The 144,179-nt window shown below is 35.0% G+C and overlaps 2 protein-coding genes across 2 annotated transcripts; one reads left to right on the forward strand and one right to left on the reverse strand.

The window, feature by feature from the left end:
• Positions 1-4,269: 4,269 nt before the first annotated feature.
• LOC143658994 (uncharacterized) lies at positions 4,270-13,599 on the reverse strand. The gene is made up of 3 exons (XM_077131467.1): positions 13,478-13,599; positions 9,764-9,898; positions 4,270-7,282 (listed from the first exon to the last, which is right to left on the reverse strand). The coding sequence occupies exons 1-3, from the start codon at positions 13,595-13,597 to the stop codon at positions 7,229-7,231; spliced, it is 309 nt and encodes a 102-aa protein (XP_076987582.1). The 5' UTR covers positions 13,598-13,599; the 3' UTR covers positions 4,270-7,228.
• Positions 13,600-13,689: 90 nt separating this feature from the next.
• On the forward strand, positions 13,690-81,128 carry LOC143658993 (ephrin type-A receptor 7-like). Its single transcript, XM_077131466.1, has 8 exons — positions 13,690-13,884; positions 63,654-63,781; positions 66,919-67,102; positions 72,085-72,193; positions 72,853-72,908; positions 77,305-77,430; positions 79,334-79,394; positions 80,861-81,128. Exons 2-7 carry the CDS (start codon positions 63,680-63,682, stop codon positions 79,351-79,353), a joined length of 597 nt encoding a protein of 198 aa, XP_076987581.1. The 5' UTR covers positions 13,690-13,884; positions 63,654-63,679; the 3' UTR covers positions 79,354-79,394; positions 80,861-81,128.
• The last annotated feature ends 63,051 nt before the right edge of the window (positions 81,129-144,179 follow it).

The following is a 144,179-nucleotide window of genomic DNA, read 5'->3' on the forward strand; positions in this document are numbered from 1 at the left end:
TCAATTCCTGAAGTGTTACAATCAATCCTGTTGCAATCTGTATTCCTTCAGCACAAAATCCCCAATCTCTACCATTTTTCTATCTCCTCATAACCTGTGTTCTTAAATTCAACTCTCAATGTTAATTTATATTAGTGAGACCATACAGTGTTTGTCCTTTTGTATCTGGCTACTTTCACTCAGCATAATGGCCTCAAGGTTCATCCACATTATTACATGCTTTATGACTTTATTCTGTCTTACAGCTGTGTAATATTCCATTGTATGTATATACCACAGCTTAGTTAGCCACTCATCTATTGATAGACATTTGGGCTATTTCCATTTCTTGACAATCACAAATAATGCTGCTATAAACATTGGTGTGCAAATGCCCATTTGTATTCTTGCCTTCAGTTCCTTTAATTATATACCTAGTAATGGGATGGCTGGAAAATACAGCAATTCTATACTTAGCTTCCTGAGGAACCACCAAACTGCCTTCCAGAGCAGTTGCATCATTTTACATTCCCACCAACAATGGATAAGTGTGCCTCTTTATCCACATCCTCTCCAGCACTTGTCATTTTGTTTGTTTTTTTATTTAATGTCCATTCTAATGGGTATCAGATGATATCTCACTGTGATTTTGATATACCATACCAGTTAATAGCTGATGATGTTGAGTAACTTTTCATGCGCCTTTTAGCATTTGTATTTCTTCCTCCTAGTGAGGAAGTAACAACACACATACCCCCACCTCCTGGCTGAAGATGCAGAAGTAGGGAAGAACTATCCTCAACAAAAGGGGCAATTCTTCAGAGGTGTGATTGTGAGAGCAGGAAAGAGATAGTGCTTTGATATGTGATGAGTTTAAGGGAGGGTATTTATTTCATGGGAGGATTTCCTATGGGTTTAAATGCCAAAGGAAATGATTGAGGAATAGAGTCTGGTACATAACAGTTGTCCATTAATATTCAACAAATAAATTATTGAATTAATAAATGGTAGATATTAATAATGTAGAACTGAATATATGAAAATCTTGAGAAAGGAGATGGAGGTAAAGGATAAAATGGGGAAAGATTGCCTTTAGATAGGAAGCAAGAAGCCTGCTTTCTTTTAAAGAAAGAGAAGTTGAGAAAGCTTATTGATATATCATCTACCACTATTATTATTGATTTTTGTAGAAGCAAAATCATCTGCTGGGACTAATATTAGAAATCAGAGTTTGGGATGATGAATACTAGAAATAAGGAAGGAAGGAAGAAGGAAAGAAAAAAAATGCTAGAGATTTGAGAAGACTGAAGAAGCTTTGAGGTATGTGTTGCATGGGGTGGGGTGGGAAATGAGGCTGGAAAATTAGGCAAGCATGGAAAGATTGTTGGAGTATTAGTTTGAATATGTAGCATATTAGGAATAGTGGTAGATGATATATCAATAAGCTTTCTCAACTTCTCTTTCTTTAAAAGAAAGCATCTTCCCATTTGTGTAACTTTTTTTTCAGCATTCAGCTTCTGATGGAGTTTTCTGTATCCTTAGAATAAAGCCAAGGTTTAATTAAGTACAGAAGTGTAGAGTATCCAGCGACGATTTTAGAATTCAAATAATACTTTATTAATCATGGAATTCCAGCTTGGAAGAGGGTGGATCCTTTGGCAACTTTCAAGTAAAAAAGAAGCCCCAATAATTAATGGGGAAGAGAATACAGAAAAATCTGGAAGACCAGAGGGAACTAGACTGAGGAAAACAAGAAGGGAAGAAGTGTGGTACTCACTTCAAAAAGATCCAGAACCCAGATCTCATAGTTGAAAGGAAGGTCCTTTGCATATGGTGTTAGGAGGGTAATTTCTTTTCATACTGGACTGTGGGTTGGATGTTGGAAGCAGAATAAAAATGAGTATCATTTCATCATTATCTCTGTGGTATGGAGGTGATGTTTGTGGATGGCAGGTGGCCTATCGAGCTTGAATGCATCTCAGCTCTTGGAGACAGTTCTGTTTCTAAAACTGGTAAGCATGCAGATAAAGACCTATTTTATTATAAGCATAGATTTAAATCAAAGGAAAGGAAACAACAACTAAAGACATATACTTTCTCCCTAAAAAAGCAAATCATATGTTCCATTTCCCATCACCTACTGGTTTGTTCTATATTTATTCATCTCCAGAAATTCGAATTCAATACACAACAGCGATTGCATTTTTTATAGAAAAGAAAGAATTGAAGTACTCAAGTCTCATATTTTTTTTTAAAGAAAAAGCTAATAAGTGGTCTGTGATTAGTGTACATTTTCCCACAGGTGTGAGTATATTAATTTCTCTATTTTCTGAGAAAGGTAAAAGTGTTCTCACTTTGCTACCAAGGAAACAGTCAGTAATACCAAGATTTCTTTATGAGTTTTTTGCCCCCTCCTTCCTGAGCTTAAAGAGAGTTTCTTAAAGTGATTTCTTTAGACAGTTTCATTTAGTCTTTCTCAATTTTGGGTGGGGTGTATCTGTTCTTTGTTCACTTTAGATAATTGCAACATGTAATTATCTAAAGTGAAGAAAATAAACACATTTCCAATGTCCTGATACAGCCATTTTACTATATTTACTTTTTAATTTACTCTATCTGTATTGTAAAAAACAAGAAATGAAAACAAACTGGGAGATGACAAGGGGCATCTTGTTTTATAGTCTGCTTTTTCACTTAAGAAACTATTAACATGTTCTATGTAATTAAATGTTTCCTACAATCTGCTCTTTGATGGCTACTTTCCACTGTGTGGATGAGCTGTAGTTTATGCGTTAAATCTCATACTTTTGGATATTTACACAGTTGCCATACCTATTTTAGAAGCCAAGAACATTCTTGTAGATAAACCCTTGTCACGTGCAAAATTTTATCACAACAAACAGCCCAGAGAAATGGAACAGATGTATCTATGGGATGCATGAGGTTAAGGTTTTATAGTTCATATTGACTTCTAGAAGGTCTCTATTCATTTTAATTCCCAACTGAAAATGAAAGAGTTCCTTTATCCTCATTGTCTGGAAAAAAAATGGCTTTTAACCATTTGTTTTAATTTCCTCATTGCTAATGCAGACACCTAGCAATGAGTTGGTTTAAACAGTGAGGATTTATTGGCATATAGTTTCGAGGCTAGGAGGAGTCCAATATCAAGGTATTATTAAGGTGATGCTTTCTCCTGAAAAACTGGGGCTGGTTGCCAGGGATCCTTGGTCCTTGGTGTTTCTGGCACATGGCAGTGCACATGGCAGCCTCTCTTGGCTTCTCCTGTCTCTTTTTGTTTCTAGTGACTTGCAGCTTCTGGCTGCTCCTTCTGTGGCTTTTTCCTGTCTGACTTTCTCTCTGCTGATAAAGCACTCCAGTAATCCAAATTAAGGCCCAATCTTTTGTGCCACACTTTAACTGAAGCAACATCTTGAAGAGATCTTATTTACAATGACCCACACCCACCCAAAAGTATTAAATTTAAGAATATGTTTTTCTGTAACACACAACTCCAAAGTGCCATACCAATCATCCTAAACATTTTTAATATGTTAGGGTAAAAGCATTGTATTGTAATTTATAATGCTTGATTAATGTAAACCTGAGTGATTTCATATGTTCATTTTGTGATCCATATTATTTTTCAGACATGCCTAAACATACATTTATTATTTTTTTGTTAGAGCTTTTCCTAAGTGTTAAGGATTTTAAACAACTTTTTTCATACATCAGACTACTTTTTATTGACTTATTGCATGTTATTTCAATTTATGATGCTTTTAAAACAGACTGTAATTACTTTACATCAAAGTAATTCATAAAAGTGGTAACACATCAAGTCATTCCAATGAGTCAAGGATTTGAAACTGTTTCCCTTACTCCTCCCTACAGTCTTCTTACCCAAACAATCACTGGTCGACTATTTTGATTCTAATTGTTCTCACCATACTCCTAAATAAAATAACAATTCCTCTATTTCTTTAACCATCAACTTTGGACAGTAGCTACTGTTGTCCCTCTGTGCTGGATGACAATTTAGTTTACCTATAGTTTCCCCTTTCTTCCTCCTTCCTCTTAAAGGTTGATGGTTATAACATTATTTTTTCTTCTAACATTAGTGAACTGTGTTCCTTTAATTAATAAGCTTACACCTTATACTGGTTTGAAAGTTTTATGTGCCCCAGGAAAGTCATGTCCTTCTAATGCAATCTTGTAGGAGCAGACCTATTGTTGGGTGGGACCTTTTGATTAGGATGTTTCCACAGGAGATGTAACCCACTCAATTGTGATTGGGACCTTTTTAAAAAAAATTTATTTATTAATTAAAAAACTAAGAAACAAAACAAAACATCAACATACATAATCAGTAATTCACAATATCATCACTTAGTTGCATATTCATCATTTCTTAGATCATTTGCATTAATTCAGAAAAAGAAATAAAAAGACAATAGAAAAAGAAATAAAATGAACACAGGAAAGAAAAAAAAGACTATACCTACCATACCCCTTACCCCTTGCTTTCATTGATCACTAGCATTTCAAACTAAATTTATTTTAGCATATGTTCCCCCTATTATTTATTTTTATTCCATATGTTCTACTCCTTTGTTGACAAGGTAGATAAAAGGAGCATCAGATGCAAGGTTTTCACAATCATACAGTCACATTGTGACAGCTGTATCATTATTCAATCATCCTCAAGAAACATGGCTACTGGAACACAGCTCTACATTTTCAGGCAGTTCCCTCCAGCCTCTCAATTATGTCTTGAATAACAAGATGATATCTACTTGATGCATAAGAATAACCTCCAGGATAACCTCTCGACTCTGTTTAGAATCTCTCAGCCATTGACACTTTGTCTCATATCACTCTTCCCCCTTTTGGTCTAGAAGGTTTCTCAATCCCTTGATGCTGAGTCTCAGCTCATTCCAAGATCTCTGTCCCACGTTGCCAGGAAGGTCCATACCCCTGGGAGTCATGTCCCATGTAGAGAGGGATAGGGTGGTGAGACTGCTTGTTGTGTTGGCTGGAGAGAGAGGCCACATCTGAGCAACAAAAGAGGCTCTCTTGGGAGCAACTCTTAGGCCTAAATTTTAAGTAGACTTGACCTGTCCTTTGCAGGGTTACGTTTCATATGAACAAACCCCAAGACTGGGGGCTCAGCCCATAGCTTTGGTTGTCCACACTGCTTGTGAGAATATCAAGAATTCAACTTGGGGAAGTTGAATTTCTCCCTGTTCTCACCATTCCCCGAAGGGGGCTCTGCAGATACTTTTCCCCTCACTGATCGTGATTGGGATTGATTAGAGGGAGATGTGATCCATTCAAGGGGAATCTTTTTTTTAAATTTATTTTTAATTTTTTTTAAATTTTTTAATTTATTAATTAAAAAAATTAACAACAAACAAAAACATCAACATATCATTCCATTCTACATATATAATCAGTAATTCTTAATATCATTACATAGTTGCATATTCATCATTTCTTAGGATATTTGCATCAATTTAGAAAAAGAAATAATAAGACAACAGAAAAAGAAATAAAATGATAACAGGAAAAAAAAGATTATACATACCATACCCCTTACCCCTCGCTTTCATTTATCACTAGCATTTCAAACTAAATTTATTTTAACATTTGTTTCCCCTATTATTTATTTTTATTCCATATGTTCTACTCATCTGTTGATACGGTAGATAAAAGGAGCATCACACACAAGGTTTTCACAATCAGAGTCACATTGTGAAAGCTATATCATTGTTCAATCATCATCAAGAAACATGGCTACTAGAACACAGTTCTACATTTTCAAGAGGAATCTTAATACGTTTTGTGGAGCTCTGTATGAAGAGGGTAACAGGCAGAAATCTTAGAGTTCAGACCTAATACAGAGAGCAGAGAGACAAACCCAAGACACGGGTGTTTGGAGATGCTAAGCTAAGACATGAAACCCAGAGTCTATCTTGGAGAAGCTAAGTGAGGAGTCATAGATTCTTAGGGTGAAAGCCACTGAAAACAGGAACTTAGTGAGCCATCTGAAACTAGAAGCTGGGAGAGAAGGACAACACATGACATGATGTTCCTTCAAACGTGACAGAGAAAACCCAGATACTATATGACTTTTCTCAGAGTCAAGGTATCTCTTTCTGGATGCCTTAATTTGGACATTTTCATGGCCTTAAGACAGTAAATTTGTAACTTAATAAATCCCCTCTGAAAACATGAGACCATTTCTGCTATATTGCATTCCAATAGCTTTAGCAAACCAAAACATGCCTACATTTCAGTTTCAAATATTTTATTCAGTATCTAAACTCCCCTCTGGGTAAGATGAGAATTTTTTTAATCCCCTTTTCTCCTCCCTACTGGAAGCTACATTCTTCCTTTTACAAATTATCAAGAATGTTGAGATTTGTACGTCTTCACTTGTGTTATTATAATCACAGTAATGTCTTACATGTGTCCATGAAAATCAGTAAGCAATCCCTGTATCATTATACCTAAGTAAATATCCTTCACTGCTGAGCCAAGCATCCCACTAGGAGAATATTCCCTTTCTTTAGATATTCTAGAAACAGAAGATGTCTAATATCAATGTCTTGATTTTAACTTAGCTTAAAATTAAAAGGTGCTCTTTTCTTATTCTGATATTTTGGGGAAATGTCTCAGTTGAGTCACCAAAAATAAGGTTATGGCATTGTTTCAATACAAATTTATAGCATCTTATAAAAAATTCCTCCAGTCTGCACTGAGCTTTTTTAAATAAGAAATGATTGTTGAATTTTAGCAAAAATCTTTTGATATATATATATATCAAGATAACCATTCCTTCTTAAAACAATTATGCTAATAACATTAATATCAAACATGTTGCCCTGTCCTTGAATATACTTTACTTAATTTACGAATGCTAAAGAACTATTTTCCTCTTGAATACTTAAACTTGGTTGCTTAAAATAAACCTACCATTGTAAGGTTTTCATTTTAATGATATGCTATATTTATAAAAACAATCTGTTAGTGTAATTATATTTTGCTGCATAACAAATTACCGTAAAAGTTCACATCTTAAATCAACAAAAATATCTTATTTCCCACAACTTCTGAGGACTGGGAATTTAGGAGTGCCTTAGCTGACTGGATCCCTCAGGAGATTGCAGTCAGGCTGTTGAGGATGCTTTCTTCTTCAGACTGAACTTTGGATGAAGAATGGGCTTCAAGCTCAGTCAAATGGTTGTTGTCATTGCATGGACCACTTTAAAGAGTTTTTTCCTACACAGCATCTTGTTTCCCCCTGAGTAAAAGATATAAAAAAGAGGAGAGAGACTGAAATAGAGAGACAGAAGAGAAAAAGAGAGAGAACCCACATTGGAAGCTTTAGTCCTTTATCACCTACTCTCAAAGTGCCTGACCAACTTTGTATCATATACTATTGATACATTTGGTTACACAAACCAGCCTTGGCAAAATGTGTAAGGACCCTATAAAAGAGTGTGAGTACTTGCAGGTGGGAGTTGTGGGGGTTTATACTGGAGACTGGCTATTGTAGGAAGCAATGATTCTGTAACTATGCTTTGGAATTGTAAAAGGGAAGGAAATTTAGCCTTATCCCTCCTTCCTGGCCTTCCTCACTCCCTTCCTTCTTTCCTTCCCTTCTTCCATCCATCCTTCCTAGTGCTTTGTTAAACTAAAATTGCACATTTTTGCTTGATATAATTAAAAATACATACTTTTATAATTTTTCCATGCATATTATTTTGAAACCTAGTAAGCCATTTGATTAGTAAACAGAATCAACAGGAAATATCTGAAAATAGAAAATTTCTAAAACTGTCTCACGTAACTGTGGGAATGGAGAGTCCAAAATCCGTAGGGCAGGCTGTGAAGCTGAGGACTCCGATGGAGGGTCTAGAAGAACTCCACAGGAGAGGCTCCCCAGCTGAAGCAGGAAGGGAATCTGTCTCTTCTGAATCCTCCTTAAAAGGCTTCCAGTGATTAGATTAACCATCACTCATTGCAGGAGAAATTTCCCTTGGCTGGTTACAAATGGAATCAGCTGTGGATGCAGCTGACGTGATTGTGACTGAATTCTAAGAAATGTCCTCACAGTGACAGACAGGCCAGCACTTGCCCAACCAGACAAACAGGTACCAGCACCTGGCCAAGTGGACACATGAACCTGACAGTGACAAACCCTATACCCTGACAATTTCATTCCTGGGAATTTATCAAAAGGACATAAAAGCCAGGTCCACAGAGGCTTTCCACAAGAATGGTTACAGCAGTATTGCTCGTGACAGACAAAACTGGACACCACCATATTTCCATCAGCAGGAAAATGGATGGATTGCAGGATTCCCATGCCATGCTCAGCTGTAAAAATGAGTGAACTACTGATAAGGCAACGACATGGAATAATCTCAAAAACATTCTGCAGAGTGAAAGAAACCAAACCTAAGTTTATTTTCTGCTGGATTTCCATTTTTCAAGTTCTAGCACAAGCAAAGCCAATCAGAACTGAGCTGACTGGAGGGGAGAGAAGCCTCAAAGCCAATGCACTCAGCTAAAGCTGCCACCTGACATGGCACCTACTCTCACCCAAAAAGATGGAAAGCAGGGAGCTGAGAGAGCTGCCACTGCTTGGTGGGCTCTGGTCACACAGCCTGAGGACTCTCGCCAGCCTACCAGGCCCCAAAGACCCCTGTTGGCCTCCTCCTGCCCAGTGCCTCTCCTGCCCAGACTCCCCCCTCAGGCTAGCCCTCCCTCCACCTTAGCCCACTACTGGCTCCTAGGTGTCAGCACTGCCATGTAGCAGAAAGTCACCCTGCTGTGCCCTACTCAGCCTCCACCCTCGACCCTCTGAGGTGCCTGGCAAGGCCAGCCAGAGCGTCCCACCATGTACGGTGGGTGCACTGCCTCAGCAGTGCCCCTGGCTGCCACAGGTGTGCCACAAACTTATCCGCAGCCTTGCTGTCATCCCACCTGCACAGCTTCCACAGAGCCCCACCTACCTCGGCTCCAAGACACGATGGCCTGAGAGGGCTGGCCGGATGCTCCAAACCCAGCCCCGTGCCTTGACCGCTCTGCCCTGCTTCTCTGGATGGGGTACCCTCCCCATCCCCAGCCAGTCACCACTCTTCTGCCGAGAGCCACGGTGGCCCAGGCCATGCCCTCACACCACCTGCCCCTCCACCTGCGTCGTCCTCACCCGACAACCATGTCCTGAGTTTCCAATGGTGCCTCCACCCTCACACCTAGGCAAGGCCCATACTCACGAGCCGCAACCCCCAAGGCAGCCTCTGGGGGCCTGGGGTGTGTGCAAGGAGGGGAGATGAAATGGGCCTCCAGAGAACCCCTCCATCTGCTGCCCAAGAACAGTGACCTCACCCTATTGTAGAACAGGACTGCACAGGAAAAGCATGGGGCATGGGTCAAATGAGGTTGAGAAATGCCAGGACGACATCCCAGTTCTACCCCAGGGCTCTCACGGACCCACAGAAAGCCAGGCCTGCTTCCCCCTCCAACCTCGACCCCTGAACCCATAAGTCTGTGGAGGGCTGGACTGCAGGCAGATGCACTTGGATAGACAAGGGCCTGAGGCTTTCTCCCCATGGAGAGCAACCCCAAGCACAGACACCCCCAAGCACACACACTGGCAGCTGGGAGATAAAACACCATTGAACTTGGCCTCCCTGTGTGTCGTCCCCACCGGCGCCTCCAGGGGCTCGTCTACACTTTTGTTCTGCGTGCCTCACAGCCCTGAAGCAACACTTACCAGCAGAGGCTGCCCAGAACCAGCCATCAGGGCTCGGTGGTGCTGCCCAGAGGAGTAGTGAGGCATGAGTACGCAGCAGCCGTGAGAAGCAGCTCGCCTGATAAAACTCCTGCAGCCAGTTCTTCTGCAGGCTTGCTGGTTGGAAAGAAGAAAAAAGTGAAAAACCATTAGACAGAAAATGCCCGAGAGCTGTGCACAGACCCACCTGTACAAAGAGCCTCCACAAGGGGGTACCCCAACCTGGCAAAGGGCAGCCCCTGGACCCTGAACCCCGGCCCACTGTCCGCCACCTCCCAGGCACAACTCAGGCACCTTGCCTCAGGGGCATGCCGTGGGACCCTGGGGAGGAGGATGTGGCGGGGGTGGGGGGGCACCTGGGGGGTGGTTAACAGGCCCAGGGACACTCGGGGTTCACCACGCAGACCTTCGGGGGGCGGTCATTGCAAGGACCCTGGGGGAGAATGCAGTGGGGGATCAGGGGAGGGGTGTCACACTGCTAACCCATGCAGGCACATGGTGGGAACCCTGGGGGGATGGATAACACAGAGACACTAGGGCTGAATGCATGGGGACCATGGAGGGTAGACACCACGGGGACCTGGGAGTGGATACCATGGGGGACCTGGGATGGACGCCATGGGATCCATGGAGGGTGGAGGCCACAGGGACCTGGGGTGGATGCCACGGGAACCGTGGAGGGTGGGAGCCATGGGGACCTGAGGTCGACGCCTTGAGGACCTGGGCTGGATGCTGTGGGGACTATGGAGGGTGGACACTGCAGCGACATGGGGTGGACACCCTGGGACCAAGAAGGGTGGATGTCACAGGGACCTTGGCTCCGAACAAGGAGGATGCACCCACTGGAGAAGGGAGACGTTCAGAGTCCTCGCCTGCCCACTGGCACAGTGGGGCCACCTTGGAGGGTGGCAGCAAGGATGTGGGGGAAGCAGTGTCAGACAGTGGGCACCTGTGTGAGTGTTTCTGGAGGCCCCGGGAGGCGATGAGGATGTGCTTTTATGCACGGCCCTGCCCTGGCCTGTGACCCCTGGGAAGCTGGAATCCCTAGGTCTGTGGTACTTATAAAGCAGAAACTTCACACACACCATGAAGGGGATTGTTCAGGAGAGGGGAGTGGCACTCACGGGGTCAGTAGTAAATGTCGGGGCTTTGAGGACAGAGAAGCCCCAGCCCTGCTGAAGGGATCTGGGCCTAGGGCACCTGGTCAGGACTGCTCAGGCAGTGACAGCATGTGGCACCCTGCACAAGGGTGGACTGCACTGCAGCCAGGGCAGCTCAGCCTTGTCTGGTCCCTGTCACTCCACCCTGGGCCGCAGAGCCGCCCACCAGTGCCTGCCATGGACTGCTGGCCCTGCCCAGGCCAAGAAGCTGGGAAGAAGACTCTGGAATGTGCGGGAAGAGGCCTCAGAATGGGACCTCGGCATTAAAGCTCACTTGAGCACCGGCCCCAGGTGGGACAGGCTCCAAGTACCTGAGATGCGGGTGGGTCCTGGGGGCCCCCTCAGGACAGACACACAGCCAGGACCCAGCCAGCAGGTGTCACACCAGGCAGAAGGCCAGGAAGTGACCATCCACGCATCTGGGAAGCCAGGGTAGCGCCAAACTCAGTGCAGCCCACCCAGCATCAGCACCAGCACCAGCACTAGCACCTGCCCCTCCTTCCTCCTCTTCACGCACAGCTAGAACCAGCAGACACCATCAAAAGATAAACTATACAACTGAAAAGGGGCACGGGATATGAACACACTCAGAAGCCCATGAAGAGATGCTCAGCTCACCAGTCACTGGTAGGGAAACACAACCCAGACAAGAGACCACCTCATACCACTCGGATGCCCATAACCATCATCAAGAGCTAACCTTTAAAAAAACAATGACAACACCAGGGAAACCCCAGATACTGTGTCAATATGAGGGACACCCAAGTCAGTAGGCTAAGCCCTTGATCCTGAGGCTTACTCTTGTGATGCTTACGCAGGGAGAAGAGAAGCTTAGCCTACCTATAGGCATGCCTAAGAGTTACTTCTGGAGGACCGCTTTTGTTGCTCAGATGTGGCCTCACCCTCTTGAAGCCCACCTCTGCAAATGAAATCATTGTCCTCCCCCTAAGTGGGACCTGACATCCAGGGGTGAAAGTCTCCCTGGCAACGTCGGAGGTGACTCCAGGGATGAGCCTGGTTCTGGTACCGTGGGATCAACAATGTCTTCCAGACCAAAATGGGGAAAAGAAGTGTTAACAAATAAGGTATCAGTGGCTGAGAGAGTTCAAATAGAATTGAGAGGCTCCTCTGGAGGTCATTCTTAGGCATGCTGCGTTTAGACATTGCTACCTATCATACCTTGCCAAACCCCAACCAAAACCATTTCTGCCAATCCTAAAGAACATCTTGGACAACACATACAAATAGACAAAGGTTCCATGCACTAGGGTAACTTTCAGTAACCCACAACCTCCAGCTGAGTCCCTGGACAAGAGAAATACAGAGGGCTCAGCCCTTCCAGAACATATACTAGTTCCTTCCATCCCCCTACCCCATATTATCGACAGTCTCTTCCAACAGTGAAAGAGTTAAAAAGGGCATAGCCCTAAAGAGTGGGAGGAAGACCAAAGATGGAGATTGAATTATACAGAGAAGGTAGGGTTTAACAAAGGAGTATGACTGCAGAATCATTAAATCGATGTCACTTTCAGTCTCCAGTATTTTAAGCAGCTAGAAAAACCTCAAATTGTGGAATCATAACCCACACCAAAATCTGAAAGCTGTTCTACAAATGTGCCTCGAAACTTACTGCTCTTTTCTATGTCACATTTCTCAACAACAACAACAACGAAAAAGCAATGACAAGCCCCGGCAAAGATGGGAGAACTGGAACCACGTGCGGCCGCTGCGGGGACCTGTGCAGCAACTCTGGAAAGCAGTAAACAACTCGCCTGCGCCAGCACTCCATTCCCTGTGTGCGTGGAAAGCTGCTCAGAACACCTGCACGTGGTGAGCACCGCAACTCCCTCCACTAGGGCCGCACAGCGGGGACCACATGGGCGTCCACCACGGAAGACCCGCACACAAACGGGGCCAGCCATAGGACAGGGCGCTGTCGTGCCACCAAAGGAGCAAAGGCCTGACACGCGCGGGAGAGAAACGGACACGGAATGAGGGACGCCGTCAGCTCCAGGTACTGAAGCGCCCAGAGTAGGGACATCCTAGAGACAGGGGCAGACTGTGGTCGCCAGGCCTGGGGGTGACACGGGGTGGCAAAATGTTCTCAAGTAGATTAATGCAATGGTGGCGCCAGTTTGTAAAGACGCTAAACACCACGGCATGGTAGGCTTTAAACAGGCGCTTTTACGGTATATAAACTGCATCTCAGTTAAAGACAGGTATAAAAGAAATTTAAGATATAAATTTGCACAGCATTTAAGTTAAACCGGTTAAAAAAAAAAAAAAGGATGAAGCAAACGGAAGGGCGGGTAAGTTTGGGGTCCGGGCTCCAGACTCCAGGGTCGAATTCCCGGGGCCTTATTCAGGGACAGGTTTTCGGTATCCGAGGGGCCCACGGGTTCGGGGCGGGGCAAGGGGCCCAGAGTTCGGGCTGGGAAGCGGCACTCGGGGACAGAATTCGGGGTTCAGAGCTCGGGGGACCTGCGGCCCGTGCCCCCCACCTCCCGCCCGCCATCCGATGGCGGCGGGCACTCACGTGTTCCAAGGCGAGTCCATGCTGCCGGTGACCAGCGGGACCGCGGCGTCCCAAAGGCCGCTCGGCCCGCCACGGCTCATCGGCGCTGCCCGGCCGGTCTCGGAGGCAGCCGCGGGGCATTAGCCGCGCCTAGGTGCGGCCCCACAGCCGGCGCGGAGCCTTTAGATTCCTGCGGGAAAACTTCTGGCAGCCAAGTCCCGCCCCTCAGAAGGCGGGGGCCGTCCTGGTGGCTCCTGTGTCCGTCAGTCCGAACCCCTCGCGGGCCCTGCCCCGCCCCGCGCCCCGCCCCACACGGCGAGGAGACTCCTTAAAGGGGCCGCGTCGACGGGCGCCTGAGGCCGGCTAGCTGCTTTGCAGCCCGGATTCCTGCGTGTGAGTCTCCGGGGAGCAGAGGACCAGGCCGTAAGGTCAGTTTGACGCAGGGGGCAGAACCTCTTGGTCTCCGCGCCAGGGAGGGGGGGGCGGTGGGGAACACCCGCGAGGGGCTCGACCTGACTGACACGCGAGCGCCGAGGGGCGGGGCGGGACTTGCACTCAGCAGGAGGCAGCTGCGGCTTCGACTGCGAGAAGTTTCCCGGCGCGGAGACCAACAGGTTATGCCCCCATTTTAAGGCTCGCTGGCTGCAGTTTTGTCGGCTTCCCCGCGCAGGTCTCTCGCCTCGGCAGGCCCTCAGCGTGAGGCGCAGTCCCACCGGGTGGTCCGCGCGGAGCCCTTAGGCTCCCGCAGAGAAACAGGGAAACTTCTAACCGTCAGCGCCGCCGTCGCCGCCTCGTGCTGAGTGTAAGTCCCGCCCCGCCCCTCGGCAGGTGGGGGTCGCCCTGGGCGCTCGCGTGTCAGTCATATCGAACCCTCGTATGTCACTGGTAACAGAGACCATCAGGAGATAGAAATAGGGTAAGATAATGGGTAATTGGAGCTGAAGGGATACAGACTGTGCAACAAGACTGGATACAAGAACTCAGAAATGGACAGCACAATACTACCTAATTGTAATGTAATTATGTTAAAACACTGAATGAAGCTGCATCTGAGGTATAGTTTTTTTTGTTTTTTTCTCTCTATTATCGTTTTATTTCTTTTTCTGTTGTCTTTCTATTTCTTTTTCTAAATCGATGCAAATGTACTAAGAAATGATGAATATGCATCTATGTGATGATATTAAGAATTACTGATTGTATATGTAGAATGGAATGATTTCTAAATGTTGTGTTAGTTAATTTTTTAAATTAATAATAATAATAAAAAAGAATGTCAGGAAATGTCCTATTTGAATAAAGGTGTAAATGAGAAATGAAAGCAAAGCCAGAAGAGGAAAGAGCGTTCCAGGGAGAGAAGAGTCTGTGCAAGATGGTGAAGAAAGAGCATGCTTAGTATGTTCAGCAGGGAGTTGGGTGTAGCCAGACTGAAGAGAGAAGGGATGAGGGTAGAGGAAGAGGAATTCAGAGTGTTTATGGGGCTGAGAGACATCTGTTTAAAGCATTGTAAGTCATTGTTACCACTGGCTGTACTTCTCTAGAAGATGGAAGGCCACTGGGTGAGGGACATGTTGAACAGAGGGCTGACAAGCATCTACTTTCATTTTAACAATACCACTGTCTTCTGTGTTCAGAATTGATAAGAGGTTTTAAGTGTAGAAGCAGGAACTATTTGCCATCAACCAGAGGAGAGAAATAGGGTGGTTTCCTTTAGACTGGTAGCAATGAATAGTAAGAATTGGTCAGATTTTAGATACATTTTGAATATAGAGCCAACAAGAGTAGCTGACTGAATATAGGACATGAAAGAGAAAGGACAGGTGTAGACTCAGTATTTTGGTGTGAGCAATGAAAGGATGAAATTGCTAGTAACCCAGATGGGAGAGATTGTGCAAGGGATAGGTTTGAAAGAGAAGTTTAAGAACTCAGTTTTGACATGCTAAGTTTGTGATGCCTACAGTTGCCTCTAATTATATAAATCTAGAAATCATATATGAGGTCTGGATTAGAGAAATAAATCTGGAGTTGTCAGCAAAAATATGGAATGTAAAGCAATGAATCTAAATGAGAAAACAAGTGAGTATAAATATAATCTATAGATAGACTTCTTAAAAAAATTGATATCTGAGTATCAGGACACTAGATGATGAAGAAGAATCAGCAAAAGTAACAGAGAAGAAATAGCCGTGAAACTGGTGGAAAATTTGGAGAGTGTGATGCCCTGGAAGCAAAGATAGTATTTCAAAGGGGAGGCAGTGATCTGTGTCAAATGCTGTTGATAGCCATGTGAGTTGAGGAGTCAGAAGTGCACTTAAGACATAGTCAACTTGGTATGGGTCTCTAGTGGGTGTTGTAATATGCCTTAGGCTGCATTAATCTATAGAACAAGGGAGGCTGGCATTCAGCTCTGCTCTACACTTATATCATCTAGCCCTGAAGATTGTTCCCAATTCTGGATACCACAGATTAACAGCAACACATCTGAAAATGTTTAGAAGCAATGAAAAATAGGAGGTGGCTCACAGTCATGTAATATGAACACCGGTTGAAAGAAAAGGTTTGGCTAACTTGGAGAAAACTGAGGGAGCTATGACAGTAATCTCCAAGAAACTCTGCAGCTTAAATCTTATAAAATCCTTTCTTATTGAATTACAATTTGTCTCTCAGTAGTTTCTGTCCATTCATTCATTTATTCCATAAATATTAAGTTCCTGGACTGGGACAAACTGCTAGACACTGGAGAAGAAGTAATAAGCAAGGAACACAAGGTTGCTGTGTTCATGGAACAGATTGTCTTAAGGATTTTAGGCCAAATATGTGATTGCTTTATGAAATCCTAGTTCTTCTAGGATTTCACATTAACAGGAAACTCACTTGCTGAAATTCATAAAGAGGGAAGAGTATGGTCTTATCTTAAAAATTAAATAGGCAGTTTCTTAGCTTTACAAATTGCTTTCTGTATTTGCTTCTGTTTAGAATTTTCAGTGAATGAGTAGAATTGTCACATATGGGGGATTTTAGATCATTTACTAGTCTGCCTTTTTTCCAAGTTCTAGTTATGCTACTCATTAGATATAGAACACTCATCAGAAACTATCTGCATATATTTTATATCAATAAAACATTTATTTAAAATTACTGTATACATGTTTAAGATGATACTGAATGTTGCACATTGTTATATTGAGATTTGTGTTTTCACTAATTTTTATTGAGTACTTAGTCTATGCCAGGCAATTTACTGAGGGCTGGAAATTCAGTTGTGAGATAGGTATGGCCTCTCATGGAACTCTTGGGGGAGATAGATATCAATTTCTTTCCTTTTTACCTCCACTCCGGCGATGATGGTATCTTGAGTGTTCTATATTTTCATGAGATTTTTATTACATGAATCCTAGCCTATGAATAGAACTATTTGCTGTATAACTAATGTTTGGTTAGGACATCAGGCAGTTTATAAATCTAGAATTATTCTTCTTGAAACTTTGATAGATTTCGTTGGTGGCAAAGAAAGGATGTTATGTCATTTTTTCAGTAAGCGAAGGCATCAGTACAACATCTATCTTGATTGAGCCAGCAAAGAAAACAGATAATTATTTAATCTCGTGTGTTTGATAACTGTATTTCTTTGCACATGCTTGAATTAAGCAGGTTTTCTTTATTGATATTTCTATGATTCATAGTCCTTTTTTATCCAATAAATATATCAGATTTTGCAAAATGTCTTAATAAATACAAAGTATTAAGCATACAAGTAGGTTTGAAACAGCTGTTTTCACTATAATAAAATGTGTTAAATGTACACCTGTTTTCAGTATTCAAAAGTGGTAGTTCATTTTAAAATTCCCTTCCAGTTATTTTTCTTTTTACCTGAGTATTCTAGGTAGATACCTTTTGCAAGGTCAGTAGTAGGTGTGGAGGGTGAGAAGCAGTGGGATATAGTAAGAGGTTTTATCATAACTTTTCTATTTTAAACAAAACTTGCATTTGTAGAAAAATCTTAGGTGATCCTAGGAGATGTTTTTATTGAGTCAGTTTCACATCACTGCTTTGGCCATTGCTGTCATGCAGCTGCATGGGTCTAACATTTGCTTTGACAAAGAGGCATATTTTCTCTTGAAAGGATAAGCTGAAGAGTGTTCTTCACTTAAAAAGATTTGAGTATCTTAAAAAAATAGATTGTGAGATGTTATTGAAATTTCCATAATGTAAATAATATTAGGACTAATTCATTCTAAAATCCATTGGTCTTCTGTTTTAAACTTGGGACTAAAATTGAGCTATAGTTTATGTAGGTATTTCCCTATGTGCATATATCATTCTTGGCAAGTTCACATTTTTTTAGCTATCAGAATTGTAAGAGAAAGTTTAGTGAACACTATAAGTGCCTGTATGCATTTTTTTTTGTTTCTCTGTAAGGAGGAGTACAGAGTTGGAGGCTAAAAATGTTTTTCTTGTAAGCCTCCTGTCTGAAATAAACTTCCCTTTGTGTGTACCTCCCTCCTGCTCTCCCAAGCACCTCCCATTTTATACCGTTTGACCTCATTCCTAGAAAGGTGTTTTTCAGGATTCTTATTAAGAGAATATAGAATAGTGAGTAAAAAATCTATGGACAAAGTGCTTGCACATATACCTTTTCCCTCCTGTGATGTGAACCTCTGTTATTTCTATTCTTGCTATGAACATACAACTCTGCTACCTGGTCAAGATCTTAATTTGTTAGAAATTGCAACGTTATGAATGCTTGATGTTGACTTGCTTATGTGGCCTTGAAGGTTGTGTTCCTCTCTGTGTATCTTGAAATCATCATTTATTCCTTCTGTACTTTTCCTTTTCTCAAATCTTTTAAAGAGTAGACCTTCCCATTTGCCCCAACATACTTACACACATATTTTTTTAAAGCATAGCCATCTGACATTATGTAGAGGCAGTGCATACAGTTTTTGGAGTATACAAGGTCCTTCTTCCAAACTTAGCTTATTATTCCTTAATATGTCATGTGAGTTCTGTGATCAGATTTTTTGCCTCAATGATAATCCTGCTGTATTGTTCTACTTCATGACTTTCATCTGCTCTTGGGTTTCCCAGACTCTAATAATGGTTTGTAGATGATCATTCCCCAAACTAGAAAATATAATAATCACTGAAGATTATGTAATATTCTTTTGTACCACCTTAGATTAATTTGATTTTCAGGTAGAAACCTTTTTAAATTATTTGAGATTTCATTGGCCTTTCTGCATAATTGGGACTGAATTAAAAAGATTCTGATAAATGTTCTAAGACTTTACATATAAGCATATTTCTTATTAGTTAATTTATTCATTTGTACTCAAAGGAAGTTTTCCCAGGATGAAAAGTACAGATTTTGAAAAATCAACTCATCCATTAACATTAATTTTACAATTTTCTCCCAAATGAACATATCGAATGGTAGTAGAAATACTTCTGCCTAAGGGAAAAATATCTCCTCAGAAATGTTTCTCATGCTCAAAAAGTCTGTCTGTCCCTTCATGGATGGTTTAGTGTAACTATTGGCAACCTAAAGCAGACCACCAATGATGCCTGGAGATAGTTTTGTATTTGTGAATAAATACATGTGAAATATGTAAGTGAAAGGACTCTTGGAGTTAAGATTTTAATATTTCAGTTGTAGATATCTCTCTTTGAAAACATAGCTTTTTATACAGATTTGGTGTGAAAATGTTTAGTTGAGCAGATGGAGATCCAGCTGGTAGAGTATATGTTTGTCAGGGTATCTGGCATTTAGCTACTTCCAAAAATGCTATCAAACTGAAAGATGCTAAAGAGCAGTGCTGTAAGAAAGCCAGTATAATACTGTGCTTGATCAGTTAGGGGTAAAGTTCTTTCACTTTTGATTTTCTAACCTTGTAGGAATATATTCTAATCCAGGTGGAAATTTAAATTTTAAAAATAAAATCTGAGAAAATGTAAATAAAATTGTCAAATACCTGCCTTTCCAAATTCTTGATTACAGTGGCCCAGGATAAGCATGCTACTCTGTGTGCGGAAATTTAGTACCTAATGTATAGCACTTTATAGTCTATAGACTTAACATTAGTCTTTTGTTCTGTGAGCTAAACTGTAAGAAATGATGAATGATCCTGGGTAGAATGATCAGAGAAAGAAGAAAAACATTTAGGGAAGAATGACATGTGCCCCAAATATATTTGAAATCACTTATACCCTATTATATGCCAGTATTTAAGCACCAACGTTGCAGCACACATGACATACTGAAAGGGTGGGTGTTTAGTTTCACCATCCAATGGAGGGCTGGAATCTTCCTGCCTGAAAATGGGCAATGCCAACACATTGCTCATGCTGTAGGCGCCGGCACCCAGCTCCTGCCCGATGCCCGAAAGGCTGGCGTCGAAGTCGTGCACCAGCCCGGACTCCACCGATCACCTCGTCCATCTTGAGCACCCAGGCCATCTTCCGACCTCGCCGCCGCCCCGCACGCAGCGGGCCTCCGCGTCCAGGGCGAAAGGGCCGGAGGTCCGCAGGAGCGTCCTGGGGGAGGGCGCGGGTGAAGCCTCCGGAGGCGGCACGGCGGGTGGTCACCAGTAGCGGCACAGGCGGCGACCCGGGCGTGAGTAGCCGGGACCTCGCCAGCAGAGCCCGGCGACCAGTTGTAGCGGGAGCGGCCGGGCCGCCGGCAGCGCCTCCCTCCGGCAGGAGCCGGCCTCGAACCTCCTTCCGCCGCCGCATCCCACCCCACACGCCCGCGCGGGGCGTAGTTAACGGTGCAGCCGTCGCCGCCCGCCCCGCCCCGGGCTTCCCGACCGCATCCTCCCCGGCACCGCACCCGAGCGGAGGCACCGCCTGCCCCGACGACCGTGCGGGGCCGAGGCCTGCCCGCCGCCCGCTCCCCGACCTCGCTTCCCGGCCCTCGGCCCGCCCGCCCAAGCTCTAGCGCCCCGCTGCCCCGGCCAAGCCCGCCGACGCCAGCCCAGACCCTAGCTTCGACTGCGGCTGCGGCTCCGACTCCAGCTGGAGCTCAAACTCACTCCTGAAATTATATTTTAACTAATCAAATTACTTTGAAAACTTCTGACTGGTTAAGCTCCTGCAGTCCTGTATTTCAGCATTTTAATGCTGCCTCAGTACTTGGCTAATTGTGTTGGGCCATTTTGTCTCTAAAGCGTTAAATACTAGCAAAGCTGTGGAAGCTTTAAATATAATTTTTCAAATCGTATTTTCTGGCTAGTACCTATGCAATTTTGTATATTATCAAAAATGTAATAAATTTCTTTATTATGTATTTTCCCAAGTTTTAGTTGCATACCAACCTGAGTCTAATAGAAACTTTTTATAACCATGAAAGACTAAAGTCAACATTATACTTCCAAGAACCTGTGTTTTGTTTTAGCTACATTCTTAAATATATTCGCCAAATATGAAAGGGATTTGTTTTTCTCTCAAGCGAAGTAAAATTACACTGTAAGTTATTTTGTGATAATGATTGCTCTTTAAAAATAGCTAAGCATATTCTGTCTCTAATCACTTTGCCTATCACTGTAATATAATTTTAATTTTAAGGAATTCTCTTTTGGAATGAAAGAACTAGCATACTGCATCTTCATTTGAATTTTATTTATTTATCAAAATGCTTTGCTAAGCTTTTGTAAAATATGCAGACTATTCCAATAAGTTGAATCTCCTCAGTAGTGAAATACATTATTAAAGCATTTCTGAGTAAAAATAAGAACAGGTACAAAATATAAGGTTCGATTTCTACAATTTCACATTGAGGTTAATCAATTAAATGTATCAGTGACTTTTTCCCTTAAATAAAATGACTAGCTCATTAATAGTAGCACAATATACACTACAAATTTTACCAGAGTCACATCTTTATCTATTATGATTTCTTATTGCAGTATTTTACCCAATTTAATACAGTGCATCATCTAAGTATCTAGTAAATATATACTAGTAAGAGAAATCCCTGGAATAGAAAATTTGTTTTTCAGCTTAACATAGAAATTTTTTAAAATTATAAAATAATTCATTGTTCTGCAGATATTATTTTCATGTTTCTGTTGTTTTCTCTATTAATTTATAACTATTGGTTGTTGACTAGTAAGTAAAGATTACTGTAATATTTGACTGTTAATGGATGCAGTCTGTCAGGAAATCCTCATGATTCTAGCCTCAATATTCTCATTAAATATCTTGACAGACTCTGACCACTTTCTTCATTTCTGTGGCTGCGTGACTGTTCCATGCCACTGGTATCTCTTACCTGGATTACTGCAAAACTTCCTAATAGCCTCAGTTATTTTAAATTGACCACTTAGCAAAGTTCTCAGGACAGTAGCTAAATCTTTTTTAAAGCAGAGACCATTTCGTTCCTCTGCTCAGAAAGCTGCTGTGGCTCCCCATCTCTATTAGAGCATCAGTGAGACTCTGCCAAGTACTAAGTGATGTGTTTCCCATTCCATTTCCTTGACCTCTAGAGCATCATCTCCTATCACTGCTCCCCTGTCTCACTTCCCCTGCATCAGTCTCTTTGTTGGCCCTGGAACATAGCAGATACATTCCTACATTTGCTCTCGTTCTTTGCCTTGGAATTGTCTTCACCTGAGTGTCTGTTAATATCCAGGGGGCAAACTCATTTCCTTCCAATCTTTGTTCAAAGCTCACATTCTCAATAACTCTATCCTGACAGCATTCCTTAATTTAATATGGTACATGTAACTTCCCAACATCTCTGACTCATGGCCTGCTCTGTTTCTTTTATTTCCAGAACAGGGTAGAACAGGGTCCTTCTACCCTAAACATTTTTTGTAGTTCTTAGGTTTATTGCCTGTCTTCCTTTTCTAGTATGTATGCTTCATTAGATTCTTTTCTGGTATGTATACTTCCTTGATTCTGTTTCCCAAACACCAGCAACTGTGACTTTAACATAAGAAGGCACTTAAATATTTTTTTAATTAAATTGAATACTAGTTTGTGACATTGGTAGAAAATAGAAACTTTTAAAAATGTATTAGTTGTACTTAAGAATTTAAATCTGTGCTTATATGACAGCAAAAACTGAAAAGTTGAAACACCAGAAATATTAATTAAATTTATTAGAAACTGCCTCCATTGTTTTCTTTTTCATCCAAAGTAATAGTTTCCTGATTAGGATTTTATGTGACTTAAACAAAAAGGAAGGACTGACAAAGTATCACTCTCATTTAGTGTTTTCCTTTTTGATAAATATATTACACTGCTTGGAGCTTTAATAATGAATCACGTTAGGGCATGAGTGTAAGTGTAATGAAAGAGCAAAGCAAAAAACTAAAAACAAAATTGAGGAGTACATTTAACTCCACCATTTCTAAAAGAAGTTATGCTTGTAAACTAAGCAGAAAATATACTCACTTGATTAAGGGCATCTTTAAAATTAAATATTATTGGCTTTATTAAAAATGTGCTAATTTACATTTGCTGTATTTTTCTCATTTCTAATGAAAATGACATCAAGAAAATATACTAGTGCACAAAGCTGCATTGAAATTCCTCGAATTAGTGGACTTATTGGCTTCAAAACTTCTGGTTCCAAGTAGCTTCTTTCTGTACCCATCTTTCACTTTCTCACCAAGCAGATGGCAGCATAGTGGCAAGCTATGGAGTTGTGCAGGCCAATTTATTCTGCCATGCACTGAAAACTGTCCTGGAATCTGTGGGCAAAATAAAAGGAAGTAAAGGAAACTAACAGTTTTGAGGCCCACATTATGTAGCAAGCACTGCATTAGTGTTTTCATGTACATTATTTAGTTTAAGAAATCCATGAATTAGCAAGATAGAGATATCACATAGGAGTACATTATGCCTTATAAGTGCAACAATTTTTTTCTAAGAAGGTAATTCCATAATTGGATTAGTTGTTCATGCTTCATGCAATGAAGCATTTTGATCATAAAGAAACAGCGGAGCATCCCAGGTCTAGAAAATAAGTATAAAGACAGGCTGGAGCTGAGGATGGAAGTCAGGACTATTGATTGGATAGATGGCTGACTTGAGGGGATGAAGAGATCCAACTCATATTGCAACTTCATTAGATAAGCTAGTTCATCCCTCTCTGTAGCTAATGACTCTCCAAGGGATTCCTAAACCAGCTGCGATGACAGCAAGAGCCAGTTTCACATATTGTAGGTGCTAGACAAGGTCAGGGATTTCTGCTTTTGTAACAGCTGAAGAGGTTGGGGGTGAAGTAGGTTGATATGGAGGGAGGACATAATTATATTTTAATTCTTATAAAATTGGTTCTGCCCAAGTAGTTAATATTTAAAGTTATGATTATGTATAATTCTGTGACCAAGTTTAAATGCTGATTCTGCTTAAGACTAAATCTTCATAAGGGATAGCTTTATTAAAAAGAAGTTTATATTTGAATTAATCATGTTGCTGATGTTAAAAAGAAATGCCTTGAAAAATGCATCTGAATATCAATCATGGTTTATAGTTCACGTTTCATGTAAAAAGTTTGCTGTTAAGGCCAAGTACAAAAACTGAGTCCTATATAAACATGACCCAAATTACTAAATTTTGTGATTATCTGACTGCCTATATATGGATTATCTGATGTTTAAGTTAGCAAATATTTTTTCTAGGCTACCATTTGTTGTCCACCTATCATATGTGGAGAAACATAAATTAATTTTTACACTCCTTTATTTAAATGGTAATTGAAATGTTAGATCTTCTTTAAAATCCATATAATAAATTCCAAATCCAAAAAGTTACGGATTTTCTGCAAGATTGTTTTATATCTACCCAGGCAGACATACAGCTTACCTAGTACAGAGTAAGGCATTCGAGAGCTTCTGCCCTTAAACTTGCTCTAATCACTACAAATGAAAGAAAGAGGAGAGAAAAGAGGAAATCTAAAATGCCCAGCACAGTATTATGTGTTTAGCAGAGAGCAGCCAGGGAGAAATCACCCTAGTAAACACAGCAGGTAGTTTTAGTAAACATGCAATATGAAAGTACTACATTCCATCTTAGGGCTGTGGTTTAGTTTTCTCTTTTCAAGGCTAATTATTATTTTCCATCTGGCTTCTAAATGTTTCCAATATTGCTTGTATATCTACGTCACTTGTACAATTAAGAGAAATGCATGTCCTTAGAATTTTGAAATGAACACCATTAATTTAATAATGTGGAACTAAATAATCAATAGGAGGTCCTTGAAAATATACAATTCTTCTAAAATAATACATTGTAAAAATTTATACCTTAAGTTTACTTAGTCATTTTTGCCAACTAGTATAGAAGGTAATGATATTGCACAATTGATGTTTTATAGGTAAATGATTACTTACATACAAAATAAACAATTTGGTATATGATAAACATTTAAGAGTATACATTGCTTAAAAAGTTTGGGTGTTTGCAATGAAATTATGTTGTTACATATGATCTAGAAATTCAGCAATTGCAACTAGTAATCAAATACAAACAAAATCAGAAAATAGTAACAACATCTCAGAAAATATGTGTAACTCCACAGGGGAAAAAACCGAAATATTTTAAAGTTGATTCTTTAACTATTCCTTTAGCTAGTTGACTCGTTCAGTTCAGCAAACTGAAAAACTTTCAAGGATTTAGTTTCAACATTAAGTTATTTAAGAATTGAAGCAGAAGATATGCAATATTGTTAAATATAGATAATTTGCTACATAGACATTATTAATTAGAAATGATTTTGAGAAATCTACTCTTGCTTGTCTTGTTAGGTGTGGTTTGAGAGAGTAAAGTAGGTTCGATTCTAATTATCTGTTGGTCTCATTCTAATTGTTATCATTATTATGGCAGTGAAGAACCTTCCTAAAATAGCATAAATAAGTCATATGCTTTCTTTAAATAGTGTATTCTCACTGTACCCTCTTATCATGTTCACAAAAGGTAAGAGCAGGCTTACCCATTTCTTTGATTTAGAGGAACTTTCATTTCTGCAACAAGAACTAATGAAACTTATTTTCTCATAAACTGTTAGTAAGTTATTTTATGCAACCCACTCCAGGGGCTCTAGGACCACAGGAAGGTTCTTATAATAAAAGCTAAATTGTGGTTCACCAAAGACAGGATCAAAAACTGAGAGTGAATTTCAGCACTTTTATCTTTAGTAAAAGGACACATTGTGAGTCACTTAAATAGCTTCAGAAGTCAAGAAATTAGGCAAAAACATGATACTCCATAGGTAAAAAGTTGAATATGGAAAGATCAGCAGAGAGTAAAGGTGACGATTTTAGAGTTCAAAGATGAACACTTTGAAAAGTGCAGCAAGAGTTGGATCTCTTATATGAAAGAACAGAACCAGAGTTACAAAGATTTTCAAATACAGAATGAAGTGGACTGTTGGTTTTCATGACCACAGAACTTAGCTGAGGATGACATATTATAAGTTTATTGTGGATTATTAAACATTGTGTGTTCTTTCTAAATTTTCCCTAAAGTTGTACACTTAGGCTCTCTGAAGACAGAAATACAACCTCTGAATATTCCTATGATTATGGAGATCTTTCCATAATTTGGAGTCCATTCTTAAGGTATTTTACACACAGCTTGGAAGAAATTATCCTAGTTTTGTTAAATCCCAATACCTAAAGTATACATGTTTTAATCATTGATTCAAATCTGTTGAATTTTAATATTCTGGTTTTTATCAGAATTTGAAATGTTTACATATACTTATTGCCTAAACTAATCACTTAGTGCTTTTAATTTAAGAAAATTTTATTGCCAGTCAGTGTTGGTGTCAATTTTCAAGTTTTTATACATAAAAATAATAGTGCTTTTAAATATTTTTAAGAAAAAAATTAAGGATTTATAATATTTATTAAACAACTATAATATTTAATAAAACTCATACTTCTGTTCCAGATTATTGTCAGTAGAGTCTTTCTAAATATAAGTTCAGTTTTCTTGAATGGAATGTTTTACCTGTTATTTTTCACTCAGAATTGCTTGTATCATTTAGAATGATGCCCCCAATATGGTTTTCAGGTTGTAGCTCTAATATTTAGTCATCGTTGCAGGTCAGGCATACATAAAGTGGATTTTTTACTCTATTGGTTGAGCTAAGATCTCTGTAAATGTTCAGAGGATCAATTTTTAAATTAATGATCTTGAGGCAGGTTAGGAAAAGTGTGGATGCCTCAAAGATTTGCCCTTTCACAGTCAGATGTCCTTAGCTACTTTGTTAAAAGCCCATCAGAGCCAGAAATTCTTTATCTCTGAAATTGGACTCACAATAGTAGCTAATAGGATGATTGTTGTGCCTGTTAAGTTATAGGCACTTAATACTAGCTCACAGTAATGGGAGTAGCAGTAAGGGTGTATTATACAGAATGTTTTCTGATGTCACACTTAAAAAAAATAAATCCAAGCTGAAACTTCTCAACATTTATATTCTGATATAATTTATTTTGACATATCATTTGAAAAAGAAATTATTCTAAGTGTTTCCCTGAATGAAAAAGAATATTTCCTATGGAATATGCTGTTTCAGTCCCAGGGAAAAATGAAAAAGGTGAACACATAAAATTGTTTCAGTTGGCTAATATTCAAAACATGCTAAATAGCCTGCACAATATATTTGAGATAACTATTGTTAAATGGAGCTAACATCATATTGAATCTGGACTACTTGTTTCATATCCTTATAACCCTGAAGATTAGTTTCTAGGTTAATTTTTAAATGTTGCTTCTTTACAACCAGAAGTCATATGAAATTTATCTTGGGTTTCATTTATCAACTTTGAAAAAAATAATTGTGTTTGGTAATTGTTTAAAAAATGACAGAATTTTATTATGTCCACATCATACTTTGTTTGCATTTTAATTGTAGTGAATAAGAATGTTTTACTCAGTGATCTTCTCTTATAATAGCATTTACTGTTTGGGATTATAAAAGTAGTAAGTGATTGTTATAGAAAATAGGAAATCCAGATGTGTTCAGTATGCAAACAAAAAAGAAATTAATCACCAACTGTTAATATTTTCCAAAATTTGCATCAATAGTAGATATCTCATTCTATATGCAACTCTTAATTTAATACCATATAGTATCATTTTCTCATAAAATGAAGCATTTCTTGAAAAAATTACTTTCAGTGGTTTATTACTTCGACATATGTAGGATTTCCAGGTTGTTTCCAACTTTCTACCACAATTGATAATTCCTTTCTATCTTTCTGAGGATACATTTTGTACAACATTGTCTATTTAAGATTCATTTACAGAACTAGAATTATCCATATGTTTGACATTTCTTGTTAAATTGCTTTCTGAAGTGGTTGTTTCCATATATATAGTGTCTAACAGTATATTAGAGAACCTACTGTGAGGTGTTTTTGGTTTTTAACTTGTATCAGACTGAAGTGAAACACTGTAAAAGAAATGATGTTATCTGTTTTGGAGATTTTCCTACGCTGACATTCATTCAATTTTCAGTGTCTTTCACAATGAAACTGAAAAATTACTTTGGGAGCACAACTTTCTTCGTTGAGGCCATAACCAAAATTTATGTGATCTTTTCCTTGGCCTATGACATGTAATTTTTCCGAATCTTTCACAACAATGAAAATGCAGATTACTTACAATAATTTATCTTTATTAGAACTATTTTAAAACATACACTCTGTAGTCTTTTTAAATCACTTGTTTCATGTCTGGTTAAGCAATAAAGCTGTCAAGGAATTAAGGATTGTGAACAAAATATAAAATGACTAATGGGGTTAAAGTCTACCTGTTGATTTTTAATTCCCCATGTTCCTAATCTCACTTTCTTCACTTGCTTCATTTACTTTTTAAAAAGTAAAACTAAAAAGTATTATTTTCTGTTAATGATGTTAATAAAATAATTAGCTACATTGTTCAAGTATTTGTGCAACTTCTGTCCATTAATATCAGGAGTGATGTTAATGATTTTAATTGCTATTTTTAATTTAATATAAAAGTTTGTACTTAAATATTTGTTTTGTTCTTTACGTTCATTGATCTCAAGAACGAAATGTTTGGTTATTAAATATTTATAATTATAATATTTGTGTAGGTATGTATTTCTTTTCTTATGTAAGTATGTTTAAATATACAAATCATCAAGGATCACAATTTTAAAAATTTTTAAAATAATGTAAATAACAAATTTCAGTGACATCTCAAAAACATGTCTAATTATTGGGTCCCAAGGATTTTTTCCATTGTTCATATAAAAGTGATGATATCTCTGTAAGTCATTATTTTGTATCATGATTAGCCTTTTAAAATATCAATGTTGTGAATGCTGGAAAAATTATATCCAAATGGTTTTAGAACTTTGATGACTGCAATTCTGTTTTAATATTAGCATTTTATATGTTTAAGTGTATAGTACAGAATGTTTTAAAAGTCACCACATATCATGAAGAATTTCAGAAATTTAGGATATTCTGTATGTTCCCTTTCAAGGAAAAGTGATTTCTGAAATTTATTTGTTAATAGATGTCTGAATTTTTCATACATAATTATCAAAGTAACTGATTTTTAAAATTTATAGATAAGTATTCAATTAACTATGAACTTTTTAAATACTACCAGAATTAATAGTGCATTAATTCTAGTGAACATAATAGCAAAAGTATATATTTTTTCTCTTACATATGTTGAAATTTGTTGCAGAGTGACAAAGCTGATGTTGAAGAGTTTGTGTGCTCAATGTCTAGTGCTATGGAGAGGGATTGTAGTATCCTAAGCAAGAGGTAAAGGCAGTGTGATCAGAGCCTGAGAGGTTGACTTATAATGTAGCATATCACTCAATAGTGATTAAATTTCAAAAGATTTAAAGCAGTCTCATTTCATGAGATTCAAGCAGTATGCTTTCTATTTGGGCAGTATTAAGTTTCTGTGATTCTGATATTGTTAGTTTAATCTGTTCAGCCACTTCTCTCATCCTATACCCTTCACCAAGAACAGTGCAGATGGGAGGATTCAGGAAAATGTTCACACTTTATTTTAATAGTGTTGACAGCTGAACAAAAATGTGCAAATCCGTATTTATTAGAAGGAAATATTGATGTTTGAGAACTAAGTAGAAACTTTCTATCTCGTTCACTATTTTCAAGTAACCATAGCCAGGCTTAATACCTAGGTAATGCTATTCCCAGAATAATGAGGGAACGCTCACACAGAGTCATGGGATATAAGGAACACAGTCACAGAGATTGGTCTATATTAATATGTAGCATAAGTTCATACATATTTTACCATAATTGTTCTTATTTTCTCCACTGTCTGCTAGCTGCTTGATCTGAATAACATGAAATTTAATTTGTATTAATCAGCCTAAGGGGAATACAAATAAACTTGTCTCAATAATTTTGCACTTACAGTTTTTAAAAATCATTTTTCTAGTTTTCATTGAATACATTCTGTTCCTTAGAAACTTTCTATTCTAGGAAGGAAAAAAAGGAGTACTGTTGGATTAATTTATTCAAATAAAAGGTCAGCATTATAGCAAAAAGCATTATTCGCAATGTTTTATTAGAGTCAGAGCAATGCAATTCATTACCTGAATAGATTTAAAGTTATATTGTCTTTCATTTCTAAATAAAGTGTATATAATGGCAACCATGTATTCTCAGCTAGAATTTTTGGTTTATGTTTGTCATAGCAGTTTGTTTTTGTTTTCTTTTTGGTAACACAAATGCTCACACTGCTTGGTTTCCTAACACAGAAAGTTCAGAGAATATAATATTTGGTTGATTTGATTGATGCAACAGTATCATAATTTAAGTATTTTGTTTGTGAAGGGATGCAGTTAAAATAAGCTTGATTAATATATAGATTGATTTCATTTTTATAACCAGTTACATTTAAGTCATGCATTCAAATCTTATTTATAGTTATACTTCTTTTGTACGGTAGTACTTTATTAGGTTTAATTTTAGATAGGAGAAATTCTAAGTGTGTCTGTCTATCCACCACGATATTTTCTGTTGAAATAATTCAGAATTGCTACTAAAAGAATTAAATTATTTGGTTTATCTTCATAAGAGAGATTTTTCCTCCTTCCAGAGGTAATTGAGTTCTCTCACCTGATGAACCCAAACCTAGTGTCCTCACTGTAGGTTATAAGAAAATGAGCTCAAATTTTGACCTAGTTGCAATGACACTGAGACTGCTAGCCCTCTGCTTGAAAAATTTTAGTCAGATTATTTATAGAGGGTCTATATAATGTATATATTCCAAGAATACATAAATTGTTGGAAATGTACCTAGAATTTTGTTCAGAAAACCAGTAACTTATTTACACTGAGCTTTTCTAAAACAAATTAATTTTACCTGAAAAAAGACTATATTTGATTCAGTATAATGTTGCCTGAAATATGAACTAGCTTCAAGTCTTTGTTTTGCCCTGCATCCTCTGGTTTTATACTTTTAAGTCCACATGTACTATGCCATGCACTTATTTTGAGGGTTGGCTATTGCAACAAAAATTATTACTTACTTTAATTAATTCCACTTGTGTATTTAAGAAATATAATCATGAGACTTTTTAGTACTTTTGCAGAATCTGACACTTGGTTAACTCCCTGAGGGCAGTCTTTATGATTTTACTCCCACAAAAGCTAACAGTATGTTTCCCTTATCCCATTAAATGAGATAAAATGTAAAGTTCTCTTTATAATCTCTGGCACATTAGCAAAATAAAGAGTTGTTCAATAAGGATCCTGGAAGAATTTATAAGAGAAAATTGTAGGCTGATTCCAAAATTCTCTAGACAAATCATATTTTTAGAAGTTCTTTTGGTATTGCAATCATATTTGAACTAATTTATTAAGTATGATTCTAGCATAAATAGTGATTTCCATGCTAATTTTTCTGTCTTTTCTGTAAAAATATTAACAAGTATTTCCACTTTTGTAAAACCTAAATAGACTGTATTCTGATATTTTATTGTCACACTAATTATATAGGTTTATTTATTTTAAAGCAAAAAGATTCTGGGAGTTAACTGAAAATCTGAAAAAGAGAAATACATCTGTGTGTGCATTTAAGATATATAAAAGAAGAAGAAAAACTTTTTCTTTTCTGTTGGATCATAATGTTGCAAAGCTGCCACCAATTTATGTATTGACAACAGCAAAAGAGAAAGAAAGAAAAAGAAAAAAGAAAAGATCTGTTTAAATCCTCATTTATTCTCATGGGTATTGGAATAAATTAAACACGTATGGTTTTCTGTTATTTGGCAATATTATATAGTCTGTATTATTTTTCACAGTAATGTAAATAATTCTAAATAAGTTTAAACTAGCATTAAAATTTTTGAAGAATGAGATGAAAGCCACTTTCAGACCCATTAAGTATTAGTTACTTAATTTTATTTATTCTTTTTTGTTACCAGAGAAGTATTTCTCTCTCAAATGGACATTTTTGGTTGGACTTGCCCATGCAGGTTTCAGACCTATAAAGAAAATGTAGGAGGAAAGATTCCTGCAAAAAGTGATTTGTAACAAGCATAGGACATAATGAGATTATTAGTAAATTTAAATCCACTAGATTTTGTATAGTTGAATATCTCACTCTCTCAGATACCTTGGACTTTCACTTGCATAATTCTTTTTTTATTGTCATGAATAACTTTTGCTGTTGTTTTCCCTGCCAAATCAAATCTTCCCCACCATTTAAAGTCTAGCTCAATCTTTTCTTCCGTGAACTTTTTCAGTTCATTGATTCTACACACATGGAGTTTCTGCTGGGAAATAATAGGAAAGTTACAGAAACAGTTGTTAAGAAGACAGACAAAAATTTAAGCCTGTGAATCTAAACTGTATTGTGTGTTAGAAAGTGATAAACAAGAGTGGGGGAAAATTGGATGGTGGGGCAAGGGCTAGTTGGCACTTCTAAAAAGCCACAAGAACTTGACATATAGCAAAATAGAGGAGGAGATTGAGTGAACCATATGCATATCTGAGGGAGGAATATTTCAGACAGAGGGAGCACGTATGTGAAGTCTTAAGTCTGCAGCCAATCACTTATATCTTATTTTCTGCACTTGCTTAACCTGATTATATGCTCCTTAAGTCAAGGACATGAGATATAATCAATCCTCTCCTACCCACTAGAGCATCTAGAATAATGTAGGAAATGCATTCAGTAAATAATCATTGATTACCAAATGTAGGAGGCTGGAGCAGGACAGCTAAAATAAGCATTGCTACCAGCATTGGCAGCTCTAGAATCCTTTTTCTACACAGATCAATTCATGCCCCCTTGTAAATACAAATGGTCCAATACAAATTGCCTTTCCATCTTCAATCTGGAACCAAGGATAAACCACAAACTCCCAGGGGCCTCTGAATTGTCTTTTAAAATATGCATTTGAGCAAGAGTCCAAAATTTAGGACTTATACATAATGGCCTCTCTATCCTGTAATGCCTGCTACTCCTTTATGTTTTTCTTTAATGGAACTTGCAATTTAATCAGAAAACTCTCCAATGTACGCTTTATTTGAGTGCACTGAAGTCTGTCTTTAACAGTAGTTGCAAAACCATATTTCTCCTATTCATTTCTCAGATATTTATGTCTTGCAGCATGTGAGAAGCATATTAAGTGGGAGTCAGGTACTAGGAGAAAGGTTTCCACAGATAATGCTTAACAATTCAATCAAAGAAAATCAGGGTGAACAATTCATGGAAAAAAGGCAGCATATAGAAGATAGGTAGAGTTCCTGTATACATTCATAGAATAAAAAGGTCTCTCCCTTGCTTTTTCATACTCCAAAAAATACAACTTTGTCTCTTTAATAGAATCATAAATCACCTTTCTGTCTATGAAATTACAAAATTCAAAACCTCCAGTAAAAGCCAAAGTAATTTAATTTAAAAATGCACAGTAGATGTTATGCTGAGTCATATGATGCGTATAAATAAATACACAAATATACACAAATGTGTACACAATGTGCTTTTGCCTCCATTTATTTCCACTTTTTTTCCTTAAACAGGAATATATGCTAAGGTTTTATTCTTTTGGTGATCTAAAATTATCACTACCTCAAATATTTCCCATCTTTCTAGCCAGTTTTGATTTTTCTCTTTAGCACTTATAGCTATCAACATAGTAGATATTTTACTTACTCATCCAATTTCCTATCTAACCCCTTTTCCCTCACTAAGATATAAGCTCCTTGGTAGAGGTATTTTTTTGTGTGCCTGTGTGTCTACAAGGATACTTCATTTTATTATGTTTTGTTTTATTACTTGTCACAGATATTCCATTTTTTCTACAAGTTGAAGGCTTGTGACAACCCTGCATTAAGCAAGTCTATGAGCACCATTTCTCCAGCAGGCTGTGCTCACTTTGTATCTCTGTGTCACATTTTGACAATTCTCTCAATGTTCAAACTTTTTCATTATTATGAAATCTGTTTTGGTTATCTGTGATCATTATCTTTTCTTTTACTATTGTAATTGTTCTGGGGTGATGAAGCCATGCCCATATAAGAAAGCAAACATAATAGATAAGTGTTGCATGTGTTGTGACAGATTTCCCATCTCCCTTTCCTCCAGCCTCTTTATTCCCTGAGACACAACAATATTGAGGTTAGGCCAATTAATAACTGTATCTGGACATTGACATCCATAAATCTTATGATAGAAGTAGTGTTGATGAAAGTACCAGTAAGCCTGGAGCTAAAATCTTTGAAGAAAGAGGAGTGACTTGGAATTTGTGTGTGGCTGCAGCTTTGAGGGCAAAAGTCACATAATCTAATGATATGAGCTTCTAATCAGTGGATTTTTATATGTGGAGTTGAAGAAGTGGAATGACCTTCAGTGCTGGGGAAAAGATGAGCAAGAAAACAATTACCCCCTCCCAGGCTCAATGATAGGGGAGGGTAGGAGAATTAACAGTCTTATATGAGAGGTCTTCACTCTGTTCCCAGTGAAGCAAAGGGTTATTTAGATCATGCGTGTACTTCACTATTTCAGAACAAGAGAGTATAGGGAGCATTCTGGAAAGAAGCTAAGGATTTTGCTGATGACTGAGAATAGTAGAGTGAAACCCACGGTTATACTGAGATATGTACAGAGTTGTATGGAGATTAAAATCTGGATAGTAAGGGATGACTTGCAGTGCTGGACTGCTCATCGCTACTGATATAACAGGGACAGAGGCTTGATGGGATTGGTCCTGACTGTCTTAGAGAAAGATTGCCCTGGCTAGAAGGTGTGGGTAAGGAGCAAGGGACAAATGTGGGTTTACTTTAGGATCATACAGAGCTCTGAGTCCCCTGTCTTCATTCTTGCTTATATGGAGATGAGGGAGCGGTGTTATTTTTGACAGTCAGGAATGATGTTGAAATTTTTAGTAAAGGTGATAATTTGAGGTGGTTTCTATTTCGTTGTTGTGAAAATCTATTTTAAATTTAATATATGGACACATACGTATCCATTAAATGACTTAATTTGAAATTGATTTATGTGGCTTTTAACTCTGAATATATATATATAATATATATATATATTTATATATGCATGCCAGAGAGTAAAAAGTGATATTTTATGGTAGAAAATGTATTTTTTGACTAGAAAATTTTCTTACCAAATGATTAAATCTTAGGGAGTTACTTCATCAACTCAGGCCTGTTCACTTCATGTTGCAAAAGAAATTATGAGGTATTTTTTTAAACATTTTTTAATTACCTTATGTTTTCTGATTGAAGCATCTAAATAAATTTTAAATATGTGTTTAGTGCCTTATTAAAATATAATGGTCAATTGGGAGAGTTTTAATATTTATTTGGTTCATATTTAAATATTTTCCAGAAGGTACAGATTATTGAAGTATTGTAAGAAAAATATTATTTCTATTCATTTACAATTATTATTACTTTTATTACAAATATTACATTTCTATTGCAGAAATTAATAAAAATGCAGAAAATTGTAGGAAAATAAAAATTGACCTAAATCCTGCTATACGTATTTCTGTGTACATTGATATATATATATGTATTTATTCTTTACAAAATTGAGATTGTACAGAATGTGGTGTTTATTTTATTCAATAGTGTCATCAGCACTTTGCAATAAATTTTCCTTTGCTATCCTCTGAAAGCATGATTTCAAATGTCATTGAATTCTGTGTTTTGGTTGTGCCATAATTTACCTTATTCATCACATATTTTAGGTACTTGTTTCCAGTGTTTCTCCTGAGTGAAGCAACCTTGTTTATATAGTATCAATCACTATACCTGTTTTTGATTTTCTTTAGGGTATTATTTTTAGAAATAGACCTGTTTAGTTAACAGTATGAGAGTTTTATTCTACAATGCAAATTGTCCCACAGAAAGTGAACTATTTCCAGAGCCTTTGCCAATACTGAGCATTGTCTTTTGGTTTCCAATCCTTGCCATGTGGTAAGAAAGTAATTACTAATTACTAACAAAGTTGAATATGTTTTCATGTGTTTATTGGCTGTATATTTGTGTAAGTGTGTAACAAGATGCCTTAATAATGCCTTTGGTCTAACTTAAAAATTTTGTGTTCTAAATTTTTTCAACCATTTATGCAAGCTCTATGCACATTTCAAATTTTAGTTTGTGTATATATGTGGACAGTGTCTATATATATACTTTTTTCCATTTTTTTGTTTTAATTTTATATATGCTCTTCTTTGACACAGAGAGTTTACATTTCTATGTGATGTATCTTTTGCTTAATGGTTTATGGTAATGATATATTGCTATGAAAAACCTTATTCTTAAGTTATGAAAATGCCTATTCATATTTTCTTGTATTAAATGACTAATTTTATATTAATGTTTTAATTTGTCAGAAGTATATCTTGTGTATGGCATGAAGACATTTATTGCTTGTGTTAGTTGGATTCAGTTGTCAACTTGGCCAGGTGAGCATACCTAGTCTTGCTGTGGACATAAGCCAATGGTAGGTGAACCTCATCTGTTGCTAATTACATCTGCAGTCGGCTAGGAGGCGTGTCTGCTGCAATGAGTGACGTTTGACTTAACTGGCTGGTGCTTAAATGAGAGAACACAATGTAGCACAGCCTAAGCAGCTCGGCATTCTTCATCTCAGCACTTGCAGCTCAGCCCAGGCCTTTGGAGATGCAGACAGAAATCACCCTGGGGAAAGTTGTCGGAACCCAAGGGCCTGGAGAGAAGACCAGCAGAGACCATCCTGTGCCTTCCACGTAAGAAAGAACCTCAGTGGAAAGTTAGCTGCCTTTACTCTGAAGAACTAACAAAATAAATCCCTTTTTATTAAAAGCCAATCCATCTCTGGTGTGTTGCATTCCAGCAGCTAGCAAACTAGGACATTGCTATTCCTACTAATCTTTACAGGTACTTTGATATTATTTATTGTAAAATTCTTCCTTCCCATAGTATATTGAATTACTAAAATTTTATATACCAAGACCAGGTGGAGATTGGAGTCTGTTTCTAGATTTTTTAATCTTATTTATTTATATATTATTTATTTTTTTAAATATGGCATTGTTTTACTCATTATACATTTATATTTTTATATATTACATTTTGTGCCATCTAATTTAATTATCTTTATTAATTATATCAGCTCTTCTAGAGTCTTTCTTTTTCCAGCCAAATTTTAGTCCCATTGTATTAAGTTTTTAAAGAATCCTATTGGAGTTTTCATTGTGCTGTCATTTTATGAAATTTAAGGAATAATGTGCATAGAATAGATATATTTTGAACATTGAGTCTTCCCATCTTGGAACATAGTCTGTTCCTCTATTTAGTTATATATGTATCTTAAGCTCAGTAAAGGGCTGCTATTTTCTTTATATAAGTTCAGTTGATATCTTAAATTTATTCCTAGGTGATTATTGTTAAATAATTTATTTGTCTGAAGGAAAATAAAATGGCCTGACTTTCAGCTGTAAGACTAAATCTACAATAAAAAATCCCACTCTTCAATTTCCAAAATTTACAAATATGTGCTGTATTTTAAAGGTCATAAAACAGTATACTGTAAATAATTTATCATGCACTCTTGGCCAATTTGATCAACTGAGGGTTTATTTAAGTGCTTCACATCATGCCCAGTGGTCCAACTCTAACTAAACTCTGTAACAAAAGACAACTATAAATGCAAATGTTCTTTGTTTCTGTTCTTTGTAGTTTTAGTTCTAACCCATGAATCACAAAAGTGTTGTCTTTTGACTGCCTAGTTTGGAGGATTTTGACTTAATTGGAAAACCCACTGACCAAAATAAACAAACAAAAAAGAATTCTAATCCACTCTCCTACTAAGTTACCATCTTAACTTTAGCAAGTCATTTAATTTATTGGTGTCTCAGCATCCTTTGGCTATAAAACTAAATGTGTTGGAAAATATACTTTTAGTTCTTCACTCTACTCCCACTGTGTGCTTCTTGCCATTCCTTGCTGTACAACAATCAACAACACAAAGTCCTTGTCTTCATAGAACCTAGATTCTATTCACTAAAACCATTCTGTTTCTAATATTTTCTATAATTACAAATTGTAAAGAAGTCTAGGGGAGAATTAAGCCTCAAATCATAGCCAAGAAAATTATGATAGTCACTGGAATTCAAATATAGTAAATTTCCTGGTGACTATTACCCAAACCAAGAAGTTCATATGATAGAATCAGGTAATATACTAGTCTCTGTAACTTGCATGTTTAATTTAAATCCACTCTTATCAACTCCCATTGTGTACATAGATGGACTTTTTTACCTTTCTGAACTTCAAACTGAGTAAAAAGATTGTACTAATAGCTACTTTACTCTTTATTTTGAGGAGTTAATGAGATATGTGAATTCTCTAATGCAGAACATTGAATAAACACCTATGCTCAATAAATGCTCATTTCTACCCCTGTCCAACATATCCTGTGATATATTACTAAAATTGGAACTTTTCTTCACCTGTGAATTATATTAGGTTGAGGTCAATCTAGAGGTCATAGTAGGGTCAAAAACTGTAGGCAGAAGATACAGGAGCGATGTCTAGTTTAACATATTACTGACCTTCAGATACGTCCTAGAAATAGGATATCTGAAATGACAAATATCTAAAACCAAAGCCTGTTTAGTTAAGACAGCTAATTTTGTTACCATCCAAACTAAGGATAATTCCATCTCTAACCAATGGGAAGTACCTATAAAATATAATGAAGATAAAAGCTAACTCAGATATTTTTGACAAGGCCATATGCTAAACTGGAGACATCAGTGGCTTAAAAAAGCACTCAACTCTAGACATTCAAGTATGTCTTTTGTGCAGGCTTGGAGATACATTATATAGGTGCTTCAATTACTGAGTCTCTGTTTTAGTAAATAGCTGCCCTGTAGGGCACCAAGTGGTATTGCAGACAAGGTTGTATATGAGAAAGCTTTTTAATTTAATAAGCAGTGGCAACTTGCACTTATAAAGAACCTTCCATTTCTCAAAACCCTTCTTTGGTTAGGAATGGCTAAATAGAATAACAGTCCCCTCTGGAATAGTGAACCTAAACCAATTAATGATGTAGGACTGTATGGGCACCAAAGAAAGGGAGATATAGAAACAGTAGATAGAAAACCAAAACTCATTTTCATGAAAGGTGATTTGGGGTCTTTTATGGCCATATAGAACAAAGAGAATTTTGGTTTTAAAGAAAAAATGCTTTTCTTAAGATCCATATTGAATAAGCAAAATTAAACTCAATTTCCTCAAAAAAAAAAAAAAGAAAGAAGCTGTGCCTAATCTAAGTACATTCTACATTGTAGTTGTCAGCTCTTAATGTTACAGGTTTAGAGACTTGTATCTCAACCTTTTTCCTTTCTGTAAAATGGTGACAAAGCCTCCACTGAAGACTGTTTTGAGGGTTAAATAAGAAAATTATTTAAAACTTCTTCCTCACTGTGCAGTATATGGTAGTTGTGAAATGAATGGTAGCCAATGAGAAAGGATAATTTAAAAAATACAATTAAACAGTTGTAAAAACACGCGTCTTTAAGGGACATGTGATATGCAATATTTTATACATAAAACTAGAAAACATTTCTAAAGACTATAAAAGGAGACCTCAAAATCTAGAAAGATGGAAAATACTTATATATTGAAATATATGACAGGTGACATAATAAATAATGCTATAGTACCATTGATTATACCACACAATAAAAATTTAATTCCATATAATAAGTACAGTTGAGAGAAGAAAAATATAACTCAAATAATTCTGAAGAAACTATAGAAGGCTGTGTTTATGAACTTTTGATAGAATTCCAAGGAAGCCAAGCCTATAAAGAATAGATTGATAAATTTTTTACTATAAAAGTGAAAATAAAAATATTTTTAAGTGAAACTATAAGCCACATACTAGAAGGAAATGGAATATATGTTTGATATAATAGTAGCTCATATTCAAAAAGGAAAAAACTAAAAACATAAGTAAATGTTTGAAGTAATGAACTGTCCTTTCACTAAAGAAACAGAAACAGTCAATAATCAATAAAATTTGAGAAATGTAAAAATGGACAATAATAAAAGACCATTTTTACACATAATCAGAAGAGTAAAATTTTATTTAAAAATATAACAACATATCGTGTTGTCTAGGACTCAGAGAAATGGGCAATTTCTTAAATTCTAAGTGGGACAAAAATTGATAAAGCTTTTTAGAGTAATATAGCAATGTCTATGAAACTGAAAACTATCTATGCCAGTAAAATTATCATACTCACATGCAAATTCAAGATGGTCCACTGTATCATTGGTTGTAATTAATTGTAATTACAATTTGAAATAAATGCCTTTTAGGAAATAATGTCTGATGAATAACATTTTCCTTTCTATTCTTAGATTTTTTAAAATTTCTTAACCATACTCCATTGAAAGTATTCTCTCTGTCTCTTAAAAATTGCAGAAAGTAACATTTTGGGGGATTTGGAAGACTCAGAAAACAATTATGGTCAAAAGTTTCACAGGTTTAAAATGAGAATTCCATAAAAACAACCCAATCTTATTTTAAGTAGAGGTGTCACATATTTCAAGTAAATTTAATAAAATGTGTGCAAGCAAAGCAAAAAAGAATTGATTATATCCAACTTTCTGTAGACCTCCAAGATGTTGACTTATTGTCAATACTGTAAACGAATCCTTACCTATTAACATATGTATCAAAAATGTTAGCTTTAACTTATTAAAAATAAAAATTAAAAAATATAGCAATTTAAAACAACATATTTAAGTTTAGGAGCACTGGTAAACTGTAATTAAAATAGCCATAGATAGTCTCTTATGATGGCATACGTTATATATTTTTTCTTTAAAATGTTGCATTCGATAACTTTTGAACTCTTATTTTTTTTGACAACTCAGTAGATGTTAGAAATAATTTCCTTTAATAAGGTTAATAAGGATCAAAGCAGTTTCCCATTTAAAACTGTACATTTCTCCAGCAAATATTATTTTCAATTTTAATATTTCAGTTAATATAAATAAGTCAACTTTTTAATACATCAGAATGGAGTTTATTTTCTTAGTCACTTGATTCAAATTTAAACTACCTTGACATATATTGTCCCTGCAGCATTGTCCATGTAAGAGGCAAGAAAAATTCTTATTATTCAATGAAAAAATTATGTTATTATATTATATTCCATTCAGAGTTCAGAGTTAAAGTCTGGACTGTATTGTCATCTCCACAGTCAAAATCATATTGTATTAAGACTTTCCACAGCTAAGATCCCTGAAGTTGACATCTTCTTGTGACTGAGTAGATAGCAGCAAGAAATTCAATTACAGTAGGCTGGCTCTGTCATTGCTGCTGTCCGTTTCAGGGGAAATGATTTGTAAATTGGACTTTATCCTTTCCCTCTCATAAGTCTCCTGTCCATAATTGACATTTGTCACCATAGATGAATAGTGGGAGAAAGAAAACAAAGTAAATGAGTAGCCCACTTAGAAAACAATATCTTGTTGCCTTTGGGAGTCGTTTACAAACAGCAGTACCTCCTGGCCGGAGTGTTTATCCACAAGCAGGTGGTAAACGTGATTTGCTATTGAAAAATACAGTGCCAGAGCTGAATCAAAACCAAGACAAGACAAAGGAATGACAATTAATATACTAACATTTTCCCCAGGGAATATAATCATATCTTCCAAGGAAACAGAGCTTTTCTTTACTATTTGTGATGCTTTCTTATTAATGCTGAACATTTGTAAGTATCAGGTTTGTGTCTGACCTGTCGAAATTCATTCATGAAGCAAGCATTTTGGCTGTCTTGGGAATTGATATTGTCACTTGTGACACAGCTCAACATCAGTTCAAAGTTGTTTGATACCAGTGTTCACAGATTGGTTTAAAAAAGACATATTTTCTTTCAGATGTCAAAGAAAGAAACAGGGTACTTCATAAACATGATCTTCAAAGCAAACATGAACCATAAAAACATGACAAATAAACTTATATATCTAATTTTCTTCAAAATATTATTTGATTTTGCATCTTATTCTAAAGTGTATCTCATATGGTGAAGCATCATCTTTTTAAACAAAGAAAAATGTATTTCAGAATTTATTAGAAATATCTTAATACTATACCTGAGGTGAGGTGTCTAGAAAAGCATTCTTAAATCAGCACTAAAACTTTGTTGTAAATCATTACTATTAACAAACAACAAGTGCAAATACGTGAAATAATAGAAGATTAAATATTTTATAAATGAAATTATGAATAATGAAATATCTTTATACATGAAGCACGTGTGGCTTTCCAAAGTCTCTTCTACATAATAATTGATTTTTAATAATCAAATTATTAATGTAACTTAATTTTATCAATGTTAAAAAATATTCAGCTTATTTAAGAAAAACACTAATTTATCATTTATTTTGAATATGTAAGGTCCTCTTTTACTAGGTCCAAAATTGTTTATTTCACCTATCTGATTTACTTATTCTAACTTAAAAGGTTAACATCTTAATACCTTCCTCACCCTTTTGCTCCCATATAACAACATGAATTTAAAATGTTCAGGTATATTAGAAATGGGTCATTGGGGCAAGGGGGAATTTATCTTGGCTATTTCTCCATCACTATCTATAGCTCCTGTCACTTGTGGTTTAACAACTTATTTGTCTAACTATCTATGCTTAACAGAAATTGTAAGCATTTTCTGTTATATTTCTACCACAAAATGAAACCTTATTTATTTATTTATTTTTAATTTTTTACATGGGCAGGCACCAGGAATCGAATCCGGGTCCTCTGGCATGGCAGGCAAGCATTCTTGCCTGCTGAGCCACCATGGCCCACCCCACAAAGTGAAACTTTGAGGAAGCCAAGCTGCTTCTCTGTAGGTTATAAAAAGGTGATTTATTTATGACTATTTTAATATTCTGGACTTGTAAAAACAGTGGGGAATTTCTTGGATGTTGATTTAAACAATAGGTACTAATAGCATAATTTAATAGTACCCCTACCCTTTTATCAGAGGCATTTGTCATGTGATGACTTAACTAAAGACCAAAGAAAAACTTTTTAATACAAGTAAGAGTGTTGTATTTTTGCCTGCCTCTTCATTCAGATTAGCAGTTTTGCAGTAAAAATTTATCTATTGTTTTTTTTTAATTGAATTATCGGTGTGGTGATATCTAAGGTAAAATCAGCAGTCTTAGGCAACATTGAAAATAAAGATATGAATATGCAAACTATTTCAAGACTTCTTTAGGTAGATGCATTGCTTGTCCAAATGTCAAAGAAGTTTTTCAGTATTTTAATGAATAGTAATAGGGAGTGCCTTCAGTTGTCAGGAGTTTTCCAGCACACTAGGGATAAAGATTTCAATGCATAAGAAAATGGGTGATCATAACCATAGAGTCATAAAATAGCAGGAACAGTTAAAGAAAAAAAAATTCCCTGGTAAGGAAAATTCAAGGTATTTTGCAGTCATAGCACATAGATAGGAGGTGATGGTAAAGAAGTAAACACAGGCCAACCTATGACAGATTTTGTATGCTGTGCTAATATGATATCTACCATGTGTTATATACTTACTATACTAAGCACTTCCCATCTTCTCATTTAATGCTTTCAGCAACCCCTTAATGGTTGGTGTTATTTATCTCCATTTGAAAGATGAGAAAACTGATGCTCAATGCAATGAATAATATGTCCAGTACAACACAGTTTAAAGTACCGAGCACTATGATTCATAATTGGGAGTTATTCAAAGCTCTTAGAAGCATGGAATAGCATAATAAAGATCTGATTTAGAAAGTTATAATATATGTGATAAAGATGTGTGAAGATTATAACTTCATGTCACTAATAATGAATCAGCTTATTATCAAAGAAAATTCACTATAATCTCAGGAAATATGATAATTTATGATTAATTTCCTAAATTTACAGTATAAAACTTTACATAAATATTATCCTGAAGTTATAATTTCTTGGTACAGATGATTTGAAATATTGTAAAGCATTTAGCAAGTTTGTTCTCTATTAACACACAAAGTAAATAGAAATTAAATAGAACATAGTAATTGAATAAGACAGTAATTTCTGCACCTCAACAAATGCCTACATAGGATGTTCTGGTTTGCTAGCTGCCAGAATGCAATATACCAAAAACGGAATGGCTTTTAACAAGGGAAATTTAATAAGTTGCAAGTTTACAGTTCTAAGGCAGAGAAAATGTCCCAATTAAAACAAGTCTATAGATATGTCCAATCAAAGGCATCCAGGGAAAGATACCTTGGTTCAAGAAGGCCGATGAAGTTCAGGGTCTCTCTCTCAAGTGAGATGGCACATGGCAAACACAGTCAGGGCTTCTCTCTCGGCTGGAAGGGCACATGGCGAATACAGTGTCATCTGCTAGCTTTGTCTCCTGGCTTCCTGTTTCATGAAGCTCCCAGACATGTTTTTCCCATTTACAAAACTTATTATCAAAGAAAATTCACTATAATCTCAGGAAATATGATAATTTATGATTAATTTCCTAAATTTACAGTATAAAACTTTACATAAATATTATCCTGAAGTTATAATTTCTTGGTAAAGATGATTTGAAATATTGTAAAGCATTTAGCAAGTTTGTTCTCTATTAACACACAAAGTAAAAAGAAATTAAATAGAACATAGTAATTGAATAAAACAGTAATTTCTGCACCTCAACAAATGCCTATATAGGATATGTCTCTATGAACTAAATTATAATATTAAGGGTTTCAGACTTATTGTATTTAAAATATTAATGTTAAATTTCATGAAGTGAACATCACCCTCACATGAAAGCAAGATAAAGATCCCACAAGAAAAGGAAATTATGGAGCAATATCTCATGGATATAGATGCAAAAAATCTTCAACAAAATAATAAACTTAATCCCTACAACATATGAAAAGAATTATACAACATGATCAGGGGTAATATATACCCTTGATATGGTTCAACATAAGGGTTTAATATAAAAAATATATAAAATCCTTCAACTCAACAACAACAACAAAAAAACAACCAAATTAAAAAATGGGCAAAAAACTTGAATTGACATTTCTCCAGAGAAGACTTATAGATAGCCAAAAGGCATGTGAAAAGATACTCAATATCATTAACCATTAGGGAAATGCAAATCAAAACTACAATAAGGTATGATTCACACCCACTAGAATGGCTACTATTAAGAAAATGGAATATCACAAACCTGGGAGAGGATGTGGAGAAATAGGAACACTCATTCTTTACTGGTGACAAAGTAAAATGGTGCAGCTGCTATGGAAGGTACTTTGGCAGTTCCTAGGAAAGTTATAGAATTACCCTGTGACCTGACAATCCCACTTGTATGTATAGACACTAAAGTATTGAAAACTGACTCAAACAGGTATTTTCACACCAGTGTTTATACTCATATTATTTACAGTTGTAAAAAGGTAGAAGCAAGTGTTCATCACCCAATGAAAGGATAAACAAAATGTGGTATGAACACAATGAAATATTATTCAGCTAAAGAAAAGAGAGAAGTTCTGATACATGCGACAGCATGGATAAACCTGGAAGACATCATGTTGAGTAGAATAAGCCAGACACAACAAACAATATTCTTGATCTCATTGATATGAAACAGTTAGTACAAATAAACTTTAGAGTCAGAACAGAGTATAGGTTGTAAAGGAATGGGCTGAGGGCAAGGCACAGAGAGTTAAACCTTAAAATGTACAGAGTTTCTATTTGGGGCAATGAAAAAGTTTTGGTAATAAATGGTAGTGATGGTAGAACAATACAGTCAATGTAATTACACAGAATTGTATGTTTGTATATGTTTAAAAGGAGAAACTTTAGGCAGTATATATATATGTGATAGACTGAAATTATTTTTTTATATCCATGGAACTGCACACCACAAACAGTGAACCCTAAATTAAACCATGGACTATAGTTACTAGTACAATTATAAAAATGTACTTTATTCTAATTTTACAAAAGTTGTAAAAGTAAAAATTTTTACAGTGCAGGATTTTAGTAATAGAGTGTTATATAGAAATCCTCGATTTTATGCATGATTAATCTAATAAAATGTTTGATGCCATTTTACATTGGAAGAAGATAATATAGATGAACTGGATAATTATCTTAATATGCACTTTTCTGAAGTCTATTCTGTAAGCTCATTTCTTTTAAAACTTTTTGTTAATAATACTAACTTTTATTGACAAATTTCTGATTGTCAAGCATTTGTCAAGTGATTCATGTTCATTATCTTTTTTAATCCTTGCAAAACCCTTTATTCCCATTTTGTAGATGAAATATATGTGGCTAAAACAATTTAGCAATTTGGCCAAGATAACTTAACTAAAAAAGGCAGAGCTAGAAGAGAACTTTTTATTGTATGACTTTAAAGCCTGTGAATAGGGGGGAGTAAGTTTAGCAATACATTTTATTTCCCTTTACTACAAATACCTATATATACATACAAAAATATATACACATATGTGGTTTTTTTTCTCCAGGTTTGGGACATCAAATTTGACCAATATGATTTGAAAATCCCTTATATTCTAACTCTGAGACATGATATTTTATTACATGTCTGTGTGTGTGTGTTCTGTATGTGTTTTCTCAGAAGTCAAAATAGGTCTTTTTTATCTTATACAAAGGGTAATTTATCAGTGGGCAACAGCTAACAAATGGTTCTTGTTTCTTGCACACATAACCTGGTGAGTGGCCCCAGAAAAGAATTTCTTTATTTTTGAATGATGGAATATTAATCTACTTTGCAACTTCTTAAAAATATTTATCTCTGACTAACAAAAAAAATACCAGAACATTAGGACCCTGTTAAATTCAGAAGTTCTTATTTTGAAATACACTGTTAGGAAACTTCCATTTAAAAGAAATTCTCAGTAAGTACAAATCATTCACAATATCTTTACATTTTTCATTGAAATGTAGCGATTTCTAAATGAAATATGTTGTGCAATTGCTTCTGTTTGCTGTTCAAGAAAGTTTAGAACAAAAGTACTGGATGGGGTTCCAAAATATAACGGAGTTTTCCAGAGAAGGAAGGGTACCATTGGAAAAATGTTATTACTGGACAAAATAGAAAATGTACCCTATTTAAAAAACACTTAAGCATTTGTCAGTCATTGAGTTGCAAATTCAGATCAATATCAGCAGAGTAATATTTGCAAAAAAGCCTATTGGAATATTTTTCAACACTATGTTCATTGCCTGCAGTTACTTGTCTTTAGTTTGGTTGGTTTGGGGTAATGATGAAATAAAGAATCAGATTCATATTAAGTATGAGGTAGAATTACCTTTTTTTATTAAGTTTTAAAATTTTTAAATATAACAACAAACAAACATTCTTAACACATGATCATTCCATTCTACATATATAATCAGTAATTCACAATATCATCACATAGCTGTATATTCATCATCATGATCATTTCTTAGAACATTTGCATCAATTTAGAAAAAGAAGTAAGAAGAAAACAGCAAAAAATCACAAATGCCATACCCCTTATCCCTCCCTTTCATTGATCACTAGCATTTCAATCTACTAAATTTATTTTAACATTTGTTCCCCCTGTTATTTGTTTTTGTTCTGTATGTTTTACTTGTCTTTTGATAATAAGGTAGATAAAAGGAGCATCAGATGCATGGTTTTCGCAATCACATAGTCACGTTGCTAAAGCTGTATCATTATGAAGTCATCTTTAAGAACCATGGCTGCTGGAACACAGCTCTACATTTTCAGGCAGTTCCCTCCAGCCTCTCCATTACATCTTAACTAACAACATGATATCTATTTAATGTGTAAGAATAACCTCCAGGATAAACTTTTGAGTCTGTTGTGGCTCAGCAGGCAGAACTCTCACCTGCATGCTAGAGACCCGGGTGCCTGCCCATGTGAAAAAAAAAAAAGGTCCTACTTACAATGGGTTCACACCCACAGGAATGGATTAAATTCCCCAATCCTGGGGTTTGTTCATATGAAACTTAACCCCACAAAGGATAGGTTATGCCTACTTAAAATTAGGCCTAAGAGTTACCCCTAAGAGAACCTCTTTTCTTACTCAGATGTGGCCTCTCTCTCCAGCCAACATAGCAAGCAAAGTTGCCACCCTCCCCCACCCTACATGGCACATGATTCCCAGGAATGTGGAACTTCCTGGCAATATGGGACAGAAATCCTAGAATAAGCTGGGACTCAGCATCAAGGGATTGAGAAAACCTTCTCTACCAAAAGGGGGAAGAGTGAAATGAGAGAATTGCCTTTTAATGCATCATTCATGCAACTTTCTGTTGGGTTGTGTTCTGAAAATTCTAGACCACTGGGCAATCTAAATAGTCTTGCTATCACTTCTAATAATACAAGATGCCATTGGAACATATTGTGGAAAGTATTCATAACCCTGCATTACTCAGGAAATTAAAGTTGTTGTCAATCCTTCGTGGTATCCTTGTGGATAGTTTACTGATTTAAGGCTATCATATCTGGCTATTCTTTCTAGAGTCATAAGAGAATATTCATCCCAAAGCTGAATAACTAACAGCTAAGAGAAGTATGAATGAAAGGACAACTATTTTTTTATTCTAGAGAAGCATTTTATATAATTAAAAATTATCAGAATTTGGACCAAACGGACATTTCAAAAATTGTCACTGGCAGTTATGAAAGTTATAATTAAAGATAGCCATAAAATAAACATTTGGACCAAACTAACATTTCAAATTTAATTTCAAAACATTTCAAAAAATACTGGTATTACAGTATTTTTCGTATCGGAGTACAACATGATCCTGACTTTATTTATAATAAGACATGTTCTAAGATTAAAGAAAATTTCCCAACTGATAGTGTTTTCTGATGACTTATAAGGGAAATTTTGATAACTCACCAGTGTATATATATTTTATTTTATTTAGGAGTTCAATTTTATCTTTGAAATGTGGTCTGAAACTCCATCATTAAAATCAGGCCATAGTAACATAGTTGGTGTTTATATGTAGAGTAGCTTTAACTGTGGATTTATGGAAATTTGAGGATGGAGTCAGATTACCTAATAGATGGCTCTCAAAGTAAGTAAATCATTTTTAAAAAAATCATTCAAGTTTCCTTGCCATCTCAAAATAGAAGTGGTTGCTTCATCTGTACTTTTCTCCCCACTCAATGTATTGTAACTGAAATCACACCATGAAATGACAATTTATATTCCTGCCCAACCTTCAGAGAATCATTCAGCTATACACAGCTTCATCTAGAGCCTTTGAAAACTACTGCCTGAATCTCATCTCAGAAACAGACAGAATGTTATGGAATGCTTCCCAGGCATCAGTAATTTTAATACAGACAACATAATTATAGGATAATAATATATAATTTTTCTTTAATTTTCACTATGAACCAGGGGTGGTTTTAAGTATTTAACATGTTATTTATAGATTTAATTTCCATAACTTTCCTATTTATGAAGTGTTATGATCTCATTTTAAAAGTAAGTGAAATGAAGCATGGACAGATTCAGTTCCTTTCTCAGGGTCACACAGCTAACAAGCAGTGGAACCAAGATTCAAACCCACTAGGCTAGCTCTTGGGACACTAGTCTTTACTCCTACTGTTTCTTTAATTTTCCTGCCCTCAAGGAGCTTCAGACTAGCTGAGGAGAGAGGCACCTATAAAATAGTTAACTGCCATATTTTACAGTACCAATAAGAGGAGTAATAGGATTTTAGAATTTAAGGAATTTAGCCAAAGTGAGGAAGTATGATTTGATGCGTTGTGACTTATTGGAGGAGAATACCAAGAAGAAAATCATGGGTCCAATTTTTAACCTGACTCTGATATACTGAGTTTATATCAAGCTATCTCTTGCAGATTATAGATGTGATGCCAACAAACTTGATAATCAGTACAAATATGAAGTTATACAAAACACTGAATTATAAATGATTTCTTTATAACAGGGAAGCTTTTCTGTGGTTTGCTCTTCACTGCTTCCTAAGCATTTGTGGACCCTTGGTTCATATTTCTGTTATGCTATAATATTAAGATTTGCATTCAAATTATCTGCTTTCATGTTTTCTAGACTAAAATCTCCTTGAAGGTAAGAATTGAAACTTCATATCTTTGCACTGCCTGTAATGCTTTGTTATACTATAATTAACTATGAAAAATTTTATGTTGAATTTATTAGTGAACGCAACTGCTTATCAGAAAATCAATACAAATATTGATATAGTGATCTTGCCTTTTAAGCTTATAGTGTAACAGTCAAGAGTACTTAAGACTAATGCTAGAATGCCTTAAAAGGACACTGTTACTCAAAATTCCAGTATTTGACAAGATAAGTAGATTGCACCAGAAAAAAAGTCACCAAGGAAGCTTCTAAGTAAAAATTTTTAAAAAATACATCTTTCGTCAAGAATGTCTAGCTAAAAAAAAAAAAACAAAAATCAGCTGAACAATAACAGAAAAGTATTTGCTGATGTAATTGATGTATATTCTGACACAAGTCCTCATTTCCTCTTAAACCAATGACTTTCAGCTATGCTTTTCTGCACTGAGTATCACTGGTCTAGAATATTTTATATAATAATAACTTTATTTAGCCATCATTTCCTATTTTCAGATTTTATTGAAATATATTCATTTATCATTGATTCCATCCAAATTATGCATTCAATATCTCACAATATCATCACTTAATAGTGGAATTATCATCACACTCACTTTTAGACTATTTTCATTATTCCAAAAAGAAGTTATCAGATGCAAAAAAAGAAAATAGAAATCACCCCATATCTCTTATTTCCCCCTATTATTGACCTCTAGTAATGGTGTGGTACACCAGTTAACTGTTGATAAAAGAATTTTAAGGTATTACCATTAACCATAGTCCATAGCTTGCAATAGGTATTTTCCCCACATAGAATTCTATTATTAAAGTTTTGTACCAGTGTCATAAATTTGTACTAGTTCATACAAACACTTATTAAATTTGTAGTGGTAATCAGTGGCGTACATCACTCTAAACAACCCCTTTCAATCAAAATCACAATATAGTACTATTCCTTATATTTCCACTAATGAACTACCCTTGCTGCATATCTATTTCCAAACATTCAACCTTGTGATACATTCTGAACATATTAGGTTACCACTTTCTCTTTTCTAACTTCTATTTCTAGATATCCTGTGTTCTAAATTTTAAGACTCTGAATTTGCATATTCTAGTTCATATTAGTGAAATCATATACTATCTGTCCTTTTGTATCTGACTTATTTCACTCAGCACTATATCCTCAAGATTTATCCATGTTGTCACATGCTTCCGGACCTCATTTCTTCTTACTGCTGCATAACATTACCACATTTTGTTTCTCCATTCATCTATTGATGGGCATTTGAATTGTTTCCATCATTTGGCAATTCTGGACAATGCTGCTATGAGCATCATTATACAAATGTCTGTTCAAGTCCCTGTTTTCAAATCTTCTGGATATATACTGAGTAGCAGAATTGCCAGGTCATATTAGCCATCATTTCCTTTTGTAAAGGAATAACTCTAAATGAGCTTATTAATGTCCATATTTTGCCTTTTCAGTCCACATAACCTTCACCACAACTTCTCACCTCCAGGACCTCTGAAACATTTTATTCTTCTTGGAGGATTCATATGATATACTGGTTACACTGCAGCTTCACTTGCAGTTATGTTGTGACTTCATATACAAGAGAAAGAGAGCCAAAAGTTTTACTGATAAGGGTTTGGTTAAATAAATTATGGTACATTCAATGCAGCTGACCAAAGGGTGATGCAGATCTACAGTATTAAATGATACAAGTTATAAAATACAGTGTAAGTGAAAAACTAGTCTCTGAACTATACTATTTGAAAATATTATTCATGTAAAAGCATTGCATCTGTTTATACATATCTATGCTTCCTGGAAAGCAAAGGCACCAAAGAAACTATTAACAGTGGTTGCTCTAAGGAAGGGTAGCTTTATGTATCTGGACCAGGTTGGGAGGGAATCTTATTTTTTACTCTATACTTTTAAAAATATTTTGAATTTTGTATCATGTATGTGCATTTGACATTACAAAGAGTGATTTTTTTAAAAAAATCCCTGCTCAGCTTGACTTTTTCTAGTATCTGCAGATTCTATGTATTGATCAGATCCCGAGGTGTCTTTTAATCATTGTCTCTCCAAAACCTAACATAGCTGGCACATCTTAGATTATCAATAAATATTAAATGAATGAATGAATGACTGCTCAGCTTTCCTCATTCTTGTGTCTCTTCTTAATACCTAGCCATATTTCTGTATAGCTGAAAAATTTGAATTAAAACTTAAAGATATGGATTGAATAAAAAATCTGCCCTATTCTGATTGAATGCTACTTAATTTCTCCAAGTCTCATTGTCTTCACCAATAAAATAGAAAGAACAACAGTACTTACCTTATAGGTTTATAATAGGAAAGAAAAGATATGCTTTATATAATAATAAAAAAAATAATTTTGTAAATTCTAAAAATCTGTACAAATGCCACAATGACCTGCTATATATATTGAAAATGCCAAACAAACATTTGTTGAACAGAACTAAACTAGTAAAAAAATAGTATTAGCTATTGATTTAAAAGATCCTTAACCTTTCTTGGGTCATATTATTTTTTTTCAAAGAGAGAAAGAGTTTATTACTAGGCATATAGTAGGAGAGTGGATGGCCTATCAGCCCAAAATCCATCTCCCCAAACTGCAGTAATTCTGATAGTTATATTAGCAAAAAACATGGACAGAGTTTAGGAAAATGAGCACAGTGGCCCTGATGATGCAATTAGAAGTGATCTAATTATTGAGCATGTGCTGACTGATTGTATACTTAGACAATGTAGGTAAGAAAATGATGGAATGAAGTATAGGTGACTTGTATGTTAAAGTCTAAGCTACTGCACATGTCAGGCAGGTCCACTTTGGCTAGATCCAGTCTCAGTTATCAAGATAGCTTTAGATTTGGGGTGGGTTAGTTCTGGGCTGACCCAAAACCCTTCATTAATAAACATTAGGGGCTGCCTTTAGTGGTTACAAGGCTTGAAAGTTGAAAAACTGGATAACTGAGTACAAATGAAGGTTAGTCACAAAGTTTTTACAATCACAGGGGCAGAAGATAAATGCTACACAATCATTACCAGAGATCAAGATAGCCGGATTACAATTTACAGATTTCAGGAATTTCCCTCTTTTATTCCAATATCAGAAAGCAAAAAGGAATATCTATATAATTATTCAGTAATTAAAAATCATCCCTTAAATCATGACCTAGGTTACAATTTTCCTTGTCATTTGATAGTTATTTCTCACTCGAGGGATATTTGGGTGATGACTGTTCCAACTGCTTCAAGGCTGAAGAGGGGTGTTTGCATTAAAGGTCATAGGGATGAAGGAATGAAAACCAGTTGTTCTTCCTAGAGAGTTTGGTATTTCTGGATTTCAGAGCTTCTTTTGGCATTGGAACAATCTGGAGGTTTTAAGTCTCTGAAAAACAAACTTAATAAGTAAAATTTTATAGAGCCCAAGATATCTTTCAAGGTTTCCAGAAATACTGATGGTTAAGGTTTGCCATATGGTGGCAGTTTGCAAAATCTGCTGAAACTTGCATAAGAGTTACCTCCAAAATGACCTCTTGAGTTCATTTGAAATCTCTTAGCCATTGAAACATTATTTCTTTTTCCTTTTTTTGTCAACTAATCAACTAATCCAAGACATTTGTCCTGTCTCTCTCTCTTTTTTTTTAATTCTTTCCTTGTTACACATGGAGCTCTGACCTATAGCTGATGACATGTACTTTTATTTTTTTAAATTTATTTATTAATTAAAAAAATAAAGAAAAAAATAAAACAACATACATAATCAGTAATTCACAATATCATCACTTAGTTGCATATTCATCATTTCTTAGAACATTTGCATTAAGTCCGAAAAAGAAATAAAAAGACAATAGAAAAAGAAATAAAACGAACACAGGAAAGAAAAAAAAGATTATGCATGTACTTTTAGAAACTGTTAGAGCAAAGCAGTTCAGCTGACAGGCAAGTTTGGCTGTTTCTATGATCTGTAGCTTTTCAAGAATAACAAGACCATGACTAATAAAATCATACCGTTGCTTACTTAACATCATACAGATTAGTATCAGGATAACATGGAGAATGAGAACATTTTTAAATTTTTAGGACCTTTATACAGTCTCTAAATATACAAATCATGTTATTTTACCTCTATAAATTGAACCAGTAACAGGATAGAAAATCTCTTTTAACCGCTGTAATACTTCCCAAACACCTTCTATGCAATTAAGCTATTTTAGCATTTTGCTTATACAAAGTGAAAGAACAAACTATTTGTAGCAGTTTTTCCCCTAATAGTGAGAAGACTTTTCTTGAAATAAAGGATGATAATGCCAATATAAACATTAACAAAGATAGTATTCTGATACCTAGACAGAGTACTTAACAATGATTAAGAAAAAACTTTTTAAAACTTTACATTGAGAGCAGGCTAACAATCTGCATTATTTTAATTGGGAAAAAACTAAACTTTAGTTTTGTATGAATATACAGTTCAACACAAAAGCTTTCTTTTTTGAAATATATGATAAAACAGACATTAAATTTTGGTCAATACTGACTATGACAATTTACTTTCATAAACTCCATTTTACAACTCTCTACATTCATTCATAACTTATAGTCAATAATGACTATAATAAACAAAATTCACCTCCTCCATCTCTCTACTACTTTCTGTATCCATTCAGGATTTGTGGTCAACAATGACTGTAACAAACTATTTTGTTAAATTTTCTCTCACCATCCATATGCATTCCACTTATAGTTTATATTTATCCAGGCTGCACATAATCAGAAATAAATTTAACAATAAATTCACAAACCTTTTGAACTAGCATACTTCCCTTCCAGTAGCAATATTCATGAAGGAGATAATACAACAAAATAATAGAAGAAGAAAGAAATTTTTGCTTGGGTTTGTATAACCAGGCATCTATATACTCAGAACATGGAAATGATTACTTTAGATTATGCCCCAAATCTATCAGTCCAATCCAGCATAACGTTCAAACATCAAAAAAGCCCCAAGTTTGAAATATAATAAGCTTTTCAATATTTAAGGGCTGTATATCCAGAAAAATATTCAGATTTTCCACAGCATTATTCTCAAGTGCTAATTTGAGGGAAATTATTTAAGAAAAACTAGTTAAGAGCTCTATTTATTTGAATGCTGCTTTCTTACTTAAAGGTCTTACAAGTGTCATCTTTTCTATGACGTCTTCTTAGGTCATTCTTTATCTATCTGCTTTTTAAATTTTTCCACCATTTTTATACCTTCATTATTACTGTCCTATATAATAACCTGGTACAAGTATATTCTTACTATAATATAAACTTTTTAAAGCTAAGAATTAGGTTTTCTCTATTCATGACAGCATTTACTAACAAAAATATTGACATAAACAAAGCCACTACAAATTCAAAATTCTTCTATATACTGAGGTAACAAATGGCCAAGTAACCAAAAGCCAGGTTCTTTGAAATCCAGTTAATCAAGGTTATAAAAAAATCAATTATATATCTTACTAAACTTAACTGATTTCTTAAATAGAATATGTTTGAAGCATTAGCGTATTTTAAAATTTTATTATACTTTATATGTGTTATTATTACCATGTATATTGCTCAATTTATGTAATTTATTTAGTTAGGCTAGCTTATCTTATCAGTAAGCTTGTATAAACTTAGGGAGAACAGACCCAAGCAGAATAAAATTGTATTTGTTGGATTCAAAATCCCTCATAAAATTTCTTTCATTAGAGATTGAAAAAACTCTTTGTTTGTATATGATCTTAAAATTACAAACAATTTAAAAAGTATATTGACTGTTAAGTTTTGGAAAATGTATTGCAAGTGTTTAATTTGTTCCCAGTTTAAATCCAGGAAAATTTTCCATACCTCTCAAATATCTTTCATTTTACTTACTGGAATTTGGTAATTAGATTTTATTCAGTTATTCCTATCCCAAAGCTATTTATATTTTAATAATGATCTGATTACTACAGTTACCACTGTAAAGGTATTATTGGGAAAAATATTAGCAAGTGTTAATAATATTTCTGTAGTATTTTTTACACCTACCATTTTTAACCTACAGGCCCAGTAAAAAAAGAATTCTAAACCATACCTCACCATATCTTTTTGTGCCTAGCCCTCCCTCCATAACTGCTTTAGGTGATTAGACCTTAGGGCAGGGATAGGTTGCACAGATTGAATGAAGCATGGCTTATAAAATTTTGAGAGTTCCTATGCCCTTCTTTGACTATTTCCAATTGTTGGATTTATTTTACTAAAAGTTGTGGCCAGGACCATTGGAAAAGTTCTTTCCTGCTACCTTAAGGAAATTTCAGGGGTGGTTTCTTTCTAAGTCCTTGTTTGTTTACAGAAATTACAAAACTAAAATTTTGAATCTTGCCATTCAGCCAGTTTTTTCTCTTTTGCTTCAGAAGTAACAATTTGTATAAAATTTATATAAAACTGCCCATTTCTTTCTTAAGAAATTCCAATGGTTGGTTTTTTTTTAATTTTTGTTACTTTGTTATTGCCATCCAAAGGTATGAGAATATACATTGAACAGTCGGACAGGCATAGATAGAAATTAATTACACAAAAACAGAAATACTTTTAAGAGGAACAAATAAAGGATTGAATAGATTATCTCATCCATTTATGCCTTTTTTGTTTGTCTTACAGACTGATTTTAACTGTAATGGTAGTATTTTTATTTTTATTCATTTTGAGGCCAGATTATGCTACAGAAATAAACCCTTTTTTGTTGGCTCATCACCAAAATCTTTTCAATTTTCAATGCAGCCCAAAGGTTCCCTTTCTAAGAATTTTCATAATCAGTAACCATTTAGGAACATCTGACCAATACAAATGTATGAACATAGCAACAACAAATTTAAAAGATACTTTGCAATTATTACATTGAAGTAATGCACCAATTAATAACTAGACCAAACACACCAATGAACAATTAAGTAGGCATTAAATGTGTAACACACCAATCAACAATTAAGCAAACATTAAAGTCAAGCTATACCTCAGTAACACACCAACTAGCGTTTTAACAGGCTTACTTAATTTCATTAAATACCAACTAATGGTTGGATTATTCATTTTTCAGAAGTATACCCAACAGAAAAATTTAGGTCAGGGCATCAAACTCCGTACAGCATGGTATCCAGGAAACGTGTAGAGGTCAGAGCAAAGGAGATCTTTCTGGAAACGTGACCCAGCCTAGATCAAGGGGACTCAAACCACCATATTTACTCCCTGATCCACTTTTTACCCTGATGACCCAGTCACCCAGTCAGATGTCTGGACCTGGAACTGGAAATGGTTTCTCTCTTTGAAACTTTTTAAGGTGCCCAAAGTCTCTGGAGTGCCAGAACAGAGAACCCCAGTTGCCAAGCCTCTAGACTAAATTTAGTCCAGTGGCCACAGAAGGCTTGGTTACCTGGCTTAGCTGCTCTGCTGGGGCTCCAGCACCTCAGGCATCCATCCCTTCTGGAGGTCTTCAAATTGTGACTGGACAAAGGCCATGGATTCTTTTGCATGACATGCTCAGTAACCAATTCCTGAGACACTGGTGTTTCAAAGAGAGAGTTTACTACTAGGCACATAGTAGGAGAACAGATGGCCTAGCGACCCTAAATCTGTCAAGAGTCATATTAAGTCACCATTTAATTATTTCTTTATGAGTAAGATTGTGGTGAGGGAGCTAGTTCTATTTTCCTTTTTTTTTCCTTTACTTCAGAGCAATGCAATTAAAATACAAATGCACGAGAAGTTACAAATTAATCCCTCATGAGTTGACACTTTAGTCAATACTTTAGCAAAGAGTAGTAGGACTCTCAATATGTATTAAGACCTAGCTTTCTTCATAATTCTCACCTCTTTGCCCTTAAAACATTTTACTTAGAGATTTTGCTAGGAGGTGCTAATTTCTATAGAAATTAATAAGACATCCAAACAGTTGGTTACTAATCATCTGATGTTTAGAAAGAAGAAAACTTTATTCTCAGAAAGATATATTTTCAGACCATTTTTTATGAAGATGTCGTAACCATTGCTTTAAAGAACAGAATTGTTCTTAGTTGATTAACTAGTGGAGTGGAGACTTCTGATGATCCTGTTATCTATTTTATTATCCTGCTGAAAATATATTGACTTTACTCACTTTACTTGACACTTGACTAGCCCGCTCTCCAGGATGCTTTTATTTTCCTATTTTGTCAATTCAATACTATATTCATTCACAGAATTTTCAGATCTTATCTTCAGTTCTTGTTCAGGTTGTGTTTTCCAGCTACTCTTTTTGAATTTATTTAAAAATCTATTCTGTGATATAACTTATTATATTTTGATATTTTACATTTTGAATAAAGCATTATCATAATCATTGGCCTGTTAAATAGTTAGCAGTGTAGATAAGATGATTTTAAAAGAGATCTATCATCAATTAACTTTTTAAAATAATATATTATGAAATTTTGTTTGTTTTAGACACAGATCATGCTTCTCTCTAACCAAATATAATATGATAGAATGTATAGCAAATAGGTTTCCTGAAATTCCTGCAGACTCAATTGCCCTTGGCCTCTGTGCTTCTCATTAGCTAAAACTTTATACTCATTGCTTATATTATTATGGATCCTTTTTTCACAGCCAGGAAATTGAAGTTTAGCAAAATCACAATCACAGCAGAGTTTTTTGTTTTTGTTTTGTTTTTGCATGGGCAAGCTCCAGGAATTGGACCCAGGTCTCTGACATGCAGGCAAGAACTCTGCCACTAAGCCACTGTTGCCCACCCTACAGCTTAGTTTTTTGATACATATTTCCATGTATTATAGAAATGGAAGTGATATGTTTCATGATATTTTCCTGGACCACTTATATTTATGGCATAGTCTTTTGTATGTATACATTGAATAAATGTATATATGCTTTTAATATGTTAGTCCTGCAGTACAAAAGCGAAACACCTGTGAAGAAGAGTTAGCAGTTGTATATTATAAAATATTAAGTACATAAAGTATGCACACTTGTTATTTTCAAGATTGGTATGTAATGAAAATGTTCAGTAAAATAATAGTATTCTATTTTTGTCAGTCTTGCATTTGACTGTGTTCTAAAGGTGTTTTCATTTTCACTTTTTATATTTTGCTAATATAAATCTAGCAATTGTCAATAGATTTAACAACTTGAGGTGGGTAATAAAGGTCATTTCATTCTTGTTGACCCATCTTATTTGCTGTATAGTTTAGAAATACAGATTTGTTTTTCTACTATACCATTCTTTGTTGAAATTTGGTAAGAACATTTACACATAGGGAAACATGATTGATATAAATAATTATTTTAAAAATCTTAAACACATGTGCTTAAAGTTCTACGGCACACACACACACAAACATTTCCTCCAAATGCATATTGGAGATTTTTTTTTCTTGTAAAACATTTTGGGGGGGTTATTTAATATCAAAATTCCTTGAATCCATGCTGTTTCAACATAAAGTTTGTTTTATCACATTATTTAACAGTCATATCATTTTTCTTTTTTCATGGAGGTTTTGGAGAAAATTTACTTCCAAGTTCATTCTAGTTGTCGACAAAATTTAGTTCCTCTGCATTTACAGGACTGAGGTCTCTGTCAGCTGTGAGCTTGGCTGATCTTCAATCTACAGGCTGCCCCTTTTCCTTTTCATGTGTTCCACGTGGCCCCCTGAAGCAGTGGTTGGACAGTTCTGTTCATACTTTAAATCTCTATGACTTACTCTTCTGCCACATCTCTCTGACTGTGGCTGGAGAAATTTCTCTGCTTTTACAGGCTTATGTGATTAGATTGGGCTCACCAGGATAATCCATGATAATCTCCCTATTTTAAGGTCTGTAACATTAATTATACGTGTAAGTTTTTTTTGCCTGGTAATGCCACATTTTCACATGTTCCAGGAATTATGGTGCAGACATCTTTTGAGAGGGAAGCTATTCTGCTTACTTTATGCACTGTGTTTTGAAATTGTCTTTTTCCTGCTTCATGCTATAAAAATTTCCCACACATAAAGGAAAGCCTAGCTTTCTCATGGAAAAAAAAAGTGGAGATCTTTTTAATATATTCTCTCCTGTAACTTAAATATATCTTTTGTTCATGGATTTTAATTGGAAACTGATTAAAACCAAAACTTATAAATGCTTAAAGTCTAAAAAATCTGGAAAATGCTGATTGGTTCATGTGTATAAATAAACTCACCACCTTGTCCCTGATTATTTTTTAATTCAAAGCTTCATATTATGAAATCTAGTTCAGAAATTTACCTTTAGAACTATTATTAGACTCTTGCTTTCCTTTTTCATTAACTTTATCAATTTTATTTTATAATGCTGAGATTTACCACCATTGAACTACAAAAAAAATAATTTTCTGAAAACTCTAAGATCATCTTTCCCTTCTATTTGTGCAAATTCCAAATATGATTAATAATGTGCTTCCTGATATACTCTGTTTCCTATTGTATTTGTTATATCTTATATCCCCAATGAGTCTGGAAGACATTTAAGAGCAAAGAACATTCCATCTTTTTCTTCACTTGGAATTTAATTTTTATATTTGATTATTTCTAGAAACCTGTGAGAAATAATTCAATGGTTTGTTAGAAACCCAAATAAAAATTCTTATTAAAAAGATCCTCTATATGAAGTATTGTTTTCCTTCATCTTCTAATCAGGTAACTTATTATTGTTTGTTTTTATTCATTAGCTTCACATCAATTCCAATTATGATATACTTTATTCCATTTTGATATTCATGAAAATTATAATTTAAATGCTATAATAGTCCATTGTTTCTTTCTTTATACATATAATTTCCTTGTTTATATTTCCTTTTAAAAATGAATTTTAGATTCCACTAAGGGAGTATTTTGATGTGAGAGTGAGGTCACTCCTAGAGAAATTGTTGCAATGTGATTAATCTAGAGGATAAAATATATTAACCATAAAAATAGTGTGTTTCAAGCTTAGGATATATTATGATACTTGAATTTCACTTTTCTGTATAATTTGATCTGAAAACTATTACCGTGTTAAAATCTAACTAGTTTTAGAGATGTTTTGTTTATAAGCTGTATATCCTATGAATTGTATATCCTTATGCCCAAGATATTGAAAATTGGGGAAAATATAATCACTTTTTCTGTGCAAAAACATTGTGTTTGAAGTCATAAAACAGGGAAAGATTTTTCCTATCATATAGTTTATCTCTTTCAAGTGCCATGTGCTAGTACTTCTGTCTCTGAGCCTCTTAAATGTGTGATGATATAGTATCAGCAAGCAATAAGGAAGAAAAAAATTCCTACAGGAAATCAGGAGTATGATCATAGGTAGGCTGCTAGTGCAAAAGAGAGAAAATATGTTGTAGCATATTGCATTGTTAGTACTGTGATGTGGGTTTTGAAATACTAAAATTTCAGATGCAGTTTTAGGCACCTTTATTTCCAGTTCCCACCTACAATAACATTTTGTTAGGAAAAGTTCTTTTCCAGGAACTTTTGTAAGGGTTGATTAGCAAATAATAAAAATAACTTTTGCATGTAAATTACCGAAATGGAATCTCACTTTATAGTCAAACATTGCTGTGATAGATTGGAGACTAAATAAGGTATATTTATACCCCAAGACACCCCCAAACCTGCAGAATTCAATGTCTCCTGCCCCCTTCACCATCATATTTCAGGATAGAAGCTGAGTACAGTGTCTCACAGCGTGGAAATGAAATTCACATTAAGCTATGTATGTTCTTTGAAGAACACCTAGAGATTTACACATACTATCTCTCTAACCTATTTCCTGCTGATTCCAAATGGCATAACTTGTAGAGTCTGACCAGAAACCAGCAGCCCTGCTGGGTTATTTAGCATGTTGACCATTGCAAGATTCTTAACCATGTTGCATTTTATTTTTTTTACTAAAGATAAAATACAAAGTTTTCTGAATGATTTTCTTCCTTTAAAGAAAATCAGACTATTGGAGATTAAATCGAATGTCACTTTACAATTAGTTGGGATTGATGTTTTCTAAGGCTGTGGCCTGACAAATCAGGCCTCTTGTTCACTATGGTCTGCTGAGATTTGCTCAGCATGTTTTGGGTGGAGAGTTGTATCATTTTAGAGTGAAGATTTTCTTCACTACATGCACAGCCCTCAAGTTTCAAACGTTGCGGCAAAAGTAAGGTTTCTTATTAGCAATTTGCTCTATTGGAAATATATCAGAAATACATTTAGTCTGTAAGCACAGTTTATTGAGTCCATAAGCTGCATCCCCTTCAAGGGAAAGTTGTCTCAATCTGCCCTAGTTATGCTTTTGTTAGTAATTTGAGAGGAAATGGGACTCAGGCATCTTCCATGTCCTTCCCTCAAAAATCAGCAACTCAGAAAGAAGTGAAAAATGTGCTTTTTAGACATTTATATGAGAAAATATCACGAAGTAGAAGAAAGAAAATAAAGCCAAAGGGATAAACATCGGAAGCTTGCTTAAATGGCTCTGGCCCCGTATAATTGCTTTTCTGTCAGCAGGATTATTAACAATTTTGGACATCTGAAAATTAAATTAACAGCCTGAAAATATTTTACAGAATGATATAGAGCATGATACATGAAACATAATGACCTCTCTGAAATTCAGCCAAGCCCGTGCAGCGACTCATTTAGACAGAGAGGACAACTAGTTAATCATCACCAAACAAATTTGACAGAGCAAATTAGTTTGCTACATTCCACAGTCTTAGCTATCAAAAAACCATATGTGGCACCAATTAGACTGAACAAACTCTAGGCATATTATTATCAACATAGAAAGAGAAAGCAAGATTGTAGCTTTGAATTGTTTCTAATAAAGATGGAATCCTAGGTTCCATAGGTAAAATTACATAGGTTTAATTACATAAATTAAATGTATAAGAGCCTGGACATGTATGTATGTGTATGAAAACACATATTTAAGTAGCAATAGCTTTAGCATTTTCTTGCAACTTGACCTAATGACCTATAAAAAAGGTTTTCCAAGATTAACTGGAATTCTTAGTGTACACACACATAAGTGAATAAGGAAAGCAAAAAAGTGATCATTACTTATATTTTTTCTTACACCATATCGAATTAATTTTTTCTTTTAAAAGTACATGACCACTGTATGTGAAATAAATATTTGGACTTAGTTTATCATTGGAGATTAATCTGAAATCATATTTTCTAGTTTAAATTAGCATTCACTTGCTTAATTGTCATTCTCAACCTCATCATTTCCACTTTTCACTAACTTGAACAATACTATCTTCTGCTGTTTGCACTTTAATTTAAATTTCTATTAAGGTTTATGAACAGTAATAAGGTCCTGTTTGAATATTCATTAGCTTCTGAATTGTGAGCTATGAAAAAGTGCTTTCTTTTACCTTAATGAAACTGGCACAACGTGGGACTGATCAGTTGTGACATTTGATTTGAGGCATCCAGTGAATTTTCTCATTGTTTATTGACACATCTTGTCCAAACAGCTCCCTCACAAGTGAGTAATGGAGTAATGAAGGAGAGAGTGCTGCAGCGGAGTGTCGAGCTTTCTTGGCAGGAACCAGAACATCCCAATGGAGTCATCACTGAATATGAAATCAAGTATTATGAGAAAGTAAGTGCTAAAAGCAGCTGAAATATACAATGATATGCTGTGTGTCTCATGACACCCTACTGTACTGTAACTGTAGCCTAAAGTTGATCATTTGCCAACTGTCTGGAGCTACTTTGAAACTCATAGTTAATTTTAGCCACTTTTAATAACCATATTCTTGAATCTCTGGTTCATTGCTATAATGATTTCTGCATATTGGGTTTCTATATTGCACAAATGAAAATATTCCACTTATTATATATTACTTACTCAATTTTTATATCATAATAATTAGATGTAGAATATTTTCAAAGCACAGAAACTACAAAGCCCCACAGATATTTGAAAAATGTTTCTTTTCATGTCTGTTTAGCATCTTTATAATTTATGTACTTAAATTGCTTCAGTGATAATAAGGATGGTCTCAAATAACATAACTTGAAAAAATTAAGATTATTTTGTATAATAGATATGTGGTTTTTTCCAGATTTCAGAATGAGCTGATTATAATTCCATTCATTTAAATTCACCTGAAATTTCATGTATATTATAGTAATCATGTCCACCTTCATTATACCCCATCCCTCCATAAAAGTTAATGTCACTAAAACCTAAGTGCTTGCTCCTTTATCTCCTTATAATAATGCCTAAATTTTAGTAAATGGTGAAATAGCGGAGTTGTATGTGTATTTATTTCTGTCCCATATGGACAGTTAGGAAACTAAAAAATCCTATTCACAAATTATTATCTGTGATCCATCTCAAAGATTCTGTTCAAAGCTTCAGCCACAGAACTCTGATTATTACTAGTAGTCATTAGTAACTAATGACTACTAGTAATAGTCATAATAATTATAAGTGCTACTATGATTGACTTAGCAGAACTACCTGAAGCACTATAATATACATTTGAATGGAATTATAAAACAGGGGCCTATGCGTTTGGAAAATCTTGAGTTGAGCTGACCTGATTGAATATATTGAAATGCAGGGTGCACGGGTGGTTCAGTGGGAGAATCCTCACCTTCCATGTGTGGAACCCGGGTTCAATTCCCAGACCATGCACCTAAAAAAATAAAAAAAACTGAAATGCTGATAATGCACTGCCAATAGATATAATTTTTAAAAATTTTTTTTCCTTTGAAGAAAAGGTTTAAAATGAGGTTAGTTTTTTTTTTTTTTTTTTTTTTTTTAAAGAGAGAGGGAGGAAGGGAAGGAAAGACAGAGAGAAGGAAGGAAGGGAGGAAGAAAGGGAGACATCTTTAAACATTTTCTTGTTTTATTATATTTTGTTTGTTTGTTTGTTTCTTACATGGGCTGGGGCCGGGAATCGAACCGGGGTCCTCCGGCATAGCAGGCAAGCACTCTTGCCCGCTGAGCCACCGCGGCCCGCCCTAAAATGAGGTTAGTTTTAATGTCCAGATTAAGCTTAAAATATTTTTGCATGCTGTTTCCATTTTAGATTCATGCCTTCATGGCCAATGCTGCATTTTGCATGCCTCTATTATAATCTTTCCTGAATTTGTATCAGATTTCAAAAACAATTTAGTTCCCTTTCAAATAAAACACATTTAAAAAATATACAAAACTTCTTATAGTACAATAAAATACTTCACCAATCCTTGCTCTGGAATCAATCAGTTCAAATAGTGCTTTTCTATTTTGCATGAAAGAAACAGAATGATTTATATTCACTAAATTTACAGATGAGGCCATTTTTAAACTGTGGTGGTAGTATTGTATTATATTGTAATATATGCAATCATGTAGCCAATATCATTATATCATCTAGTGTCAGCAATGCCTACTTCTTTTTTTTTTTTTTTTTTTTTTTTTTAAAGGAAAGACAGAGAGAAGGAAGGAAGGATAGAAGGAAGGAAGGAAGGAAGAAAGGGAAACATCTTTAAACATTTTCTTGTTTTATTGTATTCTGTTTCTCCGTTTTTGTTACATGGGCTGGGGCCGGGAATCGAACCGAGGTCCTCCGGCATAGCAGAGCAATGCCTACTTCTTTTATTTGAGCTCATATATATAATTACAATATTGACTTTGTCATTTTTATAAATTTGTATAATAAAAATAATCACAGATCAGTCTAAATCAGTTTAAGTATTCTTTTATGTACACTTTTCAAAATATCAGTATGAATGCAAACCAGACAACCAGACTGTGGTTTTCAATGAATGATTTTCAGTTTTCAATGAATGATTTTATTTCTTGACACTGAGAGTTATGCATAAGAATCTATTATAGAATGAATAAGACACTATCTAAAATTTTTTTCCTAAATATTCTGTCACAATAATGAGACATTCAATTTTGATTCATTTCAATGTAGTTCTGGTAGAGTTTTATGATTGAACTTTCATATTTTTTTCATTCTTAAGCTTATCATATATAATGTACATGAAATGTGAGTACAGTGCTTGCAGGAAGTAAAAAGTACTTGATAATAAAAATATAAGTTCTTTTCTTTTAACAAACTCTGTAAGTTTTGTTAACAGTTGAAAAAGGAGGAAATTGAACCAACTGATTTTTAACTCACCATTAAAGCATAAATTATAGGATACTTTACATATTTATATTGATTGTTTTAATTAAAAATATTCCATTAAATATAATTTTGTAGAAGTGTTTTTATTCTATGAGAAATGAAGAATTTAATTAAAACAGTTAAATTCATAATGAGGTACTGGCATTAACCAAACTTCTTAATTTAATAATTTTCTTAGTTTTTGGCTTGTTGCTTTTTGCCTGCTGACTAACATTCAATAAAAAAAATAAAAGAAATGCCTTGTGAAGTGAAGACTACTGCTAAATCATAGATTTTATGGTATATCAATTTGGTCAATGAAGCCTTTGATTATATGCGTAACTAAATAGTTCTTGCCACTATGCCCTCTACCAAAAAGCAAATTCTTAAAATATTGCAAATGTTTTAGCAAAATTATTTGCCTTTGAAATTTATAGGACAATGGCATGTGTTTTGAATGTACATTTTATTTTATCTTAGAAACAACTCAACCTTGTGATAGTCCACAGGGTACAATGTAGCCTTTATAAAAACTATACAGCAAATTAAAATAAATTGCAAGAACTGGTTGTCAGATTGCTTGGCTGCAATCTAATTAAGTATTCCCTGTAAATATTATTTCTAGGATCAAAGGGAACGGACCTACTCAATGCTAAAAACCAAATCCACTTCAGCCTCCATTAATAATCTGAAACCAGGAACAGTGTATGTTTTCCAGATTTGGGCTTTTACTGCTGCTATTTATGGAAATTACAGTCCCAGACTTGATGTTGCAACACTAGAGGAAACTACAGGTAAAATGTTTGAAGGTAATTACCACCTTTGGTTTGGATTCTTACTCTGCTTTATTTTTTTCATTATATGAGTTGATGATTTGCATCAAAATAATTTCTACATATAAAGATATATGAATGCATAAATATGAGCTTTGTAAAAGTTATTCAGAATAATAATTAAAAGTGTTATTTTATTTACTATGTTAGAACCTTGTGATTTAAATTAGTTTCAATTTAAAATGTACCGGATTAACTAAAAAAATAAAAGGCTAAGTTAGAAACAAAAACAGTTGTTCAAAATGCATGTTGGCATAGGCTGATTTTGTAGACCCCAAAAGATTTTACTGTAATTGTATCAGTCACAGCTGCTTCTTCACAGAAACCCCCAACCCCCCAGAATGTAAACAAGGTAGGGCAGGTGAAAGATGGTATGTAAGAACCTGGATTAATTTAAGCAGCTTGTGCTATAGCAGTGATTTCAAAAATTGGAATTCAGGAAGATGATCTTAGAACTTATATTTATTTTAATATAATTTCTTCCTTCTTTTCTGTTGTGAAACATTTCAAACGTACTAGCGAATACATTTAACCTATATATTAAATATAAAAAATAATTTGAGAATACCCCTGTGCCTTCCACTCTGTTTAATAATAGAGGATCACCCAAATCTTCGAAGCCCTTTTATCATTTTTTTTAGAATAACAGTTTTGTAATATACAGTGTATACATATTACATTATATATATATATATATATCATATGTCGGTATGTGTGTGTGACTGTGTGTGGTCACACTCTGTGTACATAACAAATCTTGAGAGGCTTATCTCAGTTTATTGTCAGGATGCAGTTTATTGTCAGATCCCCTGGGTCCCAATGCTGGTTACTTTTCCCTTGGGCTGAAGTCTCAGGTTTCTGTATTTTGGAGCTTTTGATTTCAACTGATGTTATTGATCAGGCACAAGGTTCACCCAGCTTTTACTTCTTCACCTTCTTGCTAATCTAGTGTTCCCACAAAATTCTAAACAAGCAATTATTTAAAAAAGAGACACTCAAAAACCAGTTTCAAAAAATATCATTTGACTTTATTTCATCAATTTTTTAAGAGTTTTTAGAAGAACAAAATCAATACAAATTTGATCAGAGATGTATTTGAGCTTCAGAAAAAGAATTTTATAGGTCTTTTAAAAGGTTGAGTAAATTGATAATTATATTTTTCATTAGCTAATGCTTGTTAAGTTTACTAACAATATTCTTTGAACATACTTTGTAACATTTTTGAATTAAAAAGTAACTCCATATCACAAATAATAAAGTATACATTGAAGTCAAATTGAAATAGGACATTTACATAGAATTGTATTTACATAAGACATCAATTGAAAAATGTCACATAATTTGGTGTGATGAAATTAGTACCATTATTTATTATGTTGAAACCAAAGCTGAACTATCTTATTTCGGTGGCTCCAAAGCATTAAAATGTTATAAATTAAGATTTCAGCATTTAAACACCTGATTAAGTATTTTGCTAAAATGTGTTCTGGTAGTTTCCAACTCAATTATATTTCAGGATATCTTTGTGATTTCAAATATAATAAAGCATTTCAAACTACATGCTTTTTCCTGATGAATAGTGTAAATTTGAATTAGAAATATCAATTAGTTATCTCACATTTATCTGCATTCTCCTTTTCAGTGCAACCTTTATGTTTGAAGCCCTCAAAATGAATTTATGCCTTTTCCTGACTTCATAAATTGAAAGTATTGGATCAAATTATTATTTAATACATATTGAAATTCAGAGATATTGTTTCATTATTTTAAAAATGAGGTAACTAAGTCTTAAGGAGAATAAGTTAGAATACTGGAATATGACCTATCACATATAATGAATGTTATAATGTTATAAAATTGATTTTGCATTAGAAAGAATTTGGTGATTTTTATTATCACCATTCTCTCCCAAAGTAATGTAAAGCTGATGAATTAAGGGTCTATATCTACTTTTCTTAGTATTGTCATGTCAGTGCCTACAGTGAATGCATATAGAAGGTGAGGCACTCAGTAACAAGCAAAGAATGAATGCTTCAACATCATCAGTGTAGAATAGATTATCATTATCATCCCATATTAGTAATCATAAACCTGGTTTCAAATCTTAGCTCTTCCATGTCCAGCTATATGATTTTTTTATTATTTTATTTTATTTTATTATTTTTTTGGCATGGGCAGGCACTGGAAATGGAACCCAGGTTTCCGGCATGGCAACCGAGAACTCTGCTTGCTGAGCCACCATGGCCCACCCTATGTGACTTTTTATGAACTGCTTTTCTGTATCTCAGTTGCTAAGATAGCAGCACCCAATTTGTGGGACATTCTGAGGATTAAATAAGGTATTATAGGGAACTGAAAGTCTCAATAAGGATCAGCTCTTATTATTTATCATACCCATTCTCAAATACTGCTAAAAACCATTGAGGACCCCAAAGAAATTTTGTTTATTTGGATTATATCTGTTGATACCTATTTAGAAGTTAAAATCTAGAACAAATTAAAACACAAGAACACACAAGCATACATTTCACTAATCAACAGAATAATGGCATCATCACTTGTCATGTAGCCTCTGGAAAACTCCATGGTGCACTCATGAGTGAATGAGAGTGAAAAAAGCAAATAACATCTTGGTATTACATGATAATAATTTTTACTTTGCAGATCCCCTGGAAAGCCTTTGAGGACCCTCAGGGTTTCCTAGATTCCCCTTTAAGAACCACTGGTTTAGCACAAGTCACTGCTAAAAATTAGGGATGCAGAGACACATAATGCAGTTGGAGCTCTCATTTTAAAGTTTTTTGAAAGAGAGACATGTACACAAATTCTTGCCATACATTTAAATTCTGGTAGAGTACACAGCCAAGCACTATGAGAGTGTCAGGAAACAGTGGTTTACTGGGCTGGAAAGTTGGGCAAGAGGAAAGATACTGCTGATAAGATAAGTTACTTGAACACTGATTGGAAGGAGACATTATTGAGATTATTCTATTGCACATCCTAAATCCCCATCTACTCAGTCAAATCTACAACTTTTATGAATTTTAAACTATGGTGGGATGATTATGGCATTACAAATAACTTTTAAAATATATTACCCATGAAACAGATGGAAATATTATCCATAAATGTTGACTGTGGAAAGATTAAAATGTGTTTCTCAATATCTCAAAAGGAATAGATGCTAAGAGATATTTTTGCATCTATCACAATTCTAATTATATAGAGATACACATAAACAAACATTTCTAAATTACAATTCATCATTTACCTGAGTTCAGTCTTCTCACTGAAGTTCTGTTTCTGAAGCCAAGGGAAGAACCAAGCCTAAGACAAGCAAAGAATTGGACCCATGGGACACATTGATTGAATAGAAATAATTTCCACCCATACGTGTATAATTTTTCCTTCCTCATGAACAGAACTGCTCCATTGTTTTTCTTCCAAAAATATCTATGCAAACAGACATTTAAAAAAAACCTAAACCAAACTAAACAAATAAAAATAGGTAAAAAGTCATCTTTTGTGGTATGAGGCTGTAATTCAGAAATTAAAGTGCATTTTAATTTTTGTTTTCTTTCTCTTCTAATTTTTAAATCTTTGTGTAGGTCCCTGAGGGAGCAAATCAGCAGGTGCTGAATTAGGGCATGCATATAATACCTTTGTTACTAAATATTAGAAACTATCTCTTAGACCAGAACTATTTTTACTATTTGGAATATTTTTAAACAAGAATCATCCTTTGTTAGCATATAGAAAATTAGAGAAATTTCTCAAGAGAGGCAGAAATAATAAAGAGAAAACAATCAGAAAGGAAATTCATGCTGCCTATTGTGGCAAGAAATCCTCTACCTATGTATAATTTACTACTCTAGAGACCTAATCCCATGCCAACACCAAGAAGGAGCAGTATTTTCCATCTTGCTTTAAACCAAAGATTGCAGTTGTTGATTGTTTCAGAAGTAAGAAAAATATGTCAGTTTGTCATTATATATTATATGATGTTTGCAACTCACTCATTTACTGGAATCTATATTTTCATTGCTTTACATGCCTTTGGTTACTTTATAAAGTCTATGTTGGTATTGAAAATATATTACTCTAGAGAATACATGATGACTCTAAATTACTCTGTAAGTTAAATGTCATTAATTTGGAAAAATGGAAGTGAGGAAGCCATATGGGTTTGAAAAAGAATCTGAATCAGGGGCTGCTTTAAATGGCAAGGAAACATTTACTTTTTCCCAAAATGAATCTGATAAAGGTCTGGTTGGGCTAACCTTAATGAGCAAAGAAGAATCACTTAGTACATGAAGTTTCTACAATTAGATAATGCTAAAATGTTTTTAAAAGTATTTCAGAAAGTTTACTCTTTTGTAAATAAGTTAGTTCCTCTGCAATCCTAACCTATCAAAAGTGTCTACTGCAGAATTTGTGGAAGTTAGCATAAATAATTCTACTTATTTTATTCCTGAATTATGATGGATTATAAAATCATGATGTTTTATTATGGTGTGATACTTTTTTTGGTTGAAAATATTACATAAAAAGCATTTCATGTAAATTAAGGTGCTTTGATTTGTCTTTGTGGTTCCTATTTAACATAACAGAAAAAAAAGATGGAAGGATTGGGTACTTTACTGAGCAATAAATGGATTTAATAGCAGTTGCAGGTCAAAGATCTTTATCTCTTAATTCCTAACTAAATTTCTGACAACTATGCTGGGGCATAAGTATTTAATAAGGTTCTTTTATTCTGAGAAAAGTAAAATGAATGAAGTATTATCCATACCATGTCTTTAAAATGCACAGAATATAAAGTGCTTTAAGTTTACACATTACTGTATTTAAAATTAGAGGTGAATCAGATAGACATCTCTTGTTTATAAAGGTTTTGCCTAAACTCTCAAGTTCTTGTATGGTCTTGAGCATTTCTGAGCCTCTTTCCTCTGTTGCAGCTACAGCGGTCTCCAGTGAACAGGATCCTGTAATTATAATTGCCGTGGTCACAGTGGCAGGGACCATTATTTTCGTGTTCATGGTCTTTGGCTTCATCATTGGAAGAAAGTAGAACACAAACCTCTATTCTAATCTCTGTCATCAAAAGTACTGAATTTCAGAATTATGTCAATGTATTACTTATTCATTTATTATGATAGAATTTTGAATAGGTTATGCAGTGTTCTTTGTCTGATATTAAATGTTAAAGGTCAATAAATTGTCATTCACCCAGGGCCAAAATATAGCTTGATCTCCACCCTTAGCTTAAGAATGAAATTATAAATTCCAGTGGATGAATTTTTTTTTCAATGGATGAATTTTTTTATTGGTTATTTTCAGAATTCAGCTTCGTTTTGTTTTCCTAGTAAATATAGAAGACACCTGGCAAAAGATTTAGTTTCTTAAGTTATTAATATGACTATATATAAATATAATATAAAATCTATATTAGTAGAAAAATTATAAGCAAATATTTATTTATTGATACAACTAAATCCACATACAAAAAAAATCCTTTTCGTTTGTCTCAGAAAAACATTTTGTTTTGTGGACAATTTTTTATCAAGGGAATTGATTTTTATTAAATGAGTTAATAACTATGAACAGGAAGTTTTATTTAGGCTGTAGCTAGTATGATGTTAGATAATTAAGGTACATGGGGCTGATTTTTAAATACATGAAGTAAGATTGCCAATTGAGATTGTCACAAATTTGTTTTTACCCAGGCACTGTGGTTATAGCAAAGCTGACCAAGAAGGGGATGAAGAACTTGACCTTCATTGTAAGTGTTTGGCTCTTCTTTAGTATTATCTACCCCAATAATTATAGAAATTTGGTTGTTCGTGTGGCATGAACAAATTCCTAATGCATCATGCTTGAAGTTAAATTATAGGCTTAAATGTTGCTTTAAACCGTTTGAATGGGATCTTTAGAATGAAAGTTATGTGATATGAATTAAATATATATACTGAGAAATGTAATCTTTCATAAGGAATTTTAATATAGCTGCAGGATATCAGGCTGCTTCTATGTCACAGTGTTTCCTTTTGGAAACTTTGCCCAAGTATTTCATATCATTTTAGTATCTATTAAATGTTGCATCTGCCCATATTTTAGGTAAGTAACATTATCTCAAGTTAGAAGGGCAGGCCCTTTGTTTAACCCAATAAATGAAGCTATCATTAATGAGTTAGAGAGCCTTTTTCTCTTTAGCTGCTATAAATTGTCTATTATGGGTTAATACCTCATAGGGCATAATTATTATAATCATGGGATTTAATCCTCATTTTTTCTTGTGCATTTGGGTTAAGTTCATTTTAGAAATTATATCCAGAAGAGAACTTAGGGACCTGAAGGAAAAAAAATGCCCCTTTGCCTTAATCTCATTCTTGTTGCAAGGTGGATAGCAAGTGTAATATAGAGCTTTGTGAGTAATAGTTAACGTTAGTTTATGCAGACAAAATAAAAACCTAACAATCACATGATTTCAATTCGGATCATTAATAGTATTCTTACATAAACCTATTATCCCCATTTTTAATATTTGGAAACAATTTTAATTTATACTTTTACCAAATAACCATGACCTTCACTAAATTTTTTGATGCATGGATAAATTTTCTGTAAATCTTTTATTGTCTTTTAAATCAAATTCTTATGTCCATATGTAGGGAGATGTTTTCATGTAACCTATACTAAAGTCACAAAAGATATCTAAGCATCAGTCAAGAATTTAGAATCCATTTTAGAATTTCCTAATGATTAAAAAAATCATGAAAGTATGTGATATAAAGAAACAAATTGTGTATGTATTAACATCATTCCTTAGTTTTTTCAGTGTATTTTTGTTTAATGAACCACAGTTGCTTTGACTTTAGTTTTCAAAAGAGAAATCATTTTAAATACATGTCCAAGTTGAGTAAGAATTTCTATAGAATCCCAGCCCTGAAGACAGGATGGCTATATGGGATACTATGAATTAAAGTAAAAGGTCTTCCCAGAGATGGCTTTTTCATAAAGCTCATGAAGTTTAAGCTTCAGAGGCTCTCAGTTGCACAGACCTCTTCTAAGGCTCTGAGAGGGGCACTAGCAAATTTGAGTGGATATTATTTTTCTTAAACAGGGTATCCAAACTGTATAAAGTATGTCTTACAAAATTTGGATCCATCCCTGCTTATCACTATGAATATATGTGATTCTGCCACCCTCCTATGATAGTCTGATAGGCTCCCTATTTGTTGGAGCTTCCTTTTACTAATTCAGTGTGGTTTTTCCTGTGACTAAGCCTCTGTAATAAGAGCACCATAGGCAGTTTACAGCTAGAGGATATTCAGAAAAGTGGAGGTTACATACTTTTCTTACTTACCTGACAGGAAAGAATATTTCTAACTCTTTTCCAGATATGGAGGAGAGAATCAAAACTTGAATGCCTCAATTTTCATATCTAGTGTTGTATGTATGTAGAATAGTAACATAAGACCATAGTTCCTGTAATCCTTGACCCTACCTATATGTGATAACTAGATAGCGCAATTATTTAGTAGTATATATGTCACTTTTCTTTCCATTATAGAATATATCTGAGACATCCCTAAAATATCAAATACATCTTAGTTTATTTGCTTTTAACTTACAGGTTAATGCAGAAGGTAAATTGAAACATGGTTTACCCAAAACTTGTTGCATAGCCTTATGCTTAAGTTTCATCACTCAACTTTAATATTTTGATGCCGTTCACTTCACATTTGACATCCAATTTGTAATTAGAAAATATATACCTGCATATATTACTTGCTAACATAGATATGATAAGCTTACTATATATAAACAGTTCTCATCTCCAGAGCAAAATATCTATGGTGATTATAGGATATTAAACTTTCATGAGAAATGTAAATGAGATATTAAAACACACACAAAAAACCTCATACTCAGTTTGGGATGAGCAAAAAAAAACAAAATATTCAAAAATTATGTCAGTATTTTCCTTACTTTAAAGCATCCAGGTTTTAAATCAATAACAAAAAAATAAAGTACGCTTATACCCCATATTGATAATTCTTTGATATTTTTGGATCATCATATTTGCAAGGATATATTTTCTTGTCATTTGGTGGGAACCAGGCATTTTATATTGTTTTATGACCTATATCTAAAGTATGTAAAGTACAGAGTTATCACCAGCTGTTTACAAGTTGATGTCCTTTTATTCCTTTAGTATACAATTTTCTTAGGTCTGCTAAGACACCAGATTGAATCTGTACAGGAACTTGAATATAACCATTTAACTAGCTTTTAGAACATATTATTTTAATAGAACATCCAGTTATTTGTATCAGGCTCCCTCAACTCTCCATGGCCTGAAGTACCACATTTAAAGATATAAACACAATGGGAGAATTTAGTGAAGAAATTCCAATTTACATTTTGTCCCCTCCTACCATTTTTTCTAACAATGTCTTCAAGTCCAAGCTGTACTATATTTTATGTTTTTATGCCACAATAACTCTGATCTGTCCAAATGCTTTATGACAGGTTGAATAAAGAACCATCAGAGATCCATTTGAGATGCAAAAGATTACCTCCAATCTAGTTCCCTTATCACAAACCAAAACTAAAAAAAAGAAAAAAGATGAAAGCAAGAAAGAGAAAAGGGATAAGATGGCTCATTCTCCATCTACCTGCCAGTCTAGGAGGTTAACTTATTGCTTTATTCCCTTCTCTCTTTTTCTCTTTCTCCCCTCTTTCCTATGTTCCTTCTTCTCTCTTTTTCCCTTTCTATCCCCTCTCTCTTTTCTCCTTGTGTTTTTTTTCATGTTCAGCTTTAGTAACAAATGAGCATTTGTCAGTTTTTTAAACTGCAACAATAATTGTTTAAGACAATCAATTTTGGATAAACAATAAACTACAGCAGAATAAATCAAGATTTTTAAATCTCATTTTCCTTTATACATTCTGCTTCTTTTTTTTGTTATGTATTTATTTTTAAAATATAATTTTTAATTTGATGTGATACATAAGCACAGTTATGTGATACGTAAGCACAGTTAGGCTGCAGTGTTTTATCTAAAGAAATATATTGTTCTCCAAATAGTAAGATTTAATGAAAAGATTGTTCAGTGGCTTTGTTAAAAACAATAAAGTTTTTTTTAAGGATGTAGTGTAATTTTTTCATTGCATTAATATAACCAAATATATGCCTATCTTATCTTTGTCTTTAATCAAATGATTAGATTTGGAATACATTATTGTAATTGAATTTTAGTTAAAGTTGACATAGCATTATCTGTTACCTGCATGCTTCTGGATGCATTTTAAGAAGATTTTAACTTTTAAGATGATTCTATGTTGTTTGAATTTTAAATACCTTTTGTAAGCCATATTGGCTACCTCCTTGTAGCAGTTAGTATCTTCCAGAGCCTTGTAACTGAAAGTTCGTATAAACCATTCCCCTTTCAAAGCACTGTCATATTTGGTTAGCAGATCCCAAGAATATTGTGAATTTTCTAACTTTCCTGTACACCCTGTACATCTGGCCTCTATTGCCCTTCAAGGTGAAGATGAAACTGTGTCTTTAGTATGTTTTCTCTTTGATTCTGTGATAGCAATCCCTAACACCTTATAATTTTATGTATATGTCAATGCTGGTTGGTCTTTAAAAAATAAATCAAAAGAATAAGTAACATGTATAAATGTTTTTAATATTGCTGCCAGTATAGTAGGCTACCTGTAAATGAAATGTCTTCTTTTCCCAGTGTATTAATTTGATTGATTGACTGATAGATTTACAAATGTGTTTCCAAGTCCATTATGAAACTCAATATGGCTTGAACCATGCCATGATAGCAGTGGATTTAATTAAAACTCCAGTAGGATTTAATTAAAACTCCAGTCTGATAAGAGGCATGTCAGAGAATTTTGTTAGGTGTCTTTTGTTGATTTACTGGACAAGAAATTCAGTTAGTAACCTCTGAGCTGGATCCCATGTTACCTATAGAAGCTTGCAGATAATACCTATGTGCCAGCACACTGAAGTAGTCTGTTAAAACTGCTGTGAATCAGGTGATGTGGAAGCAAGTTCACTGTTCCAAGGAGTGCTCTGCATAATGAAATTCCTGGGCTGACTGCACAACAAGTGCTTTGCTTCATCACAGTCATGGTTTCTTACATCATTACAGTTAAATTTCCAGGCACCAAAACCTACATTGACCCTGAAACCTACGAGGACCCAAATAGAGCTGTCCATCAATTCGCCAAGGAGCTAGATGCCTCCTGTATTAAAATTGAATGTGTGATTGGTACAGGTAAGACTGCTGTAGCTTCCTTGTTCAGCTGTTCCATTTAGTCAAGATTGAAAGTCATACATCATAAGGACAAGCAAATAATCATACATCAAGTGTAGAACTTTTGCATTTACGTGAATTGTTGGATGCAATGAGGCTATACTTGTTTACAAAATCTTCAGAAAAAAAGAAAAAAAGAAGATGTGGCAGAGAGAATTTGTATATATTTAATTTTCTGTTGGATTTTCAAGATGTAGTTCTATTATAAGCTATTTCATAATAGTTCTGGCCTGTTTTCAATAAATGACTTGGAATTTTTTTTTAAGTCCCTGAATTTTGAGAGATATATACATTGCCTCTTACTTGGCTTACCATCTCTTACTAAGCTTTCACATTTTTATCATTTTTTCTCAGATCTTTAGATATTTGTTCACCTTTTCACTATTAAATTTTATGTAGCAAATGAATATTTATGAATTGTTTAAAGAAACTATTATTTTCTATGTGTATATATATTTTCACAATAATTATGCAATTGGGATCCATGTCCCTTAAATCTAGCAGACAGAGTGCATATGAATTCCAGACATTTAAATCTTTGAGAAATATTTGCTTTTCAAACCAAAAAAGCAATAGCAATGTTTAGAATTTGCTAATGTGTACTTATGCTTTAGTAGTCAGTATTTATCATGCCCCTAATTTTAATCTAAATATTCACTCCAAAAGAATTTTTATTAATCCAGTTAAAATAGCATGAGTTTAGAAAGCTTAACTTTAATGAGTGGGCTAAAATTCATATTACAGTCTTAATTTCATTTATGACATTCTTTTTTTTTTTTTTACATGGGCAGGCACTGGGAATCGAACCCGGATCCTCAGGCATGGCAGGCAAGCATTCTTACCTGCTGAGCCACCGTGACCCACCCTGACATTCTTTCATAAACAGCTTTATTGTGTCTGAGACATGGACTCACCCATTTACAGGAATATTTTCAGTATCATTTAGAGAGCTTTGCAAAGTATTTAGAAAAATATTTTATTCTTCCACAGAGCTCTTTAAAAAATTCAGTGCCTTTACTTTGAGAGCAAAATTATGTCTGAAATTAAAATACTCCTCCTTGATCTGTTACTTCAGGAGAATTTGGAGAAGTCTGCAGTGGTCATCTAAAACTCCCAGGGAAAAGAGATGTTCCATTAGCCATAAAAACCCTGAAAGTTGGTTACACAGAAAAGCAGAGGAGAGGCTTTTTATGTGAAGCAAACATCATGGGGCAGTTTGACCATCCAAATGTTGTCCATTTGGAAGGGGTTATTACAAGAGATATATATTGGTTATATCCTTCATTTAACAAAGGGACTGAGTGATGGAAAGTAGTGTCATACATAACCAAAAAAGCAAATTATGAACATGCTGCATATACTAAATGAATGTTTTTTTCTTTCTTGGTATATATGTAATTAAACTAACTCCTTTTTAATGCTACCACCTCAGAAAAAATCAGGAATAATGCATCAGGATTAAAAGTTGAAAAATAAATCTGATAAATTGTTGGAAAGATTCATATGTACTGTCATTTGGCTTCAAAAGCTATGAAAGTATTGTAATTTTAACAATTTATATAAAGTGTCATTTTTCTCTGTTTAGTTCACAAAGTAGGAGTCAGAAGAGCACAGTTTGTACAGACTTCAGGAGATAGTCAGAAGACACTTCAGTTTGTACAGTTTAATTTTAAATAATGATTATGTAGACATTTAATGAATTTCTGAGATTAAGAAAAGCTCGAGAAAGATTAGTAACATTTCTCTCACCCATTCAGTCTTTCAAAAGAGCATCAGTGTTTTATTGGGGTGAGAAGGAATCCCACTGAAGTTTAGATGCCAACTTCTGAAAAATTTGCCTTCCTTTTTTTTTTTTTCATTTTAGGAAAACCAGTCATGATTTAATAAAATTCATGGAAAATGGAGCCCTAGATGCATTTCTCAGGGTAGGTACCCAAATTATCCAGCCATTCCAAATCTGCAATAAATACTACCAGTATAGTATTCTGATCTTGTGTTTTGTTTTGTTTTTTTGCAGTGCAAAATGTTACCATTTTAACTTCAGCAGGGCAGAAAATAATTATTTGAAAATGAAATTAAGAATTAGAGCTCTAGACAGGATTAAACTAGAATCTTTTTGAGCATTTAAATGATCCAAATGCAGTTTAAAAAAATCAGTTTCCATTTACTTTATATCCTATACTCAGAGAATACCTGAGCCCTTGTAATTTAAATACATGTTTTAGAGTATCATTTTACTTTTCAGTGTGGAAAAAAGTCAGTGAACAAAAGTCTTAAACATAATACAGAGGTAATAAGGAAAGTTAGAAAATATGAGGAAACCATCCATTATTGTCTCTGTGATCCCAAATTTGCTCTGTAGGACCATTGCTATTATATTGTAATACAAACACAGAGCATAGACTGTAGAATTATAAATTTACTTTTAAGATTAGTGGCAATAAACCTTTTTGTAAAAAATAAAGTCTAAGTGTATAAGCATACATATATGTAATCTCAGAGGATGTATATGAATATATATATACATCAATGCTTTTCCAGATAGTGAGGAGAATATAATCTAAAGAATAACAAGACATTCAGACTTCTCTTACTAAATCTAGAATGATGTGTTCAAATCAGATGTATAAGCAATCAGAGTATCAAGAGATATTTGTATTTCTGCATTAGTTTTCTGGAGGAAAGCAGCACCTAGGAAGATCATCAACTCAAACCAAGGTGTTAAAGCAACATGTTTGTAATTCAATTAGAGAAATCTGTTGTTAAATAATAATACTGGATCAGAAATATATGTCAGCCACTCCAGTTGCAAATAATCCTCAATTCCATTTGCTATTACATCTGTTTTACATAATCTTTGTTGCAGGTAATATTCTCATCAATAACAAAACAAAAGAAAAGAAAAAGGATCACCCTCTATAATAACTTTCTATTTAATTTCCCTTCTGCTTTTCTCAAATATATTTCCCCTATTTTTTTCCCTTCCTTTTTTCCCCATTTCTGGAGAAAAAAAATCTTAATTTGTATGTATTCATTCGCTTATAAAATTTTAGATTTTTTTTTGCCATATAAGGAAAATATTTAGCTGTAGGAATAGCATTTTTTAAAATATGTAATTCCCAAATTGACTTTCCTATTAACATGGACTTTTAGATTTGAATAATCTCAAATGATTATTAATAAATATTGGTAAAAAACTACCTTATATTTTATATTATTTACCTGTAAGTTAAATCAGCACTTATGTTCTTTCATAAGTGTCTACATCATGTAGAAAATTAATTAATAATTCCTGTCATACAATAGCAAATGACTAGCATGCAGGCACTTTTTGTGATGATTTTGTCTCTTTACAAGTACAGTTAACCATTTTACTTTTGTCTTTCTGCAGAAACATGATGGACAATTTACAGTCATTCAGTTAGGAATGCTGAGAGGAGTTGCTGCTGGAATGAGATATTTGGCTGATATGGGACATGTTCACAGGGACCTTGCAGCTTGAAATATTCTTGTCAACAGCAATCTTGTTTGTAAAGTTTCAGATTTTGGCCTGTCCTGGGTTATATAGGATTATCTATGGAAGCTGTCTATACAGCTACTGTAAGGAGAAGTCAATTGCAGTGTCTTTCATTTCCCTGAGACTTTTCTTATGGAGAAAGTAGGCCTTAGTAATACACAACTACAAGGAGAAGAATAGCAAATTGATCTCATCTTTTTGGCATTGTGGAAGAGTCATTGTTTTTACAATCTATATAGAGTCTAAGAGGGCAAATAATGTTGCATTGATAACATGCTTATATTGGAATTTTCATATAAGTAGTATACAGTCACATACAAAAATCATCCAGTTACTAACACACATGATTGCAACAGAAAAATATAATCACATTTTTAATAAATTAAAGAGGAGTCTTAACTATGTCAGTTCTTACAACTTGTGTGAGATCAGAGAAAAGGAAAATATGTAAGGATTTATTTAAATACCCATATTTCATTCACTTTTACTGCTAGTTACTTTACCTATTTTGCCATAGTCTTTTGACTAGACACTTGCCTTTTATCACATAGGACAGAGTAAATTGAGTTGCCTTAAAAATGAAAACTTCTAATGAGATTTGTAAATACATATTAGTAACTTTAAATTCCATTATAGAGATTTAAAATGGATAGACCTGATGCTGAATTGCCAACCTAATATACAAATGTTAAGCTGTAGCTTCATGATATTGCCATAATGTTTTATAAGCTCTTACACATAATAAAATATAAATTTCTTTTTATAACAGGGTGGAAAAGTTCCAGTAAGGTGGACAGCACCAGAAGCCATCCAATACCAAAAATTCATATCAGCCAGTGCTGTGTGGAGTTATGGAATAGTCATGTGGGAAGTTATGCCTTATAGAGAAAGACCTTATTGGGACATGTCAAATCAAGACATATGTGTTACACTATTTAAACAAAAAAGGACTTTATATATTAATATGCAGTATTATTGGAACATATAGGTGGTGGTTTATTACCAAGAAGTTTTTATAAAACTGTAACACCATGGTTCCTTAGTTTTCCATTTATTACAAAGAGAGCAAATTACTGATTCTTTTAATTTTATTTGATTTACATTTTGAGGAATCACTTTCTCTTTTTAAATTTAAATTCCTTGGATGTAATAGAAGACTATAAAATCTTTTTTCCCCTTAATAAAGAGAATAGTACTGTGCTTGTAGTAATGTAGGGGAAGAATCACATGAGTTAATCCATTGTTTGCTGAGTGGTGGGGAAAGACATTTAAATTTTATTTTGCTTTAGAAGCTTATCTTTCTTTTTCTTTTTAATTTCCTGAGGTGATCTGTTCAAATGATCTATTGTTGATTGGGTTAGTTAAGTTTTAATTTCATGAAACAATTTATCCTCTATCATCAAAGATGATGCTTCATAGTAATATTTTATAATGTAATCACAATGGAAATATCTTTGCAAATTACCAAAAGATAACAGTAGTATTTATTAAATGTGTACTCTGTTGCCATGATGGCACTCTAAGACTGAAACACTTACCCTCTTTTTTTTTTGTTATAGTCACACACCATACGATCCAGTCAAATTGTGTAATCATTGGCTTGCAGTATAATTGCAAAGTTGTGCATTCATCATCACAATCAATTTGAGAAATTTTTATTGCTCCAAAAAGAAAAATCCCATACATCTTAAATGCCCCTATTATTAAAACTTAGCATTGTTATGGTAGCTTTGTTACAATGGGTAAAAGAATCTTACAATATTATTGTTAACTATAATCCATAGTTTTGCATTAGTTTTATTTTTCCCATATAATACTCTATTAATAATAGCTTGTAATAGTGATGTAGATTTGTTTTAGTTCATGGAAGCATGATCTTGTATTTGTACTACTATCCACAGTCATCATCCAAAGCATGGTTCACTGAGTTATGTAGTCCCATGTTATAACCTTTAGCCTTCCTTCTAGTGACATACACAATCCAGAATTTCCTCTTTCAACCACAATCACACTGATAATTCAGCATTGTTAATGAATTAACAGCACAATAATGTGCTACTATCACCTCTATCCATTTCCAAATATTTACAATAAGAATTCTGCACAAATAAAGCATCACTCCCCATTCTCTACCCTCATTCTATTTCCTGGCACCCTATATTCTAGATTTTAATTCCATGAGTTTGCTCATTATAATTTGGCCATATTAGTGAGACCATACAATATTTATCCTTTTGTGTCTGGCTTATTTCATTCAGTATATTGTCCTTAAGACTAGTCCATGTTTTCTTATGCATCAGGATTTTATTCCTTCTTAGAGCTGAATAATGTTCCATCATATGTATATACCACCTTTTTATTCATTCATTGGTTGATGGACACTTGGACTGTTTTCATCTTCTGGCAGCTGTAAATAATGCCACTGTGAACATCAGTGTGCAAATGACTGTTCAAGTTCCTACTTTCAGTTGTACTGAAAAGTAGTGGGATTGCCAGATATATGCCAATTCTGTACTTAGCATCCTAAGAAACTCCCAAACTGTCTGCCATCACAGCTGCACCATTCTACATTCCCACCAGCAGTGAATAAGTGTTCCTGTTTCTCCACATCATTTCCAACACTTATAATTTTCTGTTTTTTCAATAGTGGCTATTCTAGTATGTGCAAAATATATCATTGTGGGTTTAGTTTGCATTTCTCTAATAGCTAGTGATGCATGCCTCTTTTTATATGCTTTTTAGCCATGTGTATTTCCTCTTTGGAAAAATATCTATTCATGTTTTTACCCATTTTTTAATTGAGTTGTTTGCCTTTTTAATGTTGAATTATAGAATTTCTTTATATATTTGAATATTAAACCCTTATTGGATATGTGGTTTCCATATATTTTCTCCCATTGAGTAGAATGTCTTTTCACTATCCTGTCAAAGTGCTCTGAAGCATAAAAGTATTTAAATTTGAAGAGGTCCCATTTATCTATTTTTTTCCTTCTTTTCTTTTTGCTTGTGAATTGGGCATAAAGTCTAAGACATGACCACCTATGAGAAGATCTTGAAGATGCTTCCCTAAATTTTCTCTTAAGAGTTTTATAGTCCTGGATCTTATATTTAGATCTTTGATCCATTTAGAGTCAATTTTTGTGTAAGGTGTGAGATAGAGGTCCTCTTTCATTCTTTTGGATATAGCTATCCAATTCTTCTGGCATCATTTGTTGAAAAGACAGATCTGTCCCAGCTGAGTGGATTTGGCCATCTTGTCAAAACTCAATAGATCTTCAATTCCCAGCCCATGCACGTCCCAAAAATAAAACAAACAAGCAAGCAAACTAACAATAATTCAATAAATAGTGCTGCAGTAATGAGATACTCATATGGAAAAAGAATGAAATGTGACCCCCACCATACAGCAAACCAAAAAAAAAATAATAACATCAATATACCATAGATGTGAGGGTCTATTTCTGAACTCTCAATTCAATTCCATTGTTCAAAATATCTTTTTTTGCCCTTTCCCTGCTTTTTTTTTCACCACTGTAGCTTTTGTAATATGCTTTAAAATCAGGAAGTATGAGTTATCCAACTTTGTTCTTCCTTCTCAAGATGTTTTTGTCAATCCCTTACCATTCCAAATGATATTGATGATTAACATATCCATTTCTGCAAATTAGGCTGTTGGAATTTTGATTGGGATTGTGCTGAATTAATAAATAATTTTGGTAGAATTGACATCTTAATGATATTTAGTCTTCCAATCCATGAACATAGTATGTCCTTCAACTTATTTAACAGTTATTTGATTTCTTTTAGCAATGTTTTGTAATTTTTTGTATGCATGTCCTTTATATCCTTGGTTATTCCTAGATGTTTGATTCTTTTAGTTGGTATTGTAAATGAATTTTTTACTTGATTTTCTCTTCAGATTGCTCGTTAATAGTGTATAGATACACTGCTCATTTTTGCATGTTAATCTTGATATCCCACTACTTTGCTGAACTCATTTATTAGCTCTCATAGCTTTGTTGTAGATTTTTCAAGACTTTTAAAATAAAAGATCATCTGCAAATAGTGAAAGTTTTATGTCTTCCTTTCAGATTTGGATGCCTTTTTTTTCTAGCCTATTTGCTCTAGCTAGTATTTCTAGTACAATGTTGAATAATGATAACAGTGGACATCCTGTCTCATTCCAGATCTTAGAGTGAAAGTTTTCAGTCCTTTATCATTGAGTACAATGTTAGTTGTGGGTTTTTCTTATTTTGTGCTTTATCATGTTGAGGAAGTTTCCTTCTATTCTCATCTTTAAAAGTATTTTTATTAGGAAAGGATGCCAGATTTTGTGACATGCTTTTCTCTGCCACTCAAGGTGATCATGTGGTTATTCTCTCTTCAATTTGTTAATGTGGTGTATTACATTAATTTATTTTCCTGTGTTGAACCACTCTTTCATACCTAGGATAAAAAACACTTGATCATAGTGTATAATCTTTTAATGTGCTATTGGATTAGATTTGGTAGTATTTGTTAAGGATTTTTGCATCTATATATAATAGAGTAATTAATTTGTAATTTTCTTTCTTGTAGTAGCTTTATCTGACTTTTGTATTAGGGTGATGTTGGCTCTGTAGAATTAGGTAGTGTTCCCTCCTCTTTAATTTTTTGAAAAGTTTGAGCAGGATTTGTATTAATTCTTCTTGGAAAGATTGGTAGAATCTTATCTTGGGCTTTCTTTGTTGGGACATTTTAGATGACCTTTCAGTCTATTTTATTGTGATTGGTTTCTTGCAGTCTTCTGTTTCTTCTCAAGTCAGTGTAGGTTGTTCATGTTTCTAGGAAATAGTCCATTTCATCTAAAGTGTCTAATTTTGGCATACAGTAATAGTATCCTCTTATGATCTGTTTATTTTTATGGGGTCAGTAGTAATGTCCTCTCTCATTTTATTTATTTGCATCTTCTCTCTTTTTTCTTTGTCATTCTAGCTAAAGGGTTTGCCAATTTTATTGATTTTCTCAAAGAAATATTTTTTTAATTATCTCTATTGTTTTTTTTTACTCTCAATTTTATTTATTATGCTTTAATCTTTGTTATTTCTTTCCTTCTTTGCTTGCTTTGGATTAGTTTGCTGTTCATTTTCTAGTTCTTCCAGGTGTGCAGTTGATCTTTGATGTTTAAACCCTTTCTTCACTTTTAATGTAGTTGTTTAGGGCTATAAATTTCCTTCTCAGAAGTATCTTCACTGAATCTCATATGTTTTAGTGTTGTGTTCTTGTTTTCATATGTCTCCACATATTTTCTGATTTCTCTTGCAATTTCTTCTTTCACCCACTGATTAAGAGTATGTTTTTTAAAGTCCATATATTTGTGAATTTTCCAGTTCTCTGTCTGTTAATTGATTTCTAGCTTAAATCCATTATGATCAGAGAAAGTGCTTAGTATAATTTCAACCTTTTTAATTTGTTGAGACTTGTAGCCCAACATGTGGTCTACTGAGAAGAATGATCCATGAGCACTTGAGAAGAATGTATATCCTGCTGTTTTGGGCTGTAATGATCTGTATAGGTCTGTTAAGTCTAGTTCATTTATCATACTATTCAAGTTCTCCATTTCTTTATTGATCCTCTGTCTAGATTTTCTATCTATTGATGATAGCTGTGTTTTTAGGTTTTTATTATTGTAGACCTGAAGAGACATCTACTTCTCTCTTCAGTTTTGCCAGTGTTTGTCTCATGTGTTTAGGGCATGCTGGGTAGATGCATTTCTAGCCTATTTTGTCTGATACTAGTTTAGTTACTCCAACTCTCTTCTGCTTACTATTTACATGGAATATCTTTTTCCAAACTTTCATTTTAACCTATTTGTGCATGAAATATGTTTTTCCAACCTTTCACTTTCAACCTTTTTGTTTCCTTGGGTTTAAGGTGAGTCTCATAGATGGCATATAGTTGGATCATATATTTTTATTCATACTTCCAATCTGCAACTTTTGATTAGGAAACTCATTAACATTCAGTGTTATTACTGTAAAGGCAACATTTATCTTCATTACATTTTCTCCTTTGGTTTTTATGTGTCGTATCTTATTTTTGTCTCTTTTCTTACCCTTTTAGTTATCCTTACTGATAATCTTTATTTCCAGAGTCTCCTTCAGGCCTCTCTCTCTTGTCTTTTCCTTTCAGCCTGTAGAACATTAGTTAGTATTTCTTGTAGGGCAGGTACCTTGTTGATGAACTTTCTCAGTTTTGGTGTTTAGTTGTGTATATTTTAAATACTCCCTTATTTTTGAAGGATGGTTTGCTGGATAAAGAATTCCTGGCTGGAATTTTTTCTCTTTTAGTACCTTTTATATATCATACTATTGCCTTGTTCCATGGTTTCTGCTGAGAAATTGGAACTTAGTCTTATTAACTAAGACTTATTTGATGAATTGCTTTTCTCTTGCTGCTTTTGAAATTCTCTCTTTATCTTTGCATTTGACATTCTGATTGGGATGTGCCTTGGAGTAAGTCTATTAGGATTTATTCTGCTTGGAGTATGTTGTGCTTCTTGGACATGTATCATTTGTACTCTTTCTGCCACTTTCCTTCTCTTCTCTTTCTGGAACAACCCTGATGCATATATTTGTGCACTTCATGTGTCATTCAATTCCCTGAGAACTGTGGTCAATTTTTTAAAATTCTTTTTTCTATCTATTCTTTTGTCTGTAAGATTTTGGGTGTCCTATCATCTAGTTCACTGATCCTTTCTTCTGCCTGTTCAAATCTGCTATCGTATACCTCTAGTGTACTTTAATATCTTCTATTGTTCTTTCATTCTTATAAGTTCTGAAATTCTGTTTTTTTCTTTTTGCATACTTTAAAATTCTTCCTTATATGCACCCAGTGTCTTCTTAATATCTTTTATGACTTTTGCCATGTTTTTCTTCATCTCCTTGAATTGTTTTAGAGGATTTGTCTGAACATCATTTATTAGTTGCTTCAAAGCTTGCATCTCATCTGAGGTTTTGATTTGTTACTTTGACTGTGCCCTATCTCCCTGTGTCTAAGTACAACTTGTAATTTTTTTTATTTTTATTTTTTTTTGGTGTCTAGGCATCTGATTTTCTTGATGAGTTTATTCTGCAAGTCAGTTTCTCTTGCCTAGGGTTTTCATGTGGGTTTACTTTTTGCTGAAAGTTTTCTTTGACACTTAGTTCAATTTACTCTAGATCTTTAGAACAGTTTACATTTGATCTGATCTTTTTCAGCTCTTATTCATCTGATTCTTGTCCTGGATATATAGTACACCTTTTGAGATTGTGCAATTGTGTTGCCCCCCAGAAGAAATTTTCCTTTTCCCTTTTCCTCTTCCAGGAATGTTGATCTGTTCATTTTTTAATTTGCCTCTCCATATTTTTAACACTCTTTCTAATCTCTTGCTGCTTTTGATTATGGAGGGCTAATCATAATCTGGAGGGCTAATTCTGGGAAGAGGCTCTCCTGCAGAGGACTTTCCCAAGTCAGTTTTCCCAGTTGGAATAGGCCTGGGGACCTATGAAATGGTTGGGTCTTTATCCTGGGGAGAAGACCAGGAGGGACACAAATCTTCTCTTTGATGGCACTCTGAATCTTTGGTTTATTGGCCTACCCAGCAGTTGCTGGTCTTCAGCCAACTGTTCTTGCAGTCCTACTGTGGTACTATGACTTTATTTTTCACTGACTCTACCCCTGTTGAGGTGTGGTTGAAACAGACGCTGCCATCTGCTTTCTAACCTGGGTGGGTTGAAACTTTAGCTATACAAAGAGCTGGAAGCCAGCAATCTGAATTTACTAATCTAAATCCATAACCAATATCCTGCTGTACCTCCCTCCCCACTTCCACCATTCTTGGGAAAGGAGACTTCTATTTTCAGCTAGGAGTGGCTCCCGAGAGGTCTTCTAACATTCACAGTATGGAGGGATCTACCCACAGATCTTCTCTGCAGTTTTTCAGTCTCTTCCTTCCATTGTTTCCTGGATGGTATACAACGGAACCCCAAACAATTGTTTCAGACAGTTCTTGGCTGCTTACTAGTTGCTCTGGAGAATGAAATGAATCATAGAGCTCCCTAATCTGCCATCTTGTCTCCTCCATATTCCATGCTGTTACTCTTTGTGAGAAGAATCTGATAGCAGTCCATGAGGATATGCATCTCACACCAAGAAACCATTTGTAAAGCAACATAGCAGAAGTTCAAGAGAAGATTTATTCCTGTTGGATTGAATTTTATGAAATTGCCAAAACTTTCAGATTTGGGCAGATTCATATAGTGCAACCTATAGAAATTGTGAGCAAAATTTAGACAAAAGTAGAGAAGTATAAAATCTATGAAGATATCCTGGATGTGAACTGGAAATCTGAAGAGGACCTTGGTTCATAGCAGATGAGAGAATTTTCCATGGGCTCAAATTGGGAAGTTCAGAAGTCAGACCAAGAGAGATATGGGAACTAACCACATAGACTCACTTTCCTATAACAAAGGATATGTACACTAGTAGTAATTATAAATGAACATAGAACATGGGGAAAATCAATGAAAGGCTTTTTGTAAGGAGTTTGGAAATAATACAAATGTAAGGTCTTGAAGAGTACAGCATAAAATAAGTAGTGCTTGAGGAAGGTCTGTACTACCATTTAAGTAGGCTGATGTGACTAGCAAACTGTTTTCAAGTAGTTAACTCTTGAGGTACTATAAACAAAGACAGCAATTTAAGTTGAGTAAAGGTTAAAAATCAAGTTAATTTTCAAAAAGATCATGAAAAATGTTATATTAAACCAATAACTTTGTTTTCCAATTTCATAATATTCTATGTTAAGAGCCTATGTCTCTTAGCACTTGTAAATTGTTATTTTTAGACAACTAAGGTCAAAATGGGTATATGTTATTGGTAAGTCTATTTTAGGTATATATTCCTATAAATGTAATTTTTTGGCTGCATCATCCTACAGATTTCCACTGTAATAGAAAAGTTTATAGCCTGAAAACGGGGAACTTTTTAATCAGTTAAATATTTTGGTATTTTGAATTGACTTATGACATGAATTTTTTTGTTTTGATTTTTGATTTTCAAAGATGAAAGTCTAAATGATAAGTAAGTTTGGCAGAAGCAAAGTTGTTAATATCTGACAGGTCTCAAGGTCAAAGATTTCGTGGCTGTCAAAATATAGGCAAACAAATCCTTGGGGCACAGAAAGATAAATATTTACATTCCCTAGATACTCAGAGTTTCAGTTCTTTTGACAGCTTCCTTCTGTACTAGATTCAAACATTAAGGGACTGACAGGAATATGAGATGCCTTAAATTCAAAGTCTACTTAACTTCTAAAATGAATAATGGAAATGGTTAAGGAGAAAAAATAAATAGCTCCAGTTTTAATTTTAAAAATTCCCAAAGTAATGTTTCTTTTTCATGGAAAAAAAATACATATAAAAATAATGTATCAAGAATTAATGCATATTTTGATTAATCAAAAGAAATCATTATGTCTGTAGTGAAGTTTAGCTCATAAGCAAGAATATTGAACACCACCTTTCATTTTCATTTTCTTTTAAATTTTGAAGATCTGAAATAAATACTAAATTGGACACGTTTGTATAATAGTGAAGGATTACCTACAGTAATCCTCAGAAACAGCTCAGTTTGCATAGTGAAATTGTTATTGATATTCCTCTTGTATCATATTTACATTTTTAAGTATGTTTAAGTCCTCTTGGAGAAATATTCTTTATTTTCTGCATGACAATGAGGAAAATTCTCCATAACTCAAAGTAGTGAATTCCATTCTGGAATAAAATTCTCTAGATAAAACTTTTTGTCTAGGAGTCTCTGGTAGGTGTTCATGGAGAGATTTAAGTGATATACAAACCCTCTGATACTTATGGAAAAATCTCTGTGAACACAGAAATGTATCATATTTTTCTGAGAAGACAGCCATCACCAGATTTTCAGTGGTACTAATTTTTTAATAATGAATCTAGATCATTTTATTAGGTGAACCAGTTCACTTTTTGTTGCTTAAATTCAGTTGCTAGGAATTTATCAAGAGTTTTAGAAAGCCCACACATTTCAAAACCCACGGATTTTAAAAGTCTTCAGAAAATTCAGTGAAAACCAGCAGTAAATTGATAGGTATGTTTCTGAGCAAATCCACAAATTCTAGACTGAATACTGAATATGGCCAGATTTCTATGATCACTGTGAGGAAATATAATAGATAGTTGCTCATGCTAGAAATAAGGTAAGTCATTAAACTATGACACTTTATTTGAGCTCCAAACTGGGCAATTATCTAGAAAAATGTAATATGTATATGTGTCATGAGACTCATACCTGAATAGATTATCACTTGGCTAATACTTAAAGGAACGTTCATTTATATTTGCATGTGTCTATAATTTTCTTAAGTTTTAACCGCACTGAAAGACCAGTTAGAATATAATTAGAATCAAGAGGCTGAGCTTTTCAAGTAAATTCCCAACTTTCATTCTTCTGAAAAATCTGCAGATGTTTTTTTCTTACCATTGACACTCTTTCAAAGAAAAAAAATCTTCATACATTTAAATGGAGTTCAAACCTAATAAAGTATTGCAATAATTGAAAATATTCATATTTAGCTCTCACAGCAGCTTTTTAAAATGTAATTTATATCTTAATTAATCAAAAAAATTACTGCTAAATTTTGAAATCTTGAAATTATTAAATATATTCTTTTTGAAGTACTCAACAAAGTTTAAGCTAGGCCAACAAATGTTAAATTGACTAGTAAGTAGGCATAAGAATGATTTTACAATTATGTTTCCATAAAGATATGGGACTAGATCATTCTTAAAATGGTTCAGAACAGGCCATTTGAATGTTTTGAAAATATAATACACTTATAACTAATTATTCTGAGCTAAATTATGAATCCTTGGTTTTCCTTTAAAAAGTCACCACTGATTATTGACTTTGAATTTTTTTAATGTCAAGATAAAGAAAAAGGTGTTTTGTTTTTTTGTAAAACCTTGCCATAATCCCATAAATGAGTATAAATTATTTAATTGTGTAAAATATAGGTCATGCTATTTTAAAATTGATGAAATGAAAATGGGCATTAAGCAAAGGACAGAAAGCAATCATGTTATACCCCATTTTGAGCTATTTTAGTCCCATTGTAATGTAGTCTTTCTGGGCTCTCTTTTCTCTTAATCACAGTGCTCATGCTGTAATAACATTGTAAACATTTCTCAGTGAGGAATATTTGTTTTAGTTCTAAGTATTTATTCACAGTATGTACCAAAGAAGTGGCCCTATGTGTCCCAGAGGCCTTATAAAAAATAATGTCACTTACCCTAGTCACTTCCTACTCCTCTGGGAACTGTCTAGAATTAGAATTGCTTACAAATATTTTTCTTTTTTCTTTACTGACTTTTATTAGAATACTAACATCAAATCTGGACTGGCAAACCCAAGGGGTTTCCAGTAATTCAGCAAAAAGGTGTTTTACTGAATTCTGTGAATAACTACATAATGCTCCAAGAACTTTGGCCATCTTGCCTGAGCACCTTGTGTGCAGGAATATGTAGCTATTTGCAGAAAGTATTTCTTTATTTTTCATTTTCCCACATGGGAATATAATGTCATGCTTGTGTCAATATATGGACTCTGGTCAGAATGCCTCAGTCGAATTGTGTCTTCTCTAACAGCTCTGTGATGCTGGCCTTTGTTTAACTTCTCTGTGCCTCAGATTCTTTATCTATTCTTTACTAATAAGGTTTGTGAAAATATTAAATGAGATCATTCTTGTTTAAAGTAGTGCTAGTCATATGACAGTTATTCAGCAGATGTTTACTATGATTAATTGTATCTTAAATAGTTAAATTGTTTTTCTGGTACAGTAAGCACATAAAAACCTCAGAACCTTGAGGTTCAGTTTAGGCATGCATCATCCACTATTGGCCATTTATCCTCAGAAGATATACCTTGGAATGTACCAAACTGTGCTCTATAGAAATATATACAATCCCAGCAAGTATCTTTAATGCCACTGTGGGTAGGACCCTGATTATTAATAGGAAGTTCAGGCTCCCAAAGTTCATTCCTGTTCTGAAACATCTCTTCATTTAAGTGTGGTACTTAGCTGCTGCTTCCTTAAAAATGTTTAAACCACTGTATCTTTGAGAGCTTGAACTTTCATTTTGTATTGAGATAAATGCTGTTCTCAATGCTATAATAATATGAAGCATCAAATTCCTCCACTACAACTAGACATCTAGAAATGTTCATTAGCTGCCATTCCTTGAAAAGTCATTTAATGGTACTATACTTTGTTCATTAGCACAAAAACTCAATATTGTATGTACAAAACTAAAAACTTCTGAATGCTTTCATGAAAACTGTGGCACATAAGAAAGAAAAAGAGTTTGGGACTGTTCTCAGCTTTCTGGCTGGAGTGGCTGGTTGGCTGGCAATGACATTAATTAAAATAGTAAAAGTAAAAGATTTGGGGACATAAATTTAGTCTTACATAGTGTGAGCCAACTATGGAAAATCCGGGTAAAGACATCCAGTAAACTGATGAATATACAGTTTAAAGTTCAGAAGAGAATTTGGGCTGAGGGCTTTATATTTACAATTCTTTGCAAAAATTTCTGTGATTATCTATTTATCTTTTACATTTTATCAATTTGAATATATAGATTTTCTTAAATTAAGAAAGTGGACTATTTTAAGTATTTTTTCTTATGCAGAATTATTCTCAAAAAGTTGTTGATGCCAGCAATTTTATTCAATGTATGCTGCAACCTTTTACATTTTAATGTGCCTTTCTTGAATGGCAGCATGCAACTTAAAGATATTTCCCTGAAACTATGAGACTTATTAACATCTCTTAAAGCCAGCTTTTTGTCTCCTTATTTTGGGCCTTATTTTTTTTCAAAAAACTCAAAATTGCCTCTTTTTGTTTCTTCAGAGAGTAATTTTTTCTTACTATGGCAGCCCATGTCAAAGGATTTGTTAATCCCCCTTTAAGAATATTTTAACAAGGGTTTTACAAGCCCTTCGTATTTGTATTATTTGCTTTCCTGCTGTTTTCCACATGCTGCACAGATTTGTGACAATTTCTGATTTTTTAGATCTATTTCTGCTTCCCGGATAAATACAAGAAAGAAAAAAAAAGTCTGAATGATAAGTAGTTTTTAAGACTTTATGATTGCCATGAAGCAATGTTTATGGAGGTTTATTTTTCACTTGACATCCAGAGCTTGTTATAAATGTCTTAGGCATTATTCCATATAAATAGGCAGTGGTGTTTAACAAGTGGTGTTTCCTGGGTAGAAAAGCCCTGATACTGTAGCCTTTGTCAGCTTCCTGACATACTCTGGGTGATTTCCATCTACCAGTGCAAGGTTGCTGAACACAGAGTTAAGGAAAGGATGTAGTCCCCTCTCCTGAACCAATACAAGCTGGCTCCTGCATGCAACTGTATCTTATAACACTAGGTGCTAAGCTTCATATTATTTAAAAGAACAGCATGCTAGGTAATACTTTCTATCATATTTTTTGATTTCCTGTTTAAAAGTGTCATCCAAAGTAAGTCAGTAAAAAGTGAATTTTGGGGGTCATTTTGGATAACTCAGAACTTCCTTTTACAGCAGATAAAGAATCTGAGGCACAGAGAATTTAAACAAAGGCCAGAATTTTAATACTTATGGGCAAACATGTACACTCACAACTATATATACAAGTGAAATATTCCCAATGCATCTTCTATTTGGAAGACCTCTGGAATGATATTAAAAGTTTTTCCCATCTCTTGCACCCTGGGTAAATTTAATTGCTGCTCCCTATTACTGAATTAACTAAGAAGTGTCATCATACCTGTATCTCATGCACTTCTTAATAACATGTTTAATATTCACAGGTATTTTGGGAAAAAAGTACGTTTTTTGCAAAACAGTGTGCCTGGTTTTTATGGCCTAGTGAGTGAATCATTTTATTATAATTGACCCTCAATTCAGTAACATTTTTCTAACCTTTTGACTATTAGGCTATTAAAGCAGTAGAAGAAGGTTATCATTTAGCAGCACCCATGGGCTGCCCAGCTGGTCTGCACCAGCTGATGCTGGATTGTTGGCAAAAGGAGCATGCTGAAAGACCAAAGTTTGAACAAATAGTTGGAATTCTAGACAAAATGATTTGAAACCCAAATAGTCTGAAAACACCCCTGGGAACATGTAGTAGGTAAGGAAATGGAATGTGGAAGACATTCAGATATTCACCTAAGACATTTATCTTCTCAGGCACACCCCAAAGGCAAAATTAATATTTTGTTAATTTATAAATCCATATCAAATGTACTATGTTTACAGAATTTTTGTTCTATTCAGGTACTTTACCTTAATTTAGTGCTTAATTAATAAATTAATTTTAATAGCAATTAAGTATTCATTTTTTCTTTAAAACTTATAATAGATATCACTAACTGTTATTTCCTAGAAAGCTTTCTAACTTGGATTTTCATGATAAGGTGGCATTTCACATTTTCAGACCAATATTATTATTTTATGGGTTTTTATTGCTGTTGCCCTAGTTTACTATTATATGCATATTTTCTATTTTATTGTCTTGCTTTGACATATTTAGTAAGATGATTCTCCCAAGATAAAAATTATTTGAAGTTATTCAATCCATGGTTAGTGAGGTATACCAATTAAAAAGAGTCAGATAAACTCCATTCATTCCCTGAGTTTGGGTTGCTCCATTGTTATGCATAGTAACTGTATTTCATGTTCAGCTGCCAGGTAAAGGTGAGGCTCCAGTCTGTGTAGTTAGGCACCTGTGGAAGTGTATTGACCAATGGTTTTCATAGGTTGCCATCCATACAGCAGATGCACAATGTCTCAATAGCACTCTCTTGAATTGAGCAAGTCAGTGCAAAGCCAAATGTGCTCCCTTTACTCCCAGTTCCTTCGAGAGAACCAAATGGGCAAATATTTACATTACAAATATTGTCAGCTATACTTTAAAAAAAAAGCACATGGAAGATGCAAATTGGTGGTCATCAAATCTAAAATGCTAATTTAGGAGCTTGTAGTATTGGGCAGCCTTTATGTTTTAGAGTTCATTAGCAACTATGTTTATCCCTTTATAAATCATTTAAAATATCTAATCTTATTATTTTAAAACCTTGTCTTATATGGGCCAAGACATTCTTTCTTTGTTAGTTCATGAGAATATTTGCTTTTCTATTCTATTCTTATTTAGGCCAATTAGTCCTCTCCTGGATCAAAACACTCCTGACTTCACTACCTTTTGTTCAATTGGGGAATGGTTACAAGCTATTAAGATGGAAAGATATAAAGATAACTTCACAGCAGCCAGCTACAACTCCCTTGAATCAGTGGCCAGGATGACTATTGAGTAAGCTAAAACTTTTAAAATGATATTTCAGAATTTATTATATACAACTAAAACTTTATACATCAGGTCATCTTTTTAAAGGAGCAAGAACCACAAATTTTTAAAAAAGCATCTCTTTAATAAGTGCTTACTCTGTGCCAAATATTATGTTAAATAGGCATTTAAACATATATTATCATTTTAACCTTCACAGTAACAGTTTTACTAAGTTGATAGTTTTATCTCCATTTTACAAATGAGGAGGCTGAGGCTCAGATAATTTAAATATTTTCCCCAAGATGACTCAACTAATAAGTGATAACTATTGTGCTTCCATAACCAGTGTTCTAACCACCCTCAATGATGTTTTCTCTTTCATTAACATGTCGTATCATTTAGGTCACTCTGTGGGAACTTTCAACATATGCAATGCATATATTGAACAGTAAATATCTCAAAATTTCTTTCCCAATGTAAAAATATGTTAGGACTACCAAAATGGTGACTTTCTGAAGTAGTTAGAGAAGCCCAATCAATTAACTGGGGTTAAGAGATTAATTTACTATTGGAAGTTTGTGTGATTAATCAATTCAAAAAAAATTTTTAACCTGGAAATGACTAGATAAAACAGCTTTTGAAATTTCTATGAAATAGAAGTTAGAAAACTAAATTTTGTTTTTTGACTCCATCACTGATAACCTGTTTAATAACTCTAAACTTCAGTTTCCTTGGCTGCACTGTAACTCTTTTTGGTGACAGTGTGACTCTCAGTCAATGTGTTTGCAAATGGAAAGCAATTATCAAAGTTCTATTAGTGGGATTCTATTTATATACTGTTGTGAGAAGAAGACTTGTAGTCGGATACTCTTTTGTTACAAAGTTTAGAAAATTTAATCACCTGTGTGCTCTTTTTCAGATTCCTGCTGGTTGCCACATGTGTGGAGCTGGAATAATTACACCCAGACCCCCAAAGCAATCTGTACCCCCCAAAACTGCATAACTCAGAGTATTATAAGGTCTCTGCTATAAGATACTACAGTATTATGCTGTTAACATATTTTTATTGCTTGTGAATACCTAAGCTCAAACTTTCTGACTGTTAAGAAAAGGAAAAGTAAGTGAACAGATACGCTTTTAAGTTGACATACTTAACTTATGTCCAATTTAAGCTATTAAATATAGGTATTGCAAATTTAAAAACCACTGTTTATCTGACATATTGTCAAATGACTGAACTGAGCTGGAATAAGTATACAATATGCTCAGTATTACCACATAATCATTAAACTCAGAATATGTGAGCATTGATGATTCTCCATCTTTCTACTAGATCACAGCAAATGTTTTCATACTGTATCTTGTTTTTCTTTCATTAAAAAATTTTAAACCCCAATTAGGTTCAAAAAGATGATATTTAGAATAACATTTCCTAAACTGCCCTTAAGTTAATAAGGTTAAGGTTTAAATAATCTCTTGTACGCAATTTTAAATGAGTTGAAAAATAACTCATGATCACAAATTGGGAGCTTGAGCAGTGGGGCTTCTTATAAAGGGGAATACTGATGCAGGTTGACCCACTGCAGGCATATGGACCTAATACCCAAGAAGACTGAATGGTAACTAAGATATACAGATTTAATTAAAGAGTTGATGACAGTTTAAAACCACATAAATTCTTTGTAAGGCAATTAATCAAAAATGCATTTGTCTTTCTTAGGGATGTGATGAGTTTAGGGAACACACTAGTTGGCCATCAAAAGAAAATCATGAGCAACATTCAGACTGTGAGCACAAATGCTACATTTACTTGGAACTGGCATCCAAGTGTGATAAGCCTTTCTCCCTTTTGAGGGAGATGATGGACTGTGAGAGAACAGTACTGGCCTTCAGTATATGCACAGAATGCTCCTAGAAGACAGTTGATGTCCTGGGTCCTTCCCACAGTAAAGAGATTTAAGAAGCACCTATAGACTTGAACTCCTAAGTGCCATCAGAATATCTAAAAAGGGAATTTAGGATCCACCACTGGTAGCCAGGAAAACAGCAGTGACAGTAAACAAAGTACTACCTGAAAAACATTCAAACACCTTGAGCTCTCTAACCTCCTTTTTATCTTATAGACTTTTTAAAATGTACATGAAGAATTTAAGAAAGAATATATTTGTCAAATAAAATCATGATCTTATTGTTAAAATCAATGAAATATTTTCCTTAAATATGTGATTTCAAACTATTCCTTTTTAAAATCATTTGTGTTTATTCTTCATAAGGACTTTGTTTTAGAAAGTTGTTTATAGCTTTGGACCTTTTTAGTGTTAAATCTATGACACATTACTATGCTGGGTACCTTTGAAAGACCCTCAAATTAAAAAAAATAGCATGATTGAAGATATATTTCTGTCAAAACATTGGTATTTTTTGTGCCTTTTTTTCTATTTAATCTGTGCTGTTTTGATAGTTGCTAATTGGCGGGTAGTCAAGAGAAAATGCAAGTTGCCAAGAGTGCTGATATTTTTTATGAAAACTTCTTTTGTAAAGATCAGACAACACAATATCTTTTCAATGAAAAAAGCAATAATGATCCATAAATACTATAAGGCACTTTTAACAGACTGTTTATAGAGTGACTTTACTAGACAGAGTTTAATAAAAATTTAAAATTGTAGGTTTATGACTATTGAGAAAAAGATGAGGCACTTCATCTAGAGAATGTCAGTGAAGACACGTCTCTGAAAGCAAGAACTATTCAGTATTATCTAAAATTTAATCTGAGCACATCAAGATTTTTTCAATTTCATGGCATTTGGAAATTTAGGAGAAATAGTTGGCATATATTTTATACCCTACTATGTTTAACGCAGTCCAAACATGAAAAGAAGGAATTGAGTTTTATATTAGAACTCTGGAGCATGATTGAAGGGGCAGTTCACAGTTTTCTCTTTTCAAAATGAATTTGCTACATGCAATATCACCATTGCAGGGTTTTTTTTAATCTTTAATTTGGGAATGCTGATGCAAAAAACTTGGTAAATAAAAGAACTCTTTTTACCATATAAGGAAAAGGTGAAGGATCAGGCTATTCTGTTTTTGTTTTTAAGTTTTATTTATTAAACCATATTATTTGATTACTATGTTAGAATTTCATAAGCAATAATTAAATGTGTCTTTATAGATATTGCAGGAATGTATACATATTGTGAGTAATACTTTCAAAATTTACAAAATCATGAACTGCCCCAGAATTGAACTGTTGTACTTCCAAAGAGAATTGAGCTGTTTATAATGATTTTAATACAGCCAGGGCCCAGGGATCGGTCATAATTGGTCTTGTTTGATAACGTGGGCTTCCACCAACAAACAACAAATAACAGAAATGAAATCTGTAAATGTTCCTTTGTAAAACTTGTCAATTTTATTTATACTGTCGTGTTTTGTACACATATTTCTCTGTAGTGGGCTCTGGATACCTTGAAAATGCACTATATTTTTCTATTTTACTTGCAGAGCATCACAAAAGAACAGGTATTTTCAGTGCTACATAATGTGTTTTCCCACATTTAGGACCAAAGATGGCTATAGAAAAACTCAAATGGATTGCTTCCCTAACCCCTCCACTCCCCCCTTTTTTCCCTTTAAATCACTGTATACTGTTATTTGATATTTTAATTTATTTTTGATTGACTAGAAACCCATTTTAATTTCACTAAAAATGTTTTTGTCCCTATGGAAAAATAATCTGTAAAAATAATTTTAATTAGCATAATACAGTCACATAGACACTTCCATTTGTAATCTTTGTAATAGACTGTAAATATATTTTTGGAACTATAACACAATGTGCTTGAGGGTTATTTTTCAGTGTCTGCAGTGCATACAGGTGTTTAAACTAAGTACAGCACTTTGCAATTCTAATCAGTAGCACTGGCCTTTGTGAGAATGAGTGAAAGAGTTTGAGTAAGTGTTCTTAATTCTGTTTGGATTTTAGACTCACTAATAATGAAGATTCTCTTGTTCATAGCTTAAGGTGCTTATTTTTCTATTCAAATCAAACTAACAAAAAGCCATTCTAGTAATAGAAGACATAGTATGGTACATGCAAATGGTGTTTTTCCTGCTTTTTTCTAGAACTAGATTTATAGTTGAGTAGTCTTTCTTGAGTAGAAGGGCAGAATAAAAGTTTTTTTTCAAAAATAACTTTTTTCTTCAGCAATATACCTCATCTGCCTTAAATTTTTTACAGCTCTTTACAGGGAAAGGGGAGAAGGGATGGGAAAGACACACAGCACAATAGAAAGTGTATGATTGCATCACTCTCTTGTTTGTAGGTTTCTTTTCCCAGTCAACATTATGATTTTAAATTGCATGTATGTGAAACAAATATTAAGAGAAAAATAATTAACATTGTAATGCTGATTGTAATACTCTCTTCCGGAAAGAGGTGGAATGGTATAATAATAAGAATGTACAACTTGCACCTTGATATTTTTTTTTGATAAATTAGTGCTCAGGGGAGGAAAGGTAGAGAAAGCAAACATCAAAAATATAATTCCAAAATTTTCAAAATGCAAAGGGAAATGGCCTCCTTGCTTTAATAGAGCCACCTGTTTTTAGAACGCCATCGTCACACTTGACTTGTGTTTTGCATTCAGTACTGAAATAAAAGTAACTGTTTTATTACATCTGAAGCTAACATTTTCTGAGCAAATTGATCTGGACCTTGTTTACTAGGACTGGTGGTTTCTGCTTGTCAGAGCACTATTAGTTGACTCATATTGTATACTTATGTAATCTACATTAGCTAGTACTATTTAGAACTATATTTTAATTGCTCCTCTTATCCGTGTTTTTAAGACAATTAAAATGGTGTAATTCACCTCTCTTTTTTTATTTAAGTAATGCTGGTATTCTTCCTTTTGTTTCCTGAGTAGCCTAGAAATGTGTTACTCACCGATGTACATGTTCAAATAAATTACTGATGTATATATTTTTGCTGTATGTGGAGAAATCATGGGGAACTTGGGGCAAGATGTGCTTTTTGTTGATTGTATTTGTCCCTCCTTGCCTATGAATTACTACAGGGGTCATCATTTTATAAGGAAAAACTGCTTTTGAACAGTGTCTTCAATGTATCAAGCACAAATAACTTTCTTCAACATGAATCATAAGTCTCTTTTTACCAACTTAAAATAATAAATGAACTACTAGACAATGTAAAGAAAATCCTGTCTCCAATCATTGGTGGATTCCTTTATATCCCTGTGCATTCTTACACACAATATCATGAATAGAAATATTTAGAGTAAATGTGATGTTGTAATTTTTCAGTGGGCCAATTTTAATACAAATAAAAATAATATTCCCCAATTCCCCTCTTGTACACTGACTTAATTCCACCCCAATATTAGGAATAACAAGACTATGTTTTCATACAGCCATTCCATCAAAGAGTTTTTTTTTCTTGCCTCTTAAAACTGCTTGGTATTAAGTATATTTTTATGGGAAAGGGCATATTTAATCATTGACCCCTGAAAAATATTCAAAACATTTGACGTGATAGAGTCACTTGGAAAATTTTTGTATTTAGGATGTTGCAGGATGCAAACATAGGATCCAGAGAAAACTGAAAAAATGAAAAATCTCATGATCTGATCATGTTGTTTAACATATTAGGGTAGAAACTGGCACAATCATGATTCCTGCTTGTGCCAGAATGCAACTAAGTGCTTGCTATTCTACATCATCTCAATCATATGTTCTACAAATGCTTACCATTGTCAAATATCTAAAATTGTTGCAAACAAATGAGGATATTAGGCAAATGTGAGATGAGGTGCTACTACTAGTCATCAGGCTTATGATGATGAGGGAAAAACTAGGTTACACTGAAATCCAAAGGTAATCTGGAAATCTTAGCCTCTCCCCACCCATTTGTGAGATATTTGCTTATGAACAGCATGGTGTACATGAGGAAAGGGAAAGAAGTGCCTCTTATTCAGGACACACAGGGATTATACAATCTGGAATACTGAGGGATAATCAAAAATGTATCTTTAAACACTTGACTTCAAAAGTGGTACAAAAGCTACACTTTCCTACCAGCCAACTTATTCCTTTAATAATAATTCCAATTATCAATCTTGAAGAAAGCTGCTGAAAGTAACACACAAAGAGAATATCAAATTCCTAAATTTAAAATATCATAAATGTTGATGTTAGCAAATGATAAGAAACAAAACAGAACAATATATAGTGATTCTGGCAGATTTTCAAGCTGATCTGAAGGGAGCAGCAGCCTCTTGGATTTGTGCTTTTGTCCCATCAGTAGCCTCATTCCCAGCTGTTCTCACTCTTCTGTCTAAAGCATCTCAGCACAGCTTGAAGACTATGGGCAGGAGAGTAAAATATTTCAATGGGAATGTTTCCATGAATCTCACTAGAGAGTTAAGTGCTGTTAGGGGGCATGTTATTCTCCAAATTCAGTTGTTGAATGTAACTAAGACTACATACAGTTAAACAATAAAAGACCTCATTTGAGTGTTCCTGTGATTAAAATAAATGTAATTAAAAGACCCAATTTAACTGTACTTATAGCACAAAGTTTGATAAGCTTATCAATAAGTAGTTCTAGTCTAGTGTTTTACAGGTGTGTAACAGCAGTAGAATTTCCTAAATTGCCAGCCTTTAATAATTTGGTGACAACAAAAAGTGAGCAGTTTTCCATTCTAAACCTCAATTAAAAGCTAATAAATCTCCAACCAATAAAACCTACACCATGCATTTCAATTTCTCCAAATGTCCCAGATTTCTACTGCTGAAGATTTGGTTCCCTTTTTTTTAACTCATGACCTTTAATTTTATTTAAGTATATTTGTTGATTTTATATAAAACTAAAGAATGCACAATGTATTTTAAATGAATGGTAAATCACAGATCATAATTGAAGATGCTCAGATGAAGGAAAAGATATTAAGTAATGTCAATTCTAACTTAAGAAAGGACAAACATATATGGTTCAAAAGTCTTACTGTGTCACTAGGTGACCAAAATTATGTGAATGACTGGATGAAAAACTCTAGGAAAGCAGATAAAGAAAATTAAACTACATATGCAGAAATATTATTCATATAAATTATATGTTTTTTAAAATATTTCACAATTTATAGAAATGATGCCAAAAACCCTCAAGAATACTTTTAAAATGTGAGGTGGATTTGCAGAATCTGGGCTGATTGCATAGATTCTATCACAAACTATACTAAAGTTCTAAGTTTAACTTGATATCCCTCTGTCAATTTGCAAGAGATATGCACTAACCCTGAAAACCAAACATAACCTTCAGTTAGCAGTTCTCTTTCCAGATATAGGAAGCTCATACCTTTCTTCAGCTCTGATTATTTTCAGGAATGTTTTCAGAGATCTTCTGGGCCAGAGATCTGCGGGCCATACTCTATTACCTGGCTGTATTTTCATTTAGATCCTAACCAGCTGTGCAGTGAGCTCCACCTGCACTCACTGGATTATAGTTTAAAAGCAATAGGAACCTGAGTAAGCAACCAGCTTTGCTTAGTTTTACCTGAGAAATGGATATGGGATAATGCATAGGATTCAGAATGATTATGTGATGGCTCTACATGTAATAAAAGAGTATCTATTAGTTTAGGTGCAACGTTGAGTCAAAAAAAGGCACCATTAAGCTTCTTCTGATCTGCTTTAAAAAACAAAAACCAGGAGAGACCAAGTTTGGTGGGAAAGGCAATGATCAGCTATTGTATTTTGATCAGAAAAAAGATATGTTAGAAATGGAGTTGAAGGTACCAAGGTCTGGCAATGGTGTCTGAAAAGTGATTTAATACTTTTTATTTCTGAATCAGAATGATAGACTATACTTCTACGTTTCCAAATCTCTGCTTTCCAGCCTCATTCCCCTCTCACTTTTCTGTGATAAAATCCCACTACTGCTTCAAGACACAACTCAAAAATTTTTCCCTCCAAGTCTTCGCAAGACTGACACCCAGGAGCCAGAATTAATTATCCCTTTGTACTTTGCTTGCCCTGCTGGTGCTGAGGTTATCCTACTGTGTTCTGTCAGATTATTTGTGTGTACCTCTCTCCCACTAGATCAACTACTCTTGGAGGGCAGAAGCCAAATGGAAATCTTTGTTTTGTGTCCTTTGGGACTTAGCAGTTTCTGGCACTCAACACTCTATACATATTTTAGAATTTTTGAAGATTTTTTTTTGTTGTTGTTCTTTGTTTTACACATTGTGGGAATTTATTTGGGTCAAATTCTTAGTACATAGCAACAGCAAATACCTAATACAACTAAAAAAATTAAAAAGTGAGTTTTTCTCCCCCTCATCTGGAGGTGGTTTAATGGCATACACAAGAAAATTACATTACTGGCAACAGACTGCTCCCTCACATTTTCCTGCATGGTTTTCACTCGTGCAACCACAACATGAACCCTCCTCTGGAAGCTAGAAGTACAACTGGCCAGATCACATATTGTTTACATTCTTTTATGTAAACTATTTCATTAAGAAAATGGTACATGGACAAAAGTACGGTTAAAAATTGCTTTTCCATAGAATTATAAAGGAGCAAAAGATACTTCCATTTTAACATGAAAATAAGCTTTAGCTTTGTTTTACAAAAAAATACCTCAAGATATTTAGCAAGCATCATTTTAGACACAACCAGGCCCTGTTATTTCATTTGTCAATTTCATTTTAAAGAATCATGAGATTCTCAATATGAAAAAAGGAGAAAGATTAGCATAAAGTAAACAAGATAATGAGCACAACACCTCCATTTAGTAACTGTGTTATAGGGCTTTCTCTAACAAAGCTATTTGTTGTGCTGTGCTCCTGCCTATGTTGAAAGGATATAATATTTTTTGCTAGATACGCCTTACAAAGAAGACCATTTGTGCTGGGCATTGTTTCAGAAGAGTTAAAATGAAAATTTTTACTAACAAGTGTGCACTTATGTACACTCCTTTAAACTATTACCATGGTCTGAATAATCTGATGGTATTTATCAAGATATGGCATATCTTTTCTAGTACCTTCCTGAAGACATTGAGTAGAACTCCTTAATATAGCACCTTCAATTAAGATAGTTGCAGAGCAGTGGAAAGACCCCGGGATAGCCTACCATTATTAATCAGTTGTTCGTATGAAACAAAACATCGAATCTCATCGAACTCTATACTTCCAGGATCCTAAGGAAATATGGCAGTGGGGGGAAGGGTGATTATCACCTTAACACCAATCAGGAAGTGATTCAAATCACCAGACACCCAACAAATTGGCCATCAAACCCTTTTCAAAGGTACAACTCTAGCCTTCAGGACATGCCATGCTCTCTCCACAAGGGAAAGTGATAAAAGATAACGGAGAACAGTTCTTAATGCAGAAAGGGAAGGGGTGCCTGCTAAAAGAAAATGAAAAAAAAAAAAAGCCAAGTGTCTACTTTCAAAAAAGAACAATCTTTTCTTAACACAAGAGTGCTACAGACATCAATGTAAGGATGCACAAAATATTCTCAATAGCTGGATGATAAACAAAGGAGGTAGTGAAAATGTCTAGTCCAGTGACTTCTTAGGAACACAGCAAAAAGTGTCAAGCCATTCGCAATCCAAACTCTAAGATGCTGGGAACAGCAGGTGCCTCTGCAAGAGACAGAAAGTCAGGTAGCCAAAAGGAAAATACTGAACATGACATCTTAAAAGATGCATTTATAGAATCCTTGCAGTTTAAATTAATTCAAAGGCTTTCCTTAAAGGTAGCTAAAATCAAGTGCTCTGCAGGATGAATGGGGTGCAGTGAAGGCAGTAGTGAAGCAGGTATTGAGGGAGAAAACTAATTTCAGAATTTGTATGGACTCTTACTATAATAGGCTAGGGCAGCAGGAAAGACCCAGGAGGCTGAGAAAAACATAAAGATGCGAGCCTGTGTGAGAAAGGAAGGTGGAAGGAGCTGATCAGTCAACAAGGCCAGAATGTACCCAGAAGTGGTACCTTCCAGATGTTGAAAAGGAAAAGGAGGAACCAAGATTATAAATAGCAGGGGAACATTACAGAACTTGAAATCAAGTGGAAGAGATTGGATTTGAGGGAAACAATGAAGAGCTATTTACAAATGTTTTGTTTGATGAGGCAAAGACATGGTGGGAGAGTTTTGTTGTTTATTTTTTGAAGAAACAGTAATCTGCAGTAGTACATGAAATGTGATTTTGACCACGTTAAAATTAAGCCTAGGCAAAGGGGAAAGTTTGTTTCTTTTTTTTTTTCTTATTCTGTAATGGAAAATGCTCTCATTCCAGCTCTCGAACTCAAGATAACATCAATAATTCTAAAGGTTTTCTGCACTCATTCATAAGTCAACTCACTGTTTATATCACAAAGAGACAGCATAATGTGGTGGGTAAGTGCACAGTTTGAAGCCAGATGATCTGGGATTAATTCCTAACTCCATTAATTTACTGATGTGCAACATAGGGACACCGGTTTAATTTTTCTGTGTTCTTTCTCTCATCTATTCAATGGGCATAAGTTCTACCTACTTTAAGTGTGGTTAAATTTATTCATTGACCCTTAAAAAAATACATCTAACAATATTGTCTCATTATATATTATTTCTTCAGGAAAATATTTTTGTCTGCATTTCTTTCTAACAATCTAACAATCACAGAGTGGTGAATTCTAAACACATAGCTCACAAGTGAATTTTTTTTTCCCAGGGTCTAACAAGTGAGTTTTATGTCCCAAACCTCTGACCCTTGTCCTTTTGTCAGTTTTGTTTTTGTTTTGGTGTTTGCTTAGTCACCATCAATCATATCTCTTAAATCAGTACCCAAAGAATCAAATTTCACTTTCCTTGCCATAAGCAACTGGTCACCATGTTCAAATGATTTTAGCAATTAGGTATCTCTTGAAACTATCACCATTCTCACAATCAGAACCCTAAATCTGTTTTTCACCATTTCTTACCTAGGCTATCACAGCCTCCAATCCTGTTGTACTGCTTCTAATCCTTTTTACTTAAAATTTGCAGAGCAATTCCTCTAATGCTTGTCTGCTCATACTATTCTCAAGTTTAAAAGACTTCAGTGACCTCTCAATGATCGGAAAATGCACTCAATTATTTGATGTAGCATCAACAATTGGGACCCTGCCTAAATGAACTTCAACCATTCTACCCTCCTTCCCCCATGCTTTGGCTATACTGAACTACTTGCATCTCCTCCAGCATATAAAGCTCAGCCACACTCCCTCCTCGTCATGAGCTCTCTGATGGAAGCAAGCACATGTATCTTATATCACACCAGGACCAAGAGTTGAACACCATTAACAGCTGAGGACACTTTGTTCCTATACTTCCAGATAAGGATATGTAGTTAACTTTAAAACAGTACTTACTTTAGTAATATTCTACTGACAGAAAACGTTAAAGGCTAGCAAATATACACAGTTGGCCTCAATCTATAATGGATATAGAGAATTGTTTTATTCACTTTTTATGCATTTCTTTCAATAACTTGAATACACCTCTGAAAAATGTAAAGCAAAACAGTTCATTTTATTTATAAGCACTGCATTTTGAATTATAGTAGAAAATTACATCATATGTTAATATGCTAATTTCTATTTTCTTTCATCTAAATATGTATTTACATATTAACTTTCATTGCTATTTGTTGGAGGAGTGGTGGGGAGATCTCTGTATGAATTTATTCTATCATCCTGTCAAGAAATATGGAAACTTTCTCTAATTCCCCATTACCCAATTGCATTATATAATTATTTACATTTTTTTCTTTATTGGTCAATGATTTTGTCCCATCAGTAGAAGATAGAATTTTGGCCTCCTTGGATTTCTATCCCAAAGCCTGGCACAGTGCCTGGCACCTTGCAGGTTCCTTAAAGATGAGTATTGAGTGGTGGAGGGTCATATAAATTTGCAAACAAGGGACTCTTTGATATTCTAGCAGTAGGTCCTAACCTAATGCATGAAGAGTATCCTCCAACTGAACCTCATAGGATAACTACTCTCCTCCTCCTGAAATGCTTGTCTTTCCAATGTCACAGAAGATTCCTGGATGCAGTGTTGTGCCATTCTTCACATACCCCTCAGCTGCACTCATTGGTCAGATGTGGATAGCCACATCTAAAACTACACAATCACATCACAATGATGAACTTGCCTCATATGAGTAATAGCCAAAACGACATAAAACCAAGCCTTCTCCTTCACACATATTTAGAGGCATGCTTTGGCTGACATTTTGATATAAATCTTCATGTTCTTTAAAAACAATTTATTGTGGTAATGCATAGCTAACATGAAATTTCACATTTTAATAATTCTAGTGTACATTTCAGTGGTGTTTATTATATCCATACCATCACCATCCAGTATCAAAACTTTTCATCACCCCACACAGAAACTCCATACCAGTGAACAATGAGACCCCATTTCCCCAACCCCTTGTAACCTTTCATCTACTTTCTGCCTCTATGAATTTGCTTTTTCTAGATCTTCAATATAAATAGAATCAAACATATCTGTCCTTTTGTTTCTGGCTCATGTCATTCAACATGATTCCAAGGTTCATACTGTAGCATGTATTAGCATTTAATTCCTTTTTATGGTTGATTAATATTCCATTTCATGTATAAACCATATTTTGTTTATCCATTTATCTGACTGGTTTTGAGAGTTGCCACTTTTTGGTTCTTGGGAATAATATTGATGCGAACATTGGTGTACAAATATCTGCTTTCAACTAGTTTGTTTTTCAATCAGCTTGTATATACATCTAGAAGTAGAATTCCCACGTCATATGATAATTCTTTGTTTGACTTTTTGAGGAACCATCTAGCTGTTTTCCACAGCAGCTGCACCATCTTAAATTTCTGTCAACAAGATAGAATCATTCTGATTTTGCCACACCCTCACCACATTTGTTATTTTCTGTTTTTGTTTTGTTATGTTTAAAATAATAGCCACCCTGGTAAATGTTAACTGGTGTTTCATTGTGGTTTTGATTTCATTTCCCTAATCACTAATGATCTTGAGCATCTTTTCACATGCTGTTGGCCATTTGTATATCTACTTGGAGAAATGTCTGTTTCAATTCTTTGACCCACTTTTTAAATTGGGATGTTTGTCTTTCTGTTGTTGAATTGTATGCGTTCTTCATATATTCTGTTATTCTGTATATTAAATCTTTATCAGATATATGACTTGCAACTATTTTCTACCATTCTTTTAAGTTGTCTTTTCACCTTGATAAGTCCTTTGATGCACATAAGTTTTTTTTTTTTTGAAGTCATCCCATTTATCTACTTTTTTCTGTTGCTCATGTTTTTGGTATTATACCTAAGAAATCATTGTCAAATTTAAGGTCATGAGGATTTCTCCCTACCTTTTCTTCTGAGTTTTATGGTTTTAACTTTTGTATTTAGGTCATTAATCCACTTTTAGTTAATGGCTGTATATGTTGTAAGCTAGGGTTCACTATTTTTTTGCATGTGGATAGTCAATTGCCCCAGCACCATCATTGAAGAGACTATTCTTTCCCCCATTTAATGTACTTGACATACTTGTTGAAAATCAATTGGCCATAAATGCATGGGTTTAATTCTGGACTCGCAATTCTATTCTATTGGTCTATAGGTTTCTATCTATCCTTATGTCAATATCACACTGTTTGATTATTGTAGCTTTGCAGTAACTTTTGAAATCAGGACATGTGAAGAGATCTCCAAAGTTGTTCTTCTTTTTCAAGTATGTTTTGGCTATTCAGGGCATCATGAGATTCCATGTGAATTTGAGGATCAGCTTTTCCATTTGTGCAAAACTGACTCTTAGAGTTTTGATAGGAATTACAATGAATCATAGACATCTTTGGATATTACTGACACCTCAACAATGAGGTAACATTGTTGATACCTTTCAACCCATGAACACAGGATATCTCATTATTTAGGTCTTCTTTAATTTCTTTACATAATGCTCTGTAATTTTCAGGGTACAGGTATTTCACACCTTTGGATAAATGTATTCCTAAATATATTTTATTCTTTTCATGCTACTGAAAATGGAATTGTTCTCTTAACTTTCATTTCAGAGTGTTTATTGATGGTATAGAAATACAACTGATTTTTGAGTGTTAATATTGTACCTGGAAACTTTGCTGAATTTATTGAGTACCTGTAAAAGTTTGCCTTTGAATTCTTTGGAATTTTCTAAATATAAGGTCATTTTATTAGTGATTAGATAGCTTTACTTCTTCCTTTTCAATTTGGATGTTTTTTATTTCTTTTCTTGCCTAATAGCATTGGCTAGAACTTACAGTACAATGGTGAAAGTGGGCATTCATGTCTTCTTCTTCATCTTAAGGTGAATATTTAAGACTTTCCCCACTGAGTATGATGTTAGCTGTGCATTTTTCACATATGCTCTGTTTCATGTTGTGGAAATTCCTTCTTTTTTCATTTTTCTAAATGTCCTATCATGAAAGGATATTGGTTTTTATCAAATATATTTTCTGTAATTTAGATGATCATGTGATTTTTAAAAAATTGTTGTTGATCTTATTTTATTTTTTAAGAAATTAGAATTTAACTTCCATTACAGCAGTGCAAAAGCTCTCTATACATGAGCTCTGGCCATAGAGTTTTTAGCAAGGGATCTTTGACTCCAATAGTTTATCCAGCACTGTTTATAGGCTGAATAAATGTGTCTTGTGCATGGTAGGTACATTATAATTGTGATTGAATGAATGAGTAGTAGCTGCCATTGATGTTAAAGTGTCATTGAACCTTTCACTTACTTGATAGTCTTTTAATTTTGACAAAGTTATGACTACCATCACATGTAAATTCATAAACATGTTAAATTAAAAGAGAATCTTCACATTTAGAAAGAATGGGAAAAACCAAAACAAAATAATTAAAGCTGTCATTAATTAGTCCTGGTTCCATCATATACTAGTTCCTTGACCTTAGGCCAAACAATTTAGTTTTATGAAACTCGATTTCCTTATCTGTCAAATTGGGGCTATCCCTTTGTGCTCCCCCCCCACACACACACTGTTTTTATAAAGAATACATGAAATTAAACAGACAAATGAGTTTCAAATAATACAAAGCAAATTTTTAGAAAACTGTGGTGATTTCATCTCTTTGAATTAAATTTGAAATGCTCTCCTCTTTCCAGTTGCTTTCCCATGTTTTAGTTTAGCCCTGATAAATGCCATTATCTGTGTAGAAAAACATATTGATATTTTCTAATGTATAAATCATATTGATACATTTTTGTGATATAGAGTTGGTATTTTCTAATCTCATATGGCTTTTCAAGGTTTGTGAGTTGAATGTTACAAGTCCAAGAATTCCCTTGTCCTTCTGCTTTACTTTCACTTCAGTGGCTTCCAGGGAAGCACAGACTAAAATTCAAGGTTTTTATTTTTTAGCTTCTAAATCTCCCTGTGATCTTGTAATATGTTACCTGCAAGGCCTCTTAATCCCATAAACGGTAAATCATGTCCCCTACTCTCCAAACTACATGCTATTTATCTGCTCTTAGAGCCCCCCCTGGAGTTTCTTGGCTGGCATGAATTCTGTGAGTTGGCCCCTGGGTTACAGGAGGGGGTGGTGCTCAGCACATGTATAAGCTGTCTGAATTTAACAACTCTAACTTCTGCATAAATAAATGATGTTTGCTTGTTCAGTAGTGCTCCAGGGTATAGTAAATTTTTATTTCTCTATTATAATCCTGTCTGTACGCATGTCTAATTATGCTTGTTTGGTTGAGCAGTCGGTGGAAAGTGTTTAGGATAATGTTATCATCGATGGGTTGCTCATCTTGAAATGTCACCCATAGGGCTGCAACTAACATCTAGCACTGAAACAACATGACTGAGGTTGGGTCAATATTGCTTTTAGGCTCTGTATAATTTTAGAGCTTTATAACTGGGATGTAAGTATTTACATCAGACTCAACTATGGCAGGTCTTTTCAGACCCTTCTCACCAGGTCTCAGATTATTTGAAAATCATCTAAGATGACTGGCATTTTTTGAGATTTTTGTTTGTTTGTTTCTCTTTGTATTTTCAAATGGCTTAGTCCTTTAAAAATATAATAGATGGCATATCATTTTTTAAAATGTTAATATATTTCAGACATGTTGCATATGCATATGTATAAAAAGCAATGCTTCAAAACTAACCACTTTAAAACTATTTAGGCTGAATAAATAATATGTAGCTGCTACTGAGTAAAGAAAGACATTTCAAAATGATACTGAAATAAACTCCTTGACCAGGTAGCTTCTCCACATTTGATTATAAAATTATAACTACTATATTGTTGTATCCACATAATTTTGATAAAATATGGCATATTATATCTTGATTTGCATCTTATTGGTTCTTAAACTGTCTGCAATTCTGGTTTCTAAGCCTCACAACTTTGGTTATCAAATTAGCTGCATCATTTCTCAATGTAACTTTATGAAATCTGGCAGCAAAAAAGTGAGGGTAGTCCCTGTTTTCATTTTAGAAGTGGATGTATGAAAGTGTTACCTTCATGAGACTCCAGGCTATGACAAATAAGACTCTTCTGTCCTCAGTCAGATGAGAACAGGTTCGAACAAGCTAGAGATAAACAAATGCCGGGCTTGGCTAGAGGAAAATTTTAGAAATTGTGAGTTGAAGGTAGGAAACTCCTTTGTTTCTACTTTCAAATCTCAGTTATACCAATTACTTCATGTAATCTTGGACTAGTTGCACAAACACATTTTGCCTCATTTTCTCCATGTAAAATGGAAATGATAATGGTATCTATGCCATGTTAGAATAATTAAATAAATCAATATTTGTAAAGCTTGTAGAAGAGTACCTTGCTATTTTAATTTCAGTCATTAAGTTCAGTGGGTACTATGTTTCATTTTAAACACTCAAAAAGAGTCCTTGAGAGTAATTTTAATGTCAAGCATTTACTAGTCCTCAGTGCCTTATGATTATGGAAGTATAAATGATAGAAAGCAAAAGAACCAAGAAAATATCTTTGGAGAACTTTTGAAAGAAGAATATATATACCAAAATATGCAGATTTTCAGTGTGAAACAAGGGCTCAAGAAAGTGGAAGAAAACCTGCTTAGATAAATCTTAGGGCCTAGATTTGGACTGTGTATTTACTAAACCTCCTCCTAATCAGATGCAGGTAAGACAGCTGTACAGTTATTGGATACTTGGCCATTCACTGTATGTGACTTTGAGCTGACATTCAAATATTTTGAACTTGATTCTTCACCAAACATGAAGGCTATGACACCAGCTTCATATTTTTGCTTTTGAACAAAAATATGGAATAACAGAGTACATTACCTGCCAATCCCATAAAATGTAAGTTCACTTTGCTTCCCTTGTTCCACCTGAGGATTTCACAGGACACACAGATTAATAGAGGGTTCCCTTTCCTTTCCCATCCATTTCTATCCCAGGGTTAGAAATTCTGGCAGCCAAGGCAAGTGTACTAGTGACCACATCACCACAGTGAACTCTGGCAAGTCTCTCTTGTCCAGAGGAGCTGAGAGAACAAATTTACTCAGCCTACCCCATCCAGAATTTCCCTACCAGCTTGGAACAGCTAGGGCATGATGCTGACAATGTGTCTTATTGTTACCCCATCTAAGTTTTGTTATGATTAGCAAAAGTCTTTCTGGAGAGATGCACAAATAAAGAATTCGTTCTACACAACAGGCTCCCAAACCCAGGATACAATCAGATGCAAAAGTTTTGAAGATATTAACAAAAGTATGGAACCATTCAGAATTAACAGTAAGTATATTCTAAAACTCAGTTGACATTCACAAATGTACAAAATCTAATCAGAGAAAGAAAAGATGTAATGGTGAAAGAGATAACAAGACAGTGAATTGTTAAAGCAGAGGATATAATTAGTTAAGCAACCAAAAAGGAGCTAAGAGCTGATAAAGCATGTGTGCCCATGTGCACACACACACATACACCCACACACACATACAAGAAATGCTTTCATTGAATAGTGTGTTTGTGAGTGCATATGACAGCATGGTGCTTGTAATCACAACACATAGTTTGAATCAGACAGTAATTTAACTGTCTCTCAAAGTGCAATACAATTTGATAGTGAAGAAATCTAAGCAGAATAAAGAGAAATACACAATTATTATTTTTATAATATAATTCCCCCCTTTACTCAAATGTCCTCCCCTTTCCCATCACAAATGATCAGAAGTTAATTTTCAAAAAGGCTGTACCAACAGCCTACCTTTCTAAAACTGCATAAGTTTATAAAACCTATTTATTTCCTATTTTCTAAATAGCTAGAAGCAGAATCATGAAAATTATAGGAAAACATATTCTTCCTCTACTTTATCTTGATATGCTTTCTATATTGTGTCACCCAGAAGAAAAAATAATATCTACACCTCCATCCACAGTTGAGCATATAAAAGGTAATCTATTTGAATAACTATGCAAAGAGTGTTGCTTCCTGTTGAAATGGAGCTCGAAGGATATTAAAGAATGATGAGAAAGAAAGAAAGAAAGACACAGACAGGCTCAGGGGGTCTGAAGCTTGAGTTTACTTCAGACAGACTTCAGACAATTTTATTCTTAACCACAGGATGACAATAGGCATGCATGCATTTCCTGAGGGAGCAAAGTTCTTATCTTTCAGTGTTCTTCCTTGGTACTTAAAATAACCATTTGGGGTAAACAAACATTCTCTTCCTCCTAGACTGTCTTACATAAATCAGATAACATAAAGCAGCTTACTGCTGCCACCACCCTAATGCCATCTACTCCCAAGTAGTTCCGCAGGTCTTATGTTAATTCTATCTCCTACAAAAGAGCATCAGCTCAGCAATAAAATGCAAGTCAAGAAAGTATCAAAGACACATCCTTTTACGAATGTTTAAAAATAGGAATGTGTAAACTTCTAGTTGGATAGCAGGCAGTCATTGAACTTTACAGTCCTAAGTAGGTTAATGTTGTGCTGGGCAAAACCCGCATTTGAGATATTATGAACAGCTTAAAAGTTGCCTTCCAACTTCCAGCAATTTAACTTCTTTGCTTTTACTAAAGAATTTGGACCAAATGCTGTCATGACTTTTATATCATAGAATTCCAGTGATGAGTTCCTACTGTAAGAATTCGAGAGTTTTTCCACGCAAACGAGGACTCCAAGAGATGTTCTCTAATGCAACGCGCAAGGGGTTTATTTACCACACATGCGTGGGGCTCACTGAACACGCAGGAACAGAGAGCCCCGAGCCTGGGTTTGGGGAAGCTTTTAAGGGGTAGGAAGAGGGGGGTGAGGATAGAGCATGGGTCACAGGTGCTGCTTCATGCAAGAAGCAGATAACAAACATTTTGCAAGAAGCAGATAAACATTTTGCAAGAAGCAGATAACAAACATTTTTTGCGCATGAGTCATGGGAGCTGCTTCATGCAAGAAGCAGCTGTCTCGTTGTGCAAAACTCCCTTACTCAACCTTCTCAGTTGCATTCTTAGATAAACTTCCTCTGGCAGTTACAACCTTGCATAACCAAGGCAGCAGATAACCTTGCATAACCAAGGCAGCAGATACCCTTGCATAACTAAGGCAGCAGATAACCGCCCCCAGGTTGTTTTTCTTAGCCTGATGGGGCCCATAACTCTTTTCTTTACAATTCTTAACTCACACCAAATGCATAGCAGTGAATATAAAATGACACAAATGCTTTTGCTGGATATTTCTATCATTCAGAAGCTAAAATATATGTAAATAGCTAAATTAAGCAAGAAAAATTAGCTACTGTTAAGCTTTATAAAATCTTTCTCTATATTCCCCACTTCTTTTTGTACATATCTCTAATCTTAGAGATTTTCTGGGTTATTTAATACTGAGTACTGTTGTCTGATGAGCATTAATTTGACATTTCTAATCTGCCTTTGTAAAACCTGTATAATTTTATTTAGAATATATGATCATGATCCTATAGTTATTATTAAAAGAAACACAATTAAAGGCCCAGCGAGAGCAGATAATAGCGTTGTTAACTAGGGGGACTTAGTAAACCAAGATTTAAACCACCCCTGTTGTGCCTCTCGTTTTTTTTGTTTTTCATGAAGGTGCTCTCTGAGTTTTGTCATGGACTTTTTAACAACACCAGAGTGATCTGCATAGAAACAGCACTGTTTTTTTAAAGCTGCACGTAGTCCCCCCTCTTTAAGGAAAAGTAAGTCAAGTCCTTGCCTATTTTGTAGAACTATTTCTGAAAGGGAGGTTAGAGAGTTCTGAAGGGCCGTGACAGATTTTTTTATTTCCTTTAAGTCTTGATTTATCGCAGCCTGTAATTGATTGGTTTGTTGATTGCTATGTGATTGGGAAACTATTGGCACGTAATACAGTATTAAAAGCAATAATAAGTATAATTTGGAAAACATAAAATTGAGTGTTTATAGTTGGCTCAGCATTTTTTTGGTAGTGTTAAACTAATGCAAAGGTTATTCAATAACTTTTTTATTGGGAAATTATATAATATCACTGGGCCATGTTGCTATATATATAAATAATTACCTTATAGAGCATAGAGGTTACATAGTTGGGATCATTAAAAGTATATAATATTTATAACACAGGAAAGTTTTAAAAAGTATAAATAGCCAAGAGATTATGCTGCTATTTTTCAGACTTATTTTAACCATGGGGAGACAAGCAAAATATTAAATACATTAACAGCCAACACCGGGGTTAGATTATACATGAGAGCAGAGGGGGTATTCTTGGCCCTGAACAGGGCATAAGGCAGGAGCATGGTTCAATCCTTTAAGCCAGTCTTTATAGCTAATTTGGTTAGGGTCTCTTTACTTGTCCTGTTTATTTTTTTTACCTGTCCTGAGCTTTGGGGTTTGTATGTGCAATGCAATTTTTAATTAATCCTCAATATCCTGGCCACACCCTGATTTATCTGGGCTATAAATGCGGGTCTGTTATCTGACCCTATTATTTTTGGTAGACCGAATGGGGGAAAATTTTTTTCCATAATTTTTTTGATTATGACCTGGGCCTTTTCGCCTTTTCTCTCTTAGTTGGGTAGGCTTCAACTTATCCTGAAAAGGTGTCTATAAAAACTAGTAAGTATTTAAGTTCATATTTTGCAGGTTTGATTTCAGTAAAGTCGATTTCCCAGAACTGCCCAGGTCGAGTTCCCTTTAGTTTTTTTCCATTAGGAGCTTTGGTGGGGTAGGCGTTTATAATTTGACACGCCTGACATTCTCTGGCTATGCGATCTGCCAGTTTTTTTTTGTTTTTGTTTTTGTTTTTTTTGAGGCTGTCAGAGGGTATAATTCCCTCTGGTCTTGCAGGAGCTGCTGTAGTTTCCCTGTCCCCAGGTGAGTGAGCTGGTGGACCTGCTGTATGTAAGCTAGGGCTTCCGACTCTCCTTGGGGTGTAACCTCAGATAGTGTCTCAGGGGGTTGCTGGTTTTCTTTGGTTATTAGGACCAAGTTTATAGGGTCCCTTAATGCTGCCGCTTTTGCTTCTTTATTTGCTCGCTTATTACCCATGGTTATTGGGTCCGAGCCTCTTTGGTGGCTAGCACAGTGGACAATGGCTAGTTTTTTGTTTCAGCCCTGGCGGCCATGTTGCATGTTTCCGGCATCGCTGAGGGTGGATTTTATACATGCTATTTTAATTGTCCCCAACATTTCCTCCCTTTGTTTTTTTAAAAGGATGGAGGAAGAATGCTGATCCAGCATTCTTTTGGCATTAACCTTTGTTGGGGGAAGTAGAGGCCTCATTCCCCAAGTTGTTTGTGGCTCTGTTTTTCTGGGGAGAGGAATTTTTGCAGAGTGAACCTCTATGCAAGATGAGGCATATTTTTTAAGGAGCTCGAAAATGGCCTTTAATTGTTTTGGCCCTCTTTTGCAGTGCTTTACCTTGCACCCAGCGGTATCAATCATAGCATAAGCTAGAAGCATACTTTCGAGTTGTATGCTGCTCCCGTAGGAGGGGGGATTCTTACTCGAGAGGGTAGGTAGCAGTCAGATATTCTGGCTTCATACCTTGGTTAGCGAGATAAAGCCGGTGATAATGCACTTCAATGGGCCTGCTTAGGGCAGAATTAATTTGGTCCTTAATTAGCTGTATTATTCTTTTTTCTTTTATTAATTTTTTTCTCTCTTTCTCTCCTTTGTTCTTTTTTCTCCTCTTTTTTTCTTTTATAAAACACTTTTTTAGCTTTTTTGACTAAATCTTGCAAGGCTAGGTCCTGCAACCTGTCTAAGCACTGCAGCTTGCGTCTAATGTCTGGAGCTGATTGGCCGATAAAGGCCATGGCCACTGAGGCTCTTTGATCCTCTGATTGAGGGTTAAAGGGAGCACACCTACGGTATGCTTCCATTAGTTTTTTTTTTTTTTAAAAGACTGAGGGTGATTCGTCCGCTCCCTGAATAACCTCTCTTACCTTGGCCAAATTGGTGGGCTGGCGTGCGGCTGCTCGGAGACCCACTACTAGAGTCTGGTGATAGATGGACAGATGCTCCCTACCTTCAGAGGTGTTCGGGTCCCAATTAGGGCGGCGCAGCGGGAACCGATTGTCGATGACATGCTGGAGTTGGGTGGGTCTCCCATCTTGTCCAGGAACTTGCTTCCTGGCTTCCAGGAGGATCCGATCTCGCTCTTCCATGGTGAAGAGAGTCCCCAGGAGTTGTTGACAGTCATCCCAAGTGGGCTGGTGGGAGAATATAAGGGACTCCACCAATCCAGTCAGCCCAGTGGGAGCCTCAGAAAAAGGAGGGTTATTATTTTTCCAGTTATATAAGTCAGAGGAGGAAAAGGGCCAGTATTGTAGAGCGGGCATTTCTCCCCCGTGTCTATCATCCACTGGAGGCCCGTACGGTCTGAGGGGGAGAGTGACCGCCACATCAGATGGGCTTAGTGCTCGTCTGCTTCGTGTACTATGTGCCGGTCCTGGTTCATCTGGGATCATCTGTTGGTGAACCTGCGGAGAGGGAATGGAAGAGGGCGGAGAGAGAGAACTAGAGGGGGGAGAAGGTGAGCTAAGAGAAGGGGGTCCTGTACCAGAGCTGAAGGGTAGGGAGGAGGGGAAGAAGGACCGGCGTCGAAGAGGAGTAGATCCAATTGGGATTCCGGTAGGACTGCAGGAGGTAAGGAAGGATAGAGTTTCGGAGCTTGAGAAGGACCCGGCACCTTGATTGGGAGTACAGAGGGAGAGTCATGTTGACCAAGAGGAGTAAGAAACGGCTTTACCCATGGAGGTGGGTTTTCACACAGGTCCTGCCAAACCATGATGTAGGGCTGCTGGTCCGGGTGGCCATACGGGTCAGGGCGGAAGATGACTGACTTGATGGCCCAAATCAAGGTAGATGAAAAGCTCCTTCCCGAGGCTATTCCACGTTAAAAGAGGGCCACCCAACCGAGCAGAAGGTCTGCCATTTGCCTTTTTTATAATAAGAGATAGATTCTGACCTCTTTCCCTGACTTCAGACCAGTGTCTTAAGGTCAGAGAAAGTGGAGTCGACGTTCCCTGACCCATCTTTGGTAAAACAAAAACAATTCCTAACACACAAATACAGACAGACACACACAGAGCCGGCACACCACGTTTACACAGTTTCAGAGACACAGCTCAGACTGGCCTGATGACTGTGATCAAGTTTCCCCCATCAGAAGGGAAACAGAATCAGAGTCAGCCCTGTAGGAAGCCTTCAGGCATCCCCGGAGGTCCCCCAATCCCAAGGCATTCCTCGGGAGAGTGACCTGCAATCCCTAGACACGTCTGCTGGTTGCGATCGGGGAGTGCTCATGCAACTCTCCGACAGTCACTGCCAGTCTGACAGATTAAGTGATCGCACCTCAGAGAAAAAGGCCTCACTTACCCTGAGAGAAAGAGTTGTTGGAGCCTCCCCTTACGAAGAGCCGATCTCGCTGGGGCCTCCAAATGTAAGAATTCGAGAGTTGTGCCACGCAAAGGAGGACTCCAAGAGACGTTCTCTCATGCAGCACGCAAGGGGTTTATTTACCACACATGCATGGGGCTCACTGAACATGCAGGAAGAGAGCCCTGAGCCTGGGTTTGGGGAAGCTTTTAAGGGGTAGGAGGAGGGGGGTGAGGGTCGAGCATGGGTCACAGGTGCTGCGTCATGAAGAAGCAGATAACAAACATTTTGCAAGAAGCAGATAACAAACATTTTGCAAGAAGCAGATAACAAACATTTTTTTGCGCATGAGTCATGGGAGCTGCTTCATGCAAGAAGCAGCTGTCTCGTTGTGCAGAACTCCCTTACTCAACCTTCTCAGTTGCATTCTTAGATAAATTCCTCCGGCAGTTACAACCTTGCATAACCAAGGCAGCAGATAACTTTGCATAACCAAGGCAGCAGATAACCTCGCATAACTAAGGCAGCAGATAACCGCCCCTGGGTTGTTTTTCTTAGCCTGATGGGGCCCATAACTCTTTTCTTTACAATTCTTAACTCACACCAAATGCATAGCAGTGAATATAAAATGACACAAATTCTTTTGCTGGATATTTCTATCATTCAGAAGCTAAAATATATGTAAATAGCTAAATTAAGCAAGAAAAATTAGCTACTGTTAAGCTTTATAAAATCCTTCTTTACACTACTTATTTTGAAGCATATCCATTGACTCATCAAGATTTCAGTGCTGTATATTTTCTGCTTCCTTTCTTTCATTTGGAGGTTAGTACTTGAGGGTTGTTGAATAATTTATTTTTTAAAATTTTTTTCCTTTTTGAAACTATTTCCAGAGAAAATCCATGCTAGAATGTTTGCTGGGGAACTTAGAGAAGGAAAAGAAGTGAAAATTGGCCTTGTTGTTTTAAGTAGATAAGCAAATAAGTAACACAATAGTAGATGCTCTAAAATTGTCTTGAAAGAAGTGCAATTTCCATTTTCACTTCACATAATTTTCATGGCACTAACAAGAAACACTTGTAAATTGCTTGCCAGATCTTATGAATACATTCAGGCACAATTGTTCAAAACTTCTATGACAACTAGAACTTTTTCACACCAATGTCAGATTTGGAATCATTTGTCAAAACCTGTAGAATACTGAAATTTGAAAGTAGAAATATTTTCACTCAAAGAAACTTAAGCCAAAGAATAGCTTTCTTACTTATATTTCAAAATATAGTTCCCATTAAACAAGCTATCTGTCAAATATTTTATGTGGCTATGCATATAAGGCCTGTTTTTCTAAGGAGCCATCTAAACTGACTTATTCTAATTCTTCCTCTGGTTCCACATCTCCTCACATCCTCTAGATCAGCCTTTCTCATGTTGCTCATAAACTGAAATCTTGCCAGATACCAGCATTCTTTCTTAGGAGTTTCCACTTTACTTTGGGATTATTGTTTTTTTTTTACTTCAACTATTTTATTTGAAAATTCAGTTAGTAAATTAGCATCCAAGTTCCTTTTTTCATGCAAGTGAGGAAGCCCTAGAGTTGCCACGTGGCTTTCTAAGGTGGCCATAGCACTGTTATTTCAAAAGTGAGCATAACTGTACCCTTCAGAGTCCCAAGACCTCGGTATGAGGAGCCATGTGACACAGGAGGATGGGTCTCAAGAGGCTTACTGTCATTTTCCCCTCATCAGTAACCCCGGTGGCTCACTTTCACCTAAAAGACAGAGGACAAATCACAGAACAGGCACAAGTAGATTGCAGGTTAAGGTGCTACAGTGGAAACAGACCAGATGCATAGGAAGTTGGGCCCTTGACTAAACCTCTGATGATTCTGATCAGGGTGTCCCAAGAAGGGGGCAGCCAGAAGGTTTGCATGTTGGGCAGGTTATATCCACAGTCATCCACAACAGTACCCACTGGAAGAAAGAGGCTGGGTTTATGATGACTGCTGCCAACAGTCATGTAAGACCAGCTTGACGTCGGGGTCATTTCTGTTTAGGACTCTTGCTTCCATGAGAATTGTTTGGTGAGGGCCTTCACTACAGGGTTCTTATCATTCCCATAAGATTATAGGTAAGAGTCATCTAGATACATTTGCAGGATCAAGGCAAGTGTACCTAGCTTTACTGAGGCTCTGGAAGAGAAAGTCTTTCAACATTGATACCTAGCAGGTCATCAGACCTGTCATAGCACTTCCTGGTATTTTAAATCCATTCTCTGGGAATTTTATTTGAAGAAAGATCCACCCAGAAAACATGCGTATCACTCTCATAGTTGGATTTGTCATCTTGAAACTTATGTCCACACAAGTCATTCTGCATCCATTCAGGGGTATGTGAGATGGTACCAGCCCTTGAGACTGTTCCTTGAAAATAGAGAGGACAAGTCTCCTACTCTGAGAGTACTCAAGCTGGAACTGATTGTATTTGATGGCCATCAACTTTGATGTCCTCACAGCCCACTGGGAACTACAGAAGACAGAAAATCACAGAAACACTCATGATAAGCTGCCATGGGTGCATTCATCTAATGTAAGTAGAAGATCAGCTTGAGTGAAGATACATAGAACTGATAGGGTAGGGATTTTTGAAAGAATTTCATTTTGAGAAGAGTTTTGTTGAAAGGCAGTATAAAGCCATCTATTGTTTCTATATCATTGTCATCCAACTGGCTCATGGAAATGTTCCTATTCTCAATATTCATAGCCTGTAACTTCCCAGGAAAGTTAGCCATGTGTGTGACATTACAGGCCATGCCATCTAGTGCAGAAATCATCCACAATGAGAAGGAGGATGAGCTTCTTCTCAGGAGATGGAAATGTAAGCTTCAGAGGCACCATGTAGAGATGATTTAGCAAGGAGGATAATTTTACTTATTGAACAAAAGTGATTTATAAATAATCCAGGGAAATTAAGCAGCAGGGACTAGCACAGGGCTTGTGTATTTCATGTTTGTTTCAGTTTCCTAAAGCTGCCAAAATGCAATATACCAGAAAAAGATTGGTTTTCATAAAGGAGATTAGATTACAAATTTACAATATTAATAGGTCATAAATTTACAATTCTAAGGTCTTGAGAATGCCCAAATTACAGCACAATCAAGAGGATACTTTCTTGGAGGAAAGGCAGCTGTCATCGGGTTTTCTCTGTCACATGAGAATGCACATGGCAACCTCTGCTGTTCTTCTTTCCTGGCTTCTGGTTTCAAACAGCTCTCTCTCACCTTCTTGTGTCTTCTGGGACATTTTCCTTCTGCATCTCCAAATGTCTGTGTTCTCTCCAAAATGTCCCTCTCTGAAAGGACTCCCACCAGTAAGCAGATTAAGACCCATCTTCAGTGGGGTCTTGGGTCACATCTCCATGAAAACATCTAATCAAAAGTTTCCACCTATAATAAGTCTGCACCCACAAAATTAGATTAAAAGTGTATGGCTTTTCTGGGTTACATAACAATTTCAAACCAGCACAATGCTTTTTTAATGATTCCAAAGCTGACTGAAATCTGAGCAATTAAAAATAATTTTATGTAACAGTGAAAACTTATTCAGTTGATGAGAGAATTTTGTGCTTGCTTATTTTCTGTGTAAAATAGAATACCATTTAATGACATTTATTTTGGTCCTCACTAAACTAACACATTAACTGATTTTAAATTGAGGCCTTTCAGTTTTCAGACAAATAGACATCAGATTACTTTAAAAGCAGCAAAAACTAAGTGCCTAGAAGACACTTATCATGCTTTACAACACAGATACCAGGGGCTTGGATAACAATTTTGTTTAGGATCATTGATTCTTTGAATTCCAGGACATATATATTAGTTTTGAAGCTGCCAGAATGTGATATGCCAGAAATGGCTTTAAATAAGGGGAATTCAATAAGTTACAAGTTTACATTTCTAAGGAAATGAAGGTGTCCAAACTAAGGCACCAACAAGAGGTTACCTTCACTCAAGAAAGGCTGATAGGTCAGGAACATCTCTGGATCTGCTGGTCCCTTGCTCATGGTCTCCATTGCTTTCAGCCTCTGTTTCTGTGAGGGTTCCTCACTTGGTTTCTCCAGGGCTTTGTTTCTCTTGGTTTCCTTTGGATCTCTCCAGGTTCTGACTTGCTTAATATCTCATGGCCACATCTGCTGGGCTCCAAGCATCTCCAAACATCTGTGTCTCTCTTCTCTGAAGTACCTGTTCGCTAATCTTCTACATCTGTTCTTTCTGTCAGTGCTAAGGCTTCTGTTATTTCTCAATTCTCTCCAAAACATTTCCTCTGTTAAAGGACTCTGGTAAATTAATCAAGACCAAACCTGAATAGGCAAAGTTACATCTCCATCTAATCAAAAGGTCACATCCACAATTGGGTGTGTCTTACCTCTGTGGACATAATTTAATCAAGGTTTCTTCTCTACAATATTGAATTAAAGTTAAAAGAAATAGCTGCTTCCATAAGATTGGATCAGGATTAAAATATGGCTTTTCTGGGGTACATAATACTTTCAACCCAGCACCACTTATTTAAAGGAAAAGTATAGAAAATCAATCTTGAGTCATTGAACAAGCAACGTTTAAAGGAGAGAGTAGAGGAACTGAGATTGAAGTGGAAGAAGAACTTTCAGGAGAATAGAAAGAAAACAGAGATGATGACTCTGGGGGCCTCAGGGAACCAAAAGAGTAAGGAATCATTTAATCAGTTCTTTAGTCTTTGGTTACCTAAGAAGAAGACATGGATCATGTTTTTGAATTGCCTATTTCTTATCAGAAAACATTTGTTTTACTTCTTGCCTATTGGCTCAAGGGCTTCAAACATAATAACACCCTTTAAAATGTATGGAAGGAGGCTGTAAATAATTGAGGGTATGACTATAAATTTTTTGAGAACAATCATCACGTTTGTTCATCAGTATCTATCCCCAGGTCTCTAGAATATTCTGTATTAGTTATACAATAATTATCTATTACATAAGTAAACAATGTGAGCAGAAGTGTTCTCCTTTGTACATTATCTTTGCTGAGTCCTGAACTGTTTTGAACTAATTTAACATTTTATATTCCTCATTCAGTATTTTGACTATGAATTTGAGGTTGAAGCTTCTTTCCTGGACTATAAAACATGAGTAGAGAAGGAGAGTAAACCAGCCCTCAGTGTCCAAATTACTTCACATTAAACTAAATGAGTAAAGAGAAAAAATAACTACTTTAAACCAGTGGAACTGTGTCTAAGAGGAGCAGTGATGAACATCTGAGAATCAGGCCAATCTGAAAGTATGGGCTCTTAACAGTGCTTTGTTTTAACTAGGCTTGTCCTTCTATTTATTTTTCATTGCATTCAGTTTTACAAAATAGATTTTGGTTGTTTTAAACTAGAACAATACACATTTTTTAAAAAATTTATTAAACTTCACATATAAGCACAAATATTCTTACCATATGATCATTCCATTCTACATGTATAATCAGTAACTCACAATATCATCCTGTAGTTGTATATTCATCATCATGATCATTTCTTAGAACATTTGCATCAAATCAGAATAAGAAATAAAAAGAAAACAGAAAAAATTCAAACATACTTTACCCCTTACCCCTCCCTTTCATTGATCACTAGCATTTCAATCTACTACATTTATTTTAATGTTTGTTCCCCCTATTATTTATTTATTTTTAATCCACATGTTTTACTTGTGTGTCAATAAGGTAGATAAAAGGAGCATCAGACACAAGGTTTTCACAGTCACATCACACAGTCACATTGTGAAAGCTATATCATTATACAATCATCTTCAAGAAACATGGCTACTGGAACACAACTCTGCATTTTCAGGCAGTTCCCTCCAGCCTCTCTGTTACACCTTAACTAAAAAGGTGATATCTATTTGATGTGTAAGAATTATCTCCAGGATAACCTCTTGACTCTGTTTGGAATCGCTCAGCCATTGACATTTTATTTCATCTCATTTCACTTTTCCCCCTTTTGGTTGAGAAGGTTTTCTGAACCCCTTGATGCTGAGTCCCACCTCATTCCAGGATTTCTGTTCCACCTTGCCAGGAAGGTCCACACCCCTGAGAATCATGTCCCACATAGAGAGGGGGAGGGCTGTGAGTTTGTTTGTCGTGTTGACTGAGAGAGAGAGGCTACATCTGAGCAACAAAAGAGGTTTTCTTGGGGGTGACTCTTAGGCTTAATTTTAAGTAGGCTTAGCTTATCCTTTGCAGGTTTAAGTTTCATATGAACAAACCCCAAGATTGGGGGCTCAGCCTATTGCTTTGGTTGTCCCCACTATTTGTGAGAATATCAAGAATTCTCCACTTGGGGAAGTTGAATTTTCCCCCTTTCTCATCATTCCTCCATGAGGAAGAACAAAGGAATGTCAATATGGCAGGGTGTTGAAAATAGATGGTAATTAATATTTTAAACCTTTAACTTTTGTGTGAGACTAAAGCAAAAAATGTTTATTTGGTACAAAATTTATATTTTGACTAGTGCATTTCCTAATAAAACTTATGTGGACCACTTAACTGAACATCATAGTACATGGAAACTTGAGTAGGACGTGAGATTTTGTAGGTTTGTCCAGAGTGATGCCAAAAAATCCCAGAGTGATTTGAACAGTGAATAAAAAAGTAAAACAACACATTTTAAAGGCCCATTTCCCAATTATTTTTCCTTGTGATATTGCTCACTCTTTGCAGTACAATTAAGAGGACTTAACTTTCTTTTTGTCATTTAATGTAGTCAGAACTCTTCATCTTTTACTTTGATTCAGGAAAGATTATATGGTTAATATCTTTAACAGCCCTTTCATTTTGTAATTTATGCAAAGCAATGATATGTGAATGCTCATGGGAAATGGTTTATACCAATAAATATCTTTGAATATACACAGTATAAAGAATTTCAATAGTGTTTGGCTGTTCAGGGACATTGCATGGGAAGAATCAATATATATTATGTAATTAGTTTGTCCTGCTAAATATGTAGTTTTTCCGATGAATATTCTTTCTACCATTTTCATAAAATAAATTAGCAGATTGAATATTTTATCAACAGCAGTTCAGCAAGATAAAAGAAGTCTTTAATTGTCAGTAAATGTTAGATATTTAATCTTGTGTCTGTGTATTAATAGTTTTTTCTAAAACAATTTTAATTTGTTTATTTTGTGTATTTTTGTATATTTTAATTGGATTTGTAAAGAGTGAAAATTTAAACTTTGACTTGCCAGTTTGTCTATGACAATGTATAACGCCCTGAATTAGGCATTCATACTGCTTTTACTTGAATTTGACAAATATCTCAATCCAAGCTATAGTTAGAAGTAATTAATTGAGGCGTATTTCTGCTCTGCTTCTTCTTTCTTCCATTTGTTGGTAGACTCATTTATCAATGTAACAACTTGGGGCAGAGTATCTCTCAATTCCTAGAAGTAAACATTAAATATTTTCAAGTCATATAAAATATATTTATATTATGCATAAAGTCATATAGCAAAAGAAAGTATTGTATTAAGTTTCTTTCTTATTCTTTGTGAGAGAATTCATATTCAAAATTATTTGTTATAAATTTTTTCAGTGTTTTTTTCCTGCACTCATAAAAATAAAAATAAAATACAGAAGACCTAGATTTTAAAAATAATAGGAATAGACTTCAACAATGAAACTAAAGGGTTTTTAAAATGTTTCTGTGTTAGATGAAGCATAAACAAGTTGAAGAGGTGAGGATTCTCCACTGAGAATTTATTCCTCTTCCTTGTAAGTTTACATTCCAGAGTGGCTAAGAGGACTTTGGTAGATCTAATTTGTCATGCAATTAAGAAGAGAGACTTTTCAATTAAAAAATAAAAGAATATAGCAGGTATTTCTTTAAGAAATATGTGGCTCACACACATTTTAAAATTATATCTGAAAAATGTATACTCTAACTTATGATCTTTTGACTGCAACCATTGCATCTTTTAACCTCTGATCATTAATCTTTGATCATTTAATGCCATTTGCCATACCCTACACTATTGATATTGGGTTGTCTATAACTTATTTGCTCAATAGACCTAGTGGTAAAATCTGATAACTTCTGCGAGTCATGTTTTGGTCAAAGTTGTGCTTATTTTAGTGAACTGTACTTGAGTACTTGTGGAAATATTTGCAAAATAAATGGATAGATTATGCTACAGTATAAGATACATGATGTGGATTAGTAAGACAATCAGTAAACATTGGTTCCAGAGTTCTCTTCCCATTTAGTTAGAATATTTTATCTGTCCTATATGAGTGATTGCTTCTCAATGGGTTGACAACTGACAGGTGGGATCCAGACATAGCCAGGTTCATAGGTTATTTTTTATGTGATGATAAGAAGCAGAATGGAGCAGAGTGTTTATTATCATTTTATTTCTTTACTGGCCTCTCATACCCACATGGGGACATATTGTTCTGACAGTGCCTTTACCCTTCTAACATTTGGTGTTTTAAATGTCCATGTGGGCCAATGAGAGTTAATGTCTTTTAAGGAAAGAATCAAAAATTCAAGCAGAAGGGGCTAGCCAAGGGGACAAAATGCCAAATGCTGAATGTTGGTTGGATTAAGCTAGTGAAAGTGAAGAAATTTTAATATGTAAAAGATGCCAATTAGAAAGCTTTTATCCACTGCCTTTGCCAGAGAAACCAAGGGGTAGATAAGGAGTATGAGAAAGAGGGTTAACAGTTTGAATGGAAATTAAATTGGGAGGCATATGAGATGATTATAAGTGGTCTCCTGAGGATTTGAGAAAATTAAAGCAATTAAACAATCTGGTGGTGCAGAATACAAACCAAAAAGGATCCTTCACTTGCTCTTTCTTTTTCTGTCTTTACATTAAATGCTGGTTTATGTACTCCAAGGTTATATTTACCCACTGTTTAGACAGTTTCTCACTGGCAGCGCTCTCGTTGATGCCCTGCCTGCTTCTGCTCTCCATCAGTGTCCTATATGCCTCACCCCTTTATCCATTCTACACATAACGACCAGATTAATTTTGCCTTTCTGGCACATGACAGATTCTATTAGTCTATTCAATAGTCATTGCCTCTTTTCTTTGATAATTCATGATTTAGTTACTTTGTGCTGCAAAGTTTCCAACACAGAGCCTAAATCATGGTTGTGCTAGACTGAAAATGAAAACCCATTTCCCCTTGCCAGGGTTGGCCAAGGGTGGAGCATGTGGCTCTGTTTTGGTCAAAGAGATGTAAACAAATTTATGCTGGAAACATTTAGAACATATCTTCCTCCCTGAGAAAGAGGATGCTGCACAAAGAGGAGATTATTGTTCTGGTGTGTGAGGATGTGAAGCCATAAGACAAATACCAATATATTGAGGGTGGTAGAGTGGAAGAAATTAAATGCTTAGAGCTTGGAAATGCCTGGCTCTGGACTTCTTAAGTAAACAATAAGTGCTCTGTGGCATAAGCCATGATTAATTGAGTATTTTGTTACTAGATGGAAATGCATTCTAAATAATATATATGTGATTTCACCTAAAATGTCAAAGATTCTCATTAATAAATGTTGGTCATATCTTAGAATTCATCACCTTTTAGTGTCATTTCACATAGGTTCTCAATGTGTTTTCCAATCCTCCAGTCAAAATGGCCTCTGTGATTTTTGAGCATAAATTCAGTCTTTTAGCCATTGTCCCTTTGGTTGACAACTCTAAACACAGAACACCCTCTTCTTTCTTGCTACCTTTACTACTAAAATCATTCAAGTCCCAGCTCAAATTCTATGAGATCCTTGATGTCTTCTCCCATTGTCACTACCAGAAAAAAAATGCATATTTACCTTATTTAGAATTTATTCTCCCTTCTTTTCATAATGGTAATGTGACATTATTTTCAAACCAATCCCTCCACATCCTTAGCTTATGTACATGTGACATGTGGTTAAACCAATCAGCATATTATCTACTTCTTTACCCTGAATTTAATCATAATGATTGCTTCAGAGATTAATATTTGACGTGGTTGAGATGAGTGAAAGGCAAGTCCAGTCTTTTGGTTGGAACTTTTGGGGAAAAGTTTTTTTTCTGTTGGAACTTAATCAAAGAAGATATAAGGACAGAGCTCCTGGGAATCACTGGCAGTAGACATTAGACCTATAACTAGCTAAAACAGAAGGAAGTAGAGTGATGACTGGGACAAAATTCTCATAACAATATGTGAGACTTAAGTCACTGGTAGCATGGAATGTTTTTCAGTGAAGTGAACTAATGTTTTTTAAAGTTAGGCTTAAATCATACTGAATTAAAAGGGTCCTCCCTCTAACACTTATTTATTCATTTGTTTGTTACTTTTCAAATACTGAATTAAATGATAGGTATCTGAGTCTATCTCATTTCTTTTGCTGGTGTATAAACTTTTTAGGTATAGGGATCATACAACCTGACATTTTACTCAGTATCATTTTTCTGGTTTTTATTTAGTAGAGACACTATAAATATCTGCTGAATTAATATAAATTCTGGAAAGTATATCTTAGCCTGACAGTCAATTTAAAATTGTATACGAATTTCCTTAGAACCATGGCATCATATTCTAAATGTTCAATTCTCTCTCATCACATGCTTATCCTTTATAAGTATTCAAGGAATTTGTGAATGATTTCCTTCCTTTTTACTAATAATTTATCCTGAACTGTGCCCTTTTGATTATTAACCAGATAATAATTTCCTCTTTTTAATGACAAATTTGCAACTTTAAACTGCTCCAAGACTCTGTTGTTTCCTTTTTTCTTTTTGAAATCTCTCTGTCTCTTTTTCTCCCTCCTTCTCCCTCTTTCTACAGCCATTCCTTAGTGATTGCATACGGTCTTATGGCTTTCAAAACTTTATATGCTGGCCCTACGTCTCCCTCTTTCTGCAGCCGTTCTTTAGTGATCACATACAGTCTTATGACTTTCAAAACTTTATATGCTAGAAACTCTCAAATTTATATTTCTAAAATTCATATCTCCAACTCAGACCTCTTCCTTGATCTTAAAACACATAAATCAAACTGTTTGGTCTATATATCAAACTTACAAGTCCAAAAATGTTCTTGAGCTTTCCCTTGCAAACCTTCTCCTCTCATATCCTTCCCCAATTCATTTGATAGTAAATATGCACTTCCAATTCCATAGATTAAAATCTCACAGTTATCCCTCACTCTTTTGTCCCTCACATTCCAAAGATAATCCATCTGCATATCTTGTAGGCTCTACTGGCAAAATATAGCCTGAATCTAATCACTTCTTACCACTTCTGTTTCTATCATTATGGCTCAAATCATCCTTTCCCCACCCCTGGATGGTTGTTATCATCTCCCAAGAAGTTTCCATTGCCCACCTTCTTCCATCATTTTCTCATCTCAGCCTGACAGAGTAATTTTTTTAGATATATAAATTGGGTCATGTTAACTCAAAACCCACTGTGACTGTGTCCACTAAATGTTTGGAGAATTCTGTGTACAAGCCCCTACATTTTTGTCCTACTTCACCCTAAATTAATGAAAATTTGCCCTAACATAATTGATAATACAGATATTCACAGTCAAAGTCTTACCAATGCCATAAAAAGCCCTGGCCTCCCTATCTATCTGGTTTCATCTCTAATCTTTTGGTCTCTTGCAAACTGCCTTCCAATTACTCTGGTCTATTTGCTGCTTCTATAACACATCAAGCATACCTGCCTGGGGGAATTTTACATTTGTTCTTCCCTCTGGTGGAACATCCCCTCTCCCCCAACTAACACCATTATTGACATAGTTCCTCACACACCATCGTCAGGTCTTTGGCCACATGCCATCCTCTGAGAAATGAAACCCCATTCATCTCTGACCTGAGCACTGTTTTTCATCTCTTTGCCCCTTTATCACCTTAGCACTTGCCTATGGTTACTAGGGCTCCTATAGCAAATACCACAGTTGTTGGATTAAACAACAAGAATTTATTGTCTTCCTGTTTTGGAAGTCAGTAGTCCAAACTCAATATGTCAGCAGGGCCATGCATTCTCAAAGTCTGTAGCATTCTGTGGTGACTTGCTGGCAATCTGTAGCTCAATCTCTGCCTCCATAATATGGCCATATGTCACCTTCTGTCTTCTACTACAACTGTGTCCAATTTTCCCACTTATACGGTCTCCAATCATATTGGATTAAGACCCACCCTGATTCAGTTTGGCCTCAGCGTAATTTGGTCTTCAAGTATTCTATTTATGATTGAGTTCATATTCACAGGGTTGGGTGCTAGGACTTGAACATATCTTTGTGGATTTAATCAACAGAAGCATTTATCACCAGAGATTCTCTCTCTCTCTCCCTACCCCCAACCCTTCCTCCAATTATCCTTCACATATCTCTTTTTTGCCTCCTTTACCCCTAGAATAATGCCTGACACAGAGTGGGAACTTAATAAAAAGCTTGTTTAAAGAAGAAATAATGAAATCTATGAAATATGAGTACTTTAAAATTATTTCTTGTAATTCAGAGTTTATGATATTGCACAGTGAATGAGGGTTTTAGCAACATGCAACTGTCTTTTGATATTCTTCATGGTCCTCCTTATCAAGCATATTTGATCTTTCTTTTCAGTTAAAACAAGTAATTAATTTTATTCTCTACATAAAATGCTGATGGTCCCCACCTTGAGGCACTCTGTTCTTCCTCTTTCTGGTGCAAGTATATTTCTTTTCAGTCATCGTAGCAATCTGTCTCTCCAGCTTAAGATTATCCAGCCAAAAATTTCTATGGCTCTAGAGTGCTTCTCCATTTACTAAGTACTTTTTAAGAAAATTATTTCCAGTGTCAAGATTTTTTTGTTTACAGCTTTTTCAAGGTAACATGTACAAACAGTGAAATGCATAAACCTTAAGTGTAAAATTTAGATGAGTTTTGACACATTCAACACTCATGTACCCCATATCTCTCTCAGGATATAATATACTTCCTTCACCCCATTTCCTTGTTTAGTTACCCTGACAATAGTTTTACCTTTCTAGAAATTCTTATAAGTGGAATTGTACAGTATAATTCTTTTATGACAGACTTCTTGATTTCAGCATAATTTCTATGAGATTCGTCTATGTTTTTGCATGTAGTGGGGGCCAAGATGGCGGCTTAGTAAGATACATGCGTCTTAGTTCCTCCTCCAGAACAACTACTAGGTGAACAGAAACAGTGCAGAACAGCTCCCAGGGCCACGGCAGGGAATGGACACACAGCGTACCCCAGTCTGGACTGGCTAGACTGACTGCGAGACTCTGCTGCGGTGAGATCCCCGAGCGGCGCGCGATTCCCTGAGCAGTGGCAGCTGGCGGCTGGAGTACCTCCCTCCCTCCTTCCTGGGCCAGATGAGAGTCTCGGAGAGGCAAGTTTCCCAAGCCGCGGCGGCCGGCGCCCCTCTTTTGTGGGCGGCTTCCTGGACTAGCTACGAGTCTCGGATCAGAGGGCTACCCAAGCCACGGTGGCCGGCAACCGGTGTCCCCCCCCCGCGGGTGGCTTCCTGGTCCGGTGGCAAATTCCCCGGGCCACTGCGGCCGGTGACCAACACCCCTCCAGGGAGAGGAGGGAATTTCCGACAGTGGCAGGGACTGGTTCCAACCAAACACCAATAGGGGCATTAATAATAGGAGCCACAGGGTCCCCTCAAGCTGCGGCGGCTGACGCCCCCACCACGTGCGGCCGCCCGGACCAACTGAGAGAATTGGATCGGAAATCCCCAGGCCACAGAGAATGGTAATGGGGGGATCCCTTCCAAACACGTGAGACAAACGTGTGCCACGAGCGCCACCTACTGGGCAGGATAAGAAAAACAGAACCCAGAGATTTCACAGAAAAATCTTACAACCTGTTGGGTCCGACACCCAGGGAAATCTGACTAAATGCCCAGACGCCAGCAGAAGATAATGGATCACGCTCAGAAGTTTGAGAATATGGCCCAGTCAAAGGAAGAAACCAATAGTTCAAATGAGATACAGGAGCTGAGACAACTAATGCTGAATATATGAACAGAAATGGAAAACCTCTTCAAAAATGAAATTGATAAATTGAGGGAGGACATGAAAAAGACATGGGCTGAACAAAAGAAGAAATAGAAAAACTGAAAAAACAAATCACAGAACTTATGGAAGTGAAGGATAAAGTAGAAAAGATGGAAAAAACAATGGATACCTACAATGATAGATTTAAAGAGACAGAAGATAGAATTAGTGATTTGGAGGATGGAACATCTGAATTCCAAAAACAAACAGAAACTATCGGGAAAAGAATGGAAAAATTTGAACAGGGTATCAGGGAACTCAAGGACAATATGAACCGCACAAATATACGTGTTGTGGGTATTCCAGAAGGAGAAGAGAAGGGAAAAGGAGGAGAAAAACTAATGGAAGAAATTTTCACTGAAAATTTCCCAACTCTTATGAAAGATCTAAAATTATAGATCCAAGAAGTGCAGCGCACCCCAAAGAGATTAGACCCAAATAGGAGTTCTCCAAGACACTTACTAGTTAGAATGTCAGAGGTCAAAGAGAAAGAGAGGATCTTGAAAGCAGCAAGAGAAAAGCAATCTATCACATACAAGGGAAACCCAATAAGACTATGTGTAGATTTCTCAGCAGAAACCATGGAAGCTAGAAGACACTGGGATGATATATTTAAAGTACTCAAAGAGAAAAACTGCCAACCAAGGCTTCTATATCCAGCAAAATTGTCCTTCAAAAATGAGGGAGAAATTAAAACATTTTCAGACAAAAAGTCACTGAGAGAATTTGTGACCAAGAGACCAGCTCTGCAAGAAATACTAAAGGGAGCACTAGAGTCAGATACAAAAAGACAGAAGAGAGAGGTATGGAGAAGAGTGTAGAAAGAAGGAAAATCAGATATGATATATATAATACAAAAGGCAAAATGTTAGAGGAAAATATTATCCAAACAGTAATAATACTAAATGTTAATGGACTGAATTCCCCAATCAAATGACATAGATTGGTAGAATGGATTAAAAAACAGGATCCTTCTATATGCTGTCTACAGGAAACACATCTTAGACCCAAAGACAAACATAGGTTGAAAGTGAAAGGTTGGGAAAAGATATTTCATGCAAATAACAACCAGAAAAGAGCAGGAGTGGCTATACTAATATCCAACAAATTAGACTTCAAATGTAAAACAGTTAAAAGAGACAAAGAAGGACACTATATACTCATAAAAGGAACAATTAAACAAGAAGGCATAACAATCATAAATATTTACGCAACGAACCAGAATGCCCCAAAATACGTGAGGAATACACTGCAAACACTGAAAAGGGAAATAGACTCATATACCATAATAGTTGGAGACTTCAATTCACCACTCTCATCAATGGACCTTTTTGATGAGGTTACTTCAGTTAAGGTGTAGCCTAACTCAATCAAAATGGATCTTAATCCTATTACTGGAATCTTTTATAAGTAGAATGAAATTAATACAGACAGAGAGAAAGTCACTCTTTGGGGAGAGAGCATTGGCTCGATGAGACCTTGATTTGAACTTGATGTGGACTTCTCCTAACCATTAGCCATTAAATTCCCATTGTTTAAGCCAATTCATTGCATGTTTTTTACTTGAGCAGCCAAGGAAACTAAAGCAAGATTTCTGATTGATCCATATTCTTGCAAACATTAGGTACTGTTGTTGAATCTTTTTAATTTTAGTCAAACTGTTGGGTGTGTCTTGGTGTCATGTGTTGTTGTTATTTTTTTTGTAAGCTGTATGGTGATCACATTTAATTCTTTTTCCATGTGAGTATCATGTTATTGTCATGTGATTTTGATTTATATTTCTGTGATGATTAATGTGTTGAGCACTTTTTCATATACTTATTAGCCATTTGTTTATTTTTTCAAAGTTTTTGTTCAAATCTGCTCTTCAATAGGAGAGTTTAGTCCATTTACATGTAATATAATTATTGATATAGTTGGGCTAGTGTTTACTATTTTATTATTTGTATTCTCTTTGTCCCATCTGTTGTTTTTGTCTTTTGTTCAATTATCCTACTTTATTCTGAGATAATCAAATATGTTTTAGTATCCCATTTAAATTTCCCTGTTGCCTTTTATTAAGCTATATTTATGCATTTTACTTAAGTGGTTCCTCTTGGTTTTCAATATGCATCATTATACATTGTATCACTTCACATAAAGTATAAGATGTGACAATATAGTTTCATTTATTTTTTTATTTATTTCATTTATTCCTACTATTTTTATGCTATTGTTATCACATATACTACTCTACCAGGATTTATAAGCCTCATAATCGACTGTTATATTTTTTACTTTATATAGCCATATGTTATATTAATTTCTAATTTTTTAAAAAATATGACAAGAAAGAAACGAACATTCTTAACATATGATCATTCTGTTCTACATATATAATCAGTGATTCACAATATCATCACATAGTTGCATATTCATTATCATGATCATTTCTTAGAACATTTGTATCAATTCAGAAAAAGAAATAAAAAGACAGCAGACAAAAATTCATGCATACCATACCCCTTACCCCTCCCTTTCATTGATCACTAGCATTTTAATCTAAGTTTATTTTAACATTTGTTCCCCCTATTATTTACTTTTATTCCATATGTTTTACTCATCTGCTGATAAAGTAGATAAAAGGAGCATCAGACACAAGGTTTTCACAATCACACAGTCACATTGTGAAAGCTATATCATTATACAATCATCATCAAGAAACATGGCTACTGGAACACAGCTCTACATTTTTGGGCAGCTCCCTCCAGCCTCTCCATTACATCTTGACTAACGAGGTGATATCTATTTAATGCATAAGAATAACCTCCAGGATAACCTCTCGACTCTATTTGGAATCTTTTAGCCATTGATGCTTTATTTTGTCTCATTTAGCTCTTCCCCCTTTTGGATGATTAGCTTTTCTCAATCCCTTGATGCTGAATCTCACTCAAAAATGGATAACACAATACTACCTAACTGTAATACAATAATGTTAGTACACTGAATGAAGCTGAATGTGAGAATGATAGAGGGAGGAGGGCTGGGGGCACAAATGAAATCAGAAAGAAAGATAGACTTAAAAGAACTGAGATGGTATCATCTAGGAATGCCTAGATTGTATAATGATAGTGGCCATATGTATTTTAAAGACATTAAGATAAAAACTTAGTCTTTTGAAAATATAAATGTATATTTTATTTTTATATTAATTAATCTATTTTTTTAAATACCAAAAAACACCAAATGCAAATGTTCTTAACTTTTGATCATTCCGTTCTACATATATAATCAGTAATTCACAATATCATCGCATAGTTGCATATTCATCATTGTGATCATTTCTTGGAGCATTTGCATCTATTCAGAAAAAGAAATTAAAAGAAAGCAAAAAAATTCATACATGCCATACCCCACCCCCTCCCCCTCACCGATCATCAGAATTTCACTCTAAATTTATTTTAACATTTGTTCCCCCTATTGTTCATCTTTACTTCATATGTTTTACTCTTCTGTTGATAAGGTAGATAAAAGGAGCATCAGACACAAGGTTTTCACAATCACACAGTCACATTGTGAAAGTTATATCATTATACAATCATCTTCAAGAAATAACATATATTTTAAAATATTTGTACATATTTATCATTTTCAGTTTTCCTTGTACCATCGTGTCTTTTGGAGTTCCCATCTAATGACATTTCCTTAAGCCTAAAGAACAAGGATTCTTTTAGCTTTTTATTATCTATGAATGTAGTTATCATGCTTTCACATTTGAAAATATCTCCATTTGGTATAAAATTCTAAGTTGGCAACTTTTCTTTTCTTTTCTGTCAGCACTTTTAAGATTATGTTCCTTTTCTTCTTGTTTATGTTGTTTCTGATTGGAAACATTTGTTTCATTATTCTCTGATATAATGAATTCTCTTGCTACTTTCAAGATTTTACCTTGATTTATGGTTTTCGGCTATTTGAATATGTTGTACATAGATGCCATTTATTTATATTCATTCTGTAAGGGGTTTGATGACCTTCTTAGATCTAAAAGTTTGTGTTTTCAACAAGCCTTTGTATGTTGGAGAAATTATTTCATCCAATAAATTTTTATGTGTTGTTCTTACTCTTTCTTCTGTATTTGGGATAACAATTATCTCTATGCTTTATCACCTGATTTTGTCTCACAGATCTCTGAGCCTTTTCTGTGCATAGTATATAGATATACGTACTTTTTATTTTACATATATATGTATATACACATGAATATAATTTTCTTTTTGTTCTTCTGTTGTTTCCATGTTGTGTTTGAACCTATTCATTGAGATTTTTCATTTCAGAAATTGCAATTTTCAGGTCCAAAATTTCCACTTGATTTCTTCTTATAGTTTCTGTATCTTTCTTGGTAATTCCCATCTGTTCATCTATTATGACAATGTATCCATTTAAGTATCTGAGGGTATATGCATACACAAACACACCTCCACTACATACACACAAATGGCCCCCTTTTGTCTACGACTTTCAACATTGAGGTTTTCTTGTGGTTAGTTTCTGTTGCCTTTTTGGGAGGGCTTAGTTTCATTCTTGCAGACAAGAATGAATAAACTTGATCCTTTCCAGGCTTTTGAGTCTTTATTTGTCATTATTCTAGGACTTGAAAAGACTTTTCAGTGACAGCTGTGTGCTGTGGATATTCAGCAAAGACATCCCAATGTGGTGGTCTCCTGTGTCTCTGAGCATTGCACAGCCTCTGAAAACTCTGTGCAGCCCACGCCCTCTAGCAGCTGTTCTATTCCAGGCATAATCTCATTCATATATATATGCGCAGCTTCCTATTTGGCCAACAAACTAAGGGACCTCCATGGAGATTTCTGGTTCTTGTCTGTCTGTTGTCCTACCCCACAACCTTCAGTCCATGCAACAGCCCACACCTCCATCCTTTGCTTCTTCAATGTATCAATAATATTGTGCTCTACTTGACCCTTCATTCCTGTGTTGAAGAAAGTGCCTCTAACCAGAAAGGCAGGGCTATAGTGGCTTTCACTCCATGCAAGTATTATTAATCTTGTTTCCTTTCATCCAGGTTTGAAAACACTAATCTCATGTATTTGTGTATTTTATTTTCATAGGGTTAAACCCGTACCAGTCACACTGCCAAAGCTAGGACCAACCAATGTCAAATGCTGCTTTCAGTACTCTCATAGAGACTTCAAGCCTTTAGGAACATAGTGTTTACTATTGTTTGTTTTTTATAACTCAGACACCTTCTCTTAATTATTTTTCTCCATGTGATTTTTTTCCATGTGTTTTACAGATATGAAACAAAATATTTATAATGAGAAAACTAACAGCATCTCATGGGTTATTTGCATATGACATCTGGCCTTTCAAAATTAAATATATATGGTTCACATCTGGACAATCTCTATCACACTAAAGGACTCAGTACAATTTCAGAGAATAAACTGTGTCAAGACTTTTACTATAGTACTATCTTCAGAAAGACAACTTTTTGAGGCCTGATCAGTACATCTTTAAGCCATAATAAGTAGAGAGGTAGTGAAATAAGCTGGACAAAAAGTGTACATGAATACCTATATAAACATGTTTGTGTGTGCATATATATATCTGAACATAACTATTTCAAATTGTATACACAACAGAAAAGATTTATATTTTTGTGTCCGTTTACCAAATTTAGCTATTCCCTTGCCCTCCTCTCAAAGAGACTGCTCTTACTTACACATCATAACTCTACTCATTCAACTCAACTCTGTGATCACTTATTTGAAATTTTGCAATCTAAATTCTGTGGCAATATGTCCATCTTCTACTTTTCTTATCTGTTCATTTAAAACTAAGAATAAAGTTGATTTGGGGAATAGGAATATTACTTAAAACCTGCCTGCCATAATGCTTCATTTACAGATTTTCTATATCCCACAGTAATCTTCCCTCAGCTTCCAACAAATTTTAATGGAGAATTTTCACTTAGAAATTATATTTATGACTTTAATCCCATAGGGAAGCCATGCTGCTGAATTATAGCAGGTATATTGTAGCCTGTTTTATTATTTTTCCAGTTGTGGAAAGTCTACTAATTTTTGGCAACATATAAGGAGTTGAGAATCACTGCTGTCAGGAAATGTTTTATGAATTCTAACCCAGAATCCTTCTGGAACATTTTAAATACATGCACATATAATCTAAAATGTCATTATTATGAGCATTATTCAGCTTATTTAAGTACTTAACAGGATGGTCTTAAGCTGAACTCTGTCTTCATCTCCTTTAAAAAGAGATATTAACAAGCATTAAAAGGACCCTAAAGAGAAATAGCAAGTAATTCAATAAAATCTATCATATCTAGAAATCCTCTAGACTAGGAATTCAAAATCACATGTTATTTTAACTTTTATTCCTTAAAAATAGAAAATGATAAAGCTCAAGTCTCTAGAGATGACTGCTTCAATTTGAATCCTAATTCTGCCACTTACTTCATGGCCTTGCTTTTTGACCTCTCTGTACCTCACGTCACTTTCTTTTTTTGTAAAATGAAGATAATAATGTCCCTACACCTTTGAGTTGTTCTGAGAGTGAAATATGATAATATGAGAAAAGTTTAGAATAATGCCTGCAACTTTGTATTCCATGTTTTTTTAATTATCATTAAAAGCATGGATAATTGATGTGCATTTTTTTTGCATGGGTGGGCACCAGGAATTGAACCCGGATCTCCAGCATGGCAGGTGAGGACTCTACTGCTGAGCCACCGAGACCCACCCTTATGTGGATATTTAAATGACTTTACTACTTGCTAACATATCCTAAATATATTACTAGGCATTTTTATATCCTACAGTATTTTTAGGCACACTTCTAGCTCTACAAAGTAGTTTCTTGAACACGAAACACTAATATGAGTATTTTATGTTCTATAGACTTTACAGTGTTGTTATATTATTATTTTTGCAGAAGAAAAACCAGTGTTAAAGGAGTTTTAAAATGTGCTCAGGTTCTTTTCTGGCAGTGATAAAATAGTTGTTGTAGATGAATAGTACTCAACTGAAAGCAACTTTGGGCCCCAGGAGATATTTAGTTATATCTGGAGATATTTCTGGCTATTATAAGTGAGTGAGTGCTACTGGCTTCTAGTGAGTAGGGCCCAGGGATGCTGCTTTACATACTACAATGCATGGGAGACATCCCCCAATAAACTAGCTGACCCCAAATGCCAATAGTGCCAAGATTGAGAAACCCCTGTTTTAGACTTAACTTCCCATTGAGAAAAAATAGGAAGCTTGAGAAAACTTTAAAAAAAAAAAAAAGAAGTTGAAAATATCAGAAAACTATCTAGGCAGTGAGAATTTTCTGGACTAAAATATTTTAAAAGGGGAAATAAAGTAGATAGTCTGGCTTTAGGAATCACTGTTACTTTAGGGCAGGGACTGGCAAACTAATGGCTCATGGGGCAAATCTGACCTGCTACCAGTTTTTCTCTGACCCATGTGTATCAGTTGAGCAGGATACTGCTGCAAGCCAGCCACATCAGCCTGGGGCATTCTTCTCCACCATTTCAATCTTTGCTCCCATCACCTGCCTCTGAGGCCGGTGGGTGTGTTTTGCTGTTGCTCATGCCCCATGCTGGTTCTCTATCTAAATATTGAGAACACTATTGTTGATAACTGCCACACACCAAGTGGTAGACCCTTGGTCTAGGAATTGGCAGTTGCCTCCTCTCTGTCCAGCTGCTCAAGTGGAGAAGGCTGTGCTCTCTATGAGAATAGAAGGGTGTGTGTGCAGGGATCTGGCTAGGTTTTATTGAGGCAAAGAGTTAAACTGACTATAGTAACTCCTCTCCCCATGCTCTGGACCACCTAGTTCACAGGCTTCTTCCCTTGGGTTGGTCATTTGTAATAAGGAGAAAGTCTCCTCTAGTTGGCAGTTAAACACAAAGCATGCCTGTCACCCAGAATGTAGTCCTCCACATGCAAATGGATCAGGTTGTGACAGGAGTTTTCTCTCTTGTTATATAAGAAACTATGCCATAGCCTTGATTTTGTTTTTGTTTTTTTTTTTGGCCTGCAAGCTTAAAATATTTGCTATCTGATGCTTGATAGAAATAGTTTGCTGATTTCTGCTTTAAAGTAGGTTCCATAATCATCAGTATGTGGGACACTGAGAAGCCAAGCAGAGCTTTCAGTGGCTTCACATGAGTTAGGAGACAACAAGTGGAATTCAAAAATCACCAAAGAAAAGGTGTCTATGTTGTAGGTACACAAGATGATGCAAATTTCTGAAGGGAATTCCAAAGGGCTATACTCTAGGATTAAGTGTAAACAGAAAATACTCTAGCTGTCCCCAAGACCCAAGCCCAGCTTCAAATACTCATAATTTTTAATCAGTATGAGATTATTTGTTTCTAGCCTGCATGGCAGAAAACAAATGCAAATCTCTTCAGAAAGGAGCATTATACTTTGTCTCAAAAATGTCCTGTAATTTTTATATATACTATCCAGCACTCCAGCAAATGTAATCAGTGTTTAGAAGAAAAAAGTGACCAAAAACTAAGGGATAAAATAATAATAGAAACAGATCCACAGGAAATAACAGCCACATTTTCAGATAGAATTCTAAAATAATTAAAGAATTAAAGATGAATTGGATAGTTTGATCAGAGGATCAAAAGCATTGCCAAAGAATTCAATGAAAATTTTAGAACTAAAATTATACATATATCAAATATATATATATATATATATATATATTTCAAAGCTCTCAACAGGAGCTACTATTAGATTAGATAAAATTGAAGAGAGTATTGGTAAACTGCAAGATAGAAGGGACATGAGTTAAGTAATTCCTCTGCCCCATAGGTGAGATAAATAAAGCATTGGTAAAGTCTTTTACCCTGGAGAATAAGCTTTTGTAATGTAGGGTGCCTTGGGTATATTTCATAATGATTACTCTTCCCCATCTCCTCTCTGAGACACAAGGGGATATTTATTTCTTGGCTGTTCACCCTGAAAACCTGGTGGGGTTCCTGGAGGTAAAAATCTATGAAAATATGCAGCCTTCGTTAAGACTGTGCCTCCCAGAATTTTCTCATCCTTAAGCCAGACTGCACTCAGCTTCCAGAAATTTGTTGAGATTGGCATTAAAATATATTTAACATATTTAAATATATATAAACAATTTTTGTTTTTGCCTCCAGTGGCTTCTGCAATAGGCAAGCTGATATCAGCTGTGATTCTCTATATTCAACTGATTTTCCAGATTTGTGGGTAGCAGTTTTCCTGTGACCTTAGTTCTCTGATTGGTGCAAGAACAGACACTGATTTTTAGTTTGTTCATCTTTTCTTATTGTAAGGGTAGGAGTAACACCTTTCAAACTCTTTAGGTTTGGAGCAGAAGCCGGAAGTCTGTTTTTCTATTTTTATTATACTGTTCATTCTCTAATTACTGTATTTATAGAACTCTTTACATATTCTGGATACTAGTCCTTTGTCAGATAAGTGATTGAAAAGTACTTTCTTCCCAGATTGTGTCTTGACTTTTTATTCTCTTAAAAATGCCTGTCAAAGAGCAAAAGTTTCAAATTTTATATAATTTATCGATTTTTAATAGGTTATACTTTTGACATCATATCTAAAACCTCCTTGCCAAAGTAAAGTTCATAAACATTTTTATATGCTTTCTTATAAAAGTTATCTTTTATATTTAAGTATATAATCCATTTGAGTGCATTTTTATATAAAACATGAGATATAAAATGAGCTTCCTTTTTTTTAGCATAA

The sequence above is a fragment of the Tamandua tetradactyla genome, chromosome 16, assembly GCF_023851605.1.
Source record: "Tamandua tetradactyla isolate mTamTet1 chromosome 16, mTamTet1.pri, whole genome shotgun sequence".
Taxonomy (NCBI): Eukaryota; Metazoa; Chordata; class Mammalia; order Pilosa; family Myrmecophagidae; genus Tamandua; species Tamandua tetradactyla.

What these genes read in the sequence shown, in the direction of transcription:
- LOC143658993 (XM_077131466.1), top strand. Translation starts at nt 63,680, where the DNA reads ATGAAGGAGAGAGTGCTGCAGCGGAGTGTCGAGCTTTCTTGGCAGGAA. An exon ending in AAATCAAGTATTATGAGAAA is followed by an intron (nt 63,782 to 66,918) that starts GTAAGTGCTAAA and finishes TATTATTTCTAG; the next exon opens with GATCAAAGGGAACGGACCTA. An exon ending in TGAATGTGTGATTGGTACAG is followed by an intron (nt 77,431 to 79,333) that starts GTAAGACTGCTG and finishes TTTTCATTTTAG; the next exon opens with GAAAACCAGTCATGATTTAA.
- LOC143658994 (XM_077131467.1), bottom strand. Translation starts at nt 13,597, where the DNA reads ATGCCCCGCGGCTGCCTCCGAGACCGGCCGGGCAGCGCCGATGAGCCG. An exon ending in ATGGACTCGCCTTGGAACAC is followed by an intron (nt 9,899 to 13,477) that starts GTGAGTGCCCGC and finishes CTTTCCAACCAG; the next exon opens with CAAGCCTGCAGAAGAACTGG. An exon ending in GTTCTGGGCAGCCTCTGCTG is followed by an intron (nt 7,283 to 9,763) that starts GTAAGTGTTGCT and finishes TCTTTTACTCAG; the next exon opens with GGGGAAACAAGATGCTGTGT.